This window comes from Dendrobates tinctorius, unplaced genomic scaffold, assembly GCF_039654945.1.
Source record: "Dendrobates tinctorius isolate UK_male_01 unplaced genomic scaffold, ASM3965494v1 ptg000024l, whole genome shotgun sequence".
NCBI classification, from domain to species: Eukaryota; Metazoa; Chordata; class Amphibia; order Anura; family Dendrobatidae; genus Dendrobates; species Dendrobates tinctorius.
The window spans coordinates 25,708,908-25,828,550 of NW_027361692.1; the positions used below are offsets into that span (position 1 = coordinate 25,708,908).

At 45.3% G+C, this 119,643-nt stretch overlaps 1 protein-coding gene across 4 annotated transcripts; it reads right to left on the reverse strand.

Moving 5' to 3' along the window:
- Window positions 1–218: 218 nt before the first annotated feature.
- On the reverse strand, window positions 219–104,771 carry LOC141084586 (E3 SUMO-protein ligase ZNF451-like). 4 transcript variants are annotated; one of them, XM_073569417.1, is made up of 12 exons: window positions 104,594–104,771; window positions 93,202–93,328; window positions 89,982–90,135; window positions 86,263–86,410; window positions 82,771–84,410; window positions 75,149–75,235; window positions 56,201–56,344; window positions 31,624–31,754; window positions 30,819–30,873; window positions 30,687–30,737; window positions 1,062–1,103; window positions 219–639 (listed from the first exon to the last, which is right to left on the reverse strand). In XM_073569417.1, exons 1-12 carry the CDS (start codon window positions 104,647–104,649, stop codon window positions 593–595), a joined length of 2,682 nt encoding a protein of 893 aa, XP_073425518.1. In that variant the 5' UTR covers window positions 104,650–104,771; the 3' UTR covers window positions 219–592. The 4 variants fall into 4 exon arrangements, 3 of the variants coding, with proteins under 3 accessions (XP_073425518.1, XP_073425517.1, XP_073425519.1); XR_012231044.1 differs by having other exon boundaries at window positions 941–1,103; window positions 30,687–30,873; XM_073569416.1 differs by having other exon boundaries at window positions 30,687–30,873.
- Between the last annotated feature and the right edge of the window lie 14,872 nt (window positions 104,772–119,643).

Below are 119,643 nucleotides of genomic sequence, written 5' to 3' on the forward strand. Positions count from 1 at the left end.
TGGGGTAATGGTTTGCCAACTACAGAGACCATTTCTGCATTAGGGAAATGCTGCGTGGCATTTTTACATTTTCTTTCCTCATTCATGCTGCTCCTAAAACACTATAAAAAAGTTACCATTTTAGCACCTCTACTGGTCTATTACCATTGCTTATATCCTTTCTGTATACTCTGCTATTGAGGAATCAATCTTTTTTTTTTTTTAAATAAAAAGTTGCATAACGATAAATTTATTTAATAACGCAGTATTCCCAAGACCACTCATATACATGTGTACATGTATATTTTCACATTCGATAACATTTATAAAACAAAACATTTATACAACAAGCTGCATAAAATAAGAAATATCAACAAAAGAACATGAAAACAAGAATTCCACAATGGATGATCTTGGTATATACATTTTGTATTTTACAGAATGGTGATCTTTTTCTCTTGCAACAAAAAGAACCCAAAACAGAGCATAGGCAAATCTTGTGTTGTCTCTGCAGGAAGGTACATTCAGAAATGCAATTGACAAGTAAACCATTGATATGAATAACACAGGAGGAAGAGGAATGAATGCATAAAAATGGCAATTTCCCCACTTTTCAAATTTCCACCAAGCTTCTTCTGATTGCTTCTTCAATGTTGGCTTCTGTGGAAAAACATTAGAAATTCAATAGTTATATATGACTCATGTTACCGTGCGTGCACCTGAATGGCTACCATAGGTGTGGTTGGGAAAAAAAAACAAAGGTTTGCTTTCTCTATTTTTAAGCAATGAAGCCTCCTTCATGTGACCATAATGTCTCCCTGTTATAATGAGTGGTAAGATGGCACCTCGTGAAGTCAACGACGAAATACTGTCTCCTAGTGGGCATATTCACTAATCTGGAACCTTGCAGGGGTGCACAACAGTATCAGCAGATGCCAACAGCGGGAGAGCTACTTCTTACTCCTGAGTCCCTGGGTGGGGAACACTGCTGGAGGGCAAAGCAGGAATGAATCCAACATGCAAGGGATCCGTGAATGACAGATGCTAAAGATGGAAGCTGATGGAAAAAGATGAAGACAAACCTTCATCCAGCTCAGCTTTGCTGATTTCCATGCCATCAGGGTCTGGAACAAAAAAAGTTTATATATTACAGTTACAAACAATGCAATATATATTTTTACAGACTCTGTTGCTCTATAAAACATCCACTACTCTTCAGTCATGTATCAGATTGTGCATCTGTATTGATAGCTACCTCCGCTATCCCAGCACCTATCATATACTGAAGAAAAGCAGGGTAACAAGTCACACTGTCAGCTATATTGGATGGTAGATTAGCGGAGACGCAGAATAAGAGATGTTGTATGTAACATTCATGACCAATAATAATGGACATTCACGCATCAGCTCTGCTGTGGTTAATATTTGCTAGTGTATGCCTACAACCTCTGGAGATAAGGTTCACCAAGGGCAATTATTCCAATACTTTTTATATTCCTTACAGAATAAGTGGAAACATCATTTTTTATATACAACTATAATGAAGACACCAATGCTGTCTTGATGGCCAAGGATTCAGAATGTGTCCCCCACTGCCGGAAAGCGGTCTTCATAATGCTTCTCCTGTAGAGAGTGAACTGGTCAGATTGTTTCCAGCGGTTAGGTGCCCCCGGGCATACTACTATTGCGTAGCATAATATTGTAAGGTGCAATGACCAGTAGTAAAAGTAAATGCCAGAAAAAAAGAGAAAAAGCACTACTGTATAGTATGCACACTTACTCATGTGTAAGTGTGCATACTATAGAGTAGTGCTCTCTCTTACACAGGAGTCCCAGGACAGGTGCCATAGAGTCATCTGCTCCCTGGTGGAGCAAGTAGGCGGCAAGAAACGGCATCACGTGAGGTCAATACCAAAAGTTCATGTCAGGGACAAAACTCAGAAAGCAAGTGGGCAAAATAAAAGCAGAGGTCAGAAAACTGGATATACAAAATAGTATAAAGAGAGCAATGGCTCAGTACTGTAACCAGGTCTAATTGAACTATATAACTGGCAGTTAGGGACGGTTTGCTGGTATTTATATAGAAAGGAACCCAGTCCATGCATCCCAAAGTTAATTACATTACCAGCTCACTGCAGCAAAACACAGGTGGACAGGAAAGTGGCAACTAATCTCAGCAATCTTACAGCTAAAATAGTATTTTCCAGCAACCAGGGCAGCGATAACAGTGGCATGTTTGAGTCATGAGTTAAAATCACTCATACAAGACAATGGGCACCTGAAAATCACAGACATCACACAGATGCGATCTAAAATACTGTTAAAAGTATGACCATTATTATTTTTTAAGTTAGGAAGAGTCTGATGCATATGTGCAAAAGGTACAGAAACAAATGATGAGATGCACTATGCTGCTTCCATTCATTCAAAACTATTCAAACGGGGGGGCGTGGCTATGCCATGAACGAGAGAGGACGCTGGCTAGGAGAGCTCCTCAATCTCCTGCTAGATCCTGGACCCCCTTTTTTTGTGGCTTGCTTGGCGCTGCCTGGACCCCCTGGACGTCGGGATCCCCCGGGTACCCCGCAGCACGACGTGAGGCGACTTTTGAGAGCGGGCGGCTGATCCTCCACGAGGTGGCGGCCATCTTGGACGCGCGGCTATGCCACTGAGAGCTGCGGCGTCGGCCCATACTGCTGCACTGCTGCTCGGGCAGTGAATACATCAGAGGACAGACCTGAGGAGACACGCGGTGAGTGCCCTGAAAGATTGGGCCCTGCGTGTTATCTCCTCTCTATCAATTGCTCACTGCGCTGGCTGGCACCATTACTAAGGGACGCTCTGAACATCCTCCCCCATTACTGCTGTCTCTGTGGGGTCCCCCTCTCCCTCCCCTGGCCACAAGGAACTGTACTGAATAATGCTGGTTGCTGTCCTCACAATTAACGTGTCCTCCTTCTGCGGCCTGAACTCTAATTAACCATTACTAGACCTGCTGTGATCCCCATCTGTGGTGGAAGATACCTGAAACACATTTCTAACTATTTCACTGAACCGCACTGCAGATAACTATGAGTCGATTTAAGGGATCAGGAGCGGCAGAAAAACTGAAAGTTTGTCAGACCCGACCCTACTGAAAGTGCACGACCTATCAGAAGCATTTCCTCTCAAGTCCAACGCAAAAATCACCCTTCTGGGGGTGAAGAGACGGAGCAGGAGGAATTGACCCTTAAACAGGTGTCTGAGCAGTTGATGCAGGCTATTTCTCTAACCAGGACATCCCTGACAGAGAAAATTGAGGATGTTTACACGGAGGTGGGGAGACTTCGTCAGGATATGCAGGCCATGAAGGGACGCATAACGGAGGTGGAGACGAGGGTGTCCAGGGTAGAGGATACCATTACACCTATGGAGGCTAAATTAACGAAAGTGGCAGGCTCCATGAATGCTTGGAAGCAGAAGGCGGATGACTTGGAGAACAGAATGCGCCGGAATAATATCCGCATCATTGGTCTGCCTGAGCGCTCGGAAGGTCAGCATCCTGAGCAGTTTCTGGAAGATTGGTTTAAGACCTCCCTGGGAGATGAATTCTCCTCAATGTTGGCTATTGATAGAGCTCATAGGGTTCCCTACAAAATCCCTGCCTCCAGGGGCCCCGCCTCGACCTTTCCTGGCATGCCTGCTCAAGGACAGAGATACCATTCTGCGTCTTGCACGACTAAAAAGTCCTATCAAGTTCAATAATGCTGTCATCGCCATCTTTCCGGACATTTCCATGGAATTGCAGAAGCAGCGGGCAAAATTCATCGAGGTCAAGAAACGGCTCAGGGACAGGAACATTGTATACTCGATGATATATCCGGCCCGACTTCGGGTTGTTCATGAAGGTGCCTCCGTGTTTTTCACAGATCCAGCGGAGGCGACTGAATGGCTGCGGTCCCATAGGGGATCCCCTGCAAAGGAATCCTGATGTGGCGGCTGTTACTCCGGATCCTTTCAATTTAGGGTCTAATTGGAGCTCTTTCGGTGAGTATCCAGTTATCAACAATACTGGACGCTGTGTTGAGTGACGGTATCCCCTTGTTTATTTTTTGATGGGGGCGTGAGACTGTGCTCCTAAACTGTGTTCCAAATTATTATGCAAAAAGAGTTTAGGAGTGACAAGGTTAGAATTTTTTTGTTTGTCATTTAAACTCATTGATGGTGATGTGTGAGAGAGCTCTTTATATCACTGAAAGCAATTGCAGATACCTGTGCAAATTAGTTTGGCATGTGTGTCCAAATAAAGGCAAGACTACTTAAGGCTGTTCCACATTATTAACCCCTACACGACCTTTGACGCCACGTAGGCGTCATGAAAAGTTGTGCCATAACGACCCATGACGCCTATGTGGCGTCATGATTTTAAAGCCCCCCTGCGGGTCGGGTGACCTAGGTCACTGAAAGGTCACCCGACCCGCAGATACAGGGGGCTTTGTTCTTCGCCACAGGGGGTGAAACAGCCAATCAGAGCGATAGTAATATTTCATCAATGAAAATTGATGAAATATTACAATCCAGCCATGGCCGATGCTGCTGTAGCATCGGACGTGGCTGGAGACACCGATTCCACCCCCCCCCCACCGGCGATCGCCCCCCCCCCCCACGCAACTGAATGACAGCGGCGATCTGCCGCCGCTGTCATCATCTGCCCCCCTCCCATTCTCTCTGCTCCCCGCCAGATTCCGATAACCCCCTCTCACCTCCCCCGGCACCTTCTAAGTCCCCCTGTCGCTCCCGGAGTCTGGCGGGTCCGGTTCATGGGCGCCGCCATCTTAGAAAATAGCGGGCGCATGCGCAGTGCGCCCGCCCGAATCTGCCGGCTGCAGATTCCATTCTTTCATTTTGATCACTCTCACAGTGATCAAAATGAAAGTAAAAGTAAATAAACCCCCCGATTATCACCCCCATAGGTAGGCACAACTAATAAAATAAAGAAAATATTTTTATTTTTCCATTAGGGTTAGGGTTGGAATTAGGGTTAGGGTTGGAATTAGGGTTAGGGTTGGAATTAGGGTTAGAATTAGGGTTAGGGTTGGAATTAGGGTTAGGCTTGTGGTTAGGGATGTGTTAGGGTTAGGGCTGTGGTTAGGGGTGTGTTGGGGTTAGGGTTGGAGTTAGAATTGAGGGGTTCACACTGTTTAGGCATATCAGGGGGTCGCCAAACGCGACATGGTGCAACCATTGATTCCAGCCAATATTGCGTTCAAAAAGTCAAACGGTGCTCCCTCCCTTCCAAGCCCTGACGTGTGCCCAAACAGTGGTTTACCCCAACATATGAGGTATCAGCGTACTCAGGAAAAATTGCACAACAACTTTTGGGGACTAATTTCTCGTGTTACCCTTGGGAAAATAAAAAATTGGGGGCTAAAAAATTATTTTTGTGGAAAAAAAATGATTTTTTCATTTTCACGTCTCTGCATTATAAACTTCTGTGAAGCACTTGGGGGTTCAAGGTGCTCACCACACATCTAGATAAGTTCCTTGGGGGTCTAGTTTCCAAAATGGGGTCACTTGTGGGGGGTTTCCACAGTTTAGGTACATCAAGGGCTCTGCAAATGTAACATGATGCCCGCAGACCATTCCATCAAAGTCTGCATACCAAAACGTCACTACTTCCCTTCCGAGCCCTGACGTGTGCCCATACAGTGGTCATCCCCCACATATGGGGTATCAGTGTACTCAGGACAAACTGGACAACGACTTTTGGGGTCGAATTTCTCCTGTTACCCTTGTGAAAAAATAAATTGCGTGCTAAAATTCATTTTTTTGGAGGGAAAAAATGATTTTTTTATTTTCACGGCTCTGCATTATAAACTTCTGTGAAGCACTTGGGGGTTCAAGGTGCTCACCACACATCTAGATAAGTTCCTTGGGGGTTCTAGTTTCCAAAATGGGGTCACTTGGGGGTTTCTACTGTTTAGGCACACAGGGGCTCAGCAAATGTAACATGACGCCCGCAGACCATTCCATCAAAGTCAGCATTTCAAAATGTCACTACTTCCCTGCTGAGCTCCAACGTGTGCCCAAACAGTGGTTCCCTCCCACATATGGGGTACCAGCGTACTAGGAAAAAAAAAAAGATTTTTTATTTTCACTGCTCTGCATTATAAACTTCTGTGAATCACCTGGGGGTTCAAAGTGCTCACTATGCATCTAGATAAGTTCCTTAGGGGGTCTAGTTTCCAAAATGGGGTCATTTGTGGGGGAGCTCCAAAGTTTAGGCACACAGGGGCTCTCCAAACACGACATGGTGTCCGCTAACGATTGGAGCAAATTTTCATTTCAAAAAGTCAAATGGCGCTCATTCCCTTCTGCGCCCTGCCGTGCACCCAAACAGTGCCCCCCCCCCCCCCCCACATATGGGGTACCAACATACTCAGGACAATCTGGACAACAACTTTTTTGGTCCAATTTCTCCTGTTACCCTTGTGAAAATAAATAATAGCGTGCTAAAAAATCATTTTTGAGGAAAAAAAATGATTTTTTATTTTCACTGCTCTATGTTATAAACTTTTGTGAAGCACTTGGGGGTTCAAAGTGCTCACTACACATCTAGATAAGTTCCTTAAGGGGTCTAATTTCCAAAATGGTGTCACTTGTGGGGGAGCTCCAATGTTTAGGCACACAGGGGCTCTCCAAACGCGACATGGTGTCCGATAACGATTGGAGCTAATTTTCCATTCAAAAAGTCAAATGGCACTCCTTCCCTTCCGGGCCCTGCCGTGCACCCAAACAGTGGTTTATGACCACATATGAGGTATCGGTGTACTCAGGAGAAATTGCCCAAAAAATTTTAGGATCCATTTTATCCTGTTGCCCATGTGAAAATGAAGAAACTGAGGCTAAAAGATAATTTTTGTGAAAAAAAAGTATTTTTTTTTTTTTTTAAGGATCAATTTGAGAAGCACCTGGGGGTTCAAAGTGATCACTATGCATCTATATAAGTTCCTTGGGGAGTCTAGTTTCCAAAATGGGGTCACTTGTGGGGGAGCTCCAGTGTTTAGGCACACAGCGACTCTCCAAACGCGACATGGCAAGCGCTAAATATTCCAGCATATTTTCCATTCAAAAAGTCAAATGGCGCTCCTTCCCTTCTGAGCCCTGCCGTGCGCCCAAACAGTGGTTTAAGACCACATATGAGGTATCGGTGTACTAAGGGGAAGTGGGAAATTGCCCAACAAATTTTAGGATCCATTTTATCCTGTTGCCCATGTGAAAATGAAAAAATTGATGCTGAAAGAAAATTTTTGTTGGAAAAATTAAAATGTCCTTTTTTTCCTTCCATGTTGCTTTAGTTCCTGTGAAACACCTAAAGGGTTAATAATCTTCTTGAATGTAGTTTTGAGTAGCTTGAGGGGTGCAGTTTTTAGAATGGTGTCACTTTTGGGTATTTTCTGCCATATAGACCACTCAAAGTGACTTCAAATGTGAGGTGGTCCCTAAAAAAAATGTTTTGTAAATTTTGTTGAAAAAATGAGAAATCACTGGTCAACTTTTAACCCTTATAACTTCCTAACAAAAAAATATTTTGCTTCCAAAATTGTGCTGATGTAAAGTAGACATGTGGGAAATGTTATTTAGTAACTATTTTGTGTCACATAACTCTGGTTTAACAGAATAAAAATTCAAAATTTGAAAATTGCAAAATTTTCAAAATTTTCGCCAAATTTCTGATTTTTTCACAAATAAACGCAAAAATTATCGATCTAAATTTACCACTAACATGAAGCCCAATATGTCACGAAAAAACAATCTCAGAATCGCTAGGATGCGTTGAAGCGTTCCAGAGTTATTACCTCATAAAGGGACACTGGTCAGAATGGCAAAAAAATGGCCAGGTCATTAAAGTCAAAATAGGCTGGGTCATGAAGGGGTTAAGCAGCCTACATTTTTTGCCAAAATGGGAAAGAAAAATAATGTGTCGGCTGCTGAGAAGCAACAAATTGTGGAGTATTTAGGTCAAGGCATGATTACAATAAACATTGCCAAGACACTTCATTGTGATCATCGCACAATCAAGTAGTATGTAGCTGATTACCAGCACACACGTGTGCGTGCTGAAAAGGAAAAATTGAGGACTCTTTCCAACAGGCAATTGCGTCAGGTTAAAAGAGCAGCTGCAAAAATGCCTTGTCATAGCAGAAGACAAGTTTTTGAAGCTGCTGGTGCCTCCAACGTCCCCCACACAACAAGATGCAGGGTCCTTCAGAGGTTTGCAGCTGTGCGTAAGCCATCCTGTCGACCACCTCTATCCACTGCACACAAGCAGAAACGGCTCCAGTGGGCCAAACGATACATGAAGACTGACTTCCAAACTGTTTTGTTCACCGATGAGTGCCGTGCAACGCTCGATGGTCCAGATGGATGGAGTGGAGGATGGCTGGTTGATGGACACCCCATGAAAACACGGCTAAGGCGCCAACAAGGAGGAGGTGGAGTAAAGTTTTGGGCTGGAATCATGGGGAGAGAGATTGCCGGCCCCTTTAGGATCCCTGAAGGGGTAAAGATGAACTCCATAATCTATGTGGCGTTTCTAAAACAGCACTTCCTGCCATGGTTCAAGAGGAAGAACCGTGCTTTCCGCAGCAAGATCATTTTCATGCATGATAATGCACCGTCTCATGCTGCAAATAACACTTCTGCATCTCTGGCTGCTATGGGAAAACAAACTTATGGTGTGGCCATCATCTTCCCCTGACCTCAACCCCATTGAGAACCTCTGGACCATCATCAAAAGGAGTGTCTATGATGGCGGGAGGCAGTTCACATCTAAGCAACAGCTCTGGGAGGGTATTCTGTCCACATGCAAAACAATTGAAGCACAAACAATCCAAAAAATGGACGAGAGTTCAGAAGCTTCTTTCGAACAAGGGGTCCTATGAGCAAATATAACATCACCTAGAATAAAGTTTTGACTTGAAAACTGATTTCATTTTGTAATAAGCTGATGCTTATAATTTCACAATTGACCATTTTTTGTTCAAAAACAAAATAAAAAGGTTGAAAACTGCTGTGCATAATAATTTGGAACATGCATTTTGAGTGTTTATCATTTTAAAAAATATACTGTTTTCATAGGCAGTTTGTTCAAAAACACTGCAATTATACTAGAATAGTAGATGACTGGAAAATAGCAATGACTGCAATTCATATAGGTAATTTAGAGAAAATATGAGAAAATATTTTTTGCATAATAATTTGGAACACAGTGTATATTGCAAGGTTCTTGTTTTGTTTTTTCTTTTTCAAAGGTTTTAGTTCTTACAGTTATTTAGGTAAATGCCGCAGCCGACGCCAGTTTTGTTCTCTAGGTGAGATTTCTGCATTCTGTTTGGGCACCAGTATGCAACATATCCAGATGGACGGGAATGGGTTCGGAGTTGATTTGTATGACTTGGAATGTAAGAGGCATCAAAACCCCTCGAAAGAAAATTAAAGTGTTTTCACAAATTAGACACTATCACCCTCACATTGTGGCTCTGGTTGAGACGCATCTGACTAGGGATACGGTTCAGTGGGTGCAGAAACCGTGGGTGCAATGGTTTATACATGCTTTTCACACCAGCTATTCAAGGGGAGTTTCACTGTTAATTCAGCAGGATGTTTGGTAGGAGACCAGGGAGGCACGGAAAGATCCTGAGGGACCGTTTTGTTTTTGTACATGCGCTGATCAACTCTCAGAAATATCTACAACCCCCCCCGGCCAATATGTCAATTATGCAGAAGGCATTGAGTTTCGCCCTGAATTACCCAGATGCACACGTCATTTGTATGGGAGATTTTAATTTGGTCGTGAATAGTCATCTTGATAAATTGAGACTAGGCGACGGAGTACAAAGTGGGACACCCCCCCGGTTACATCTCAGCTGTCACAATTTATGGCGGGAAGCGGGTGGCTGGATCTATGGAGAATGCGCCATCCTGAGGCGAGTGGGTATACTTGCCATTCCTCCACTAAACGCTCTCTGTCTCGCATAGACTACATCTTTGGATCCAGCAGCCTAGCGATATGGGTAGATAATGTTGAACATGGAAGTAGGGGGATTTCAGATGATAGCCCGGTTGTTCTTAAACTTAAATATGGGACATCGACCAATAGGAGAACATGGAAATTGAACCCTTTTTGGCTGAAGTTGATAACATCGCCCGATAGAACGATATATCAGTTACGTTGCTTCGTCTTGTCCCACCCTGAACCATGAAATATTAATTTTGGGATGCTCTTAAAGCTTACCTAAGGGGTTGTTTATCCTCTACGATTTCTTACATTAAACAGGTGACATCGGAGGAGGATGGCGCGACGTCTGAAAGATTCGGAGGCAGCCTATATATCTGATCAAACTAACAGCAATAGGGTGGAGTGGTTGACTGCTCAAAGGTTATATACTCAATATATTGACACAAACGAAACAAATTATTTTTTGCCCGACAATCTTATTTTGAGATGGGGAATCAGGCAAGCAAATTTTTTGCTTATTTAGTGCGACAGCATAATGCAACTAACACAATATTACAGATTCGCAATTCGGATGGTACTTTGGTTTCCTCAACTGAAGAAATACTGAAGTGCTTTTCTGATTATTATGGTTCATTATACAATTCTAAGACTGATGTTGATAGCCCGGGGTGTCTAAATTATCTGTCAGATATAGTTTCCTACACTGAGTCCTTCCCAGCGGGCCTTTATGGATGCTGAGTTTACTCTACTTTAGAGGAGGTGGAGGAGGCCATAAAAGATATGGCCTCTGGGAAGGCCCCTGGCCCGGATGGATTTCCTGTCGAACTATATAGAAAATGCCAGGAGATACTGGCGCCCCTTTTGTTGACGGTGTTTCGTGGGATTTGGGAGGGGGGATGCATGCCGGAATCCTTTTATGTGGCTAATATAATAGTTCTTAAAAAGGAGGGGAAGGACCCTTTAGATTGTAGATCTTATCGGCCCATATATGTGGATAAGATTTTTACAAAAATTTTGGCCAAAAGGTTGAACTCAGTCATATTAGATCTCATACACTCTGACCAGACTGGTTTTATGCCTGGTAAGAGCACCTCCATCAATATTAGACAAGTCCAGTCAGTGGTCCAATATAGTTCTCTGGTACCAAATAATGAATGAGCATTGGCATCGCTTGATGCAGCCAAGGCCTTTGACTCTCTTGAATGGCCTTTTCTCCGTGCATGTCTGCAGAGGTATGGATTCGGTGATAGATTCCAAAAATGGGTCAGTGTTTTATACATGAAGCCTAAGGCCCGGGTCATCGTAAATAATTCCATATCTGAGCCATTTTCATTGCATAGAGGAACTCGTCAGGGGTGTCCCCTTTCCCCGGCCCTTTTAGCTCTTGCTATTGAGGCACTGGCAATTCGTATAAGATCTTCTCCTGGTATTGCTGGTATAGGAATAGTGGGTCGGACAGACACCATAGGCCTTTATGCTGACGATATGGTGATATTTATGGACAAAGCGGAGGAAACACTGACAGGAGTGATCACTACTATAAATAAATTCAGTAAATGTTCTGGCCTATATATAAATTGGGAGAAATCTGCCTTGATGCCTCTTTCAAATGCTCCAATGCCACGACTTGAGACTCTCTCCTTACTGCCCATTGTAACAAGTTTTAAATATCTGGGTGTCCATATTTCTCAGGGTAGTAAATTTGATTTGCAACTTAATATACATCCATTGCTGGAGACGGTCAAAGGTAAATTCGCAATCTGGGGTAAACTTCCACTGTCTGTAGCCGGACGTATTAATTTAATTAAAATATTACTCCCCAAGCTTAGCTATTTTCTCCAACATAGTGCTGTGGTGGTGCTCAGATCCTTTTTCGCTAATCTGAATTCCCAGATCACATCCTTTATATGGGGGAAAACCAGGCCTAAAACTTAAACTATCCACTCTACAGAGACCCAAGAGGGGAGGGGGGCAGCGCTACCCGATTTCTTCCTGTATTATCTGGCTGGACAGGCCAAAGCCATAAGTACATGGATGCCTGGAGGTCACCTCCCTAATTCTGAAAATAATCTACTGCATGCTGGCCAAATTAGCTGCCCACTGGGTTTTTTGGAAATGAGGAAAATAAATGTTTCGCGACTGTTACCCCTGCTTCGGCTGGCATGATCAATATGGAGACAGATTAAAAGGGTGGTTGGATTTGGGGATATTATAGCTGAAATGCCCCTATGGAATAATGACTACCTCCCGGCGCTACTTGAACATCCATCTGCCGAGTTTTGGGCTCAGTATAGTATCTCTATGATAGGTGATCTATATGTTCATGGAACTTTGATGTCCTTTGAACATTTACAAGTTAATCGCAATGTCCCGAGATCCCAGTTTTTTCATTATTTACAACTAAGGTCAGCTTTTCAATCGCACATGAGATGTATAGGTATGAATAATGCTATTTCGTCTCTACCCTTGATAGGGATCCTTAAATCACAAGGCCCCCAAGGTCTCATCTCCTCTCTATATACATATATGCTGTCAGTGGGGACGGAGTCTACCTTAGATTCCGTTAAAAAGAAATGGGAGAGGCTCATCCCAGATACACAGGGAGAGGAGTGGGAAGAAATCCTGGAGTCACCAATCTGGGTATCTCCGTCTGCCTTGACTCCAACTCGAATCTTTAAGATGGGCTGATACCAATCATCGGAATGTTTGAGATGTAACTTAATAGATGCAGACTTTATCCATATGATCTGGTGCTGTCCCATCGTTGCACAATATTGGAGGGAGGTGACATCACTATTGACATCTTTGGTACAAATCCCTGTTCCCCTTGAACCACTGGTCTGTCTATTTGGAGTATGGGATGAGGAGACATGGGGTCAATATGCTGGGATTTTTCTACGGGAGGCACTGTTTATGGCGCGAAAGGTACTGGCATTACGGTGGATGGGAAGTTCATCTCCTTCTCTCGGGTCCTGGATCAATTTGGTGAATTTGATTATCCCATATGAACGTACCTTATATCAAAACAGAGGGTGCCCGGGAAAATTCTAAAAGATTTAGGAGAGGTGGACTTCCTCTCACCTCACTTTGTAAAGTAGAGATGTCACATCGTAAATAGCTAATTATGTGGAAGTAGGCTGTGGAATAGTTTAGGTCCTTGTAGGTGTAGGTATGGTTTAGAAGCTAGGTAGATTTCATCACTGGAATAACACGAAGCTATTGTGATTTAATTAGCATTATGTTTTGCTTTATTTGTATACAACTGATGCGCACATTTTGCTTTACATTTTCATGTTATATGAAGCATATGTATATCTTGTATCAAGCTCAACATCATGTACCAGTGTGTGTACTGTATAGCTGTTTACGGTTTAATAAATGAATTTAAAAAACAACTAAAAAAAAAAAACACTATTCAAACCCCATTGCAAATTAGGTTAATAAGCAAAACATAGAAACTTTTTGCAATAAACCAAAAAAGAACAATTTAAATATTATACCACAAAGAATATAGCAAGTGAATTCTCCAATATCATAAAATGCCATTTCTAATGATTACTGCAGCCTCAGAATTATTCAACGCCTCCACGACAAGCGTCCAATACTTAATTGAGATCTATTTGGCTGCTATGACCTGCTGCAGATGTGATGCAAAGAAAGACAACAGCTTCTGCTTTCTTGCTTCATCAAATTCAACCAAAATTTTCCGTATAGGTCAAGTTGGGCAACTGTCATGGCCACTCCAAAATATACCAGCACTACTTCTGAAACCAAATCTTGGTGGATCATGAGGTATGCTTGTAATCACTGTCCTGTTGGAAGGTCCAATGAAAGTTTCAGTTTCCTCACAGAAGACATGATGTTTCCTCTTAGGATTAGCTGATACTTAATTGTATCTATCTTGTCCTCCACACTCTGCAGGTTAACAGTGTCAGAGGAAACAAAGGAACCTCGGAGCATCGACGAGCCACCACCATGCTTCACTGGAGGGTTTTCTTTTCATCACATGCCAAATTCTTCCTCCTCCAGCCATGCCACTGTTCTATAGGCCCCTACAAAAGTTTCAGTTTTGTTTTAACGCTGCACACAGCAGAATCACAAAACCTTCTGGGTGGCAGCAAGTAATGTTTCATTATGCAAAGTAAGGCACAAATTAAATATTGAAGGTCTCCAAGACACACACACACCTACTAATCCCAAAACACAGGTAAAGTCAGATCTAATAAGATCAAACCATATGACTAACACAAAAAAATTGGGATCCTTCTTTATGGAGTAATTAAACAAAACTGGAACTTTCTGGGTCAATGGATTGCCAGGATGTTTGGAGGAACAAAAATGAAGAAAATAAGAAAAGGACACCACTTTCAGAGGATCATGGTAGTGGCTTGATGCTCTGGGGCTGCTTTGCTTTCCCTGACATTGGAAACCTGCAGCATGTGGAGGACAAGATAAATTCAATCAAATATCAGTAAATCCTAACAAAACAAAAACCCAAACATTCATTCATTTCAAGGATCTGAAGCTTCGGCATCATAAAACATTCCAACAGGACAATGACAAGGCTTGGCTTCATAAGGAGTCCTGGAAGATTCTGAAGTTGGGTGTCACATTTGCCTGACTTGAATCCCATAAAAAATGTTTGTTATGAGAAGGCGTGCCCTGACAGCCATGTGAAGAGGATGCACTGAACTTCGCTCCACTCTACATTCCGTCATTTCCATGGATATTAGTGAAATATTGATTCCTTTGCATCGATATTAGTGAAATATTGATTCCTTCGCACCAGAAGCTGGGTTAACCCCTTCATGACCAAGCCTATTTTGACCTTAATGACCAGGCCATTTTTTGCAATTCTGACCAGTGTCCCTTTATGAAGTAATAACTCAGGAACGCTTCAACGGATCCTAGCGATTCTGAGATTGTTTTTTCGTGACATATTGGGCTTCATGTTAGTGGTAAATTTAGGTCGATATTTTTTGCGTTTATTTGTGAAAAAATCAGAAATTTGGCGAAAATTTAGAAAATTTCGCAATTTTCAAATTTTGAATTTTTATTCTGTTAAACCAGAGTTATGTGACACAAAATAGTTACTAAATAACATTTCCCACATGTCTACTTTACATCAGCACAATTTTGGAAACAAAATATTGTTTTGTTAGGAAGTTATAAGGGTTAAAAGTTGACCAGCGATTTCTCATTTTTACAATAAAATTTAAAAAAATTTTTTTTTAGGGACCACCTCACATTTTAAGTCACTGAGGGGGGTCTACATGGCAGAAAATACCCAAAAGTGACACCATTCAAAAAACTGCACCTCTCAAGCTACTCAAAACTAAATTCAAGAAGATTATTAACCCTTCAGGTGTTTCACAGAAACTAAAGCAACGTGGAAAGAAAAAAAGGACATTTTAATTTTTCCAACAAAAATTTTCTTTTAGCATCAATTTTTCATTTTCACATGGGCAACAGGATAAAATGGATCCTAAAATTTGTTGGGCAATTTCTCCTGAGTACACCGATACCTCATATGTGGTAATAAACCACTGTTTGCGCGCACAGCAGGGCTCAGAAGGGAAGGAGCGCCATTTGACTTTTTGAATGGAAAATATGCTGGAATATTTAGCGTTTGCCAGGTCGCGTTTGGAGAGCCCCTGTGTGCATAAACATTGGAGCTCCTCCACAAGTGACCCCATTTTGGAAACTAGACCCCCCAAGGAACTTATCTAGATGCATAGTGATCACTTTGAACCCCCAGATACTTCACATTTTGATCTGTAAAAAAAAAAAAAGTACTTTTTTTTTTTCACAGAAATTTTCTTTTAGCCTCAGTTTTTTCATTTTCTCATGGGCAACAGGATAAAGTGGATCCTAAAATTTGTTGAGCAATTTCTCCTGAGTACACCGATACCTCATATGTGGTCCTAAACCACTGTTTGAGCGCAGGGCAGGGTCCGGAAGGGAAGGAGCACTATTTGACTTTTTGAATGGAAAATTAGCTCCAATCGTTATCGGACACCATGTCGCGTTTGGAGAGCCCCTGTGCGCCTAAACATTGGAGCTCCCCCACAATTGACCTCATTTTGGAAACTAGACCCCCTAAGGAACTTATCTAGATGTGTAGTGAGCACTTTGAACCCCCAAGTGCTTCACACAAGTTTATAACACAGAGCAGTGAAAATAAAAAATATTTTTTTTCCCTCAAAAATGATTTTTAGCACACTATTTTTAATTTTCACAAGGCTAACAGGAGAAATTGGACCACAAAAGTTGTGGTCCAGTTTGTCCTCAGTACGCTGGTACCCCATATGTGGGGGGGAACCACTGTTTGGGCACACGGCAGGGCTCAGAAGGGAGGAGTGCCATTTGACTTTTTGAAATGCAAATTACTTCTAATCGTTAGCAGACACCATGTCATGTTTGGAGAGCCCCTGTGTGCCTAAACATTGGAGCTCCCCCACAAATGACCCCATTTTGGAAACTAGACCCCCCAAGGAACTTATCTAGATGCATAGTGAGCACTTTGAACCCCCAAGTGCTTCAAAAAAGTTTATAACGCAGAGCCGTGAAAATAAAAAAAATTTTTTTTTCCTCAAAAAATTATTTTTTAGTGCGCAATTTTTTATTTTCACAAGGGTACCAGGATAAAATAGACCCCAAAAGTTGTTGCCCAATTTGTCCTGAGCATGCTGGTACCCCAAATGTGGGGGGGAACCACTGTTTGGGCACACGTCGGGGATCGGAAGGGAAGTAGGACATTTTGAAATGCTGACTTTGATGGAATGGTCTGCGGGTATCATGTTACATTTGTAGAGCCCCTGATGTACCTAAACTGTGGAAACCCCCCACAAATGACCCCATTTTGGAGACTAGACCCCCCAAGGAACTTACCTAGATGTGTGGTGAGCACCTTGAACCCCCAAGCGCTTCACAGAAGTTTATAACGCAGAGCTGTGAAAATAAAAATATTTTTTTTCCTAAAAAAAAAAAAATATATATATTTTTAGCCAGCAATTTTTTTTTCACAAGGGTAGCAGGATAAATTGGACCCCAAAAGTTGTTGTCCAGTTTGTCCTGAGTACGCTGGTACCCCATATGTGGGTGGGGAACACTGTTTGGGTACTCGTCGGGGCTCGGAAGGGAAGTAGTGACATTATGAAATGCTGACTTTGATGGAATGGTCTGCGGTCGTCATTACGTTTGCAGAGCCCCTGATGTGCCTACACAATAGAAACCACCCACAAGTGACCCCATTTTGGAAACTAGACCTCCCAAGGAACTTATCTAGATGCCTGGTGAGCACTTTGAACCCCCAAGTGCTTCACAGAAGTTTATAACGCAGAGACGTAAAAATAAAAAATTTTTTCCCAGAAAAATATTTTTTTAGCTCCCAATTTTTTATTTTCCCAAGGGTACCAGGAGTAATTAGACCCCAAAGTTGTTGTGGAATTTTTCCTGAGTACGCTGATACCCCATATGTTGGGGTAAACCACTGTTCGGGCACACGTCGGGGCTTGGAAGGGAGGGAGCACCGTTTGACTTTTTGAACGCAAAATTGGCTGGAATCAATGGTTGCACCATGTCGCGTTTGGAGACCCCCTGATGTGCCTAAACAGTGGAAACTCCACAACTCTAACTTCAACCCTAACCCCAACACACCCCTAACCACAGCCCTAACCCCAACACATCCCTAACCCTAATCCCAACCCTAACCATAACCCTAACCCCAACACACCCCTAACCCTAATCCCAACCCTAATTCCAACCCTAACCCTAATTCCAACCCTAACCCTCATTCCAACCCTAACCCTCTTTCCAACCCTAACCCTCTTTCCAACCCTAACCCTCTTTCCAACCCTAACCCTCTTTCCAACCCTAACCCTCTTTCCAACCCTAACCCTCTTTCCAACCCTAACCCTCTTTCCAACCCTAACCCTCTTTCCAACCCTAACCCTCTTTCCAACCCTAACCCTCTTTCCAACCCTAACCCTCTTTCCAACCCTAACCCTCTTTCCAACCCTAACCCTCTTTCCAACCCTAACGGAAAAATATAAATAATTTATTTTATTAGTTGATCCAGCCTATGGGGGTGATAAACGGAGGGTTTATTTACTTTTCATTCTATTTTGATCACTGTGAGAGTTTATCACAGTGATCAAAATGAATGAAAGGAAATTGCAGCCGGCGGGCGCACTGCGCATGTGCCCGCCATTTTCCAATATGGCGGCGCCCATGGTCCGGGACACCGGGAGCCATAACGGCACTCGGTGAGTACCAGGGGGTAGGAGGGGGGCGATGGGAAGCCGGGGGGAGCGGAGGGAAGGCGGGGGGGAGATGATGACGGCGGCGGAACATCGCCGCTGTCATTCAGTGGCAGGGGGGCAGATCCTCCCCGTTAACGGGTGTGGGGGGGGGTCGGATCGCTGTCACCAGCCATGTCCGATGCTACAGCCAATCAGAGCAATCGTAGTCACGTGGGGGCAAAGCCACGCTCCCTATGGTGAAGAACAAAGCCCCCTGTATCTGCGGGTCGGGTGACCTTTCAGTGACCTAGGTCACCCGACCCGCAGGGGGCTTTAAAGTCATGACGCCACATAGGTGTCACTGGTCAGATTAGCACCAGTTTTCATGACGCTTATGTGGCGTCATTGGTCGTGAAGGGGTTAAAGTCCCTGGAATGTACGGAGAAGCATTGAAATTCACTCACGCATGACGAGAAGCAAGCATGAGAAGGCGCAGTCGATATAGCATGCCTTCCAACATGGTGCCACCGCCACCCCACATCAGCCAGAGTGAGAGAGGCTGAGGCTGCTGCAGCAAACCTGAGGAGACTTGGTAGGCCTGACCTTAGACCCAATGACAGATAAATTACAATCTGATGAGGTATTCTCCCAGGGGGAGAGAGAGAGACACACAGACAGACACTGCTACTGTGCAGGGAAGGCAATGTGGCACCGCTCTAAGCGCAAAAGTCAAACAGAGAAGTGCAGGAACCTATGGGGAAGCTAATCCAGCCAATGATTCTGGGAAAGATCCAGCACTACAAGACTTTCTCTTTTGTAAAATCCTGCAGCCTCTTCATTACAAACTCTCAAACACATGGGAAGGCTTAGAAAGGACAATAATCTGATCAGACAGGACATGTAGAAAATAAACAGCAGGGTCAATGAGTTGGAGGAAAGAGTGAGTTCTGTTGAGGACCAAATACATACTATATAAAAATGTCACAGGAGAGGTCTTCGGAATATCTATGACCTAGACAATAGGCGTCGGCGAAATAACATGCATTTAGTCGGGGTTCCTGAAAAAGCGGAGGGTCGAAAATTCAGTTGATTTTTTTAAATCATGGTCGACTACAATGTTCAGCAAATACAAACTCTCAATTTTCTGCAATTGAAAGAGCTCACAGAGTTCCTACACGCCCTTTGCCACCGGTGGCTCCACCGAGGCCTGTACTCATCAAATTACTACATTTTGAAGATAGGGACCACTCTTCACTTACCATTGATGAAAGAAAAATATCTATTTATCCTGACTTTTCAACAAAAGTTCAGAAGAAGACGGCCAAGCTCTGGGATATAAAAAAGTGCCTATACTTTGCATGTTTTGCAAATAGATTTTATTCCGCTACTCCACTTCAAGCAGGAAATGCAGAGTTATGATAATATATGTACCTGCATTATTGTACATACAAACTATTCGTCTTTTAAGGGCAGTCAGGTTTGTAATTAGCCCTATTTCTCATAAGAGGAATGTGTATTTTTAGTTGAATGGTTTCTGGTTTTATGAAGGGGAATATTCAAGAGAGGTTTTCCATACTATACTATGCAAGAAAATATAACAGATTAGCAATTCAAAAGGTGGGGGGAAATTATGCTTTAGGGATTATTTAAATATTTTTCCATATAATTTATCCTGCTCTAAAGTGATGTACTACTTAATATGGGGCATATAATTAATGTGATAGTCTGGAATGTCAGGGGCTTGGGGAAAGCTGTCAAAAGATGAGCTGTGTTCTCTTCCATAAAACAATTTCAGCGTGGTATTTGTCTTTCAGAAACTCATTATCTGTGAGACTCCGATTTCTAAGGGGCTCTTTGGTAGTGTGCACAGTACCATTCAGTTTTTTCTACTCATGCATAAGCATTTTAGTGCATAGATCAATTCCATGTATCTGTTGCTCCTCTAAAATAGACACTGATGGAATATTTACATGTTTTGCTTATACCAATCCCACCAAGGCAACATCTGCAAGGAGTTTGCATGCTCTCCCCATGTTTCCGTGGGTTTCCTCCAGGTTCTCCGGTTTCCTACCACATTCCAAAGACATACTGATAGGGAAATTAGATTGTGAGCCCCATCGGGGACAGCGATGATAATGTGTGAAAACTGTAAAGCGCTGCAGAAAATGTTAGCACTATATAAAAATAGATTATTATTACCATATACAATATTAACTTTACTATAGTAGCTTTGCATATTCTACCCCCCTTACTCAGCAGAAATACTTAAAAAGGATTATTTAATAATTTAACTTCCAGAGACACCGGTTCTTATAGTAGGGGATTTTAACACCTACCTACAACCTATCCAGGATAAATTTAATACGGGAAATATTTCTCAAAATTCTCAATATGCATCTCTACATTATCTGCTAGAGGAGGTTGTAATGGTGGCACTATGGAGAAGAAGGCACCCTGATGTCAAACAATATTCCGGTTATTCTGCCTCCAAACATTGTCAAGATTAGACCTAGCTATTGGGTCTGAATCAATCATACCCTGTATTAAATTGGAGTTTCTGTGACCACTAGCCTACACTGCTGATAGGTGTTGTGAGGTCTCTGGGGAAATATACAAGGGGCCTCCTTCCTTTTTGGCTGCAACTAATTGGCTTATGTGTACTATGTACTGGGAATAAGCATAGGGGAAATCCATAAGAAAAACCAAAAATTGCAACATAATGTTTGGGAAAAAGGCACTTTATGTAGAATAGAATGGGAAAATGCACAGAAAATACTGAATGATCAACTGGTTTTTTAAGCAAAAATACTTTATAGAAGGTGAGAGCAGGTCACCTACTGGCAACTAGTTAAAGCACAGACGGGGATAATCTATATACAGTTGCTTTGTCATGGGTAGTCGAATTTTTCCCAAAATATATCACCAGATGTCAGGAAGCTTATTATTCCTCCAAAGTTAATATTGTGCTGTACAGATTACTGACAAAGTAAATGGAGTCAAAGTGAGTCACCAAACTGTGGTCCGACGACTAAGAGCAGTAGGGTTGAATGCATGAGTTCCAGTCAAGAAGCCTTTCATCTCTACAAAGAAGCAAAAAGGTCCTACTTGAGTTTGCCAAAGAAAACAGCCAATGGAAAGCTTGGTCTAAGGCAGGGGTGGGCAATTAATTTTCCCAAGGGGCCACAGGAGAAACTGGCAGTGCTCTGGAGGGCCGAACCAATTGGCTGAACTTAAAGGGGCAGTCTGTGTAATACTCTAATCTCGTTTTCTAATATACTTCAATGAAAAATTCTCAAACATATACTCGACATTCAGACTTCCTGTCTTTTTAACTTCCAATGAAATTTTGTTAGAAATTCACCAGTGCATACTCAAATGAGCCGTCATCAGGAGGCAGACGCTGTTGACACTGCCACAGCCTCTGTGCCCTCTCTGAAATGAGACACGATCAGTGATGTCTGTTTTGGAGGCTCGGCTAGTCCTGCTCACCTCATAAAGCATCGGATGTAAATTGCGACGCATAATCAGTATGAGCTCAACCACTGACGACTCTCAATTCTAAATATTTTTCTATCTACTGGCTAACATGGTACAAAGACAAACATCTTTCCTGTATCATGAAAATATACCTTTTACGTTGCGCTGCACTTTATATACCTATTAGGGGATTACATACATATACACACACATACATACATATTGGCATATACACAAGAAAAACAGGCGATCAAAAAAAGTCCAAAAGACTAATGGATTCAAAAGATAAAACATTGAATCTTTATTATAATATGACCGAGGTGTAAGGAGGATGAAAACAAGTCAGACATGACCATGGTAGCACGAAGGCGACCAAGTGGGGCATACACAGGGCTTATGGACAATGTGGGGAAAAAACAGGTTGCTTAAAGATAATCATGATGGTAACATTAAAGGTTAGCTCCCATCCCCAGACTATGCATATTGCAAACACAACCCAACAGGATGTACAAATATAAAGGTAACACAATATCATAATGAAAACATCTTTACCTGTTGGAGTGGTAAGTGGAAGTCCACCCAGGTATGACCCCCCCCCCAACGCACGTTTCGGCGAATGGCATTTCTCAAGGGGTGATGGGAAAAGGGAAGTGAGGGATATTTAAGATAGAGTCCACCAATAAGACGGTAGAACACACACGTGACAAATCAGGCCAATCATACATATAACAGGATTTACTCACAAAAATGGCGCTTGTAACCATGGTTACAGCACAAAAGCCAAGCGGCCACATGTGACCCAATCTCATATGTCAGTGCCCAGCAGTGGGAAGTGGACAGGTGCCTCATCCAAGATTTAATTATAATAATAGCGCCATCACTAACCTAAAGAAGATATCACAAAGGATATCTAATATTGGGGCAGAAAAGACCTAAGCCCCGTCCCATATTGATGACATCAACAGGCGCGATAGAAAAAGGCAACAATCACCTCAGAGCGGCCGCTTCCCCTGCTCAATCACAGACACAGGCGCGTCCAGTCATAGTGACGCGGTCGCAAAACCAAAGACCACGTCACAAACTCCTCCCCTTAATGAGTCATGTGACGGCGCGTCCAACCATAATGACGCGCTCCGCTACCCTGGCAACCCTGACGGCGGCATCGCCCAGTCGTGACGCCACATCACGTGGTTTGTCACATGACCCGATGCCAAGAGCCGACCAGCGTGTGGGAGACAGCAGCGCGTGCGGCAGGAGCGCCTGTCACATAAAGAGGAGATATATTAATACGAAAACCATAAACAGATGGGTGCCAATACTAGAATCACAAAGGGGAAAGGAGTCAGGATCAAATGAGATAAGAATTAAATATACATATATAACATTAATTTCTAGTGTCTGGAGCATATGTGGTTACTGACCATATGTACGGCCATGTAAGATAATATATACAGCACCAACAGAACAAACAAGGCATAAACAAACAAAAGAGAGAAGACATTATAAAGGAATATTGTAAGAACGTCATATGATAACATGGGCAAAACTAAGCAATATAATTATCATTATAGGTACACTAAAGATCACAAGTATACGATGTATATTGCCACGAAGATGCCCATAGCGTTCCTCATCTCAAAGATACAATATGCCCGAATGTATCCAAATGTAGAAGGGCCATGTAGATTTCCAAAGATTGAAACACAAATGTGTAATACATATTGTAAGTTGGGCTTGTCATTAAGGTAGGGGACACTCGCTTTGCAGCCAAATAATCAGATCCGGCACGGGTTTTCCATAAAACAATAACAGTCCATGCAGTTTATTCAGGCATCATAAACCCAAAGCAATAGAAAGTTCTTATCAAACAGCATAGCGTCCATGACAGAGCTCCACTGTCAACCCTGTAGTCATACAGGTTATGCAGTGTTCAATACGCAGGCTCTCTAGCCTCACAGTTATCTGACCCCGTCAGGGTTACCTCATGGCTGCTTCATACTCCAGACCTTCATTCCCTCCCCTGGGAACTGTCAGACACTTGCAGCCATAAAACACAGCGTCCACATGTGCTGTTAGGATAGCAGCCACTTCTTCCAGCGAGACCTTCCATACGGACCAACTGGGTCCAAGCATCCACACGTGACCTACCCTGGCCACCTTATATGGTCCGAAGCCACGCCCACCACATCACATGGCTATGACCTCATCACTGGTTCTACAAGCATTCACACAGTCTTTACTATAGGCATTTTTAGACACACCCCTAGGTGGATTTGTAGGTAGCTGGTCCAGCACGTATCACCAGCTACCTGGAAAGCTCTTCCTGACACAGTGTAACAGAAGCTCAGCAGTACCTCTGCTGATCAACACACATATTAAAGCTTCCATCCCAAGGCCACCTACCTTGGGATACATAACGGTCATTCAGCATCCTGCCACTCATCCTCTCTACTGGGACACCCACACAGCGCCCCCTAGCAGACAGACACAGTGGTCACTACACCACAATATACACACACAAAAAAATAAGGGAACACTCAAATAACACATCCTAGATCTGAATGAATGAAATATTCTCATTGAATACTTTGTTCTATACAAAGTTGAATGTGCGGACAACAAAATCACACAAAAATCATCAAGGGAAATCAAATTTATTAACCAATGGAGGCCTAACTTTGGAGTCACCCACAAAATAAAAGTGGAGTGTAATGTCCTTAAAACAAGTCAAAATGAGGCTCAGTAGTGTGTGGGGCCTCTACGTACCTATATGACCTCCCTACTGTACAATGCGTGGACATGCTTCTGATGAGGTTGCGTTTAGTCTCCTGAGGGATCTCCTCCCAGACCTGGACTAAAGCATCCATCAACTGCTGGACAGTCTGTGATGCAACGTGACGTTGGTGGATGGAGCGAGACACGATGTGCTCAATTGGATTAAGGTCCGGGGCACGGGTGGGCCAGTCAATAGCTTCGATGCCTTCCTCTTACAGGAACTGCTGGCACACTACAGCCACATGAGGTCTGGCATTGTCCTGCATTAGGAGTAAGCCAGGGCCAACCACACCAGCATATGGTCTCACAAGGGGTCTGAGGATCTCATCTCCGTACCTAATGGCAGTCAGGCTACCTCTGGCGAGCACATGGAGGTCTCTGCGGCCCTCCAAAGAAATGCAACCCCACACCATTACTGACCCACTGCCGAATCGGTCATGCTGAAGGATGTTGTAGGCAGCAGATCGCTCTCCACGACATCTCCAGACTCTGTCACATGTGCTCAATGTGAACCTGCTTTCATCTGTGAAGAGCACAGGGCGCCAGTGGCTTATTTGCCAATCCTGGTGTTCTGTGGCAACTACCAAGCATCCTGCACGGTGTTGGGCTGGGAGCACAACCCCCATCTGTGGACGTCAGGCCATCATACTGTACCATCCTCATGGAGTCAGTTTCTACTGTAACCGTTTGTGCAGACACATGACACATTTGTGGCCTGCTGCAGGTCATTTTGCAGGGCTCTGGCAGTGCTCCTTCTGTTCCTCCTTGCACAAAGGCGGAGGTAGAGGTCCTGCTGCTGGGTTGATGCCCTCTTACAGCACCCTCCACGTCTCCTGGTGTACTGGCCTGCACCTTCCATTTGTTCTAAATAACTACGTTTTTACAGAAACGGACAAATACACCTACCTGGGCATGGAAATTCAAAAGTCACGAGTTTCAAACGAGCCAGAGACCCTGAAGGACAAGGCCTGCAAAACCTTCTATGCCATCCGAATGAAACTCTACCATCTGAAGCTGCTAGTGAGGGTCTGGCTAAAAATTTTCGATGCCATAATCACCCCAATCCTCCTGTACGGCAGTGAAGTCTGGGGCCCTCACACATAACGAGACTGGTCAAAGTGGGATTCCAGTCCAACCGAAATATTCCACCTGGAATTCTGTAAACACCTTCTCCAAGTCCAACAGAGCACGACCAACAGTGCCTGCTGGGCTGATTCCCACTGCACCTAGTAGTCCTGAAGAGGGCGCTGTCCTTCCAGGCTCACCTACAGAGTAGCAACCAAAACTGCCATCACCACAAAGCCATGCTACTTGTAGGCGATCTCCACAAACCAGGACCCCTGGAACAGCTCATCCAAACCCAACCTGACCGAACAGTCAACCAAAGCAACCTGACAAAAGCCAGTATCAGGAAGACGGTAGACGAGAGGCAGGAGAAATACGTGACTGGAAGAACGATATCAGCAGTTCTCGACAGATCCTGAGCCGTATAGACTCAGTGCCCACAATCTGGCCATCGAGGTCAGACGTCAGAGTTACAAGCCCAGGGAAGACAGACTGTGCCTACACTGTGACCTGGAGTTTAGACCCACTTCCTGCTACACTGCACCAAATACTCAACAGTGAGGGATACGTACCTCAGGAAACTATCCAATCTCTTCCCGGATTTCAGCTCCATGAAGGAGGAAGAGAAAAATATATCCTGCTGGGGGGGGGGGGGGGGGGGGAGAAGCACGACGGAGATAGCATCACAGTATGTAAGTGCATGCCATAGGCTGCGAGAAAGACAACCATGATATGCAACCATGGACTTCATTATCGCCCACCCTGTACCCCATCCATCATTCTCTGAGTCCCCCAACCATTAGCCCCACAGTCCCTACTGTACATATGCTTGGGCAAAACTAATGTTTATGTTTATTTGGTCCTGCCAATAAAGCTTATTTGATTTTGAAAATATGTGTATGTATATATAATTTTTATGCCCTTAAACCAGAGAGTTGTTTCACACAAAATACACTGCTCAAAAAAATAAAGGGAACACTTAATCAACACAATGTAACTCCAAGTCAATCACACTTCTGTGAAATCAAACTGTCCACTTAGGAAGCAACACAGATTGACAATCAATTTCACATGCTGTTGTGCAAATGGAATAGACAACGGATGGAAATTATTGGCAATTATAAAGACACACTGAATAAGGGAGTGGTTCTGCAGGTAGGGACCACATCTCAGTACCAATGATTCCTGGCTGATGTTTTGGTCCCTTTCGAATGTTGGTTGTGCTTTCACACTCGTGGTAGCATGAGACGGACTCTACAACCCACACAAGTGGCTCAGGTAGTGCAGCTCATCCAGGGTGGCACATCAATGCGAGCTGTGGCAAGGAGGTTTTCTCTTCTGTCAGCGTAGTGTCCATAGGCTGGAGGCACTACCAGGAGACAGGCCAGTACACCAGGAGACGTGGAGGGGGCCGTAGGAGGGAAACCCAGCAGCAGGACCGCTACATCCGCCTTTGTGCAAGGAGGAACAGGAGGAACACCGCCAGAGCCCTGCAAAATGACCTCCAGCAGGCCACAAATGTGCATGTGTCTGCACAAACTATTAGAAACCGACTCCATGAGGATGGTCCGAGTGTCCGACGTCCACAGATGGGGGTTGTGCTCACAGCCCAATACCGTGCAGGACGTTTGGCATTTGCCACACAACACCAGGATTGACAAATTCACCACAGTCGCCCTGTGCTCTTCACAGTTGAAAGCAGGCTCACACTGAGCACGTGACAGACGTGACAGAGTCTGGAGACGCCGTGGAGAGCGATCTGCTGCCTGCAACATCCTTCAGCACGACCGAATTGGCAGTGAGTCAGTAATGGTGTGGGGTAGTATTTCTTTGGAGGTCCACACGGTGTGTCTTGATAATTGCCAATAATTTCCATCTGCTGTCTATTCCATTTGCACAACAGAATGTGAAATTGATTGTCAGTGTTGCTTCCTAAAGGCCCCGTCTAACATAGGGAGATCGCTGAAACGTCACAGATTTCGTGCTCAAATGTCCTGGGCCATTTTTTGACCACAGGTGTCCCAATGCCAGCATGCATTGCTGTGTTTGACTCCAACGAGCGACCTCCTTGGCGACTCAGAACTCAGGGACACAGGCGAGAGTCGTCAGAATCACTGCTGTGTGACAAGGTCCCAACTGCCGAGGTCGTTCTATGGACCGCCGGAACGTTGCTGCATCGCTGGGTAAATCTGCCTGTTTGATGGCTTACTGGTGACCATGTAGCGACGCACCAGCAAACCTTACCACGTCATATCATTGTCGGGATCGCTGGTGCGTCGCGCAGTGTAACGGTACCCTAAGTGGACAGCTTGATTTCACAGAAGTTTGATTTACTTGGGAGTTAGATTCTGTCGTTTAAGTGTTCCCTTTATTTTTTTTGAGACTATATATATATATATATATATATATACATACATATACATACACACACACATATATATATATACATACACACTATATATATATATATATATATATATATATATATACACACACACACACACACATATATACACACATATACAGTGGGGAAAAAAAGTATTTAGTCAGTCAGCAATAGTGCAAGTTCCACCACTTAAAAAGATGAGAGGCGTCTGTAATTTACATCATAGGTAGACCTCAACTATGGGAGACAAACTGAGAAAAAAAAATCCAGAAAATCACATGGTCTGTTTTGTTTTCATTTTATTTGCATATTATGGTGGAAAATAAGTATTTGGTCAGAAACAAGCAATCAAGATTTCTGGCTCTCACAGACCTGTAACTTCTTCTTTAAGAGTCTCCTCTTTCCTCCACTCATTACCTGTAGTAATGGCACCTGTTTAAACTTGTTATCAGTATAAAAAGACACCTGTCCACACCCTCAAACAGTCTGACTCCAAACTCCACTATGGTGAAGACCAAAGAGCTGTCAAAGGACACCAGAAACAAAATTGTAGCCCTGCACCAGGCTGGGAAGACTGAATCTGCAATAGCCAACCAGCTTGGAGTGAAGAAATCAACTGTGGGAGCAATAATTAGAAAATGGAAGACATACAAGACCACTGATAATCTCCCTCGATCTGGTGCTCCACGCAAAATCCCACCCCGTGGGGTCAGAATGATCACAAGAACGGTGAGCAAAAATACCAGAACCACGCGGGGGGACCTAGTGAATGAACCGCAGAGAGCTGGGACCAATGTAACAAGGCCTACCATAAGTAACACACTACGCCACCATGGACTCAGATCCTGCAGTGCCAGACGTGTCCCACTGCTTAAGCCTGTACATGTCCGGGCCCGTCTGAAGTTTGCTAGAGAGCATTTGGATGATCCAGAGGAGTTTTGGGAGAATGTCCTATGGTCTGATGAAACCAAACTGGAACTGTTTGGTAGAAACACAACTTGTCGTGTTTGGAGGAAAAAGAATACTGAGTTGCATCCATCAAACACCATACCTACTGTAAAGCATGGTGGTGGAAACATCATGCTTTGGGGCTGTTTCTCTGCAAAGGGGCCAGGACGACTGATCCGGGTACATGAAAGAATGAATGGGGCCATGTATCGTGAGATTTTGAGTGCAAACCTCCTTCCATCAGCAAGGGCATTGAAGATGAAACGTGGCTGGGTCTTTCAACATGACAATGATCCAAAGTACACCGCCAGGGCAATGAAGGAGTGGCTTCGTAAGAAGCATTTCAAGGTCCTGGAGTGGCCTAGCCAGTCTCCAGATCTCAACCCTATAGAAAACCTTTGGAGGGAGTTGAAAGTCCGTGTTGCCAAGCGAAAAGCCAAAAACATCACTGCTCTAGAGGAGATCTGCATGGAGGAATGGGCCAACATACCAACAACAGTGTGTGGCAACCTTGTGAAGACTTACAGAAAACGTTTGACCTCTGTCATTGCCAACAAAGGATATATCACAAAGTATTGAGATGAAATTTTGTTTCTGACCAAATACTTATTTTCCACCATACTATGCAAATAAAATGAAAAAAAAACAGACAATGTGATTTTCTGGATTTTTTTTTCTCAGTTTGTCTCCCATAGTTGAGGTCTACCTATGATGTAAATTACAGACGCCTCTCATCTTTTTAAGTTGTGGAACTTGCACTATTGCTGACTGACAAAATACTTTTTTTCCCGTGTGTGTGTGTGTGTGTGTGTGTGTGTGTGTGTGTGTGTGTGTGTGTGTGTGTGTGTGTGTGTGTGTGTATATATATATATACACACACACACACACACACACACACACACACACACACACACACACACACACACACACACACATATATATATATTCAAAAGTAGGTAGACAGAAAATAACATTTATTTTCATTTATATATAAAATTATATTTACTAACATAAGCATAACGTTGACAATTTTATTCTGAACAATACAAAACAGTGCTTTCTGTGCTGACCCGCTCCCCTTGGTTTTTATGATGTCTTTCCCTTTCATTATGTCTTGTTAAATGTCTCAGTCTACCTTTGTCCTTGTTGGTGTCCTTATTTAATTAAATGAAAATTTGTTATATTGAATGAATTGTTGGTATTTTTTCTTATTTATACATTTTTTCACGAAGTTTTTCTGAAATAGTGTTGTGGTGTCTACTTTAATTTAGCCATATTCACCTGGGTACTAATTTCTCTCCTTAGTATTGATGTTTTTTTAAACAAAAACTAACACTTAGACAGTGCTCTCAGGCTTGGTTGGCTCACTTTGTTCCAGAAATTTGCACCAAAATCTATACATTTTTTTTTAGCAAGGTGTCCCATGTTTGGTCCCATCCATTTCATCATATCACTTTTCAGTGATGCCATGCTCGCTTGCCAGACAAGGCGCAAAAATTGTTTAAAAAGCATACATTTGGCGCAAGTCAGTTTTTGGTGCAGAATTCTGAAATGTTGGCTTAATAAGTAAGCCCCAGTATTTCTTCTGATTAGTTTAGGATTTGGAATGTTCAGCCATTTACTAATTTGCAGTATGGACCACCCGTTCAACACAAAGCAAATACAGACCACCGCTCAACGCTAAACTTATTTACAATGAAGTAAACAGGAAAATAAAGTCAAGAAGAGCAGCTTTATTAATGATGCAGCTAAAATGGATGTCTCTTTCTTATTGGATCATTAATGCCTATGGCATGTGGCAATGATTTCATACCTGGTGTTGTTTCTGCTATGCTGTTCAGGATGGCACACATTACATCTCCTCCTAAATGATGTGGATTAAGGACATGAGCAAGCCGCTGGGTTTTATTGAATTGGTTCTCCAATTCCAGAAAACCTTTATCACCTGATAAAATAGTGAAAGGGATTTGCTTGGGTAGTTTCTCATCTAGGCGTCCTGCCTAAAAGCAAACACAAACACAAGTTAGTGCCAAAATGTCCTGTGTGATGCCCATTACATATCAAGTGTAATAAAAATGTTATACTCAAAAACCCTAAAGTAAAAAGGAAATGTCATTCTATTTATACATATGTATTTTACATTGTGAGATCCATATATACCGTCATGAGGATAACTAAGCATAACCTTGTTAAAGTCTATGGTTTCATATATCAGGACATAATGAAAGATCTGAACCATTAACATGCTGAAGCCTTTAGACTACGAGCTGTAGCTCTTGGGGTATTTGCCATTTCTCAAGTAATGCATCGTCTGAACTTCTGTTGATACTGAAGCGACGATCACTCCTGGGGAAATATTCAGCAGTCTAGAATGTTTTCAGCTTGTGAATAATCTTTCTCACTGTAGAATGAAGCGCTCCAAAATGACTTTACAACACTACCTAAATTGATGGATAGCAACAATTGCTTCTCTAAAATCATTGCCTTTAGCTTTACTCCTTTGCATGGTGTAACACACGAACGCATACTCCAGAGCAGCAAACTGCCAAACTTCTTTTAATCAAAGTGGTCACACCTGCTGATGAATAAATAATCAGGGCCTTTGATTAGCAGCACTTGAGTGCTACTTTCCCTCTTAAGTCCTATGGAAGCAGTCAGGGTGCATTTCATTTTTTCACATACTGCTTCTGCATTTAAATCCACTTTTTGGTAAATAATAACATGGTGTAGAGACACTAAAAGGAACTTACATGCATGCAAATAGCAAAGTCAGCGGCATTTTTCCTTCTGCTGCAGTGAGGATGAAGGAAAAAACAGCCAATATTCAAAAGATACTTATAAATCTTGCAGGTCTCAGGGGGCTTCCAATTACTTCCTCCACCTTCAAACAAATTAAATGTTTAGTTAATTGGATCAATTTTAACAAGTTCATGACCAGCTACATTTGAGTTTTTCCCACATTTTCGGATTTAGAATCTTTAAAAGAGGTATTCTCATCTCCAAGATCCTATCTTGATATGTAGTAGGGATAATAATTTATCCGATTAGAAATGTAGTATAGTTCTCCTGATTCACTATGTTGCTTACCCCATGTGCAGGGCATTGCAGCAGCTTAGGTATCCATAGCTACGCCCACTCAGTGACAGTTGAGAGCAGTCGTAACCATGGATACGTAAGCTACTGCAATGTCTGCATATTTGAAAAGCCATATAGCGAATCAGGCAAACTATATTACATTTCTAATTGGAGGCATTTGCTATTGCTTACACCTACTACACATTGGGATGGGATGTTGGAGATCGGAATACTCCTAACTTCCTTGTTCAGTCATTCAAATAATTTTTACATCTTTTTTTCTTAATCCTTTAAATTACATTTTTATATTCACATTTTTATTCTATAGATTTTTTCCTTTATACTGTTGTCAGATAGGAAATGAAAAGGTGTCTGCTTTTCACATTTTAGCCACTCATTTACTCTACTTTCTATTACAATTATTTTATGGATGAAATGTTCACCTCCCCCCCCCCTCCCCCATCAGCAGAGTAGGTACCAACAGTTAATCGGACTGGTGATGGCTTTTTCATTTTTTTTTTTTTTTCTTATTGACGATTTACTTTTTTCCTAAATTTATAATCACACATTAATTATGCCTCTCCCATAAGGTCATGAAAAACACTTCAAAACACTGAAATATATTTTCTTCTTTCCTTTAATTGCCAATATCCCCTATAACTGAGGCTGAGATTTTATCCATAGTTACAGGGCACATTGAGTCTCCTGCCAGCAGTGTAGAGCCAAGTTTCGCACATTGCCTTTGTTTTATGCGAATGACTTTAACAAATAAATACATTTTATTACTATTTCTGAAACAAGATGTGTACAGCTGCAGCATATTTAAGTATTTCTTGGAAAAAAATCCAAACACAATTTTGGATATTTTCACTCAAAAAGTAGCAAATAGAGCTCCCCTTCTTGAACTGCTTCTTAGCTGCAATTTGAGTTCTGGGTAAAAAGAACTGATCACAAAGAAAAAAAAAAGACAGCCAGCTCACCGACTTGTGGAGGAAACACGGAGCACCATCCTGGTATGGCTTGATCCAATGCGAAAAAAAACGAAGAAGGCCCAGCTTCTCATGATAAAACTTGAAATTTTATTCCATCATAGGTATAAGAACAAATATACAGCTCCTTTGGACTATATCAGCTCATCAGACAGACATGAGCGACATGTTTCGATCGCTTGCGCGATCTTTATCAAAACTGACATTTCAAGACCACATACAGATTAAAAAGGAACAAACACCAATCATCTGTTAGAAACAGATCACGATTGAAGGTTCTATTCACATGTTATAAGAAAAGTGCAAAAACTATATATTAATATATAAAGACAAAAATTCATACAAAATACACAAAATTGAAACAGTAGATAAAAGTCAAATGCTTGATAGTTAATAATGAAACATAATGTCATTCTTTTTATTCAATCCGTCCGGGAATCTAGTTCCTAAGTTGAAAATCCAATATGCCTCACGGGTGAGTAAAATTCTCCTAAGGTTACCACCTCTTGCAGGTTTCTTTATTCTTTCCAAACCTGTCACCGGTAGGGAAGCAACACTACGCGAGGGAAAATTTATAAAGTGTTTTGCCGCAGAAAATATATTACGTACCCCATCACTGACATTTGTTATACCGTATATACTCGTGTATAAGCCAAGATTTTCAGCCCTTTTTTTTGGGCTGAAAGTCCCCCTTTCGGCTTATACGAGAGTCTAACGGGGTTGGCGGGGGAGGGGAAGTGGGGGGTGACCGAGACCATACTCACCCCCTCCTGGCACGGTCTCTTCAGCCCCTGCTTCCCCCATGATCTCAGCATCCCAGCTGTTCCTGCATTCAGCGGTCACGTGGTAGCGCTCATTAAACTCATGAATATGCGCATATTTAATGAGCGGTACCATGTGACCACTGAATGCAGGAACAGCTGGGAAGCAGAGATCATGCATGAAGCAGGGGCTGAAGAGACCGTGTGCCAGGAGGGGGGTGAGTATGACGGGGAGCAGAGCAATATTTACCGGTCCCCGTTCCATCGCTGTCTCCCGGGTCCTCTGGCTGTGACATTCAGCGGAGGGCGCGATGACGTAGTCAGTGCGTACCCTCTGCTAACGTCACTGCACAGGACCCGGGAGACAGCGATGGAGCAGGGAACAGTAAATATAGCCAGTGCCCGGGGCCTGAGCCAGCGACTACTCCCACACCTAGCCCACAGTGACAGAGAGGTGAGTATGTCTTCCTTTTTTTTTTTTTTTTTTTTATATATAGCAGCGGAAGCAGCATATGGGGGGTATTTTATATATGGAGCTTCTACTTGGGCCACTTAACCCTTGTGCAGCGTATGGGGGTATTTATATATGGAGCATCTACTTGGGACACCATTAACCCTTGTGAAGCAATATATGGGGGGTATTTATCTATGGAGCATCTTTTTGGACCACCATTAACCCTTGTGCAGCACCACCCTCGGCTTATACATGAGTATTCCCATTTTTTTTGTGTCAAAATTGGGGAGGGGGGGGTTGGCTTATACGTGGGTATATTTCTCTGATGACATTAAATGAATCAGAATAGTATAAAAATTAAATGAATCAGTGATAATCTAAGAGCAGAAAATTCTATGAATTAATCTGACAGTCTAAAAACAAATAATCAATACTTTTATCCGATCCAGTCGAGATCTGATTGTATGGACAGTTTTCAGGAGACTGTGGAACGTGAGGTTAAGCTTTTGAAATATGATAATGTTTCAAAGAAAAAAATTCATTTTTCAAAAAAAGAATAGAATGGCAATACAAGAGCTTAAGGAGATGACCGATATGACTACAAAAATATTCGATAAAGGACGTGTCATAGTTGTTATGAACTCTGAGGATTACAAGAATAATATTGTGGAAATGCTATCCGTTTCTTCTACGTATAAAAAATTGCCTACTGACCCACTCCACTATATAAGAACCAGGTGGATGAAATTATAAAAGAGGGTTTGACGCTAGGAGTCTTGTCCAAGAAACAAGCTGAATTTTTGGAAGTTTCTAATCTGGTTTTACCAATATTGCATGGACTGCCCAAGATTCATAAGAATGAAATTTTTCCACGAGACCAATCTCATGAGACCTATGAGACCAATTGTCTCGGGAATTGGTTCTGTTAATGAACATTTGGGAGAATGGCTTGACTCTCGATTGCAACCCTTAAAATTCCTGGTTTTATCAAGGATACTAAAAATGTGCTTGATGTCTTGAAACAAAAGGAGTGGTCAACTGATTATACGTGGTAGAGTTGCGATGTCACAGCTCTATACGAGTATACCACATAATATAGCGTTACAAGCCCTTGATTTTGACCTGAAAAAGCATAGCAATTATTCTTCAGATCTAATCAATTTCATGTTGCAGGTTACATATTTGTTAACCCATAATTTCTTCTCCTTCGATCAACAATGCTACCTGCAAAGTGCAGGAGTAGCGATAGGTGCTAAATTTTCACCTTCGCTAGCCAATTTAGTCATGGCTTATTGGGAACATCAATTTTTGTTTTCTCCGTCTAATGTTTTAGCATCCTACATTGTCTGGTATGACAGATACATCGACTACACCCTGATAATTTGTAGGGGCGATGTATCTGCCATACTGGACTTTGTGGATTATATCAACGCAAATAAATATAATTTGAAATTCACGTATGTTTATAACATGAAATTTCTTTTTTAGATCTTTTCTTACAGGGTATTCCCGGTCAATTAATTTCAACTTGTACATATTCCAAGCCTATGATGGGTAACACAATTTTACATGCTGATAGCGGTCACCCTAGACATACGGTGAGATCTATTCCTGTTGGCGAATTTACAAGAATCAAACGAAGTTGTAATAACAATGATAATTTAGAATGGGAATTGAAGAAATCTTGCATTAATTTGAAAGACATAAATTACCCTAATTGGATGTTAAGGAGGGCTCTCAACGTGTGTGTCTGATAAAAATTCTATACCTGGACAGTGTAATAAGAAAATCTCTTCTAAAAATCCTGTTTCCAATATAGCGCCCAATTCAATCAAATAAAGGGAATTATCAAAAAATGTATACCGATTTTATACCAGGATCCCATTTTGTCATGTTTTAGATCAGGGATATAACATAGTGGCAAGGAGAGCACCCACTTTAGGCAACAACTGGTCACCCAGTTAATTTTTGTCAAAAAGAAATAGTGACACTTGGTTGAGCTGCAAGGGTAATTTTAAATGTGGGAGCACGAATTGTAAAACTTGGAAACACGATTAAAACAAAAAATTTCAGTAATAATCATGGCACCACATTAGTTAATATAAATGAATTTATTAACTGCAATTCAAATCATGTGGTTTACAAAATAGATTGCGATATTTGTAAAAAAAAAAATCGTATGTTGGGTGTACGTCTAGAAAGCTGAAGACACGTATAGTAGAACATCTACAGTATATGATATAGCAAATGTCAGTGATGGGGTACATAATATATCTTCTGCAGCAAAACACTAGAAATTTTCCCTCGCGTAGTGTTGCTTCCCTATAGGTGACAGGTTTGGAAAGATTTAAGAAACCTGCAAGAGGTGGTAACCTTAGGAGAATTTTACTCACCCGTGAGGCATATTGGATTTTCAACTTAGGAACTAGATTCCCAGACGGATCGAATAAAAAGAATGAAATTATGTTTCATTATTAACTATCAAAGCATTTATCTTTTATCTACCGTTTCAATTTTATATATTTTTTGTCTTTATATATATATTAATATATAGTTTTTGCACTTTTCTTATATGTGAATAGGACCTTCAATCATGTGATCTGCTTCTAACAGATGATTGGTGTTTGGTCCTTTTTAATCTGTATGTGGTCTTGATATGTCAGCTTTGATAAAGATCGTGCAAGCGATCGAAACGTGTCGCTCATGTCTGTCTGATGAGCTGATGTAGTCCAAAGGAGCTGTATATTTGTTTTATACAGTGCTGTGCAAATTATTTGGGACACAGCATTTTTTTAAGTAAAATCGTAAGTTGGTTACCAGTCAGTGATTCAAACCCGTTTTAACTGCTTTCAACAGGCACTCACACCTGCTCACAGCCGTTAAAACTGGTTTGAATCACTGACTGGTAACCAACTTATGATTTTACTTAAAAAAATGCTGTGTCCCAAATAATTTGCCCAGCACTGTACCTATGATGGAATAAAATTTCAAGTTTTATCATGAGGAGCTGGGCTTTCTTTGCTTTTTTCGCATTAAAAAGAACTGATGCCAGCAAAGTGAGTGAGAATCCTGAAATCTCATGCACACGTGGCTTATTTGTGAATTGCAGATTTGGTGCAGATGTAAATCTGCACAATGTCCATTCTTTCAGCATTTTTGCTGCAAATTTCACCCATAAATGATTGGGGAAAAATTAGCACAAAAACTATATGTAGAATAACGTAGTAAAAGTGCGCCTATTTTAAAGGGAATCTGTCACCTCATTTTTGCCATCACCGCCATCAGGGGCTTATCTACAGCTCATAGGCCAAAAATGAGGTGACAGTCCCTTTAAGCAGTGTTTTTCCTGAATTTGTGATGATCGAATAATGAAATATTCAGAAATATCTGTGCATGTTTACCAAATAACGAATCCAATGCCAGTCAATGAGAAAGCCATTTTTTTTTTTTTTGCTGGACTCAAACAGGTCTGGGAGTATGAGGAAAAAAGCTGAAATGGATGAGAAAGATCTAAAACTAAATGGGAACAGGATGGAGAAGATACCTGCTTGCCTTTCAAACTCACATATGGTATCTGGGAATAATGTCAGACTATTGCGCTACAAAACCTAATTTTTTTTAAACGGAAAAATACTAAGAAACATTTTTTCCTTCATAATTTCATGCATATAAGGCATAAAAAAAAAAAAAAAGAATTATACCTCCCCCTTAGGATATGTAAACAAGGAGTGTTTTGGCTTTATAGTTTTTCCTTTAACAGTTCCCTCCCTCATGCCAAATAGTTAGGAAGATCGTGGAATACATATTATCCATCCCTTTACAAATGGCATTTCAAACATGCCCATATGAATTTTGTGCTTTGTCAGCCACGTTGTCCACCATCATGTCATTATGAGGCCCTCGATTACAATTAGCAGAGTGCCAGCTGGTGCCGTGAATCCTGAGTTTGGGAAGGGCCCTCAGGTGACCCTGTATCATACATTTGTGATGGCTCTAACTCCTACATTTGGGAGGTCACTCCCTCATGCCAAATAGTTAGCCAGATAATAGTGGAATACATATTCCCCATCACTTTACAATGCCAGCTAAAACATGCCCATTTGAATTTTAGGCCCCAATCCCCACCGTCATGTCATTATGAAGCCCTTGCTTAACATTTTCAGAGGACCAGCAGGTGCAGTGAAACCTGAGTTTGGGCAGGGCCCTCAGGTGGCCCTGTATGATACATTTGTGAGAGCTCTCACTCCTATATATATGGGAGGTCCCTCAGTAATTCCAAATTTATAGCTAAAGCATGAAATACATATGCCCCATCACTTCACAATGCCAGCTATAATATGTCCATTTGAATTATGGGCTTTGCCCGCCACCACCACATTCACCGCCATGTAATTATGCTACTCGCTTCAAATTTTCAGAGGCCAGCAGGTAATGTGAAACCTGAGTTTTGGAAGCTCCACAGTTCATTTTGGCCACCAGATCCCAATGGAGCCACTATCATAGCGGGTGAAGTCACTGTAAGGTGAATATAATACAGGAGTTGGGGAAGCTGAATGATCAGTCAGGAAATTGGATTCTACCAGACACCAAAACCATTAGAATTAAATTCTAAATACAGTGTATGCAAGTAAGAACCTGTATTGTGGTCAGTGTCAGGCCTGAAACCCATGTCAGGAACATGTACAAGCCTCACTTTACTTGGAAGCTGCCTCAACAAGGAAACAGGAGTGCCACTGACGAATCTGCACAAATCTAAACACTTCTTCTGGAAATTACCCAACCAGGAAGAATGTATCTCTTGCATGGTTTTGAGCAACAATGGAGTAATTACAGGATATGGCCTGGAGAGTGATGAGGTCTATGAAGTGTATTACTCAGGTGACAGCCAGTCCTACAGCGCTCAGGTAAAGGCCTTAGCCTGGCAATGACCATGTTCCAATATGGGTAAGGCTGCAACCTGAATAGGTCTGAGGAGCTTATTAATCCAGTCTCTTAGACGTGCTTAAAATGTACAGAAACTACCAATACCCCAACCACCATTTTATTGTAAAGACCCAACTTTAGCAAATGTAAGGGAAGCGACCGTTTAAAGGGAACATGTCATCCCCCCCCAGGCGTTTTTAAGTAAAAGAGCCATCTTGTGCAGCACTAATGCTGCATTCTGTCAAGGTGGCTCTTTTACTTAGCATCCCTTCCACCGCAGAAATAGTTTTTAACCTCTTCACGACCGCCCACAGTAGATAAACGTTGGCGCTTGCTGGGCTTTGTGCAGCGCCGACGTTTATCTACTGTCGGCGGTTTTGTGCCCCCCGGGACCCCCACATACCTTACAACGCGGGGATCCCGGTGCGCAATGCATGCTGGGACCCCCGACGTCATCGAGACCTGATTGGTTCAGGTCCCGATGACGTCAGCGTCACAGCAGCCAATGGGAGCGATCGCTGGGAAAGCTGCTTGTTTCCTGGCGATCTCCCTCATTGTAACGCGGCTTCTCCCTCTGATCTAACACTGATAGCTGATCAGAGGTGAAGCAGCGTTGTGTGACTAGATCGCTGCCTGGCACAGCTGATCGCTGCCTGGCACAGCTGTGCCAGGCAGCGATCTTGTCACACAGTAACGCTGCTTCACCTCTGATCATCTGTCATTGTGAGATCAGAGGAGAAGTCGCGTTATTATGTGCCAGGCAGCGATCTTGTCACATAGTAACGCTGCTTCTCCTCTGATCTCACACTGACAGATGATCAGAGGTGAAGTGGCGTTACTATGAGTCAGATCGCAGGGCAGCGATCTTGTGACAAAAATAAAAAAAAAAGTAAAAAAAAACAAATGCTAGGGCTAGGGTTAGGGCTAGGGTTAGGGCTAGGGTTAGGGCTAGGGCTGGGATTAAGGTTATGGGTGTGTTGGTGTTAGGTTTGTGGTTAGAGTTATGGTTAGGGCTGAGATTAGGGTTAGGGGTGTGTTGGGGTTAGGGTTGGAATTAGAATTGGGGGTTTCCACTGTTTAGGTACATCAGGGGCTCTGTAAATGCAATATGACGCCAGCAGACCATTCCATCAAAGTCTGCATTTCAGAACGTCACTACTTCCCTTCCGAGCCCCACCGTGTGTCCAAACAGTAGTTTTCTCCCACATATGGGGTACCAGCGTACTCAGGACTCAGGACAAATTGGACAACAACTCTTAGGGTCCAATTTCTCCCGTTACCCTTGTGAAAATAAAAATTGGGGGCTAAAAGATCATTTTTGTGGAAAAAAAATGATTTTTTTATTTTCACACCTCTACATTATAAACTTTACTGAAACACTTGGGGGTTCAAAGTGCTCACCACACATCTAGATAAGTTCCTTGGGGGGTCTAGTTTCCAAAATGGGGTCACTTGTGGGGGTTTCCACTGTTTAGGTACATCAGGGGCTCTGCAAACGCGACATGACACCCACAGACCATTCCATCAAAGTCTGCATTTCAGAACGTCACTACTTCCCTTCCAAGCCCCACCGTGTGCCCAAACAGTAGTTTTCTCCAACATATGGCATACCAGCGTACTCAGGACAAATTGGACAACAACTCTTAGGGTCCAATTTCTCCTGTTACCCTTGTGAAAATAAAAATTGGGGGCTAAAAGATCATTTTTGTGGAAAAAAAATGATTTTTTTTTATTTTCACGGCTCTACATTATAAACTTTAGTGAAACACTTGGGGGTTCAAAGTGCTCACCACACATCTAGATAAGTCCCTTGGGGGGGTCTAATTTCCAAAATGGGGTCACTTGTGGGGGGTTTCCACTGTTTAGGTACATCAGGGGCTCTCCAAATGCGACATGGCATCCGATCTCAATTCCAGCCAATTCTGCATTGAAAAAGTCAAACGGCACTCCTTCCGTTCTGAGCTCTGCCGTGTGCTCAAACAGTGGTTTAGCCCCACATACGGGGTATTGGCGTATTCGGGAGAAATTGCACAAAAAATTTAGTGGTTCATTTTCTCTTTTTACACTTGTGAAAATAAAAAAAAATGGTTTTGAAGTAAAATGTTTGTGAAAAAAAGTTAAATGTTTATTTTTTCCTTCCATATTCCATTCATTCATGTGAAGCACCTGAAGGGTTAATAAACTTCTTGAATGTGGTTTTGAGTACATTGAGAGGTGCAGTTTTTAGAATGGTGTCAATTTTGGGTATTTTCTGTCATATTGACCCCCCAAACTCACTTCAAATGTGAGGTGGTCCCTAAAAAAAAATGGTGTTGCAAATTTTGTTGTAAAAATGAGAAATCGCTGGTCAACTTTTAACCCTTATAACTTCCTAAAAAAAAAAAAAATTACCGTATATACTCGAGTATAAGTCGATCCGAGTATAAGTCGACCCCCCTAATTTTGCCACAAAAAACTGGGAGAACTTATTGACTCGAGTATAAGTCTAGGGTGGGAAATGCTCCATAGATTATTCCCCCATATGGTGTCCTCAGAAGAAACTCCATAGATTATTCCCCCATATGCTGCTCCCATAAGAAGCTCCATAGATTGTTCTCTCATATGCTGCCCCCACAAGAAGCTCCAGATTATTCCCCCACAAGAAGCTCCAGATTATTCCCCCATATGCTGCCCCCCCATAAGAAGCTCCATATATTGTTCCCTCATATGCTGCCCCCACAAGAAGCTCCATATTGTTCCCCCATATGCTGCCCCCACAAGAAGCTCCATATTGTTCCCCCATATGCTGCCCCCATAAGAAGCTCCATATTGTTCCCTCATATGCTGCCCCCACAAGAAGCTCCATATTGTTCCCCCATATGCTGCCCCCATAAGAAGCTCCATATTGTTCCCTCATATGCTGCCCCCACAAGAAGCTCCATATTGTTCCCCCATATGCTGCCCCCATAAGAAGCTCCTTAGATTATTCCCCCATGTGCTGCCGCTGCTGCTGCATGTAAAAAAAAAAAAAAATGACATACTCACCTCTCCGTCGCTGGGTGTCAGATTCTCACCTGTCCTGCGTCCATGGCTGGTCACCGCTATCTGCACATCATCAGTCAGTGACATTCAGACTGCAGGGGGCGCGGCGCGCACTAACCACGTCACCGCGCCCTCTGCTGTCTGAAGTCACTGACCGATGACAGACAGCAGCAAGCAGCCATGGACGCAGGACAGGTGAGTATCGCTATACTTACCCGTCCTGACGCTGTCTTGAGACCCCAGCTTCTCCGCGCTCTCTCTTCCTGCCTTCAGCGGTCACGTGGTGCCGCTCATTAAAACTCATCAATATGCGCATATTGATGAGTTTTAATGAGCGGCACCACGTGACCGCTGAAGGCAGGAAGAGAGAGCACGGGGAGAAGCTGGGGGCTCAAGACAGCGTCAGGACGGGTAAGTATGACCTGACACATCCGCCCCCTCCGACCCCTTTGTATATGACTCGAATATAAGTCGAGAGGGGGACTTTCAGCCCAATTTTTTGGGCTGAAAATCTCGACTTATATTCGAGTATATACGGTATGTTTCCAAAATTGTGCAGATGTAAAGTAGACATGTGGGAAATGTTATTTATTAACTATTTTGTGCGATATCACTCTCTGATTTAAGGGCATAAAAATTAAAAGTTTGAAAATTGCAAAATTTTCTAAATTTTTGCCAAATTTTGATTTTTTTTAACAAATAAGTGCAGATCATATCTAAAAATTTTTACCACCATCATGAAGTACAATATGTCATGAGAAAACAATGTCAGAATCAGTAGGATCCGTTGAAGCGTTCTAGAGTTATGACCTCATAAAGTGACACTGGTCAGAATTGAAAAAATTGGCCCGGTCACGAAGGCAAAAACAGGCTCAGGTGCGAAGGGGTTAAAATTGTTCAAAAATACCTGAATTTTGACAGATGCCTTGCATCCAGTCATTTATTTGGCGCCGCCTCCTCAGTGTTCTTTTGACATGCAGGCGCCTGCGCGGTACTATAGTTTCGTGGGCATGCACAGTTAGCGCTGCCCGACGTGCCCATACTCAGATCACATCCTGGCCTTCACATCGCGCGGCCACAGATCCCGCCCCGCAGTCGCTTATGATTTATTCACACTGCGGGGCTGGGAATCTTGGGCATGAGAGCCGCAGAGAACTACTGCGCATGCCTAAGATTCCCAGCCCCGCAGTGTGAATAAATCATAAGCGACTGCGGGGCGGGATCTGTGGCCACGCGATATGAAGGCCAGGATGTGATCTGAGAGCACGGGCACGTCGGGCAGCACTAACTGCGCATGCCCATGAAACTATAGTACAGCGCAGTTGCCAGCATTTCAAAAGAACACTGAGGAGGCGGCGCCAAATACGAAATGACTGATGGATGCGAGGCATCTGTGAGAGGGGGAAAGACCTGCCCCCCTGTCAAAATTCAGGTATTTTTTAACAATTTTAAAAACGATTATTTCTGCGGTGGAAGGGACGCTATCTAAAAGAGCCACCTTGACAGAATGCAGCATTAGTGCTGCAAAAGGTGGCTCTTTTACTTAAAAACGCCTGGGGGGGGTGAAAGGTTCCCTTTAATAAAGAGTCAAAAGTCTCATTTAGGAGCCTGGAAAACTCAGTAATGGTCATTGTTTAGCACTGGACAATGTAAATTGCTAAGAAATATGTATGCCACACCTAAGTAACAATTTGTGAACGGACATATATGCTGACGAGAGACAACTGAACGCTGCGTTGGGACAACAAACTGGACGTGGTTGCTGACTATTGTGTCTGTGCAACTGCAGGTTGTGGACAGGAAGCATCACTGCCTCCATCTTGGCCAGCAAATTGGGAAGAACGTAACATAGGGGAAGGGCCAGTGGTTGCAGTCAGGCACAGATTTTGTACCCAGGCGTTATGCCCACCTACTGAGGTGCTGCATATATGAGAAGTATATGGCGTATGGTAACAGAGGTATGTCAAATTTCCCTTTATAAAAAGGATGTTTGGATAAGATTTTCAAACTAACAGCATATATAGAGCATGTTTCATTACTCCTATTATCCTTTATTAATGCATTCATGCTCCAAAATCTGCAAGTGCAGATCCAAAAATCAACATCAGGCTACCAGATACACGCTTAAAGAGACTGTGAGGAGGGCAACACAATAGTAGTATAATAATAGAATCTAGAGAGATTGAAAGTATAAAATTGACCTTTGCACAATGGCCAAAGGTTCTAAAAAAATTACCCCAAGGGGGTGTGTATCTGACCAGCTGAAAGATGCTGTTATGGGGACCTCACAAATCAGTAAGCAGTTATTACAAGTGGTAGAGATAGAGAGCATAAGTTTCACCATTGCACATTGTTCAAAGGTTTCAAAAAGTACAAAACGTAGGGTATACATAGATAAACACTAAGTACTTGTTGCAGAAGCAGGAGGAGGAAGAGTAGGTGATTTCCTGAACAAAATAGTTTTGGATAGCAAGAGATGGACGTTAAGACAACTTCCAAAAAAACAAACATTTGGCCTGCATTTACATAACGTTGCTGTCCTCCGTAGGGCTTACAAAGTCGGAGGAAATCCAGCCCTTGTTAAATTTTAGAAGAGTCAGTCTGTCTGCATTTTCCATTGACAGGCATCTGCGCCTATCCATAATGAATGCACCTGCCGAACTAAAAATCCACTGAGACAACACACTTGCAGCAGGGCATGGCAGCACATCCAAGACGTACAAGGATGTCCCTCATCGTCATAGTTACACCCACAGATAGCCCTTGCTGAAGGGACAGTCACATGAAAATGGCCCAATTGGTGAACATTCTCCCCACCCCGAGTTGCAACTGGTGTGCGTGGCCCTCCCCTGTAATCCTTGTGGGTGAAAAGAGCCGGGGTACCTCTGCTACCAGCGTTGTCTCCTGAGGGTAATCTTTTGAGCAAGTCTTACACTACGGCCCTCTGGCATACATGCACAGAAAATGGCATGTGTCTCAGACATTAAAGCAAATTTCTCCTTGTATCGTGGGTCTGTAAAGGTGCACAGCCAGTATTTCATGGTGGACAAAATGTCTTTCACAAGAGGGCCTTGGGAAAGGCATCTTGAAATGAACTCTGCCATGTGTGGCAGACTACAAAGAGTCAAACGTTCAGTGTCCTCACCAGAAAGAGAACTAACCATCCTCTTTCCTCCTCATGACGCATAGCCTCCTCCTCTTCAGGCCATCCATGCTGGAGAGGCATGAAGCTGGGATTGGGAGTCCCCTCTGTAGCACTGAGCAAAAACTCCTGTTCCTCCTCATTCTCCTGTACCTTATCACCCAATGTGGCCTGAGACTACTGTGTGAGGTTGGGCCGTGTGTTATCAGCTGCTGTACAATCTTGCTCCATTAGCCACCTGCTCGGCATTCAAAGCTTCCTCTTTCAGATTCTGCAGCCAACGATTTAATAGACAACAGCAGGATGGTTAAGCTGATAAATAGCGTCATCAGCGCTCACCATCTTGGTGCAGTACTCAAAGTTTTGAAGAACCTCACATAGGTCAGCGATCCACACCCACCTCGGCAGCTATATGTGCAGGCTGAGTGTTACTCTGTCAGGCCTTGAGAAGCTGGAATTCAGAGACTGCCCTCTGCTGCTCACTATACCTTGCCAACATATGGAAGGGCGAATTCCAAAGTGTGGGCAAGTCACAAATCAGTCGGAGAAGAGGCAAATTAAAGCGCTGCTGCACTGAAGCTAGACTGGAAAAAGCCTGAGATGACTTTTGGAAATGTGCGCTGACACTATCTTGGCAAGTAGGTTAGGCAAGTCAAGGTATGTTTTTAAAAAATGCTATACAACCAAGTTCAGCACGTGGGCCATGTATGTAATGTGTACCAGCTTGCCAAGCTTTAAAGCTGCTACAAAGTTACGCCCATTATCGCACACAACCAGTCCTGGTTGGAGGCTCAGCTGGGAGAGCCACTGATCGGTCTGTTCATTAATCCCTTTCAACAACTCGGCTGTGTTGTGAGCTTTATCACCTAAACAGATGAGCTTCAGCAGTGTACTGCCTTGCCAAGGCAGTGCTACAGATTGAGACTGAACCCCTGATGGAAGTTGGGCTCACTATTCTAGGTGTGGGTAAGATGTGTGATGTCCCAGACTCCACCAGGTTAACCCAGTGTGCTGTCATGGAAATGCCTCATCCCTGTCCAAAAGAACTTGTCCATGTGACTGTGGTTAGGTGGACCTTACCTGTGACTGCACTGGCCAGAGCACGGCTGATAATGTGTAACACAAGCTTATGTAACGTGGGGGCGGCACACCGAGAAAAATAGTGTCGGGTGGGAATAGAGTACCGTGGGGCTTCCACCACCGAAAGTTCACGGAAAGACTCAGTTCCCACAAGTTGAAACTGCAACATTTCCAGGGCTAGCAGTCTGGGTGTTTAGAGTGGGTGGATGGCTGGATAGGTGTGCTTTCCGGTAAACGTCTGGGGCAGGGACAACTGAACGCTGCACTGGGGACAACTAACTCAACAAGGTTGCTGACTTATGTGTGTGCAACCGCTGGTTTTGGGCAGGAGGCATCTGCGCCTGCTTCATGGACATTAGATTGGGAAGGCCATAACAGACACCCTCAGACACAGAATTTGTACCCAGGCGTTCCACCCACCTACGGGGGTGCCGTCCATGTACTTTTGCATGCTGGTGCTGCTCAGGTTGGCAATGTTCTTGCCTCTTAGCTTGGTTTGGCAGATGCTGCAAATTAGAGTTGTTTTATCTGAAGGACTTTCCGAAAAAACCTGCCATACAGGGGAACAATGCATTCTTGGCCTTTTATCTAGCCAAGTGGGGGGCTCTGTAGATCAGTTGACAGAGTTCTACCTCTGATAAAACCACTACCTCTTCTTGCCTGTTTTCTTGCTACAAATCCATCCCTCTCTGCACTGTTGTGTTGTGCTCATTAGGCATGCCATCGTGCCAGGTTGCATCAGTGGCCTCATCATAGACAATGTCATCCTCCAAATCCTCAATCTGATCCTTTTGAGTTGTGATTTGAGGCTGACCTAATGGCAACTGTGCGTCATGATTATCTTTCAACACTTCAGACATTAATTGACCTTCGCCAACATGGCGTTCTCCTGGTCTTTGGTGCTCAAATGTTTTGGGCATCACTGCACTCCACCTCATGACCCTCTTTAATGGTGCACGTTGAGAAGCCTGACAAATTACAAGTTACTCAGAGTGGCCAGCGGTGGGGTCATATGTCTCCTGGGTCTCTTGATGGAAGTAGGACCAGGTTGAAGATTTAGAGGTCAAGCCTCTTAGCTACTAAGACTGAACCGTGTGGAAGACTTAGTCTGCCATCCAACCCACAACATTCTCGCACTCTTCTGGGTTAGTTAGTGGTGTAGCGTGCTGACCAAATTTGGACAGGAACCTAGAACGAGATCCAGTCACCTTCAGGTCTGTCAAATGGCCTTGGCGGGCACCACCACATCCCTTAATGTCACCCACTATTTAATGTGTTATGCTTATGAAACAAAAAAATACTGGCTTTATTTTTCACAAAAGGTCTTATGTACAAATTCACTGTATGTAGCAATGTGTGACTATTTTTGGACATCACAGCTTGATTATACACGGCAACTGCAGACTGATGTAAACTACAGGTAAATAGTCACGTCTGCGTATCTCTGCAGGCTTTGCGCCAGTTGCACAACTAATAGATAAAGATACTCTATTTTTTAAACCAACAGAAAATTATGATTTTTTTTTTTTTTTTTTAAAGATCGCCTTGCTGACACCCTCCAAATGCGGAGTAATGAAGATTATTGCCCCTGCTAAATTATCACTTAAGATCATCTCTACCCAGATTGCGCCAGTCGCACAACTGCTAGACAAATATTAGGTATTTAAGCAATGGACGAGGTTTATTATTTAGCAATTAGATTTTAAAATGGATGTTACTATATGCTGCCACTGAGGAACATTATTTTGCAGTAAAAAATAAAATAAAAATTATAGGCTGCTACACAGGGATATTATGTAGCTCCCAAAAATGGTTTGGTATATTGCCGTCACTACTTAATATTAGTTCCCTCTACAAATAGCTGATTTTTATATTTTGGTAGTGGCTGAAACCCTCCCTATTTCACCCTAATCACAATGTCTGTTCCTAATACTAACTACTATACAACACAGTGGAAAATAGCAGAGATGTGAAGAATGTACTTGCAATGATGATGTGATATCACCCTGGTGCATGCCGTTCACTCTTCCTCCTATTAAATCTCTCCATACTTAATCCCCACCTAACAACTATATCTTGACAATCTTCAGCTATTAAAAGAGCTTTTAGGAATGAAGAACATTTAATATAATCTCCTTTCACCCTCACTATGCTCAAACTACTCTCTCCCTATGCTGTTTCCAGCTGCAATGTGCGCAAGATGGCGCCGGCAACCTTAAAATATCCCCTCATGACCCTGTAAGGTCAGACAATCACAGTAATGCCCCACCAAAGATTGCGCAGGCATTACTGTGATTGCAAACCAGCCCAGCATGTTCATTGGCTGCAAATAAAGCGCCAAACATGCTGGGCGGGTCACTCGAATATACCCAGGTGAATACCTAAATTACAAAAAGCCCGAATACCGTACTATTCATGCGAGCGATCATCACTACTGCTAAGAGATGCAGAAATGTCTGCACCAAATACTTAATGTGCACATACCCCAAGACTGACAACACACAGACAAGAAAAAAAAAAAAAAAAAAAAAAACACAACTGACAATTCCCTCTCCCGATCCCACATACGTAGCGCACAGAATCTGGATATGTGTACATGTGTTCTCAGTAGAGGAGTAAATTACAGCCAGACTCCTCTTCCTAAGCACAAAATAATAAGGTAGCTAAAAACCAAATGTCTATTGCTTCGTTCTCTGCCCTCGTGAGGTCAAGGCCCCCATTTACATTAAATTTTAACAGTTGAACCCACCAATTCCAGTATTGTCTAAACTATAGGGCCAACAGAAAGTTTTCCCTAAACCCTCCAAATTATGTATGTGATGTAGTATCAGTGCATTAAAATACTTACCAATTGCAGTCTCTCTGGTCCGCTTCTTGCTCATGCGACATGAAAACAGACTAGCCAGCTCACCCAGAGGTCTGTGTGTGGAGCGGAAGTCGCTTTCTTTTTATAAGTCTATGGAGACTCATTTTGGTTCTCATACACTTACATCGGATAAGAAACCACTGTACACAATAAAATCCGACAAAGCTAGAGCGGTCACGTGGGCCAGAAAAGAACCGGAGTCGTGCTGGAAACCGGGGGAAGACTGCAATCGGTATTTAAATTACACTAGCACTACATCAAATACATAATTAGGACAGTTTAGAGATTTCATCTTTAAAAGGGGTTCTCTACACTTTATATAATGCACTGTCAGGATTTTAAATGTCAGCTGCCTTCTACAGCAGTTTCCCAGCTGAGACGTAGTAGGACAGGTTACATAAAAACCATCTGCTCGAGACCGATATCGGATGAGAGCAACATCCTGTCAGATATCGTGATCGCGCACTGAACCTGACAGGACAGGAGCTACCGGGATAAACAATGCAGACTGTCTTCAGCCGGCCTGGCATTTCTGCTTGTTAACTCACAGAATCCTTTCACTATCGGGTATATTCCAAGTAAAAATGTAGGTATCCTTTATTACAGCAACTCCATGCCCTCCTGCCCACCACTAAACCTGTCAGGTTGCATGAGATAAATGTTCAATCTCGGTCAGCTAAACAAAGTTTATCTAGTGCTGTAGTCCGCTCAGTTTTGTTCCTCCGTGGTGTCCTATCAGGTTCAGTAACAGAGCAATGCGCGTTCATGTTCCTGACTGGAAGCTGCTCTCACCGTCTGTCTCGAGCAGCCCGTCCTACTATGTGTCAGCTGTGAAACAGCAATGGCAGCACACATTTGAAATCCCAATGTCACGCCGTGCTCACCTGGGGGCGGGACCTCAGTCCCGACGTCATCTCTTCCGGAGCTGCGGTCACTCCGGGGGTCCCGTAGGGTGCGCACGCGCAGCTCTCGTTCCCGGGCCTCCTCCTACATGTCACGTTTGCGCGCTCCTGTCAGTGCTGTATAGGGCTCGGTCCTCTCTATGGTAATGGAGGACCTGACCCGGAACCTGTAGTGGTCATGTGCTTTCTGGCTAGGTCCTGACCCGGAACCAGTAGTAGTCATGTGCTATATCAGACGACCTCCCCCTAGGGGAGGTGCCTGATTATTGTGGTGCTTCCTGGCTTGGTCTGCCGTGTCCCTGCCTGGCTGTGCGCTGTACTCAGGTCCTCTGCCTTGCACTCTGTTGTGCCTCTTGGCACACGCTCTGAACCTGCACTCTGCTTTGTACTTGGTTGTGCCTCCTGGCACACGCTCTGACCCTGTGTTCTGTCTCATACTCGGTTGTGCCTCCTGGCACATGCTCTGACACTGTACTCTGTCTCATACTCGGTTGTCCCTCCTGGCACACGCTCTGACACTGTACTCTGTCTTATACTCAGTCGTGCCTCCTGGCACACACTCTGATTCCGTGCTCTGTCTTATACTCAGTTGTGCCTCCGGGCACACACTCTGATCCTGTACTCAGTCTCTTACTCTGTTACACCTCCTGGCACACCTGCTGCCTGACTCAGTGCTCTGACGTGCTCCTTGCACGTTTCCTGCTTCACTCACACCCGGACGAACAAGTCTCTGTATACCACGTGTTCCCGTGTCCACACTTTACACGTTCCTGCAGACACTCTCACCCACTCATGTCTCCTGTGAGCCGGCCGCCTGGTGCCAGCAGTCGTGGTGCCTCACCCCCTGGGGCTTGCCCCTGACACTCCCTGTATAGGGGGTGGTCTTCACTAGGTCAGCTCGCCCTGGGAGGGTTGGTGTCACGACCCAGAGAGTCCACTCCAGGAGTCGTCACAGTATAATCAGGCCATGGACCCCGCTGGTGCCACCACCTCCATCCAAAAGGAACTGGTGTTCCTACGGGAGAGTCAGACCAGGATTATGGTCTTTTTGAAATCCATGGAGTCTCGTTTGTCGGCCATACAATCCGTTTCTGCCCAGTCCTCGGCCCCGCACCCGATGCCGCGCCTCGGCAAGCCACCCCGATATAGCGGGGACCCTAAGTTTTGTCGAGGATTTCTGAACCAATGCCGGTTACATTTTGAGCTTTTGCCGCAGCACTATCCCACTGAGCGCGCCCAAATTGCCTTTATTGTTTCACACTTAGAGGGGGAGGCATTAGCATGGGTGAACCCCCTCTGGGAGCGCAATGACCCACTCGTCTCTCGGCTTTCCACCTTTTTGGACACCTTCCGCAAGGTGTTCGACGAGCCGGGTCGGCTGGCCTCTATCACCGAGTCCCTCTTTAACCTCCATCAGGGTACGCTACCGGTAGGACAGTATGCCATCCGTTTTCGTACCTTGGCCTCCGAACTCGGTTGGAACAACGAGGCTCTCGTAGGGATCTTTTGGCGTGGCCTGTCCAGTCGGATCAAAGACGTACTGGCAGGTCGGGATACTCCCACCTCTTTAGAGGATCTGATCTCACTGGCGACACGCATCGACCTGCGGTTTCAGGAACGTGCCCGTGAATTAGCCAGAAAGAGGAGCTCCTCTCACCTCCTCCGTTCCTGCTCCAAGAAGCCGGGAAACTTCTCCGCCTAGGGTTGATAGGAGAGGCCTCCCTAGGTGTACGTGATTCCTCTCCTCCCCTGCTCGTGTCCGTATTATTGAATCTCGGTGCCAAGCGTTATTCTGAGGAGGCTTTCCTGGATTCTGGCGCGGAGGGGAATTTTATCACACTCGAGGCGGTTAAAAAATACCGGATTCCTGTCAGATCCCTGGAGACTCCTCGGTCGATTGTTTCGGTCAATGGTACGTCCGTGCTGGAGTCCGTTACCCAGGCCACCGAAGAGATCGAGCTGCAGATCGGAGCCCTGCACCTGGAGAAGATCTCCTTCCTCGTCTTGTCCACCATGTCTCACGCACTTCTTCTAGGCCTCCCTTGGCTACGGACTCATGAGCCAACCCTGGACTGGCGGTCGGGCGAGATACTCCGGTGGGGACCGTTCTGTCAGGAGAAGTGCCTGTTGCCCGTCCGTCTGATGAACTCTGCCGGTCCATCCCCGGCACCTACAGGTCTGCCGTCGGCTTACTGGTCCTTTGCAGATGTTTTCGACAAGAAGGAGGCCGAGACTCTGCCACCCCATCGGCCATATGACTGTCCGATTGACCTCATTTCTGGTTCTACGCCACCCAGGGGTAGGATATACCCGCTATCCCCTGCTGAGACCCAAGCTATGTCTGACTATATCCAGGAGAACCTTGCTAGAGGTTTCATCCGTAAGTCCTCCTCGCCCGCGGGAGCGGGATTTTTCTTTGTAAAAAAGAAGGACGGCTCCCTCCGTCCTTGCATAGACTACCGAGGCCTGAACAATATCATGGTCAAGAACAAGTACCCATTGCCATTGATCCCGGAGCTCTTTGACCGACTTAGAGGAGCTCGAATTTTCACCAAACTGGATCTTCGTGGGGCCCACAACTTGATCCGCATTCGTTCCGGGGATGAGTGGAAGACCGCCTTTAACACCAGAGACGGTCACTACGAGTACTTGGTCATGCCCTTCGGCCTCTGCAATGCCCCAGCGGTTTTCCAGGAGTTCGTGAATGACGTCTTCCGGGATATGCTGTACTCCTGCGTGGTAGTCTATCTGGATGACATTCTCGTTTTTTCTCCAGACCTCTCCGCCCACAGAAAGAACGTGCGTCAAGTCCTCCAGCGCCTGAGGGAGAACCGCCTTTATGCCAAGCTCGAGAAATGTGCCTTCGAGCAAACGTCCCTGCCATTCTTGGGGTACATTATCTCAGAATCAGGTCTATGCATGGATCCGGCAAAAGTGTCCGCCGTCCTCGATTGGCCACAGCCCCATGGGGTGAAGGCAATCCAACGCTTCCTTGGTTTTGCGAACTACTACCGACAGTTCGTTCCTCATTTTTCCTCGTTGATTCGCCCCATCTCGTCCCTTATCTGCAAGGGAGCTAACCCAAAGGCTTGGCCCTCTGAGGCTGAAGAGGCCTTCCAGTCGTTGAAACAAGCCTTCGCCGCTGCTCCGGCGCTTCACCGACCTGAGGTTAGTAGACCTTTCACTCTCGAGGTAGACGCATCCTCTACTGGGGCTGGCGCAGTCCTTCTGCAGAAATCCTCTACTGGACGTTTTGTCACCTGTGGCTTCTTTTCTAAAGTATTTTCCTCCACTGAGCAGAACTACTCCATTGGCGACAAAGAGCTATTGGCCATTAAGTTGGCCTTGGAGGAGTGGAGGTACTTACTGGAGGGTGCCATACATCCATTCAAGATCTTCACAGACCATAAGAACCTGGCGTACATCCAGTCCGCACAGAGGCTCAATCCTCGGCAAGCCAGGTGGTCCCTATTCTTCGCCCGCTTTGACTTTGAGCTACATTTTCGGCCCGGCGATAAGAACGTTAGAGCGGATGCGTTGTCAAGATCATTCCTGTCGTCTGATGCAGAGGAAGAACCCTCTCATATCATTGATTTATCCAAAGTAATTACTGTGGCTCCTGTCAAGTTAACCACGTTACCTCCGGGAAGAACCTTTGTGGCTGAGAATAACCGAAAACGAGTGCTAAATTGGGGACATTCGTCCAAGATTGCTGGCCACGTTGGTGTCAAAAAGACTTTGGACTTAATCTCTCGCCATTATTGGTGGCCTTCACTCTCCCAGGATGTTAAAGACTTTGTAGCATCTTGCCCGTCCTGTGCCCAGAACAAGATACCCAGACAACCACCCTCCGGTCTTCTGTTCCCGCTTCCCATTCCGTCGGCTCCATGGCAGCACATAGCCATGGATTTCATTACTGATCTGCCTTGTTCTTCCGGTTGTACTGTGGTCTTGGTGGTTGTAGACCGATTTTCAAAGATGGCTCACTTCATTCCTCTTCCCGGACTACCCTCTGCTCCTGACTTGGCGAAGATCTTCATTTCCCATATCTTCAGGATTCACGGCTTCCCCCAGCACATCGTGTCGGATAGAGGGGTCCAATTCACCTCCCGGTTCTGGAGAGCTCTATGCGGACTCATGAAAGTGTCATTGGATTTCTCTTCCGCCTATCACCCCCAAACCAATGGGCAGGTGGAACGTACCAACCAGATCCTTACATCCTATCTCCGGCATTTTTCTAATGCTCATCAGAATGACTGGGTCGGTCTACTTCCTTGGGCTGAGTTCGCCTACAATAATCACTCCAGTGAATAGTCTACCAAGTCTCCTTTCTTCATAGTCTTTGGACAGCATCTCAATGTGCCTCTACCGGTACTTCCTGTCTCGGGGGTACCTGCTGCCGATTCTCAGTCTGTGGAGTTCTCCAGGGTATGGCAGGAGACCAAAACCGCTCTCGAGAAAGCACGGGACAGAATGAAATTACACGCTGACGTTCCTCCATTTCTCCCTGGTGACAAGGTGTGGCTCTCCACCAAATACGTCCGCCTTAAGGTACCATCTTACAAACTGGGTCCCCGTTACATTGGTCCTTTTGAGGTCCTCAGGTGGATTAATGATGTTGCTTACAAATTGAAGCTGCCTCCTTCACTCCGTATTCCCAATTCCTTCCATGTGTCTCTCCTAAAACCTGTGGTTCTTAACCGATTTCATCCTTCTCCAGGCCACACACCCCAGCCTGTTGGCTTGGGGGATGAGTTTGAGGTGAATGACATTTTGGCCATGAAGAAGGTAAGAGGGAGAACCATGTTCCTGGTCGATTGGAAGGGTTTTGGCCCCGAGGAGAGGTCATGGGAACCCAGGGAGAATATCCACGCACCCCAGATTTTGTCTAAGTTCCTCTCCAGTTTTAGAAAGAGGGGGCGTAAAGTGGGGGGTACTGTCACGCCGTGCTCACCTGGGGGCGGGACCTCAGTCCCGACGTCATCTCTTCCGGAGCTGCGGTCACTCCGGGGGTCCCGTAGGGTGCGCACGCGCAGCTCTCGTTCCCGGGCCTCCTCCTACATGTCACGTTTGCGCTTGCACGCTCCTGTCAGTGCTGTATAGGGCTCGGTCCTCTCTATGGTAATGGAGGACCTGACCCGGAACCTGTAGTGGTCATGTGCTTTCTGGCTAGGTCCTGACCCGGAACCAGTAGTAGTCATGTGCTATATCAGACGACCTCCCCCTAGGGGAGGTGCCTGATTATTGTTGTGCTTCCTGGCTTGGTCTGCCGTGTCCCTGCCTGGCTGTGCGCTGTACTCAGGTCCTCTGCCTTGCACTCTGTTGTGCCTCTTGGCACACGCTCTGAACCTGCACTCTGCTTTGTACTTGGTTGTGCCTCCTGGCAAACGCTCTGACCCTGTGTTCTGTCTCATACTCGGTTGTGCCTTCTGGCACATGCTCTGACACTGTACTCTGTCTCATACTCGGTTGTGCCTCCTGGCACACGCTCTGACACTGTACTCTGTCTTATACTCAGTCGTGCCTCCTGGCACACACTCTGATTCCGTGCTCTGTCTTATACTCAGTTGTGCCTCCGGGCACACACACTGATCCTGTACTCAGTCTCTTACTCTGTTACACCTCCTGGCACACCTGCTGCCTGACTCAGTGCTCTGACGTGCTCCTTGCACGTTTCCTGCTTCACTCACACCCGGACGAAGTCTCTGTATACCACGTGTTCCCGTGTCCACACTTTACACGTTCCTGCAGACACTCTCACCCACTCGTGTCTCCTGTGAGCCGGCCGCCTGGTGCCAGCAGTCGTGGTGCCTCACCCCCTGGGGCTTGCCCCTGACACTCCCTGTATAGGGGGTGGTCTTCACTAGGTCAGCTCGCCCTGGGAGGGTTGGTGTCACGACCCAGAGGGTCCACTCCAGGAGTCGTCACACCCAACTTAAGTAAAGCTAACCTTTTGCTAAAGTATTTAATAAAATTTCTAATATTTAAATGCATTCTATTTCTTTATTTTATTACATTTCTCAGAGAACCCCTTTATTGATGCCTGGGTATTCTTTTTATAAAGATTTTGGTAGAGAATCTCATTGTATGTCAGTATAGATAGTAAAGGCTTACCTTGAAATCCCCATACAAACGTTCCCTGGTTCAATTGCCCTGGCAGGTGAGTAAAAAATTGTGCCCAGTTGTCCAAGTCAACGAACACTATGTGGGTCATTGTTTGAAGAAATTCCAAATCGGGTAATTCACCTTCCTCAATATCTAGTTAAGGACAGAACACCTGTACATCAGAGGCTAGGAATGCTTTCAGCAAGTAAGAGCTTATTATTACACAAGTTAGTGGTTACATTGAGTTACAAAAAAATTCTGCTTTAAAGAGGACCTTTCACCATTTGGAACATGTTAAACTGGTAGTGACAACAAAGTTAATTAACCCTTTCGCACCCGAGCCGGTTTTTGCCTTCGTGACCGGGCCAATTTTTTCAATTCTGACCAGTGTCACTTTATGAGGTCATAACTCTAGAACGCTTCAACGGATCCTACTGATTCTGACATTGTTTTCTCATGACATATTGTACTTCATGATGGTGGTAAAATTTTTTAGATATGATCTGCGCTTATTTGTTAAAAAAATCAAAATTTGGCGAAAATTTTGAAAATTTTGCAATTTTCAAACTTTTAATTTTTATGCCCTTAAATCAGAGAGTGATATCGCACAAAATAGTTAATAAATAACATTTCCCACATGTCTACTTTACATCTGCACAATTTTGGAAACAATTTTTTTTTTTTAGGCAGATATAAGGGTTAAAAGTTGACCAGCGATTTCTCATTTTTACAACAAAATTTGCAACACCATTTTTTTTAGGGACCACCTCACATTTGAAGTGAGTTTGGGGGGTCAATATGACAGAAAATACCCAAAAGTGACACCATTCTAAAAACTGCACCTCTCAATGTACTCAAAACCACATTCAAGAAGTTTATTAACCCTTCAGGTGCTTCACATGAATGAATGGAATATGGAAGGAAAAAATAAACATTTTACTTTTTTCACAAACATTTTACTTCAAAACCATTTTTTTATTTTCACAAGGGTAAAAAGAGAAAATGAACCACAACATTTTTTGTGCAATTTCTCCCAAATACGCCAATACCCCGTATGTGGGGCTAAACCACAGTTTGAGCACACGGCAGAGCTCAGAACGGAAGGAGTGCCGTTTGACTTTTTCAATGCAGAATTGGCTGGAATTGAGATCGGATGCCATGTCGCATTTGGAGAGCCCCTGATGTACCTAAACAGTGGAAACCCCCCACAAGTGACCCCATTTTGGAAATTAGACCCCCCCCAAGGGACTTATCTAGATGTGTGGTGAGCACTTTGAACCCCCAAGTGTTTCACTAAAGTTTATAATATAGAGCCGTGAAAATAAAAACAAACAATTTTTTTTCCACAAAAATGATCTTTTAGCCTCCAATTTTTATTTTCCTAAGGGTAACAGGAGAAATTGGACCCCAAAAGTTGTTGTCCAATTTGTCCTGAGTACATTGGTACCCTATATGTGGGAGAAAACTACTGTTTGGGCACACGGTGGGACTCGGAAGGGAAGTAGTGACATTCTGAAATGCAAACTTTGATGGAATGGTCTGCGGGTGTCATGTCGCGTTTGCAGAGCCCCTGATGTACCTAAACAGTGGAAACCCCCAATTCTAATTCCAACCCTAACCCCAACACACCCCTAACCCTAATCTCAGCCCTAACCATAACCCTAACCACAAACCTAACACCAACACACCCATAACCTTAATCCCAGCCCTAGCCCTAACCCGTGTACCTGCTTTTTTTTTTCTTTTTTTTTTTTATTTTTGTGACAAGATCGCTGCCCTGCGATCTGACTCATAGTAACGCCACTTCTCCTCTGATCTCACAATGACAGATGATCAGAGGTGAAGCAGCGTTACTGTGTGACAAGATCGCTGCCTGGCACAGCTGTGCCAGGCAGCGATCAGCTGTGCCAGGCAGCGATCTAGTCACACAGTAACACCGCTTCACCTCTGCTCATCTGTCAGTGTTAGATCAGAGGAGAAGCTGCGTTACAATGAGTGAGATCGCCGGGAAACAAGCAGCCTTCCCAGCGATCGCTCCCATTGGCTGCTGTGACGCTGACGTCATCAGGTCTCGATGACGTCGGGGGTCCCAGCATGCATTGTGCACCGGGATCCCCGCGTTGTAAGGTATGTGGGGGTCCCAGGGGGCACAAAACCGCCGACAGTAGATAAACGTCGGCGCTGCACAAAGCCCAGCAAGCTCCAACGTTTATCTACTGTGGGCGGTCGGGAAGAGGTCAAAGGGAACTTGTCACGTGGAAAAAACAGCTATTAATCTGCAGATGTAGGGTAATGTAATTTTAAGCAGCGCTGCTGGGGGAAAAATTAAATTTATTCCTCCTGCTAGAGTTCAGCGTTCAGTCATGAGGTTGGTGCCAGTTTAGTCACCGCTTTGTGTATAGTGAGGGACGGATTTAACTGCGCCCCTTGCACTGACTGACAGCCGGTCCTAATGATGAGCTGACATCAGTGTCGTAGAAGTGGTACAGCCTCCGCTGTCTATACACAGCGAGACTGAATCCACATCGGCGGCGCCTCCATAACTGAGTGCTGGCGGGAGGAAAAAAAAAAGCTAGCCGAGACCCTAGAGAACACGATCATGGCTGGTTTTCCAGGGCACCAATCACAGCTATTCAATAAACAAAGAATAAAAAGAAATAAAAAAATAAAAAAAATAGTGTGCCCGCAATTAAAAAAATGTCTCTCTTCTGAGATGATATTCATGTGGGAGTAGAGTTAGAGGAGGACGCCGCCACCACCCCCAAATTCCACCATCTACCATCCCTCCACTCTGTCCCTCCGCCAACACTTCCCTTAAAGAAGCACCCTGATGCAAGCTCAAGTAGCGAGCACTCATGTTCAACACTGACGACATTCACTATAACCCTGGATAAATTCCTTGAGGGTTGCTAAAGTGGGTTAGGTTAAAAGCGAGGGTTAGGTTAGGGTTATGGTTGGGATTAGGGTTGGCGTTAGAATTGGGGGGCTCCACTGTTTAGGTACATCATTGGGTCTCCAAACGCGACATGGCACCACCATTGATCCCAGCCAATTTTACGTTCAAAAAGGCAAACGGTGCTCCCTCCCTTCTGTGCCCTGCCATGCACCCAAACAGTGGCTTTTCCCCACATATGGGGTATCGGCCTACTCAGGAGAAATTGCACAACAATTTTTGTGAAAATAAAAAAAAATTGGTTCCAAAGTAAATTTTTGGTGAAAAAAGTAAAAATGTTTATTTTTTCCTTCCACATTGCTTTATAGTTTTTGTGAAGCACCTGAAGGGTTAACAAACATCTTGAATGTGGCTTTGAGCATCTTGAAGGATGCAATTTTTAGAATGGTGGCACTTTTGGGTATTTTCTGTTACATTGACACCCCCACACTTACTTCAAATATGATGTGGTCGCTAACAAAAATGGTTTTGTAATTTTTGTTGGAAAAATGAGAAATCCTTATAACATCCTTACAAAAAATAATGTTTCCAAAATTGTGCTGACGTAAAGTAGACATGTGGGAAATGTTATTTATTAACTATTTTGTGTGACACCACTCATTTAAGTGTGCAAAAATTGCTTGAAAATTTTTAAAAATTTTTTTGCCAAATTTCCATTTTTTTCATAAATAAACACGTTATATTGAAGAAATTTTACTGTTAACATGAAGTACAATATGTCATGAAAAAAAAAAAATTAAAATCACTGGGCTAAGTCAGAATTGTAAAAATTGGCATGGTCATCAAGTACCAAATCAGCTGTCACTAAGGGGTTAAAACATCTTGTGTTTGTTTTTAGTTTTCGTTTGACAATCAGTGATGGGAGCGCGATTACAGTCACAGCTCTCCATATACGTAGCGGTGACTGAACCCACACCAACACCCCAACGCTGCAGGGGTGGAGGGCAATTAAATTGAGATCTATACTACCGCAAGGAAATTAATGTCAGAAACTAGCAGATGAAGCTCATATCTACAGATTAATAGCTTTTGTTCAGGTGACAGGTTCCCTTTAAAAGCATAAAGTGTTATCTACTAGCTCAATAATGTGAAAATCTGTGTTCACTGAACACAGATTTTACCCTGGGAGTTGCGAATGAACGATTAGTCCAGGAGGACAAAGAAGCGGATATCCCAGATACAGGGATTTTTGTGCACTCACCGTAAAATCCTTTTCTCCGAGCCACTCATTGGTGGACACAGGACCATGGGTGTTAAGCTGCTGCCACTAGGAGGACACCAAGCAAATACACAAAGAGATTAGCTCCTCCAAAAGTATACACCCTCTGCTGGCTCTACCCTGAACCAGTTCGGTGTCAAAGCAGTAGGAGCTCACAAATAGCAAACAATAACGCAATATGTCAAAACCAAAGGACAAATCACAAGCCAACAGGCTAATAGGGTGGGTTCTGTGTCCCCCAATGAGTGGCTTGGAGAAAAGGATTTTACTGTGAGTACACAAAAATACCTGTTTCGCCTTCGCCTCATTGGGGGACACAGGACCATGGGACATCCTAAAGCAGTCCCTGGGTGAGAAACAGAACGACAGCTGAAACCTTGTATACCATTAGGTTAAATCTGCCGTACAGATGTGATACTGCCGATTGCAGAATCCGCCTGCTAAGGGCCTTATACGCAGAAGCTTGCGAATGAATGTTGTGATGCTTAACAATCGTGTGCTGGGTGGACCAGCCGCAGCAGTGTACACTTGCTGTGCCGATGCCTGGTGCTGAATGGCCCAGAAAGCCTCCACTGACCGAGTGGAGTATGCCTTGATCCTCGCAGGGATAGGCTGAACTTTTGACACTGTAGGCGTCATGGATCACTGAACTGATCCCTTTGCTATAGCAGCCTTAGAAACAGGTAGGTCCCTTTGGAGACACAGGAAAAGGGGATCAGATGTGTAAAAAGACATTTTCCTGGGAAAGTATTTCCTGAGTGCTCTCACAAGGAGTGGAGAACCTTCTCCGTACGATGGACCGGAGCTAGGCAGAACGAGGGCAAAGCTATGTCCTAATTCAGATGAAAAGAAGAAACGGTCTTAGGCAAAAAGGACGGAGATGTCCTCAACACCGGAAAACCAGAAAAGGAGCTTTGACAGACAAAGCTGCTAACTCCGAAACCCACCTGGTTGATATCAATGCCACAAAGAAAGCAACTTTCCAAGAAAGAAGGGGAAGCAACGTATCCTGCAGGGATTCGAAGAGAGACTCTTGTAAAGCACTTAGGGCCAGATTAAGATCCCAAAGTTCCAGAAGCATCTTGTATAGAGGGATAAGATGCAACACTCCCTGTATGAAGGTCTTAACTTGTGATTTGGAAGCTATTCTTCGGTGGAGCAGGACAGATATAGCTGAATTCGGCTTTTGAGAGAAGCCAGTGCCAGACCTGAGTCAAATCCTGCCTGGGGAAACTGTAAAATGGAAGAAATAGAAAATACAAGAGCGACATCCCCAGGTTTTGCACCAAGGGAAAAGGGCCTTCCAGATGCAGAGGTAAATGTGGATGGATGTTGGTTTTCGAGCACAAATCATAGAGGAAGCTACCTATTGCGAGAAAACCGGCCTGGGCTAGAATTCAGGATTCAATGGGCAGGTCGATAAACTCCGAACCTTGGAGTTCTGGTGGAATATTGACCCCTGAGAGAGAGAAGGTCTGGACGGTCTGGTAACCGCCAGGGAAGGAGACTAGTTGCACTAGATCCGCATACCAAGCTCGGCTTGGCCAGTCTGGTGCGATGGAAATCACTGGGATTCCCTCCGCCTTGATATCCCAGTTGGCCCTTGGGATTAGCGGAAGCGGCAGAAAAGATGTAAGGGAAGCAAAACTGATGCCACAGAAGCACCAGGTCATCCGACCCGAGGGCTAATGGGTCACGGAACTGAGCTACAAATGCCGGGGCTTTGGCATTTAGCCTGTAGGCCATGAGGTCTAAATGCGGCATTACCCAGCTATGGCAAACCTGCTGAAAGGCTTCCAGGGAAAGGGGCCACAGTCCTGAGACCAGGCCCTGGTGGCTGAGGAAAACTGTGCTCAATTCTCTACTCCTAGAAGATTAACTGCCAAAAATAGTAAAAGGTTTGTATTGGCCCCTTGCAGAATGTGAGCTACGTCAAGCATAGGTCTTCTGCTTCGTGAGCCCTCCTGACGACAGATGTACGCCACAGCCGTGGCGTTGTCTGGTTGGATCCGGATGGGACGACCAGCGAAAAGCTGGCAGAATCGCTGAAGGACTAGTCTGATTGCCCGGTTCTCGAGAATATTGATCAGGACACGCGATTCCCAAAAGGGCCAGCGTCCCTGGCCGTGTGGTGGCGGAAGATTGCTCTCTAACCTAGGAGACTGGCGTCGGTGGTCAACAACCGCAAGAGAACATGAAGAAAGTACTTTACCTGAATCAATGAGGACAACAACATCCACTACCTCAGAGACCGCCTAATCCAGAGGGACAGGCGAAAACCGGCGGTCCAGAGAGGACGGATATTTGTCCCACACTGATAGCAATTCCCGCTGCAGAGGTCAGAGATGTAGTTAAACAAACGGTTCTGCTTGGACTGTCGAAGCCATTTTCCCCCGGACCTGTGCTCTAGACCGCAGGGAGAGGAAATGGCCGAGGGGAATGTTCCGAGCTTCCTGGATCAGTGTGGAAATCTTTTCTGAAAGGAGAATTATCAACCCTCGGGAAGTGTCCATGCCTTAAAAAAGGGGATCTTCTGGGACAGGGCTGGAGAGGAGTTGCTCAAGTAAGCCGATCAACCTAGGGGAATGAGAGTGTCCACAGAGATGATGGATAGTCTGATGAGGAGGTCATCTGGGTAGGGTAGAATCACCATACACGAGAGTGTAGCACAGAAATAATGACTGTCATGACCTTGGTGAACACACTGGGAACAGTGGCGAGCCCGAAGGGGGAAGCCTTGAACTGAAAGTGCTAGTCTCCGATGGCGAAGCGGAGAAATCTTTGATGGTCTGGGAAAATTGGAATGTGAAGATAAGCGTCCTTGATGTCTACATATGCGAGGTATTCCCCTTTTTCAGTGAGGTGATAACAGAACGGAGAAATTCCATTCTGAAATGACGCACACTGACAAACTTTATCAACAGTTCTAAGTCTAGGATTGGACACATGGTTCAGTCCTCCCCTGGGACCACGAATAGGTTTGAGCAAAATCGTTTGAAACTGTGTGTGTGTCCGTAGTTGCGGAGCGCATAAATGGCCTGATAAAAAAAAAAAAAAAAAAAAAAATGCAGGCTTCCCATTTTTAGAAGATGGGACTGGAGGTAACGTGTTGGCGAGGGCGACACTTTCTTATTTTGTATCCGGAGGACACCATATTTCTGACCCATTGGTCGTGAACGACCGCCAGCGAGACCTGGCAAAACAGGAGTAGTTGGCTGACTACCCTGTCTGTGTCTTCCAGATACTGCAATGAGTCATTGAGCAGAAAACTTGCGGGGAGGGATACCCTTGGGTCCGGACCGTGAGGGTCTGTGTCTTCAGGAATGGGAAGGCTTGAATGAAGGTTGTGAATCCCTGTCCCTACGCGGGGGAAGGGCAAAGCTGGAGGAAGTGGTTGCTGATGACCAGCCTGCGTTACTGCAAAAAGGCCTGAGGCAAACCTGTTTGCTTCAAAAGGGCCGACTGAACTTGGTCTTTCCTCCAGTTGCGTAAGGAAGGGAAGTTACAGATTTTTTGGAAGTGGAATCTGCTCGCCACTCCCAGAGCCATAGGGTTCTCCTGCTAGTAATGGTGTTTGCGGCTATAAGTGCAGCACAGTTAGCTACATCTAGGGATGCATGTACCACATAATCCCTGGCCCGGGCCATTTGGTAAGCAAGACTGACCACCTCGGGAGGTAGGTTATTGTCTTGACTGGTCTTGGCTAGGGCCTCAGCCCAGACCGCCATAGCTGCAGCCACCTAGGTGGCAGGGAAGGAAGGGAAGAGTGCTGCTCCAGCAGCCTCAAAGACGGACCGCTAAAGATTGACAATATGACAGTCAGTGGGGTTTTTAATAGACGAGCCGTCGGACAAAGATAGTAGGGTTTTGGAAGCGAGCCGGGATATGGGAAGATCCACTGCTGGAGACTCCATCCACTCTTTTTCTTAGAGTGGGGGAGAAGTGGAACCATGCTTCCAGCGGCTTTTGCCATGAGAATAATTTGTCTGGGCGACTTCTAAATCTCTAAACAATGTCAGTAAACTCAGGGTGGTTGGCAAAAAACCCTGTGAGGACGTTTGGTCCTTTTGAAGGACCCAGTGTGATCAGGACTAGATCCAGGCTCATCTTCTCTCAGAGCCTTATTAACCGCTTCAATGAAGGCATCTAGGGACTCCCGGGTACTCTAGCGAGTCCAGGTCAACAGCCGCATCAGGCTCATATTCTGAGTCATGTTCGCTGCAAACCCCAGCATGACTTGAGGAGGAATCACGAAAGGATTCTATAGCCTTAGCCAGGGAAGTCATGGACTGTGTCAGGGACATGACTCACTCGGGTGGATAGGTCCACTAGAGCCGGCAATAGTGGGGGCCTCATGCCAGGGGTCGTAGGCTACACAGATTGCAGTGGGGTGCCTCCGTGGTAGTGTGGCATTACATGCAGTACATGTGTGTTTTATTAGTTTGTTTTTTTAAAAGAGCCCCCAGGTACTGTGTACGTGCCTCAAGAGATGGCAGTCTGCGCCACAATGTAAGCAGAGTGATGGTGTCCGCAGTCAGAAATGACACGTGCGGTGGGGCCAAAGCCTGTTGCCTGAAAGACCGTCCGACAAAGTGAGTCGAAAAGTGCGTCGGTGATGGCGGGCTTATGCCCAGTGTTGCACATTATAGGCAAGCAACACCATTGGATGGCCTGATATATTCCAGCATCCATCTGTGCACATGTGAATGATTCCGCTGGTGTGCAACATTGTATACTAGCCCATCACACATGCCCATATCGCTGTACCGAAGTGCTTCATGCACATTTATACAAGGGGACCCTTGTAGCCATTACTACCCGATCCTTCCATATGTTCCATAAATGTGTGTTTTTTTAATGGAGAAGTGGTGACCTGAGAAGGGGATGGCGCCTCTCGTGAGGAACAAGAGGCGCCAGAAATGTGGGCAGAGTCAGGGCCAGGGAGCAAGCCAAGAGGCCACAGCGCTTCTCATTGAGAACAAGAAGTGCCAAGACGGGGCGGAGTCAGCCGGGTGGGTGGAGTTAGGACTATCCCGGCCAGAAGCCGGGGCGGCCGCGGTGAGAGCGGCGACATGGAGAGAGCGATTTGGGAGCGCAGTGGGCACCTATCCCTCTGAGGGCAACGGACCATCCCTAGGTGAGCCCCCCTTTTAGACAATGTGCTGCTCTGAGGCCAGATCCAAAGAAAAGCAGCAATGCTGTGGAGATCATGCAGAAACCAATAATCTGCAAAAAAAAAAGCAGATTATTTTCCTATAATACATCTCTAGTTCACCAGGGTTATTGCATGGCTATGGTCTGCGGACCCAGAAGTGGCAATGGCACATTTACGCAGCAGAGCCGAGGCTGCGCTGGAGTAGGCTGTGAGGCTGGGCTAGGCTGATCATCCTCAATCCACCATCCCTTTGATAGGGAGATGGAGAGGGCTCATTCGCCACCTGGCATCATCCACTTTCTTCAGTGGCGATGCAGGGGTCCCACACGGACGCCGATGAAAGTCTGTTACCTGAGGTAATGCCTTGGCACGGGGAAGGCTGTCCGGCTGAAGGCCTGGCTCCAGAAGGGGGTACGTCAGAGCGACACCCCATGTTCCCGTCCATCATAGGTGTGGGTAGAGCGGGCCCATTGAAGGTAACCATCGCCCCTAAGGAGAGCTCAGGTATGCATTAAGGTTGCAGGAGGGGGTACGAGGAGATGACACTCCACGTTCCCGCCTGTTGATGATTTTGGGAGATCGGGACCTTTAAAGGCCCCGTCACCCCTTGAATCCTTTTGAAAAGAAAGTAAAAAATGAAAAATAAAAATAATAAAGTTGGGGTCTGAAGCAAGACCCTAGTGCCTCCTACAGACACTAAGCAAGAACTGGTTCAGGGTAGAACCAGCAGAGGGTGTAAACTGTGGAGGAGGAGCTCTCTGTGTATTTGCTTATTGTCCTCCTAGTGGCAGCTACATTACACCCATGGTCCTGTGTCCCCAAATAAGGCAAAGGGGAAAAAAAAAAAAAAATTACAAAGTTGCTTATTCCCACGTGTCATTGATTTGTTGAAAAACATTTAAAATGATTACACCTTAGAATTTAAGCTGCAATCTTCATTCCTTCATTTTCATATCCCCAAAATGCAATTTGCAACCTTCTCCTAGTTTTAGGCTTTTCTCATACACATCTCTTCCAGTAACACACACCATGTCATACATTCAGGATACAAACACTAAAGTCCAGATTCAAGATGACAGCAATGGTCACGCTGGTCTTGAAGAGGTGGTGTATTGAGTCAGACGCTGGATATACAGGTGCATTTCACAAAATTAAAATATCAAAAAGTTAATTTTTTTCAGTTCTTCAATACAAAAAGTTAAACTCATACATTATATATAGAGTCATTACAGAGTGATGTATTTCATATGTTTATTTCTGTTAATGTTGATGATTATGGCTTACAGCCAATGAAAAACCAAAAGTCATTATTCTCAGTAAATTAGAATACTTTATAACACCAGCTTGAAAAAAATGATTTTAAAATCCAAAATGTTAGCCTACCGAAACAGGGATTTTTGTGATAACTCACCGTAAAATCCTTTTCTCCGAGACGCTCATTGGGGGACACAGACCATGGGTGTTATACTGCGGCCAATAGGAGGCTGACACTAAGTTGAGACAAAGTTAGCTCCTCCTCCGCAGTCTACACCTTCCTGCTGGCACCATGTAAACCAGTTCGGTGCAAAAGCAGTAGGAAATCATTAATATCATATCATAGTACGATCATTACCATCATATCAGTGTATAACCCACTGAATGGGAGACAAGAAGCAGAAGCCATCAGGCTAACAGGATTGGTGCTGTGTCCCCCAATGAGCGTCTGAGAAAAGGATTTTACGGTGAGTTATCACAAAAATCCCTGTTTCTCCTTCACCTCATTGGGGGACACAGACCATGGGACGTCCCAAAGCAGTCCATGAGTCCTGAGAGCCGTTACTGCATGCAGGACGTGCATACCTATATCCATCCGAAGTAACAGTGTCGGGCCTAAAGAGGGTAAGACAAAATTATTGTAAAAATTGAAGAAGGGTCAACCAACGCTGGAAAAAACAGGGGCAGAAGCGAACTGAGGACAGTCATATTCAGGTTGGAATGCAGAAAGAAAAACACCAAATGAGCTAAACAGGACATGGCTCCGAGCGTCGCATAGTAAGTGATACTGCGACAAGGGAGACTTCCCAAAACAGAACTGCCTGCGTGACATCATGGAACGGTTTGAAAAAAACGTCTCTTAAAGCGCCCCCAGGACCGGAACTAGTGTTCCAGGCTTCTAACTGACCCTTGTAGGGGGGTACACCTGAGAAGCCCTATGAATGAAAGTCATGAATTATGTCTTGGAAGCAATCCTGCGCTGAAATAGAGACAGGTAGAGCCAACATCTGGCCCTTGAGGGAGGTGAGCGTCACGACCAGAGTCCAAGTCAGTCTGGAGAAAAACTCTCAAAAGAAATGGAGCAGCGAAGCGAACGACCGTGGTCTTTACAACATGCAACAGAAGGAATTCAGGAGAGAATGATGCAATCTGCCGTTGACCTCTGTGCACCAATCATAGTGGAGACCCCTGAGGAGAGTAGATTAGAGCTCAGGCTTTGAAAACCAGATCGTTAAACACCAGATCGTGCGATCTGGTGATCCATTGGACGTAAGGAGAGCATGTCTGGACGATGCAACCGTCACTTGTGGATGGCGTGTATGATCTGCAGTAACTCTGCATATCACGTCTGGCGAGATCAATCCTAGACACCTAGGGATACCGGCACGGCCTCTACCTTTGCTTACCTAACCGTTGATAGGGGGGAAGACTAAACTGGTGCTACGGAGCAGCCAGTCATGAACCCCTATGGTGTCTGGGATCCCGAGACCAGGCTCAGAAGTTAGGTACTTGTCTTTCAGTCTTGAAGCTACCAGATCCCCATTCAGAGCCCCCCAACGAAACCTCCATGGTGTATGCCACAACCGTGGCATTATGCTATTGAATTCAGATGGGTTGATCGTGAGTAGATACTGGAACTGCTGCCGGGTTAACCGGATTGCTTGGCATACAAGGATAAATAAAAAAAGACTGCTCTCCAACCAAGGAGGCTGGCATCGACAGCCAGTACTGGAGATTAGATCAGGAGAGAAAATCTCTCTCCTTGGTATATTCACTTGTATTTCATTTGTAATTTAGCCTGATGAAGGGATCGCCTGAGCTCTGACAGCTTGCAAATATAATTTCTCTTATTAGCCAATAAAGGTATCATTCCTTGAATACCCTTCTCATTCTTTTTTCTTTCCCTTTTTTTCTTCGGAACACATCGATCTTTTCTGGCTAACACGGTACCACAATACTATCTTGTATTGTACATCTCCTTGGTATAGAGAGAGAACCTCAATGTCCACTGCCTGTGAGGCTATTTGACATGCGCGGGCGAGCGGCACTGCAGCCGAGGAGAGCAGTCTTCTGGCGCAGACTGCCAGAAGAGTATACAGTGAATGGAAGGTGATCACTTCAAATCGCTGGTGCGTTTCCCCCCCCCCCCGTACCTTCACGGCAATCCGATATGACTAAGGGGATGAGTGCCAAGGATTGGTAACTGAGAAGCTGCTCATGATCAAGGTAAGGGCCGAACAGAGTCTCCATCCGTGGAAGGTATATCCTGGCCGAGATCCAGTGTGGGTCCTGCCGATCCGTCTCTTTTTTGGGGAAGTCGGAACAGATTTCAGCAGAAGTAATCGATAGCTACATTTTGTAGCATCCAATAACAGCTCCGTCCAAATGCTGTGCATCTATGGCTCGGAAAATGGAAAACCTAGTCCCAATGCACAAGTCTTTTTGAAGGACACACATCCTGTAGAGGGATGATAGAAGAAAAAGCAATCTTTAAATCTAGAAGACACAAGGACTTGGGCCCATTCGATACGAAAGGCATACAAGTGGACCACACGAGCCAGGAATAGGTGACCGTCCGTATGCTGTGTGTCAATTGTTTACACCAGAAATCACTAAGTGAAAAACGTCAGGGACCTATTTCAGGTCCAGACCATCTGGGGTGGCCCTTACATTGCTGGCTGAATCTATGGGAAGGCTGGGATCCTTTGGCGATGGGTGCGCCGGGTTTATGCAAAAAGGACCAAATTTAGATTTGTTTCCAACGCCAATGAGGAAGATGCCCTAAGCCTTGCCGGGGAAGAAACATGTTCTTCCTTCCCATGGCTTCAGAGATAGGCTGAAAACGACTACTGTCCATGCCAATCCACTCTGGTACGAACGATGTTGGAGGTCCTTCTGTGAGTGCCGAGCTCTTTCCATTCCCTGAGACAAAGCCCTATTGAGTGCAATGGCATCTGCCACGGATAATGTGGTGCCGCTAGCCACATGTAAAAAAAGGCATCCAGCTAAAAACGGGAAGAAAGCTGGTGTCGAGGCCCACAGACTGGAACGGATCAGACTCTTGTCTGTCGGCCTGTGGGACTCTTAATTTGACTATCTACCCGGCCTAGATATTCAATGGAGATTCAATCCATTGTTCCCGTCAACCAGCTGAAACCAATTGTGATTCCTCCTTTTCGGAGGCTTCTGGCTTGGTTATCCCATCGCTCCCCTTGCTGGTCAACTGTACTGCGAGTCCCCGGTGAGTGGTAACCGCTGTATTATGGGGTATGGCCCATTGGAAGAACGCTACGTGATTCGGGAGAGACGAGGCATCCTCACTGACATTCAGTGAACTGGATGCCTGCCTCGCACAAGAAAATCTGCCCAATACCAGAGAATCCAGATTCAATGAAAAACATTAAGCTGATATACAGTCATGTACTCTGTAAACCTGTGGTGAGGGGGCGAGATACAGAAAATATGGACATTTAAGCACGTAGTTGGTCGGCTGGCATACTGCGAGTCTTTTCTCTAGATGCCTGCGCATTTGTAGAATGCCTGCGGCTGCTATTCGACCGCTTCTGTGAGGCTGCGCATGCTCCGATGCCCAGAGAGATCGTGGATAATATGTTAGAAGCCCGCACCTGGAGTGGGGGGGCTTGTAGCCCAGTGTTGGCGGCAAATTAACAAGTCGTTTGCATGGCTGGTGAACTCAGGCTATTCTCCCATTCTGGTCCTGGCCCGCCTCAAGCTGCTTGGCAGCCGCCACCTGACGAGAGCAGTCACGCTCCCTAAAATCGGTGGCACTTGCAGAGCCAGTACTAATCCTAGCATGAGTACTGCCAAAAAACAGTGCTCTAATCCCCTGTAGCGCAGGCTGGCCGGCGATTTAGAGCAGGGTTCCCCAACTCCAGTCCTCAAGGCCCACCAACAGATCATGTTTTCAGGATTTCCTTAGTATTGCTCAGGTGATAATTGCTTCACCTGTGCAATACAAAGGAAATCCTGAAAACATGACCTGTTGGTAGGACTGGAGTTGGGGAACCCTGATTTAGAGAACACAAAAACGTATACCAAAACCACACACAATAATATTTTCAATATATATATAATATATATTTACACACACACACTGTGTGTGTGTAAAAAAAAAAAAAAAATATATATATATATTATATATATATATATATATATATATATTTTTTTTTTTTTACACACACACACAGTATCCTTCAGGTCTTACCCTGAGGCTGTGGCATCCCCAGGGAAATAGTATCAGCGCTGTGAATGAGCGCTATCTTTGCCCTCGGTGCTATATGGCCCTTTAAGAATTACAAGGGTGTCCGGTAACCTGGTCTGCAAGAAGAAGCGACCGGCGGCGCACTCTGTTAGAGGGCGAGGATGAGGGCGACAGTCTTCTGCTGAAGGACCACAACTCCCAGAGATCCCTGGCTCTACAGCCATTACGCCAGAGCCGGTAACGCAGTCCGGCGAGGTATATGGCCGCCGATATTGGGTGGAACTTCATCAAAGTAGGCAGAAGCCGGGGCCTAAATTTTTGATGCCTGCCCGGGGGGGGGGGGGGGGGGGGGGACATGGATCAAGCGATTCCCGGCGGACGCCGAGGGAGACGCCGACACTCCCGCTCTGCCATGCACCCGTACAGTGTACCAGGGCACTGAGGGAAACGCCAGGCAAGTTGGGTGGTACCTCCGATATGACACGCGGCTGGTGGGCGGAGCAACTGGCCCGCGGCCTAGCAAGGGCTGAAGCCAGGGCCTAAATTAGCGGTGCCCGGTTGGAAAGAATGACCAGGCCCAAGACGTGCTCAGGAGCCCCCCGCCAAGAGTTGTGGAGGAGTGAGAGCAGAGCTGCCGCTCTGCCAGTAGGTCCGTGCTGCGATAGCGACGGTGCAGGAACCCTCAATCCACCATCCCCTTTGAGGGGGAGATGGACCGTCCAGCTCCCTGCAGCACCACTGTTCCATCAGTGGTTGTGCAGAGGGAGCAGCGCAGACGCCATGGGGGGCCTCCGTGTATCTTAAGAGTTCGCTCCCCTAGGATTTCACAGGGCTATGTCCGGCTGTGGAAGACCCTGTGCTGCACGGATTCCATGGCACTTACCGCGGTGCGGCATCCCGGCATGGAGCCACTGCGATGGGACCCTCTGACTGTTCGGACACTTATCCGTGTGGGCCATCTTCAGGAAGGTATGGGGTAAGGGAACGCCTCAATCCACCATCCCTTAGAAGGGAGGTGGAGAGGGACCATCCGCCTCCATGCATCATCTGCTTTTAAAAGTGGTGAAGCAGTGGGGGCTGCACGGACGCCATGTAGAAGCCTCTAAGCACCCTATGGGTTCAATCCCTAAGGGTGGGCAGGGCTGGTTGACCGGCATAGGCCTGGCTGCGGAAGAGGATACATGAAGGCGAAACTCCATGTGCTCAGCAGTAAGTCGGTGCGGGGAGATCGGTGCCCTTCAACAGACCCGTCGCCCTCGAATCAGCTCAGGCATGGCATCCCACGTCGCAGGAGAGGATACGTGGAGGCAACACTTGCACGTGCTCGCCAGTTGTTGGTTTGGGGAAATCAGAACCTTGAAAGGATCCGTTGCCCCTTCATCCGGATTAAAAAATGAAAAAAGTGAAATTCAAAAAATTAAAATAACAAATGGTCTGAAGACCAGACCAGTGTGCCTCCTACAGACACTAAGCAAGAAGTGGTTCACCTGGGGCCAACAGGAAGGTGTAGACTGCGGAGGAGGAGCTAACTTTGTCTCAACTTAGTGTCAGTCTCCTATTGGCCGCAGCATAACACCCATGGTCTGTGTCCCCCAATGAGGCGAAGGAGAAATGTATATTCATTAAATGCACTTAATACTTGTCCAGGGCTCCTTTGGCATCAATTACTGCATTAATGCGGCATGGAGGCGATCAGCCTGTGGTACTGCTGAGGTGCTATGGAGGCCCAGGTTGCTTGGATAGCAGCCTTCAGCTTGTCTGCATTGTTGGGTCTGGCGCCTCACCTTCCTCTTGACAATAACCCATAGATTTTCTATGGGATTAAGGTCAGGCGAATTTGCTGGCCAATCAAGCAGTGTTACTGTTGTTTTTAAGCCAGGTATTGGTACTTTTGGCAGTGTGGACAGGTGCCAAGTCGTGCTGAAGAATGACATTTCCATCTCCAAAAAGCTTGTTGGCAGAAGGAAGCATGAAGTGCTCTAAAATTTCCTGGTAGATGGCTTGAGCCGACTTTGGTCTTCATAAAACAGTGGACCTACACCAGCAGATGATATGGCTCCCCAAACCATCACTAATTGTGCAAACTTCACACTAGACCACAAGCAGCTTGGATTGTCTGTCCCTCCATTCTACCTCCAGACTCTAGGGCCTTGATTTCCAAGGTCTAGTGTGAACTATCCACAGTCAATGATAGTTTTGGGATCCATGTCATCTGCTGGTGAAGGTCCACTGTGTTTTATGAAGACCAAAGTCAGCATAGCCGTCTACCAGGAAATTTTAGAGCATTTCATGCTTCCCTCTGCCAACAAGCTTTTTGGAGATGGAATTGTCATTCTGCAAGTCTTGGCACCTGTCCACACTGGCAAAAGTACCAGTACCTGGTTTAAAAACAACAGTATCACTGTGCTTGATTGGCCAGCAAACTCGCCTGACCTTAACCCCATAGAGAATCTATGGGGTATTGTCAAGAGGAAGATGTGAGACACCTAACCCAACAATACAGATGAGCTGAAGGCTGCTATCAAAGCAACCTGGGCTTCTGTAGCACCTCAGCAGTGCCACAGGCTGATCGCCTCCATACCATACCGCATTCATGCAGTAATTGATGCCAAAGGAGCCCCGACCAAGTATTGAATGCATTTACTGAATATACATTTCAGTAGGCCAACATTTCGGATTTTAAAATCATATTTCAAACTGGTGTTAGGCTAGTTTCACACTAGCGTATGGCTGAGGTGAAGCTCTGCCCCCTGCCGCGCCACCTTGGTTCAGCCCCGCCTCTGTCAGCATGCAGCCTGCGTATCCTAATGTGTTACATTTTGGCATAGTCACCGCATGTCAAAAAGACGCATGTGGCGGCATCCGCATTCATCGGCACGGCCTGCGTACCTAATGCTAAAGATAGGGTACGCAGGCCGCATACCAACGGAGGCGAGGCTGAAAGGAGGAGGTGCGGCAGGGGGCGGAGCTTCATGGAGGAAGCCTGCAGCCCTCCGCACCTCGGCCATACGCTAGTGTTAAACTAGCCTTAAACCAGTTTGAAATATGATTTTAAAATCCGAAATGTTGGCCTACTGAAATGTATATTCAGTAAATGCATTCAATACTAGCCTTATAAAGTATTCTAATTTACTGAGATAATGACTTTTGGGTTTTTATTGGTTTGTGAGCCATAATCATCAACACTGATAGTAATAAACACTTGAAATAGATCTCTGTTTGTAATGACTCTTTATAATATAGGAGTTTCACTTTTTGTATTGAAAGGAAATAAATTAACTTTTTGATGATATCCTAATTTTGTGAGATGCACCTGTAGGTGGATGCTTCTTAATGAATTTCGAGCGTCTGATAAGTGGCGAGCAGGACAGTGAAAGACTGGAGTAAGATGTTTGGGCTAAGGTTATGAATTAGACAAATGGTGGAGTCATGCCTTTGTATCGCCCCAGGTCTTTGACAATGCCAAGTCACATTTTTTTGCAAATCAGCTATGCGCAAAAATGTTGTGACATTTTAAAGCAGTTTACACCACAATTGTTATAACTGCTTTGATTAATCAGAGCCTAGGTATTAGTTTCCCTCTTCTACAACCCATGGAAGGTCTCCTTATCCTATGTGCTAACAGATACTGAGAAGTATGAAATATTCTCTCGTCTTGTGGAGATTGACGCAAGTACTCTGCTTTCTCGCTGTACTTGTAAACAGCGCATGTGATCCAGCCCCCACCCCTGTGCTTTTCTCCCTTTCCACAGGCTTTATGATCAGCCTTCCCTGAAAATTTGGAAGCTGAGCCTTTCTCCTTCCTCTGCTGCTATGTCTAACATTAAAGGTGTCTATACACATTGATTAACTGTTGAGCCTCTGGATCAGGCAATTAAAATCAAACAGCTGGCTCTTTATTTACCTTGCATCTCTCACTCAGGGGACTGCAGTATCTATAAGGTGATGTTCACACCCAGCAGATTTGCTGCACAGACATGTGCAAATGTAAAGTGTATCTGAATGTGGTTTGTAGAAATAACCCCTTTTGTAAGTATGAAGCATTTTTCAGCATCAAATTTGCCAAGTGAACATACCCCAAGCCTTACACAATATTTCACAACATATATGACTGGAAATCATCTAGTCAGTTATAAAAATAAAACATACAATACCTATTTCCATAGGCTGTAGGCTTTCATCGTTTTCCGCTTTGCAATTACTAGTAGTTGAAACAGGTTCTGGTACCAAAGAGGGCGTTCCTGAAAAAGTTTCAAATGCTTAAAAAACAAAATAGAAATATTACAGGAATAAAATTATGTAGTGGTGCTGATGTAAGGCAGACACGTGGGAAATGTTATTAATGCTTTTATGTGCTATGACCATCTGGATTAAAGGGATAATCATACAAAGTTTGAAAACTGCAAATTTTTTTTTTTTTTTTTTTTTTTTTACATTTGTTAAGTTTCTGATATTTTTTTATAAACAAACACAAAAAGGTATCATTATAAATTTCCAATTATCATAAATTATAATGTGTCGCGAAAAAAAAATCTCAAAATCACTAGGATTTGTTGAAGCGTTCCAGAGTTATCACCACATAAAGTGACACTGGTCAGAATTTTAAAAAATTGGCCCCATCACTAAGGAGTTAAATCTCCATAAATGAAAGATTCTCCTGGGTCCCATCTGTGAGAGGGAGAGCGCTCATAGGGACTGTAGTCTTTTACATTAGTCATCCTGCCTTGAAAAAACCTTGGCAGCATGAAAACAACTGTGCCACACAAAGCTGGACAAGGTCAAGAAAAAACAGGATTTTTTGGGTTGCTTACCGTAAAATCTGTTTCTCGGAGCCTTCATTGGGGGACACAGAGACCATGGGTGTATGCTGCTGCCACTAGGAGGCTGACACTATGCACAAAAAAAGGTTAGCTCCTCCTCCGCAGTGTACACCCCACCGACCGGCAGGAAGTTCCTCAGTTAGTGAGAAAGCAGTAGGAGAAGTAACAGAATAGATTGAAAGCAGAACAAACAACTCAACTGTAACAAACCGACAAACATAAGAACAGGAGTTGTAGAACATGGGAGGGTGCTGTGTCCCCCAATGAAGGCTCCGAGAAACAGATTTTACGGTAAGCAACCCAAAAAATCCTGTTTTCTCGTTCGCCTTATTGGGGGACACAGAGACCATGGGACGTCCCAAAGCAGTCCCTGGGGTGGGAAACAAACTTCCATCAGGCCAGTGGACTCGCCACCACAGCCTGCAGAATCCTTCTACATAGGCTGGCGTCCGCCGAAGCGTAGGTGTGGACCCTGTAGAATTTCACAAAGGTGTGAACCGATGACCACGTTGCAGCATTGCAAAGCTGCAGCGCGGAAGCTCTGTGGCGCACCGCCCAGGAGGCACCCACCGCCCGGGTAGAGTGCGCTCTGATCCCTGGAGGGGCCACTCGATGCTTGACCCGGTATGCCTCCAAAATTGCCGATCTGATCCAGCGCGCAATAGTGGCCTTTGAGGCTGGGTGATGAACAGAGAGTCTGACTTCCGCAAGGAAGTCGTCCGGGCTAGATAGACTCTCAATGCCCTGACTAGGTCCAGCTTGTCCAAAGACCGCTCCCGAGGGTGAGCTGGGCTCGGGGAGAAGGATGGCAGAACAATGTCCTCATTGAGGTGAAACGAAGATACCACCTTCGGAAGAAAGGAGGGCGGAGGCCGCAGAACTACCTTGTCCTGATGAAGGACCAAAAAAGGAGAGCGGCAAGAAAGTACCGCTAATTCCGACACGCGCCGGATGGAGGTAATGGCCACCAGAAAGGCCACTTTCCAAGAAAGGAGGGAAAGGGAAACGTCCCTGAGAGGTTCAAAAGGAGGACCCTGCAGAACCTGAAGAACCAAATTAAAATCCCAAGGATCCACGGGAGCTCGGTACGGAGGAACCGTGTGAGCCACACCCTGGAGGAAGGTTTTGACCTGGGGCCGGGAGGCCAGCGTTTTCTGAAATAAAATGGACAGTGCCGAAACTTGACCCTTCAAGGAACTGAGAGCAAGCCCCGCATCCAGCCCTGCCTGAAGAAACGCCAGAATAGAAGGGAGCGAAAAAACCAAGGGCGCGATGTCATTGGCCTCACACCAGGAGAAATAGGCTTTCCAAGTACGGTAATAGATCTTCGAAGAAGGCGGCTTTCTGGCGCGGATCATGGTATGAATTACCCGATCAGAGAATCCTGCCAGTCTCAAAACCTCGGTCTCAACAGCCACGCCGTTAAATTGAGCGACCGAGAATTGGGGTGGCAAATCGGGCCTTGAGACAGCAGATCTGCCCGTCGGGAAGCTTCCAGGGGGCGTCCGCGAGAAGGTTGACAATGTCTGCGAATCAAGACCTTCTGGGCCAATTCGGGGCGATGAGGATGACTGGAATCCCCTCTGCTTTGATTTTCTTCAACAACTTGGGAAGAAGAGGCAGAGGAGGGAACAGGTAGGGGAGCACGAACTGTGACCAAGGGACGGCCAGAGCGTCGGCGCCCACTGCCAGAGGGTCCCGAGACCTGGACACGAATTGTGGTACTTTCCTGTTGAGGCGAGATGCCATGAGGTCTACATCCGGGGTTCCCCACCGACGGCAGAGCAGATGAAACACCTCCGGATGTAGGGACCAATACCCTGCCGCGAGACCCTCGCGGCTGAGGAAATCGGCGGCCCAGTTGTCCACGCCGGGAAAGTGAACCGCGGAAATCGTTGGAACAAAGGTCTCTGCCCATTGAAGAATTCTGGACACTTCCGCCAGGGCTGAGACACTCCGTGTCCCCCCTTGGCGGTTGATATACGCCACCGCTGTGGCATTGTCTGTCTGAATCCTGACAGGCAGGCCCTTGAGGCGCCTTTCCCAGTGGACGAGAGCTAGATGGATCGCCCGTATCTCTAGGACATTGATCTGCAGAGCTGATTCCTGAGTCGACCATCGACCCTGAACAGTGTGATTGCGGAACACTGCACCCCAGCCGATGAGGCTGGCATCCATAGTGACAATCTGCCAGTGAAATGGGAAAAGACCGCCCCAAGAGAATGAGGGGAGACGTCAACCACCAGTTGAGAGACCGCCTGATCCGGCAGGAAAGGCGAACCGGACGATCCAGAGACAGAGCCGACCTGTTCCACCTGGACAAAATGGCCTGCTGGAGTGGCCTGGCGTGAAATTGGGCAAAGGGAACTGCCTCTATCGCCGCCACCATCTTCCCCAGGACCCTCATGGCTGACCTGAGGGATGGAAATCGTGTGATCTGTAATGACCGCACGCCCTGCTGCAGGGAAAGAATCTTGTCTTGTGGGAGAAATACCCTTGACCGACGAGTGTCGAACAGAAGGCCCAGAAACACAAGGCGTTGAGTAGGGACCAGACAGGACTTTTCCCGGTTGACGATCCACCCAAAACTGGACAGGGAGTCTAGAACGATTGCCACACTTAGGCGGGCCTGTTGAAAGGAGGGGGCCTTGATCAGGATATCGTCGAGGTACGGAAAAAGAACGAGACCTCTGATCCTCAACAAGGCCATCAACGCCGCCATAATCTTCGTGAAGACTCTGGGAGCGGTGGCGAGCCCGAAAGGAAGCGCGACGAACTGGTAATGTTCGTGAAGAATCGCAAACCGCAGGAACTTCTGATGTCCGGGAAATATGGGCACATGTAGATAGGCATCTTGGATGTCTATGGAACCCATGAATTCCTGCTCCTCCATGGAAGCAATTACCGAGCGAACTGACTCCATCCGGAAGTGGCGAAGGCGAACTCTCTTGTTGAGTAACTTGAGATCCAAGATGGGTCGAACTGTCCCGTCCTTTTTCGGCACCACAAACAGGTCTGAATAAAACCCTGTGAAGCGTTCCGATTCGGGAACGGGCACAATCACCCCGGGATTGAGAAGAGAGGCGATGGCCGAACCGAACCCCGGGACCAAGGCCGGATCCCTCGGCGGACGGGATTGTAAGAAACGATCCCGTGGAAGAGAAATGAACTCTATTTTGTATCCTGTTGATACAACCTCTCTGACCCAAGCGTCCTCTACTGAGGCGAGCCAGACGTCGCTGAAGAAGAGAAGTCGACCTCCCAATTGGAAGGGACCCAAGGGAGACCGATGGTAGTCATGCGGACGTAGACCGTCCAGATCTAGATCTGGACGGTCTTCCCTGGGAAGAGTGGGACCGCCAGGACGGAGTGGGCCTGAAGGAAACCTTCTTTCTTTCCTGACGTGCCTGTGGCCTTTGCTGGTTGGAAGGGTTTTCCGCCGTATTGAAACGGCGGAAAGTCCGACAGGGACGAAACTGACGCCTTGGAGGAGGTCTGCGAGGCTTGGAGGGGAGAAGAGAACTCGTACCTCCGGTAGCGTCCTTAATAATCTGATCCAATTGTGATCCGAAGAGACGCACTCCCTGAAAAGGCAGATTGGTCAGAGACTTTTTAGAGGACAAGTCCGCCTGCCAGGCCTTGAGCCAAACTGTACGTCGGATTGCCACGATGTTACTTGACGCCTGAACTGCGCAAGATGCGGCATCCAAGGAGGCAGAAAGCAGATAATCCCCCGCATGGGAAATCTGATTGGCGAGATCGGCCAAATGCTCTGGTCGTGCCTTATCCAGAATGCCCTGCCGAAGGTCATCTGCCCAAGTGGATATGGCCTTTGCTGCCCAAGAAGAAACAAAGACTGGACATACCGCTGCTGATGCCGCTTCGAAGGCAGATTTTGCTAGAGATTCTATGATCCTATCATTAGAATCTTTTAGAGACGCCACACCTGACAGCGGAAGGACCGTATTATTAGAAAGTCTGGACACGGGAGGGTCCACCGAGGGAGAAGCGGCCCAGTTGTCCGTGAGCTCTTTAGCAAACGGGTACAGCACGCCGAGACGCTTTCCTCTTTGAAAGCGTCTGGTCGGATCTTCTCTCTCCTTTGTAAAAATCTTTCCAAACTCAGAATGGAAGGGAAACACCCTGGATGGTGTTTCCGCCTGTCTGGACGAAACCTCCTGATCTGAGGATTTCGCAGGGGCGTCAGCGATGTCAAAGGTATGGTGAATCGCGGCAATGAGGTTTTGCACCGTAACCTTCATGTTCGCATCCTGGTCCGAATCCAGCTCTAAGACCCCTTCCGATTCCGAAAGCGCTTTGCCTGACTCGGGGGAGGAGGCCCGAGAGGGAGACTGCTGGGGACTATGGGGTGAGGTAGGACGAGGGGAGGACTCCGCCTGGAGGTCCTGCCTGGGCCTCTTGCGACTGCCGCTGGCTGGCTCAGATGGGACGTCCTGAGACGTGCTGGGTCCCGCCGAAGCTCCCAAGGGCAACTTGTCCAGAACGGCTACTAGGGACTGAGACACCTTGATGAGGTCTGCCACTGACTGTGATTGAGAGGAGGCCCAACCCTGGCATGGGGGGCTCACTCGCCCCTGGGGCTATGGATGGCTCCTGAGCGGCGTCGGGCTGGATGCAGAGCGGGTACGATCAGACTTAGCATTGGACATAGTGAAAAGAGAGGCAGTGCCGGCCGGTAGGGGGACAGAAGGCAGAGAAGGGTGTCAGTCTGCAGGTGCAGAGCTACTCACGGTCCGGTGTCCCCAAGGGCGACGCTCTCTGATCTGGCTGCAGGATGAGGCCAGGCCAATCCGGCTGAAAAAAGGCCCAGCGACCGAAATCCGGCAGGGAATGAGGTCCGGCTGGCAGGCTGAGAAGATGGCGACCACCAGGGAAAGGGCGCGCTGCCAGAGGGAGAAGAAGGGAGGAGCTCGCCGCAGAGATCCCCTTAGCACCGCCCGCTGTCCAATAGCAGGCTGGTGTGAGGCAAGGGGGCTGGGAAGGCCTAGGACGGGCGGGAGAGAAGCCCGCTTAGAAGAAAGGGGCAGGGGGCGTGGCCGCGACGCAGCGGTAGGCCCGAGATGAAGCCGGGGCCTAAATTAATAGCGCCGGCCGCCTGTCAGCAGGGGGTCGGCGCGGAAGATGCGCCGCAACACCGGGCCGCAACCCAGGGCCGCGTCCCTGCTTCCCACAGCCCGACCCCTGTATACCCCTGCCGGGATGAAGAAGAAATGGGGGGGGGGCGCAGAACAAGGCCCGAAAGAAAAGGGGCCTTCATGGATGCGGCGACCGTGGGGAGAAGCGGGCGCGCAGGCCCTACCGTGGTCCCCTGGCGACCGCCTTAGGATGAAAACGCCGGGGGACCGCTAGACCGCATACTCACCCAGGCCGGGGGCCACAATAAAGGTACCTGAGAATCCCACGCTGTCTGTCGTCTTTATGGAATCCACGCCTCGTCCAACCGTCAGGCTCTGGTAGGCGAGATGGTGGGAGGCGGGGGGCAAGGACCGTCCGTATAGCTGGCACGCACCTGTGCGAGGCTCCTGGTCCTGCCGCGGAGACCTATGAGGATACGGGGTGGCAGTACACGCCATACTCATAGTCTCTTTGTGGGAGTACGGATGTGACTGTTCACTCCGTATCCCTCCGAAACCTGTAAAGGAACGACGCACGACGAGGTAGATAAGGGTCTAATAAAAGACCCGTGTCCACCTCCTACTGACACTAAGCTAAACTGAGGAACTTCCTGCCGGTCGGTGGGGTGTACACTGCGGAGGAGGAGCTAACCTTTTTTTGTGCATAGTGTCAGCCTCCTAGTGGCAGCAGCATACACCCATGGTCTCTGTGTCCCCCAATAAGGCGAACGAGAAATGGCTACTTTTCATGTATGCAAAAAGAAGCTACTAACAAAGTAGCAGGCAGAAATCCTCGACTATAATGCCAAAGACAAAATAATGAAGCAACGCCTCGCAGTGGCCAAGATGTACACATACAGGTAGTAGTCAACATATTGAAGAGAACGTGACCGCTGATACATGCTGCCCATGTATCTGCCGCTGGCTGGATGATCTCCGCTAGGCATGTTTGATCCTGAAACGCCGAGGTGTATCAGAGAACAACATGCTTTAAAGGCGCTGGGGACCAAGCCACACGGGTGACTGGTAGGAAAGGCACTTTTCTGTCAACTTCTCTCTGCCCGCTACCCAGGATTGACATCTCTCCCCATACACAGGCAGACTTTTAAAGTAGGCATCTCTCCGAAGCGTCATAGCATCTCATAGTCAAACTAACCTGGCGGCGATCAGAAAGCAAATGTCCGCTACATGCTGCCTGTGGATCGGGCAGCAAGTATCAGCTGCTAGGGTCCCTTTAAATTGCATTATTACGGCTCTTATACGGGAGAGGGAAGGTAATATGGGAACTAGAGCCTCCGACATTAGTCATTCTACCTTTACAGCAAGAAAACAACTGTGCTACACACAGCTGGATAACATGAAGAAAGATCGCATTTCCTCTTTGCACAAGTCAAAAATGGCCAACAAAGTGGTAGGTAGATGTCCCTGACAGCAATGGAAAAGCACAAAAAAAAAAAAAAAAAAAAGCAGCACTATATGGGGGGCTAAAATACACGCACATAACACCTTAAATATGTTAAACTGCATTAATGCTTATATTCTTGTAAATGTAAGACTTCTCAGTGCCATTTCCTGAGATATGAAGACATCATCTGGTGTGCATTCACAAGTACTTTTTTTTAGTATTTTTTTTTTTATCAAATTTAATAAATAAATCAATCAATAAAAAATTTACACTTCAAATTGCTGTTATGGAGCTGGAAAACAAATATACTGCAAGCTATATTAAATCTTTTGAAACAAAAATTGATATATATGATAATTAATTTTTCAACATTCTAAAATATATATATTTATGTGATAAAATGAAACCTAAGATACCTTTTTCTGCAGGGATAAAATCCATAAACTCTGTTCCATTTCCAATGTTTACAGAGGATGACCCTGGCTTATCTTCATGAATCTCTACAAATCTACCAAGCACTTCATAATATAACTTTTTGGTAGGCGCATGCTCCATCTTCAATGACTTCTTAGTAACAGGAGCACTCGCTGTGAAGTTAAACACCTCGTTCTTGGATTCCCGAGGCTTGATACTAATGTGAGGTTTCTCCAGGAAACAGTGCTTTTGATGAAAATGACTTTGGGCACCAACAACATCGGAGAAGAACTTTGGGCAAATGCTGCACTTTATGACAAAATTATTGTCGCTGGATTGTTTCTCTCCTTCACAAAAATGGCTCCTTATGCCTTCAAATGTCTGGTCAGTGGTCGGGCAGGAATTACAGCGGTACCAGAGTTTTCCTTTCTCGAAGAGCTTAGCCAAGCATTGGCGGGAGTCCTCTCTCCTAATTGCTTTATCGATATATTCTGGAAGACAGCCACATGTAAGGCGGTTCTCTACCCCTGCAGGGCTGGAAGATGGAGCTTCAAGACTTTTTAAAGGAGACTGGACCTGATTTGGAACATACCCATAATCCAAGCCATGGAAGGTCTCATAGTGGGTAAGAAAATCACTTTCCTCATCAAAGTAGAGATCTTCGCAGAGGCCACAGAAATACTTGATCTTGACATCTCCATCATGTTGGCCTTGACAGTGGCGGAGTAAGGTTTCGAGCTTATGAAACTTCTTCTTGCAGGTTTCACAGATGTACTTGTGGAATTGGTGTATGGAGAGTGATTTGCAATGTCGCTGAACTGTCTCCTCAGAATCAAACATGTCTTCACATATTTGGCACTGCCACGAGCCTTTAGCACACTGCTGGGGTGGTGCAGCTGGAATTTCTTCTTCCAGTGGCATAGGAGTCATCTGTGGCTTAATAGATGTAGATGGCTGCTCCAAAACATCATCTTCATAATAAAAGGAATGACCTCCATGACAATCGGAAAGGTGAATCATGACGTGTTCCATTCTTACCAGTTCTATGCGACATATTTGGCACCAGAAGCGGAAATTACTCAGATGTGCCCCACCATGGAATCTGCTCATATGAAGGTGAATAATGCCCAAGTCTTCGGCCATCTTACCACACACTAAGCATCTGTGAAAAATTCTGTTGGCCGTCATGATATGCTTTTTAGCGGCTTGCTCAGATGGAAACTGCGCAACACATTCACAGAGCCATGCCTTTACTAGTAGCTCCTGCTCACTCTTCACCCGGCTGGCACCAACTGCGGCAATTTCGCTTTCTTTTTTGAACTTTTCCGACCGGTAAGTTACAATCTCTGGCAAAGTCCTTTTAAGCATGCAGGATTTAAGTCTAGCGTTTGCTGCGGACAAACAGATCTCAGCGGGGGTTTTGGTTCCTTGATTGATATAACAAAAGGCCAGTATAGATTCTTCTATGGAAGTAATACGCCTTATATTATGAGGATTTTTTGCCACATGCTTCGCAATGTGAGTGTCAGTATTTAGAGCTTGCTTACAATATGGACAATAGGCCTTCAGGCGGAATATTGCGGCCACATCTGCTATGCTTTTATCAGAAATGGAGACGGGACCAGATTTTCTGCAACGGGTTCTAAATTGAACAAAATGAATATATATAAAAAAAAACAAAAAAAAACACCACATTATGACAGATTGACAATACACTTTTACAAATGAGGTATACAAAATATTTAGGCATATTAAAAGGGAATGTCCATATTTGATAAAGTGGTCTCCAAAGTGTGTAAAGTACCGTATATAAACTCATCTGCCATGACCCCAGTGTTAGGATTAGAGGGGTGTCATCAAGAAGAGCATGCGCTCAGTGCTTGAAAATGCTTAATGCTGAGCTCAATGCATGAGCTGCTGAGCTCAGTAACTGAATAGGACAGACACTTATTACAGCATTCTTAGGCCTGTTTCACATTTCCGTTTTTTGACGTCAGTCAAAATCCGCAACTTTTAGAAAAAACAGATCCGCCTTTTTTTGGCGGATCCGTTTTTTTTCCCCCATAGTCTTTCATTAGCGGCGGATTTTGACTGATGATCGTCCGTTGAATCCGGTTAGAATTGTAGCGTCTCCCGGGCGGAGGAGACTGACTCAAACGTTTTGTTTTTTTTGAGTGACGGACCGCTATTTTCAATTGCGCATGCCCGGCAGATTTGCTCTGCCAAGCATTTTAACCCTGAAAAGCTTTCTGAAAACGCCGTAAAAATTCATATTCTCTCTCTCGCCTTTTCCAGACCGAGGTTGCTTTAAATTTCAACCACATGCCGGCTGCAGCGGATCCATCCAAAAAACAGATCCAGTGGCATCCGTTTGGCCCAAGACGGAAACAGATCCGTTTAACTGACATGAAAAGACGGAAATGTGAAACAGGCCTTACTGGGATGCTTAGTGTAGGTTTTATAAAATCACTGTTTTATCAGCATATTATCACTGGAGGGCTAGTTGGCCTGCTGCCCCACCAAAGTGATTGGCAGCCTTCTGAACATAGAATGCTGTCAGTGCAGTGTGTGTGGTTACACAGAACTCAGCACTCAAAAAACTGGTAGATCTGCAGCAGATGAATCAATTTTTAACTCACTGCAGATTTGATTAAGAGATCCATCACTGGATGCAGGCTCTCTGTCCCCACAAATGGGGTAGCAGTAATCTACTGATAATTCCCTGAGGCGCATGTACACTGCACACTTACTGGGAACAAGCTTTCCAAAAAACACTTTTACGGATAATTAAGCAGTGTAAAAAGACTGCCGATCACCCAGCAAATGAACAAAACGCTCAGTCGCCAGGTATAATCATCTTTTGGTTTTCTTAAAAGATTATGGCAGCATATTACTCTGGGTAAACAGGACCCAAGCTGCCGAGAACAGACTACGTGCCCTGAACAATCTATTCCTGTTCACCCTGTGCACATATTAAATGCAGTCTGCCTGCGTAAAAATACTAAATGGCAGGCGATTCGATCAGCAAACAAGTAGTTGATCGGCGGTCATTCAGTGCCGGTAGTCGGGTGGTGTGAACCCATCTGTCGTCAGATCTAAAGCTGGGATGGGAACTTTGTTCTCTCCAACACCGATAATCAACCAAATGTTTGGATGGCAGAACAATTATTGGTGTGATGGCAACGTTATGCAAACTGTGGGACTGAAATCAATTTTAGGTCACCCAAATCAGAAAAGTTTCCGTTCAAAGCTTTTATCATCATACATAAGGCTGATCAAGGCCGGGAAACAGGCCGAGCAAGGCCCGGAAGCAGGCCGAGCAAGGCCCGGAAGCAGGCCGAGCAAGGCCCGGAAGCAGGCCGAGCAAGGCCACATCAGCTGACACTACTTTGGCCTCCAGTACAGCACAGATGCCATTGGTTTTTGCATTACAAAATGTACCTAAAAGTTTCAAGACAAATTACATACTAAGGTTCGATAAGTGAGAAACGCACCTAAAATGAGCAGTGAGTTCGGTATACGAGCGCAGCTCCAGACGACAAGATGTACAAACGGTCTGAAAGTGAACATCTTTACATAGGCCAATCAGGACATTTCTTGCATATGCTGGCATAGGTATAGGATATGCAGGGCCCTGCTGGTCTGAAACAAAAGAAACACAGGAAACAATGTAAATGTAAGAAAATATTGGCTTATAGCGCTATAGACCCCAGACATTACAAACAGTGCCATAGATTGGTAATCGAGAAGGGTTATTTTTAACAAAGACATTGGCATTGTTTAAGTCAGTTTGGGGCATTTTATGAAGAAAAAAAAAATAAACACAAAGTGACAACCATCATGTTGCTCTTTTGTGTGTCTTCTTAGGCCTGTTTCACACTTCCGTTTGTGACCATCAGTCAAGATCCGCAGATTTGAAGAAAAAAAAACGGATCCGCCATTTTCTTGGCGGATCCGTTTTTTTCCTCATAGACTTGCATTATCGGCGGATCTTAACGGATGGTCGTCAGTTTGATCCGCTTTTGTACGGATCCGCCAAAAGTTTGGCGTCCGCTCAGCGGCCCGGACGGAGCATGTAACGTTTTTTTTTGCTGTCCGGATCTGCTATTTCCTGATTTAACCCGCATTTCTGTCTGGCTGCTGGATAAAAAAAAACAAAAAACACACACTCTCTCTCTCGTCCCCCAGGCGCGGTTCCTTTAAATTTTTACCTTCGGCGGAACCGTACATCCGCCGATCCGCTAACCCCCGTTTGTCAGTCCGCCTGCGGATCAGTTTTCCGCTATTTCGGCGGATTTTAACTGACAGAAAAAACTGAAGAGTGAAACAGGCCTTAGGCCTCTATCCAGCGACTTTTTTTTGCACTGGCACCACATTGTTCTAGCAGTAACTGGTAAAAAAGCATAACTGGTGCAGTTTTGATATCAGTTAAAGGGTTTTTCCCCAAAAAAGTACACTTTAATCCATAGATCTTGGAATAATAAGTTCTACAAATGGATGTGTTAAAGATAAAATATTCCTGTGCTGAGATAATATTATAAATGTGCCCCTGTGGTAGGATCAGAACTGTTCCCCTGACCGTACTGGGACATGGTCTGATCATACCACATTTTCTGGGCAGGGAGGAAGCAAGAGAGATTATACAGATATTACAGCACGGGATCACTGCTGATTCTTTCTGTGAGGCAAAACATTTTCTGTTTGGTTTTACCTCACAGAAAGCAGGAGCTGTAAAATAAGCAATCGTCTACGTTCTCTATGTACTCACCGCTGATCTCCTAAAAGGAATTCCACAGCTCCATATGCACAGCACATCAACTTTTGAGTAACTGCAACTCCCAGCATGCTGTGACAGCTATGGGCTGTGAGGGCACGCTAGGAGTTGTAGATTAATAACAGCTAGTTACTGAGCTGCTGTAATCTATTTATCTATATCTCAACAAGGTAAGCGATTAATGTGCAGATCTGAAAAACATCAGATAATGAAACAGATTAGGCCTGTTTCACACATCCGTATTTTACCATCAGTCAAAATCCACCGTTTTGCAAAAAAAACGGATCCGTTTTTTTTCCCATTGAGTTGCATTACCGGCGGATCTTGACGGATGGCCATCGGTTGGATCCTTTTTTGGCGGATCCGCCAAAATTTTGGCGTCCGCCGACATGCCTGGACGGACAATGCAACTTTTTTTTCAGGCGGCCGGATCCGCATTTTACATTGCGCATGCCCGGAGGACTTGCCTCGGCCGCAAATTTAACCCTAAACTCTGTTCTGGCGGCGAAAAAATTCTTCTCTCTCTCCTCCCCTGACAGCGGTTCCTTTAAATTTCTTCCTTCACCGGATCCGTCAAAAAAAAAAACGGTCCGGTGGCACATGATGTCCGTACACAGGCGGATCCGTTTTCCGCCATTTTGGCGGATTACAACTGACAGAAAAAACATGTGTGAAACAGGTCTTAATGGTAGCTTACAGCTATAATGCCTAAAGGGGTCCTGTCAGTTCCACTGTAAAGTGTTTATCACCAAAGTATTTGGGACCAAAATTAAATCTGTAAACTACCATTCCCCTTATTAAAGGGGAGCATAACTACTCAGACAGTATCAGAGTGTTAATAACACCCCTCAACTAGTAGCTTCCATGTCCAGGACGAACACCACAATGCCCTGTTAAAGGGGTTGAGCCACCATAAAGAATACATTTAACCAAGCAGAAAATGTCAAAATAAATGCTATTTTTGACTAGAGAATCATTTTAAATAATTGTAAATGACAAAACCAAAGCTTTCATCCTCTGGAGTGTGCCTCCTAGCGTTATTCCATTCCGTCCTGCCAGTGGCTGATCAGCTGGCCGAGCATGCTCAATACCGATCATCATAAGCGTTGCCCAACCTCTCCATCCCCGTGTGCACAGCGTACGGGACGCTCACACAGCTCTGCCAGCATACGCAGGATGCAGAATGCTGAGAAGCACAGAAGCGTGTGCTGCAGTAGCGTAGCTACCGGAGGGGGGCAGTGGCCCCGGGCTCTGAGGGGGCCCAGCCGGGCTACGCTGCTGTAACTACCTGCGGCAGAGCAGGGAGTATCGATCATCTCACTACTCAGCCGTTATGTTCTCTTCTCTGTCACAGGATGGCAGGAGTCAGGGGTCACATGATCAGGACCCTCATTATATGCAGGACTCTGCTGTGCTAGTTGAGGGAAAGTTTATGTGTGGGGTCAGGAGGGGTTTACAGGGTGCATGGAGCAAAGCCGCATGTGTACAAGGTTTACGGAGTGGAGCTATGTGTGTACAAGGTGTACAGAGCGTGGCCGCGTCTGTACAAGCTGTACGGAGCAGAGTCGCATGTGTGTACGGAGCAGAACCATGTTTGTACGAGGCATAGAAAGCGGATCCGTGTGTATGAGGTGTGCGGAGCTATGCGTGTACAAGGTGTATGGTGGCGAGCATTCACACCTCCCAACCATCTCGATTTTGAGAGTCTGCCCTGACCGGGAGCTTACTTTTCCCGCGGACACAGGAGTACACGGCAGAGCCCCGAGGAGCACTTTAAAATTTGCAGGTGACGTTCCACCGGAATTGACGTGCTGGAAGCTGACTGGAAATGAGGTAATTTCGGGAGGAGATTGTGACGGAACCGTGGAGGAACTTGTCAGTACTGGGGGGCTGCGCTGACGCCGCAATAATGGAATATATATGTATATATTTTTGCCAACAGCGCGGTCATCTGCTGAGGTTCTCTGGTTAGGGGCCCACTCAGAAGTTTCGCCCCACCCGAACCAAAACCCTAGCTACGCCTCTAGTGTGCTGTGATATTTCCCTGTGCGCTCACACAGCTCTGACATCTGGGCGAGATCGTTCTGCTTCATATTTGCTATTTTTTTAACAGAGCCTTATGGAAAATATAAGATTTGCTACCACAGAAGTGTCTGGAGATCCGACAGAGCCTTAAATGATCTGACCTTTGGGAAGCCCACCTGTATGGATATAATGTACAAAAGTATATTCACTGTCTCTAGAAGTCCCTGTCAATTCTATGAAGGGCGCACTTCTCAGCGGTGTGCTTAGTGACGGGGTGCGACCCATGGGGCAGCCTCTGCCTTGTAATCATTCCTTTCATATACAATGAGCTTTGCATTGAACATTACAATACAATATGAACATTTCCATGGGCGTCCAGCTGTGATGGTGAAATGTGATATCGTGGCAGCACACCTTTTATGACAATTGCTCGCTTGAAGTGACTCTTCGCAAACATGTGTTTAAGGCATTCATCCATTTGGAAAAACAGCAGAAAACAGCTCGGACAGGCAAAGCTTTGGATATGCAGCGAGGGTAGGCGGGTTTCATGGCCATCAGCCAATTTTGCCTAGAAGAAAAGTAAATGTGAATACAGCACTTCAAGAAGTAAGCCCACTCACTAGTTATCAATGGAAAGGTAAAGAGATCATTTATACACACACTGTCCAGTTTCGGCTCCTTATCCAGCACGGGTAGGAAGTCACAAACTAGATTCTCATCCATTTCCATTAACGCTATTCCCTTCTACCTCCAGAATGAGAGCGGTCACACTGTGCATAGTGGTGGTCATGTGCCAACTAGACTCATCAGCTTCTCTCAATAGCGCTAATTTAAATAACTGCAAAGATTGGAGGAAAATCACTGTCACGACTGGGCAGTCGGCAGTCTCCTAACCCCTTCATGATCTTGAGATTTTCTGTTTTTGGCTTCCCTTCATCTCAGAGCCATAACTATTTTATTTCCTTATCAACACGGCCGTACGAGATCTTGCTTTTTACAGGACAAGTTGTACTTTTGAACGACACCATCGCTTCTACCATATAGTGTACTGGAAAACAGGAACAAAAACTCCAAGTGCAGTGAAACTGCAAAAAAAAAAGTGCAATTCCACAATGGTTTTTATTTTTCTAACCATGTTCTCTATATGCTAAAACTGACCTGCCATTATGATTCTCCAGGTCATAATGAGTTCTCAAATACCAAACATGTCTAGGTTCGTTAATTTATTTATGTGGTGAAAAAAAAAAGAAATCCAAAAGTTTGAGGGGGGGAGGGGGAGTAAAAAAATAAAAAGCCATTTTCCGAGACCTGTAGCATTTATATTTTTATAATTTTTGCGTGCTGAGCTGACATTTTTACTGATCCAATTTTTGGGTAGATACAATGTTTTGATCATCTGTTACTATATTTTACAGCAATTCTGCGGCAACAGAAAAAAAAAAAAACGTAACTGACATTTTGATTTTTTTTTCTCATTATGGTGTTTACCAATCAGATTCTTTCCTTCTCTATCTTGACAAATTGGCCGTTTCTGAACGCAGATCCACAATGTCAAGCACAATGCAGACCCCTGGTAGTCATGCCAACCAATCAGCACCCCACGATTATGTGACACAGCGACCAATGGGTGACATTAGTGACATGCTTCTGGAAAGTGCGAGTTAAATTTCACTGTCAGAAATTGACAGCCGCATTTAACTAGTTAACAGCTGTGGGTGCATCATGATTACACCTGCAGTTGTTAGGGGCACATGACAGAGGATCAAATCAGCTGTCAAAAGCTGGACATGGAGCTGGAAAAGACGTGGACATGGCGGACGAGACTGCACCAAAAAGGAATACATGACCTATGAAATGTTTATACACGTTATAGGTCGTAAAAGGGGATTACACTGCAGAAATTTCTGTTGAGCCTCCAAAATCCTGTTAAAGAGAACCTGTCACCTCATTTTTGGCCTATAAGATGTGGCCACAGCCATCAGGGGCTTATCTACAGCATTCTGTAATGCTGTAGATAAGCCCCTGATGAAACCTGAAAGAGAAAACGAGTTAGATTATACTCACCCGGGGGGGCTGTCCGGGTCCGGCGCCTACCTTCTAGTGATGACGTCCTCGTTTCTGTCGAGATTCCTGTGAAGGTGTAATTCTCTGCCCTGTTGAGGGCAGAGCAGAGTACTGCAGTGTGCATGCGCCGGGAAATGTCAGAGAGGTCCGGCACAGAGAAGTACACCTGCGCAGGAGTCGTGACAGAAGCGAGGAGGATGTCATCGCTAGATGGGAGGCGCTGGATCCGGACCGCCCCCCCGGTGAGTATAATATAACTCGCTTTTCTTATCTTTCAGGTTACATCGGGTGTTTACCTACAGCATTACAGAATGGTGTAGATAAGCCCCTGATGGCGGTGGCCGCATCTCATAAGGGAAAAATGAGGTGAAAGATTCCCTTTAATAATCTGTCCTATTCACAGTTCATAGAACAAGGGGAAACCCTGTATCTGTGCCATATTACTAATGCTTGTCAAAACAAACTGAAAATTTATGTCAGAATAAATAACTGACGCCAATAAATAACAATTTTTTTCCATGTGCTTCAGTAGTATCCTTTGGAGACTTTAAGCTCCAATCTTCTGATCTGTTGAGCTACACATAGCAGGGCTTCAGCCCTGCTATGTGTAGCAGAAATGCTCATCTGTAACTAACACCAGCCAAGGGGCGGTACTCATAGCACATCAGCAATGACAACCACAGGGTCTCCTGCAGACCCCAGGTGTAGTGAGCACCACTGGTCAGACTTGGTGACATGCTTCCAGCACAGCCATATTAAATGCCGCTGTTAGAGACTGACGGTGGCATTTAACAGCTGCAGGTGGATCACGATTCCATCAAGGCTGTTAGAGGCACACAACAGCTGATCAAATCAGCCGTCATGTGCCTGAAAACATGAGGGCTCAGGACCGGTGTCCGTATGGAATGCAGGGACACGACCAATGACAAATACGTCGAAAGTCATGAAGGGGTTAAAAACTAACTAGCTGAAACCTTCTAAGCTCTATGCAGGAACAGGAAGTATCTTTCCTGCATGAGTCATCACTGCAAAATCAGGAGTGAGCAGTTACTTTAGGAGCCCATGCAGGGACAAGAGACTTCCTGTTTCCACATACAGCAGAGAAAAGAGAAGAATTAACTGGGTAGAAAAGCAAAATGAGCAATTGTAAACACACAGTGCGATATAATATGATGATTGCAATATATTAAGAGGATAAAAACTTTGATGGTAAAGCTTCTTTAAGGCATGTGATTGTTCAGGGCAACTGATAGTTGATCTCAGCTAAGCTCCTTAGAATACTGCATTATATAGGAATTCTGTAATTTAAGCAGATAGAGGGCAATCCATTCGTGGTACCTAGAATGCATGATGGCATCAAGTGGCTGAACAGTGACAAGCACACGGAGCTGTAAAGTGGGTCGATCACATTCGCATATTGCGAAGTGTCTTTCCTAAGTATTGCCATCTGAACAGGTTTTAAGCAATAAAAGGTTTATATTACTTTTAGGAGCACAGTTTTTTTTATCAAAAAGAAAACGTTAGTCCAATCTACAAAACTGAGGATTTCCTTTTGTGTGATAAAACGAACCTTTTCTGCAATATGATCATCATACGCTTCTATGCTTCCAAATCGCTTGAGACACAGAAGACAGGCATAAGAGTTGTCACACACACCATGGAGAGCAATGGAGGGGTCGCAGGGAGAATGGTCGAACCTTGGGAAAAATATGGTAATGGTTAATGAACGACGCATGGCAAATTACGCCCAATTCCCTTATAATTGGGCTACATTCACATTGTGTGTGAGGTTCCTTTAGGCTACTTTCACACATCAGGTTTTTTCCGACAGGCAGGATCCGGCTATTTGCTAAAAAAAAAAAAACGGATCCTGCGAAAGCTGCTGCCAGATCCAGTTTTCTCTCATTGAATTGTATTATTGCCGGATCATGCCGCATGGCCTTCCGTTTCTTCCAGTTTTCGCTGGATCCGGCTAAATGTTTCATTCCGGCTTCTGGAAAAGACATCTCTAGTAACTTTTTTTTGTCTGCGGCAAAAAAAAAAAACGAACAGCGGCGCTTCCCGTTTTTTGCCATAATGGAAGCCTATGGGCTCCAAAATGCGTCGGTTCCGGAAAGACGGATCCAGTTTTTTAAGTCTGCGCATGCTCAGATCCAATTGGCCAGCCCCCAGGAAACAAGATACACCTGCTAGACGGATTCAGCAGAAAAACGGGTCCATTTTTTCAGTTGTCCAAAATTTACGCCGGATCCTGCCTGTCAGAAAAAACCTGATGTGTGAAAGTAGCCTTCGAAACAAAAAGTTTCTAAAAGAGCCCCTTTAAAATTTTACCTCTCACAACACAATTATAGTGTGTGTGTGTGTGTGTGTGTGTGTGTGTGTGTGTGTGTGTGTGTGTGTGTGTGTGTGTGTGTGTGTGTGTATACACACACACACACACACTATATATCTACATATACACATACCATACATACACATTATACATATATCTACATCTCTCTCTCTCTCTATATATATATATAAATAAAATACATACACACACATACAGGTGCATCTCACAAAATTAGAATATCAAAAAGTTAGTTTATTTCAGTTCTTCAATATAAAAAGTGAAACTCATATAGGGTCATTACAAACAGTGATCTATTTTACGTGTTTTTGATAATGTTGATGATTATGGCTTACAGCCAATGAAAACCCAAATGTTATTATCTCAGTAAAATACTTCATAACACCACCTTGAAAAATGATTTTAAAATCCGAAATGTTAACCTCCTGAAATGTATGTTCAGTAAATGCACTCAATACTTGGTCGGGGCTCCTTCTGCATCAGTTACTGCATCAATGCGACGTGGCATGTAGGCGATCAGTCTGAGGCAATGCTGAGGTGTTATGGAAGCCCAGGTTGCTTTGATAGCATTCTTCAGCTCATTTGCATTGTTAGGTCTAAGGTCTCTAATCTTCCTCTTGACAAAACCCCAGAGATTCTCTATGAGGATAAGGCCAGGCGAGTTTCCTGGCTAATCAAGCACAGTGATACTGTTTTTAAAGCAGGTATTGGTACTTTTGGCAGTGTGGACAGGTGCCAAGCTCTGCTGGAGAATGAAATTTCCATCTCCAAACAAGCTGAAGGCTGCTGCTATCAAAGCAACCTGGGCTTCCAGCACAAATTAACTAAACGATTACCTAAGTATTGATAGCATTTTATTTTCAACTCATTCAAGAGCCTTTTGATAAACATTTTTGGGTTTTCCTTTCGGTGCAAAGAGGAACAGATTTTTGGCAGTTTCAACTCTTGAACAGGCCACGTAAAGTTAACCATGAGAAAAACATTGAGATTGCAAATCGATACCTACCACTTTCAACGACTGTCCCTGAGCATTGTTAATGGACATTGCAAATGCCAGTCGAAGAGGAAACTGGATGAGTTTAAAATGAAAAGGCAAATCAGATGGAATGAGTGGAATTCTTGGAAAGAAAATGTCCTCCTTTGGCTCATCCAGTTGCTGAGCTGTGTATCTAATCCTATCCTGTGTGATACAGTCTGCTGCGCTGCCATAATGGGTTTATGGGCACGGAACTATGGGATGGAAGATGTGGGATGGGTATATGGACACTGGACTATGGGATGGAGGATATGTGTGATGGGTATATGGGCATGGTACTATGAGATGGAGGATGTGTGAAGGTAAATGGGCACTGGACTAAGGGATAGAAGATATGTATGATGGGTATATGGGCACTGGACGATGGGATGGAGGATAATCATAATTTTCTATAACTAACCACAGTTAGGCTAGTCTCACACTAGCGTTTGGAGGCGCAGCGCACGCTTGGCGTGAAGCTCTGCCCCCTGCCGCGCCTCCTCCGGTCAGCTCCGCCTATCGTCGCATGACGCTGCATGCGACCTGCGTACCCTATCTTTAGCATTGGGTACGCAGGCCGTGCGCAGGTATGCTTTTGTCGGCGCATGTATCCTTTTGACGGTGCGCTAACCTGCGCCAAATGCACTGTGTTGCACTTTGGTGCGCCCGGCGCACTGTCAATGTGACGCATACGCCGCCAAAAGCATACCTGCATACGGCCTGCGTACCCAATGCTAAAGATAGGGTACGCAGGTCGCATGCAGCGGCATGCGCCCATAGGTGGAGTTGACTGCAGGAGGCGGAGCTTCACGCCGAGCGTGCGCTGCGCCTCCAAACGCTAGTGTGAAACTAGAATATATACGAGGGGCGATCCAAAAGTAATGATAATCAGTTATTTCTATTGCACACAGAAATTAAAATAAAATGTTTTCTTCTCTGTTAGGTAACCACTAGTCCAGGAAAAAAAAAAAAATCACTTAAATAGGCCACGATTCCCGGGAGCTACATTCATTTGAATATGAACTGCCAAGGAGTGATCAAAATGGAAAAAACGAGCTCAAAGCTGTCATCAAATACCTCTGCTTGAAAAAAATGTCTACCAAAGACATACACAGCGACTTGGTGGAAACATTGGGGGGACTCTTCTCCATATTCCACAGTTGCACGCTGGGCCAAGAAATTTTAGCTGGGAAGAACATTGACGGAAGATGAACATCGCGAAGGACGCCCATCCACGTCCCTCAATGAAGAAAACGTGAAAAAAGTTGAAGTTGTGTTGGCAGATCGAAGAGTGACTATCAGGCATGTAGCTGAGGTCACAGGGATCTCATATGGCAGTATTCAAAGAATCCTTGCAAAAGAATTGCATATGAGAAAGGTCTCCGCGCGTTGGGTGCCAAAAATGTTAACCGACGAGCAAAAGAAGAAACGAGTTGACATTTCAATAGCAAATCTCGAAAAGTTCCAAGCAGACAAGGAGAATTTTTTGTCACGTTTTTTGACCATGGATGAGACCTGGATCCACCACTTTGATCCCGAAACTAAACAATCGATGACATGAAAACGAGCCGACGAACCGACGCCGAAGAAATTCAAAGTGTCAAGCTCAGCAGGGAAGGTTATGGCGTCCGTTTTTGGGATGCTGAAGGAATTATTATGGTGGGCTATTTGGAGAAGGGAGCCAGTATTACGGGCTCCTACTATGCAGAACAAATAAGAAGATTGCGGGAGGCTATCAAGGAGAAAAGGCGCGGCAAACTGCGGGCTGGAGTGCTGTTTCACCAAGATAACGCACCGGCTCACAAAGCTGCAGTTGCCATGGCTACCATTCAAGAAGCGGGCATTGAACTGGTGGAACACCCCCCCATTCGCCAGATCTAGCCCCCAGTGACTTTTTTCTCTTTCCTCGGCTCAAGGAACACATCCAAGGCAAGAAATTTGACGACAATAGCGACGTGATAACCGCTGTTGGGGAGTTTTTTGAGGGTCAAGATCAAGAATTTTTTTCGAAGGGAATTCTAAGTTTAGAAAAGAGATGGACTAAATGTATAGACTTGTTAGGAGACTATGTAGAAAAATAAAAATATTTTTTGACTATATTCATTGTGTTTACTATTGATTATCATTACTTTTGGATCGCCCCTCGTATAAATAAATCAGCTTCTCTAAATGTCTGACAGCCATTAATAATAATAATCATTATTTATATAGCGCCAACATAATCCGCAGAGCTTTACAGTTTAACAGTTTCAAAACACAAGTCATTCCATTCCTGTGTCAGTTGAATTCCAACCAGAGTACGCCTCATTCTACTTAAAGTACATTATATATATATATATTTTACACACATACACACACACTACTGTTCAAAAGTTTGGGGTCACCCAGACAATTGTGTTTTCCATGAAAAGTCATACTTTTATTAATCAAATGTGTTGCCAACAGAATTTAAAATCTAGTCCAGACAGACAAGGTTCGAAAAAAAGTTTATTTGAAACAATTTTCTCCTTCAAATTTTGCGTTCGTCAAAGAATGCTCCCTTTGCAGCAATTACAGCGCTGCAGACCTTTGGCATTCTAGCAGTTAATTTGCTGAGGTAATCTGGAGAAATTTCACCCCATGCTTCCAGAAGCCCCTCCCACAAGTTGGTTAGGCTTGATGGGCACTTTTTGCGTACCATACAGTCAAGCTGCTCCCACAACAGCTCAATGGGGTTGAGATCTGGTGACTGCACTGGCCACTCCATTACAGATAGAATACCAGCTGCCTGCTTCTTCCCAAATAGTTCTTGCATAATTTGGAGGTGTGCTTTGGGTCATTGTCCTATTATAGGATGAAATGAGCTCCAATCAAGCGCTGTCCACAGGGTATGGCATGGTGTTGCAAAATGGAGCGATAGCCTTACTTATTAAAAATCCCTTTTACTTTGTACAAATCTCCCACTTTACCAGAACCAAAGCAACCCCAGACCATCACATTACCTCCACCATGCTCGACAGATGGAGTCAGGCACTCTTCCAACATCTTTTAAGTTGTTTTGCATCTCACAAATGCCCTTCTCTGTGATCCAAACACCTCAAACTTCGATTTGTCTGTCCATAACACTTTAAACGTTGACACTGGCGTTTTGCGTGTACCAATTAATGAAGCTGCCAGTTGAGGACCTGTGAGGCATCGATTTCTCAAACTACAGACTCTAACGTACTTGTCTTGTTGCTCAGTTATGCAGCTAAGCCTCCCACTTCTCTTTCTACTCTGCTTAGAGCCTGTTGGTGCTCTCCTCTGCCCTCGGCTTATACGAGAGTCATTGTCCAGAAAGCCGGAGGGGGAGCGACAGATCAGCGGCAGTTAGCCGGAAGTTGTAACTGTGCTGCTGCTAAAGAGAAATGAATATTCATTTCTCCTATAGCAGTGACAGCTGCAGCCGCCAGCTTCCAGAAGACCTCATATTCCTCCCCCCCCTCACGTCGTCGCTGCATCTCCGTTGTTCCCAACGCCGGCAGCTCTTCCTGTGGAGAGCGATCACGAGGCACCGCTCATTAAATATGCACACATCTCCACTCCTATAGGCGTGGAGCACATATTCATTACTTTAATGAGCGGTGACACTTGATCGCTCAGCAAAAGAAGCGTTATGGTAAGCTGGAACAAAGTGCTGCGCCTGGATGGCACACTGGAGGAGGGTGAGTATTATGTTTTTTTGTTTTTTTTTCCTGAAGCATGCACACCAGGAAAGGAGGGGGTGAGCCATGCATACAACTATGGGACCTGGGAGCCACGCATAGCAGGACAGGGATAAGGGGGCAAGGCATATCTGCCATCTACTCGGAAAAAAAAATAAAATAAATTATAATATATATAAATATATATACACATACACAGTACAAATCCAGAAGTTTGGACACACCTTCTCATTCAAAGAGTTTTCTTTATTTTCATGACTATGAAAATTGTAGATTCACTCTGAAGGCATCAAAACTATGAATTAACACATGTGGAATTATATAATTAACAAAAAATGTGTGAAACAACTGAAAATATGTCTTATATTCTAGGTTCTTCAAAGTAGCCACCTTTTGCTTTGATTACTGCTTTGCACACTCTTGGCATTTTCTTGATGAGCTTCAAGAGGTAGTCACCGGAAATGGTCTTCCAATAGTCTAGAAGAAGTTCCCAGAGATGCTTAGCACTTGTTGGCCCTTTTGCCTTCACTCTCTGCGATCCAGCTCACCCCAAACCATTTCGATTGGGTTCAGGTCTGGCGACTGTGGAGGCCAGGTCATCTGGCGTAGCACCCCATCACTCTCTTTCTTGGTCAAATAGCCCTTACAGAGCCTGAAGGTGTGTTTGGGGTCATTGTCCTGTTGAAAAATAAAGGATGGTCCAACTAAATGCAAACCGGATGGAATAGCATACCACTGCAAGATGCTGTGGTAGTTATGCTGGTTCAGTATGCCATCAATTTTGAATAAATCCCCAACAGTGTCACCAGCAATGCACCCCCACACCATCACACCTCCTCCACCATGCTTCACGGTGGGAACCAGGCATGTAGAGTCCATCCGTTCATCTTTTCTGTGTCGCACAAAGCCACGGTGATTGGAACCAAAGATCTCAAATTTGGACTCATCAGACCAAAGCACAGATTTCCACTGGTCTAATGTCCATTCCTTGTGTTCTTTAGCCAAACAAGTCTCTTCTGCTTGTTGCCTGTCCTTAGCAGTGGTTTCCTAGCAGCTATTTTACCATGAAGGCCTGCTGCACAAAGTCTCAACAGTTGTCGTAGAGATTTGTCTGCTGCTAGAACCCTGTGTGGCATTGACCTGGTCTCTATTCTGAGCTGCTGTTAACCTGCGATTTCTGAGGTTGGTGACTCGGATGAACTTATCCTCTGCAGCAGAGGAGACCCTTGGTCTTCCGTTCCTGGGCCGGTCCTCATGTGAGCCAGTTTCTTTGTAGTGCTTGATGGTTTTTGCCACTGCATTTGGGGGCACTTTCAAAGTTTCCCCAATTTTTCGGACTGACTGACCTTCATTTCTTAAAGTAATGAAGGCCACTCATTTTTCTTTACTTAGCTGCTTTTTTCTTGCCCTAATACAAATTCTAACAGCCTATTCAGTAGGACTATCAGCTGTGTATCCACCAGACTTCTGAACAACACAACTGATGGTCCCAACCCCATTTATAAGGCAAGAAATCCCACTTATTAAACCTGACAGGGCACACCTGTGAAGTGAAAACCATTTCTGGTGACTACCTCTTGAAGCTCATCAAGAGAAGGCCAAGAGTGTGCAAAGCACTAATCAAAGCAAAAAGTGGCTACTTTGAAGAACCTAGAATGTAAGACATACAGTATTTTCAGTTGTTTCACACTTTTTTGTTAATTATATAATTCCACATGTGTTAATTCATAGTTTTCAAGAGAAAAAAGGTCGCACTCTGCGGGATAATGATGAATGTTTATTGACACTGAATTACATGTCACGTCGGAGATGTGCAGGAGAGTGTGTCAAATGGCTGACTACGGCCGTTTCACGCTACTCGAGCGCTTCCACGGGACCCGTGGAAGCGCTTGAGTAGCGTGAAACGGCCGTAGTCAGCCATTTGACACACTCTCCTACACATCTCCGACGTGACATGTAATTCAGTGTCAATAAACATTCATCATTATCCCGCAGAGTGCGACCTTTTTCTCTTGAAAACTACATTCGTCTTGCTACGAGGTCAAGCACCCGGGAGTCCTGGATGTGAGCTCTCCGCCTGCTGCCAGCCACGGACCTTAGCACGGTAACAGCGGTGCCATCCGCTTTCTTGCATTAATTCATAGTTTTGATGCCTTCAGTATGAATCTACAATTTACAGATTCATGAAAATACACGATGTTCCAAATTATTATGCAAATTGGTTTTAAGTGTCATAGCGTTTTTTTTTTTTTTTTTCAATGAAACTCATTGACGGTATTGTGCCTCAGGGTTCTTTGGATCACCGAAATCAATCTCAGATACCTGTGATAATTAGTTTGCCATGTGAGACCAATAAAAGGAAGGCTGGATGTTCCACACTATTAAGTAGGCAAGAGTTTTCAAGTAACATGGGAAAGAAAAAGGATCTCTCTGCTGCTGAAAAGCATCAAATAGTGCAATGCTTTGGTCAAGGCATGGAAACATTAGCTATTTCCCGAAAACTCAAGCGTGATCATCGTACTGTTTGTACATTGTGCTCAGATTTGTGGCTAATTCTGAGCACAGACGTGTTTCATAGAATCGTAGAGTTGGAAGGGACCTCCTGGGCCATCTGGTCCAACCCCCTGCTCAAAGCAGGATTCGCTAAATCATCCCAGTCAGATGTCTGTCCAGCCTCTGTTTGAAGACTTCCATTGAAGGAGAACTCACCACTTCTCGTGGCAGCCTGTTCCACTCATTGATCACTCTGTCAAAAAGTTTTTTCTAATATCTAATCTGTGTCTCCTCCCATTCAGTTTCATCCCATTGCTTCTAGTCTTTCCTTGTGCAAATGAGAATAAAGTTGATCCTTCTACAATGTGACAGCCCTTTAGATATTTGTAGACAGCTATTAAGTCTCCTCTCAGTCTTCTCTTTTGCAAACTAAACATTCCCAAATCCTGCAACCTTTCCTCATAAGACAGGGTTTGCAGACCGGTAACCATTTTGGTCGCTCTTTTCTGAACTTGCTCCAGTTTGATGATGTCTTTTTTAAAATGTGGTGCCCAAAACTGGACACAATATTCCAGATGAGGTCTGACCAAAGAGGAGTAGAGGGAAATAATGACTTCACGTGATCTAGACTGTATGCTTCTGTTAATACATCCTAGAATTGCATTTGCCTTTTTTGCTGCTGCATCACACTGTTGACTCATATTCAGTCTGTGATCTATTAGTATACCCAAGTCTTTTTCACATGTGCTGTCACTTAGCCCTATTCCTCCCATTCTATATATGCTTTTTTCATTTTTATTGCCCAGATGTAGTACTTTGCATTTCTCCCTGTTAAAAACCATTCTGTTAGTTGCTGCCCACTTCTCCAGTTTATTTATCAGCAGTTTGTGCTGTTATCAGCACAGCAGTTTGTGCTGATAAAGGCAGAATAAGGAAGGTTTCTGCCAGGCACGTCCATCGGATTAAGAGAGGAGCTGCTAAAAAGCCATTACAAACCAGCAAACAGATATTTGAAGCTGCTGTTGCCTCTGGAGTCCCTCGAACCTCAAGGTGTAGAATCCTTCAAAGGCTTCCTGTGGTGCATAAACCTACTATTCGGCCACAGTGCTCACAAGCAGAAACGGTTGCAGTGGGCCCAGACATACAAGACGACTAATTTTCAAATAGTCTTGTTTACTGATGAGTGTCGAGCAACCCTGGATGGTCCAGATGGATGGAGTAGTGGATGGTTGGTGGATGGCCACCATGTCCCAACAAGGCTGTGACGTCAGCAAGGAGGTGGAGAAGTCATGTTTTGGGCCAGAATCATGGGGAAACAGCTGGTAGGGCCCTTTAAGGTTCCTGAAGTGTGAAAATGACCTCTGCAAAGTATATAGTTTCTGACAACTCTTTTCCATGGTATAAAAAGCAGAAACACCTTCAGGAGCAAAATCATCTTCATGCATGACAATGCACCATCTCATGCTGCACGGAATACCTCTGAGTCATTGGCTGCTATGGGCAAAAAAGGAGATAAACTCATGGTGTGGCCACCATCTTCCCCTGACCTCAACCCTATAGACAACCTTTGGAGTATCATCAAGCAAAAGATCTATGAGGGTGGGAGGCAGTTCACATCAAAACAGCAGCTTCTTCTTGCAAAGAAATACAAGCAGAAACGCTCCAAAAACTCACAAGTTCAATGGATGCAAGAATTGTGAAGGTGATATCAAAGAACATGTAACTTGGCCTGTTAGGATGTTTTGGAGGTAAATACCTTTTTTGTTCAGTGAATGTGACCTCCTAATATGCTGCAAATTCCACAAATGAGCATTTTCAGCTCTTTAAAACATATCAAATGTTTAAAAATTCTACTGTGCCTAATAATTTGGAACAGTGCATTTTAAGTTTTTATTCATTTTGGAGATTATACTGTTATCATTGGGAGGTTCCTTCAATAAAATTTGATGTATACTCTAACGGGTGATGAATTTTATTAGACTGACTGTCATTTGCACCGACCATTTAGGAAAATCAGAGAAAAATATCATTTGCATAATAATTTGGAATGTGTATATATATATATATATATATATATATATATATATATACACACACACATACACATATACACACACACACACACACATACACATATACCCACACACACATACACATATACCCTGCCAAAACTGGTCTTAGGAAAAATAACCGAGGCATCAGCAACGTAGTTCATTTCCTTTACGCGAACAAGGAGAGGCGGGTCCAATTAAAAATAAAAAAAACTAAAACTAAATGCTATACAAAAGGTTTAGAAACTCTGACAGCAGATCATGAGGAAGACTAGCGTTGAAACACATTGATCTGTGCCTCTGTGTGTATAGTGCCAGACAATATTTGTTTCCAACATTTTTAAATATTTTGACGTAAAGCTATTTTGTAACTACCCTCGCCTACCGCTGGATCCCTCCCTACCTTTTTCAAAATGCTATAGATATAGAAAATCTGACAGCAGGTGTTTGCGTTGTAATCCGAAAACAGCATGCTGTAGAGGCAGAGACCTTGATTCCAGTGATGTATCATTACTGGGCTGCCTACTGCAGTTTTGATAAAATCCCTTTTTTCTGTGCTGCAGATCTAGCAGTTCTCTGAATGCTACGCTGGTATAATGCCACTCACACCACTGATTTGCAGCTTTGTACACTGCATAGGCAGAAAGCGGCCAATCAGGAGGACTACATGCCATGCGACAACTAGTCCTGTAGTGATATTTCTCTGCTGAAAAATAACTTTATTGAAACTGCAATAAACAGCCTAGTAAGTGGCATTGCTGGAATCTGGGTCTGTGCCCCAAAAAACGCTGCTCTTGGATTACATAGCAAAACTTGCTGACAGATTGCCTTCACATTTCGCCATGATAGAAATGGGTCAGAACAGACAGTGCATTGCAGCTTGAGTACAGTTTCATAGACAGATCTGTCATAGCACACAAGTGAACCACCAAAATCGCCTATAATTGGCATGTGAGCATAGGAATTGGACCAAGAATTCAAGGAAGAATATGGCCAGATCTGAATACTGTCTGATCTTATTATCATGAGTAGGGACAGGTACCTGTGTGTTGGGCTCTTCATGCATGTGATGTGACAGTGATACAGCCGCGACACATGCAGCAGTGGCACCGATCAGCTGATCGGCCTGTGCGATCCAAGAAGTCAGGTTCCCTCTGTAGCTTATTCAATAAGCGCTATAGCTTGCCGAATAAGAGGGAACTCGAGCATACTTGCTCATCTCTACTGAACACTACCTAATAATAGCAAACAAGAATGAAAATATCCATGGTTTCCTTCACCAGAGCAAACAAGGATTAGGACAGAAACCCACGAGGTAACCCTGTGAATAAATGAAGAAGTGATAGAGGTCATGCTGGAGGACATCTTACCGTTTCAGGTGACCTAACAGCAGTTGTCCATTGTCAAACCTCCGGTCACAGTTCATAACAGGACATGTGATTCGCTGACTCCTCACGGGGTTGGTTTCATGGGATCTAGACAACGGTCGGCGGCTGGCGGAAACGCTGCCGGGTTTAAGGCCTGGAGTATAAACATAAAATACGTCAAATGCATCACACTAGAAGGAAAACTGGTGAAAAGAGGTGAGCAATAAAGTTTGTGCAGCTTGGTCCAGTCCAGTCGTCCTGGCAGTTGCCTTCACTACTGCACCGGGCATCCTGGGCCGCTCAGGCGCCAACTACAAAGACTACTACTTACATGGCATCACCGGCTCATGAGAGATACTCAGAAAGACCGGCGCAGAAGTGAAGAGGAACAGACTGGACACCGGTCAATTGCTCATCTCAATTATCAACTTAGATTTTTTTTTTGTTTTTACTGCTTGTAAACCTTTTTCTTGGCAATATTTCAATGCTCTTCTGTTGCAATGCCTTATGCTAGTCTGTAGCCAGTCACACCCGGCCATTAGACTTGGCTCCTCTGTTGGGCACTCGTTCTCCAAAGCAACCAGTCCGCACCCCACAAGTGAATCACACCAGCACTAGTAGGCTTATGGAGGAAGCCGCAATATTCTACAAACCCACTGAGAGCTATCTTTAGGATAAAAATCTCCATAGATCAGATGGCAGCACACTGGAGTCAGAGACATGACAAAGGGCGAGGTTAAAAGAGGAGGTTGATTATATATGCATGTGTTAATCAACTAACCATGGAGGTCAGTCTAGTATAACTGGTCCTGGAGGTCAGCGGCTGCACAGGGGCAGAGTCTAGTATACCTGGTCGTCAGAGGCGGCACAGGGGCAGAGTCTAGTATACCTGGTTGTCAGAGGCGGCACAGGGGCAGAGTCTAGTATACCTGGTCCTGGTGGTCAGAGGCGGCACAGGGGCAGAGTCTAGTATACCTGGTCCTGGAGGTCAGCGGCTGGACAGGGAGGGGCAGAGTCTAGTATAACTGATCCTGATGGTCAGAGGCGGCACAGGGGTAGAGTCTAGTATACCTAGTCCTGGTGGTCAGAGGCAGCACAGGGGCAGAGTCTAGTATACCTAGTACTGGTGGTCAGAGGCGGCACAGGGGCAGAGTCTAGTATACCTAGTACTGGTGGTCAGAGGCGGCACAGGGGCAGAGTCTAGTATACCTGGTCCTGGAGGTCAGCGGCTGGACAGGGAGGGGCAGAGTCTAGTATACCTGATCCTGATGGTCAGAGGCGGCACAGGGGCAGAGTCTAGTATACCTAGTCCTGGTAGTCAGAGGCGGCACAGGGGCAGAGTCTAGTATACCTAGTCCTGGTAGTCAGAGGCGGCACAGGGGCAGAGTCTAGTATACCTAGTACTGGTGGTCAGAGGCGGCACAGGGGCAGAGTCTAGTATAACTGATCCTGATGGTCAGAGGCGGCACAGGGGCAGAGTCTAGTATACCTGGTCGTCAGAGGCGGCACAGGTGCAGAGTCTAGTATACCTAGTCCTGGTGGTCAGAGGCGGCACAGGGGCAGAGTCTAGTATACCTGGTCGTCAGAGGCGGCACAGGTGCAGAGTCTAGTATACCTAGTCCTGGTGGTCAGAGGCGGCACAGGGGCAGAGTCTAGTATACCTGGTCGTCAGAGGCGGCACAGGGGCAGAGTCTAGTATACCTAGTCCTGGTGGTCAGAGGCTGCACAGGGGCAGAGTCTAGTATACCTGGTCTTGAAGGTTAGAGGCAGCACAGGGAGGGGCAGATTCTAGTATACCTATTCCTGGTGGTCAGAGGCGGCACAGGGGCAGAGTCTAGTATACCTGGTCCTGGTGGTCAGAGGCTGCACAAGGAGGGGCAGATTCTAGTATACCTGGTCCAGGAGGTCAGAGGCTGCACAAGGGCAGAGATGATGAAACAAACTGTGCTTTTTCCTCCTTATATCATCTGTAACCACTCTCCTACACAGAGCACCAAGAAGTAAAATTGTTGATGCTGCTCTCAAACTAAAGCTCAAAGCCCTTATTTTGTAGCCCCAAGAAGAGAGTAAAATTGTGACATATTACGTCTGACAATGAGAAGACAAGCTGGGCAAATAGAACAGAATCAGTAACAGGGAAGATGGTGGTAAGCCATGAGCCAAGGGCTATGATCACATTGTGAATGATAAAAGCCGCCCGAAGCATATGGGCAAGTATCAGGCATTGGCTGTATTTCACCCATACATGCTTCTACTACCTGCCCGCTGCCCTCGAGAGACACACAGAGAGAGACCCATCACTGAAGGGGAGCAGGCGGGAAGAAGCTGCTGGGGACAGATTTTTCGACTAGTCTCCCATGCGGCTTTGTCCCTGGCAGCTTTTAACCCCTTTATCCCCAAGCCTGTTTTCACTTTCCTGACCACCGACACTTTATGAGGTAATAACTCTGGAACACTTCAATGGATCCCGCTGACTCAGATAGTTTTCATGCGACATATTGTACTTCACGATAGTGGGAACATCAGTTCTACATGACTTGCTCTTATTTGTGAAAAAAAAAAAAAAAAAAGGGTGAACATTTTTCGATTTTCAAACTTTTAATTTTTATGCCCTTAAACCAGAGAGTTGTGTCACACAAAATACACTGCTCAAAAAAATAAAGGGAACACTTAACCCCTTCACCCCCAAGGGTGGTTTGCACGTTCATGACCGGGCCAATTTTTACAATTCTGACCACTGTACCTTTATGAGGTTATAACTCTGGAACGCTTCCATGGATCCCGGTGATTCTGACATTGTTTTCTCGTGACATATTGTACTTCATGTTAGTGGTAAAATTTCATTCAAATAACTTGCGTTTATTTGTGAGAAAAACGGAAAATTTGGCGAAAATTTCGCAATTTTCCAACTTTGAATTTTTATGCCCTTAAATCACAGAGATACTGCACACAAAAAACTTGATAACTAACATTTCCCACATGTTTACTTTATATTAGCACAATTTTGGAACCAACATTTTTTTTTTGTTAGGAAGTTATAAGGGTTAAAAGTTGACCAGCGATTTCTCATTTTTACACCACCATTTTATTTTTACGGACCACATCACATTTGAAGCCACTTTGAGGGGTCTATATCATAGAAAATACCCAAAAGTGACCCAATTCTAAAAACTGCACCCCTTAAGGTGCTCAAAACCACATTCAAGAAGTTTATTAACCCTTTAGGTGTGTCACAGGAATTTTTTTGAATATTTAAAAAAAAAAAAATATGAACATCTAACTTTTTTCTTTTTTTTTTAAACCAGTTATTTTTATTTAGGTTTCAAAAGATTTTAAACAATAAACAGTGGATATCAATATACATGTAACAATTCACATATCTTGTAGTAATACAATCAAAGCCATCCCCCCCTCCCCCAATACTCCTTATGCCGGGTATACTTGAGAGTCTTGGCAATCATATCACCGCCATCCAGGCGGACCATATTTTTTCGAAAGTTCTTTCACCATGCCTTCGCCTGTAAATGCTTTCCTCTAAATGCATTACCGTACGTGTCTGGGCAATAAATTCCCTCCTAGTGGGGGGTTCCGAATCCTTCCATTTTCGTGCTATTAGTTTGCGTGCCACATACAGCAACCTCGCTATTGCCACTTTGTAATGTTCTGAGACAGGTATCCCATCCACCTCCCCCAAAACACACAGCACTGGATTCCTGTCGAGCGTACATGCATAAGCTCCCTCAATTTTGTTGATAACGACCAGCCAGTATGCCACCAGCCGCGGACACGACCATAACATATGTAACAGTCCGGCCTGGTCTGTGCCACATCTAGGGCAGCTAGAGTCTCCCCTCAAGCCCGCCTTGAATAGGACCAGCGGTGTTTTGTATGTTCTATTACATATAATTGGGAGAGCCGTGCCTGCTCGCTTAGAGAGATCTTCGGGACATATTCAAGAATAGTCTCCCATTGTTCTGTTGTGAGGGTACCCAACTCCCTCTCCCATTTACTCTTTGCAGTGAAGTGATTGTCCCCCAGATAAGAGTGTAGTAGATCATGATATATGCTCGATATAACTCCCCTCGTCCCTCCTTTCATACACACAAATTCTAGTACAATGTCGCCCTGAACCGTCATGGCTCCCAATCTACACTGTGCCCTCCAAGCATGTCGAAGCATATAGTATTGAAACCCCCATACCGAAGGCAAATCAAATTCCTCTCTCAATGTCTCAAAGGTCTTCAGGTCCGTTCCACTCTGCAGCTGGCACACATATCTTACTCCTTTCACCTTCCAATTGCCCATTTGACGCAGCTTATTAAGTTCCGGCAGATGCTCATTGTCCCACACCGGTGAGTACCTAGTCAGCTCATCCACCCCTCTGATCCTTTTAATGGTGTCCCATACCTTCTGAATCATGCCTATGGTAGGATATGGTGCTCCCAGTTTCTTAAAGGTACCATCCTCTAGACCCTGGATAAGTGGGCGTCTCCCCGTCACATGTACCAGCACCCGGTGAGCTGCTCCTCCACAATCGAGCTCTCTCCATCCCCTGACATGCTGGCCCTGTACTGCCAAGAAATAGACCCATGGATTTGGTGCGGCCAGTCCTCCCTCTTTCTTTCCTTTTTGCAGAGTTCCAAATTTAATCCGTGCCTGCTTCTTGCCCCATATCAAGGATCTGAAGATAGAATCAATGCCCCGAAACCGTTTTTTTGGTAGCCATATCGGCGAATTGTGCAAAACGTACATTAGTTGTGGCATAAGGACCATCTTAATCAGGTTAGTTCTACCCGTTACCGTTAAAGCCAATTTGCACCATGCACCTATTTTCCCTTTAAATTTCTCTAGCAGAGGAACCAAATTCAGATCCGTGAATCGGGACAGTGGAAGAGCTACCCATATCCCTAGGTATTTAAACTGTGAAACTAGCTGGAGTTGTTTCCCCCTCTCATCTATCTCCTCCGCTTCTATTGCTCTATCCACAGCCATGACATAAGAGTTGTGCCAATTTATCTCCAGTCCCGAAATGCTCCCAAATTGTTTAATTACATCCATCGCGCACCCCAGTGTCTCTCCTGCACTTTCCAGAAACAACAGGATGTCGTCGGCATACAATGATATTTTTTCTTCCAGCTTCCCAAATTTAAATCCGACCACTCCCCTCTCAGCTCTAATCTTGGCCGCCAGGGGCTCCACTGCCACCGCGAACAATAGCGGGGACAGCGGACACCCCTGCCTTGTGCCCCTATGCAAGTCAAACATCCCGGACTGTTCTCCATTCACCTTAACTACCGCCTTTGGGGATGAGTACAATAACTTCACCCAGGCCATGAACGCGGGGCCGAATCCCATCAGTTCCATGATTTTCCATAAGTATTGCCATTCCACGCTATCAAATGCTTTCCTAGCGTCCAATGACATCACTATTCTCCTGCCACCATTATCAGCAGGCAGTTGCATATTAAGAAATAATCTTCTTAAGTTAACAGCCGTGGAGCGGTTAGGCATAAAGCCCGACTGGTCCTCGTGTATAATGGTATGCTCAACCCCGGTGAGCCGGGTGGCCAGGATCTTAGCGAGTATTTTGACATCCGTTGTCAACAACGAAATGGGCCTGTACGACTCCGCATCCATGGGATCTTTTCCCTCCTTTGGCAGAACTACTATCACCGCTTCCTCCATTGATCTCGGCAGTGCCCCCGTCACTAAAGCCTCATCAAGCACAGATTTCAATTTCGGAGACAGCAGTTCCACTAACTCCCTGTACACCTCCCCAGGTAGACCATCAGCTCCCGGTGATTTGTTATTGGGCATAGACAGTATTGCACATTCCACCTCCTTCACACTCACAGGTTCTTCCAACCTCAACCTATCTTCCTTAGACAATTTAGGTAGTGAAATGCCTTCCAAAAATTTCTCCACATCCCCCTCTGTGTCCCGTGCTCTCGAAGTGTACAGTGCCATGTAATATGCCTTGAAGACCTCCAGTATGTCCTTTGTGTCTGTCAGAGTCGCCCCTGTTTGATCTCTCAGTTTATACACCCTGGAAGACTCCCTTTGTGCCGCAGATATCACCGCCAACAAGTGACCTACTCTCTCCTTCTTCAAAGAATTGAGCTTGCTGAAATGCCCTTTTCCTCTCAGCTTGCATCATGTGCAGTTTATCAACTGCCTCCTCAGCCAATTTTAGTCTATTGTGAGCTTCACTCGTTGGCGCCAAAATCATGTCTGCCTCCGCTCTTGTCAGGTCATCCTTTATTTGTTGATCTGCCAATTTAGTTTTGGTCTTACACCTCGCAATCTCACTTATAAAAAGTCCCCTCATAAATGCCTTCATGGCATCCCATACCGTTGTGGCCTCAGTACTCCCTTCGTTGATTTGGAAGAAGTGCTCTAGCTCTTTGGTTATGCCACCCATGTCCACCACTTTAAGCCACGTCGGGTGAAGACGCCAACCTCCCCTCTGACCCTGAGCAGATCTCACCAGAAGCGTGACATATGACCATGATCCGAGAGAGTCCTCTGTAGGTATTCCACCTCCCCCACCATCCCGTCCATAACGGTATCCCCCAAAGCCAGGTCTATCCTCGACAGTGTTCCATGTGTTGCCGAATGACATGAAAAAGTCCTCTTACCCTCATTTCGTACTCTCCACAGATCTACCAGCCCAAGTTCCCCTACATACTTGCTAAAGGCAGTCATCCTGTCCTGTCCAGCTTCCGTACCTGCCGGTCGTACTTTATTCCAAAAATCATTCATAGTGTTAACATCTCCCATAATCAACAATGGAGTCTCCCCCCATCTGCCCGTCAGTTCCAGTACTGCTTGTAGTTTCTTTTTAGAGTAAGGTGGAGGGATATATAAAGCCACTAAAATCATTTTGTGTCCGAACAATCTGCAAGCAATCCATACATACTGCCCTTCACTGTCTACATGCACTTCCAGCTCTTCATAATGTGTGTTTTTGTGTATTAGGACTGACACCCCCCTGGAGTACGAGGAATAAGTAGAATGATAGGTCTTTAGCATCCAGGCTCTTGACAACCAGTGCATAGTGTCTCTAGTGAGATGTGTCTCCTGCAAGCACGCGATCATAGGTTCACAGGATTTGATATGATTCAGAACAGCCGCCCTCTTAACCTTATCAGATATACCACGTATATTCCAACTTAACATCCGAACAGTACGGTTACTCATTGTGCATTAGAAAGAACAATCGATCATCAAGTAACATCATTACATTGTGGTCCCAATCATACCCGGTCAAACAGCATGAAAACCCCCATCTCCCTACAAATCCGCCCCACCCACCTCCCCCCATCCCTCTCCGCTTCCCCTCCCCCACCCTTCCCCTTTTGCAGTTGTCACTCTCCCCCCAACATGAGAGTGGGAGCTCAAAGAACCTGAGCAACTTCTCAGTATTCCGCACTTCAACATGCGTCGTGTCCTCCTCCATCATTGGCAGCCTCTCCGCCATATTGTCAACGTATGCATATTCCCGAACCATTAGTCAAACAATTAACCATAATACGTAGATCCCAGTGGGGAGTTCTCCCCCTCCTCTGCGCTCCTATTTCGCAGAGTAAAGCAGCGCCACAACCCTGTCCAGTGATCAGTCTAGCAGGGTCATGTGGTCATATTGCCATTATCTTCTCTCAATTTGCTCCGGTTGCGCTCCAACCACGAAGCAGCATCAACCGGTGACGGGAAAAAAAATGACCTTTCCAAAAGCTTCCACTCTTAATTTAGCAGGATAAATTGTAGAGTATTTCAAATGCAAAGAGCGGAGCTGTTTCTTCACTTCGCCATACCGCAGTCGCAACTTTTGCACCTCGGCTGAGTAATCCGGGTATATTTCGATTCGTTTGCCCTCCAGGTTAAGATCTGTCAACTTTGCAGCCTTTCGTAAGATAGTGTCCCTGTCTCTGCAATTCAGGATTCTGGCTAGCATCGTGCGAGGTCCATCTCCCGGCACTGGGGGTCTCATGGGTACGCGATGGGCACGCTCCACCACAAACACTCTCGACAAGTTATCAGCACCAAACTTGTCCAGCAGCCAGGTTTCAATAAAGGCTGTGGGGTCAGCACCCTCAGCTCTCTCAGGGATGCCCACAATGCGCAAATTGTTCCTACGTGACCGGTTTTCCAGGTCATCATTTTTATTGGCTACTACCGTGATCCTCTGAGTGTGCTGTTGTTGTGTCTTTTGCACTGAGGTTAAGTGATCTTCTGTTACACCAACTCTGTCCTCCACCTCAGTTAATCTGGCTGTAACTTTCTGCATAGATGTTTTTATGCCTCCCATTTCTTCTTTCAAGCAATTCACTTGCTTTGTTAGAGCAGTTAAGGCAGTCTTGCAGTATAAGACAGCTTGGAATACATCCCGCAGGGTGGGCTCTGCTACATCTGCACTTTCAGCTAACTGCACAGTGTCACCATCCCCCTCTTCCTCCTGCTCCAGCTCTGCATTCAGCACAGGCATCTCCTCATCGTCTTCCTCCTCATCTCTGTGCTTCTCACTCTCTCCATTTCCTTCTTCATCTGTCTCTATGCCCTTCACATACCTGTTCAGCCTGGCTGAGACTTCCAGCCTCTGTGCAAAGGCTGTGTTTCTTCTTCCCGCCTCCTCCTCTCTCTCAGCACCATCTTGGACTGAGGCACTGCTGCAGGCTCCGACATCTTTCTGCCTTTTGCGGCCCATGTCTGTCTCTCTGAGTCTGGCAGAAGCTCGCCCCTGACTCCTGGGACCTTCAGACATCGGATCCTGGTAAAGGAATTAGCTGGTTCGGGCTCTGTGCAGGATAATTGAGGCTAATGTGGCAGAGAAGCACAGCCACCCGCCTTCTCACATGAAGAGCTAGGCCCCGCCCCCATCTAACTTTTTTCGCGAAAAAAATACTTCAGGTTCAATTTTTTTTATTTTACCAAGGGTAACAGGAGAAATTGGACTGCTAAAGTTATTGTGCAATTTGTCCTGAGTACGCTGATACCCCATATGTGGGAGAAAACTACTGTATGGGCACACGTCGGGGCTCGGAAGGGAAGTAGTGACGTTTTGGAATGCAGACTTTGATGGAATGGTCTGCGGGTGTCATGTTGCCTTTGGAGAGCCCCTAATGTACCTAAACAGTGGAAACCCCCCACAAATGACCCCATTTTGAAAACTAGACCCCCTAAGGAACTTATCTAGATGTGTGGTGAGCACTTTGAACCCCTAAGTGCTTCACAGAAGTTTATGACGCTCGGACGTGAAAATAAAAAATTCATTTTTTTCCACAAAAATGTTATTTTTGTCCCCCAATTTTTTATTATCCTAAGGGTAACAGGAGAAATTGGACCCCAAAAATTGTTTTGCAATTTGTCCTGAGTAGGCTGATACCCCATATGTGGGGGAAAAACACTGTTTGGGCGCATGTCAGAGCTTGGAAGGGAAGCAGCACCATTTGACCTTTTTCAACGCAGAATTGGCTGGAATTGAAATCAGACGCCATGTTGCATTTGGAGAGCCCCTGATGTGCCCAAACAGTGGAAACCCCCAATTCTAACTCCAACCCGAAACCCAACACACCCCTAACCCTAATCTCAGCCCTAACCCCAACCCTAGCTCTAACCCTAGCCCTAGCCGTAATGGAAAAATGGAAATAAATACATTTTTTTTATTTTATTATTTTTCCCTAACTAAGGGGGTGATAACGGGGGGTTTGATTTACTATTTATGGCGGTTTTTATGTTTGGCGGCTGTCGCACGCTAAAAGACGCTTTTTATTGTAAAAATAGTTTTTGCATCACCACATATTGAGAACTATAATTTTTCCGTATTTTGACCCACTGAGTCATGTGAGGTCTTATTTTTTGCGGGACGAGTTGACGTTTTTATTGGTACCATTTTCGGGCACGTGACATTTTTTGATCGCTTTTTATTCTGATTTTTGGGACGCAGAATGAACAAAAACCAGCGTTTCATGAATTTCTTTTGGGGGGGTGCATTTACACCGTTCCGCGTGCAGTAAAATTGATAAAGCGGTTTTATTCTTCGTGTCAGTACGGTTACAGCGATACCTCATTTAGGTCGTTTTTTTATGTTTTGTCGGTTTTATGCAATGAAAACTATTTTATATAAAAAATAATTATTTTTGCATCGCTTTATTCTGCGAGCTATAACTTTTTTTTTCGCTGATGCTGTGTGGCGGCTCGTTTTTTGCGGGACAAGATGACGTTTTCAGCGGTACCATGGATATTTATATGCGTCTTTTTGATAGCGCGTTATTACACTTTTTGTCTGGCGGTATGATAAATTATTTTTTGCCTCGTTTTTTATTTTTATTTTTTAAGGGGTTCGCTAAAGGGGTTAACTAATGGGACAGTTTTATAGGGAGGGTCGTTACGGACGCGGCAATACCTAATATGTGTACTTTTATTGTTTTTTTTTTTTATTTTCAAAAAATGGATTTGGGGGAATATTTTTTTTTGTAATTTATTTGGCGATTTTTTTTTTTTAATTATTTTAACACTTTTTTTTATTTTTTTTTTACTTTATTAAAATAGTCCCAGGTGGGACATCACTGTTCTGTGACAGATCTGTCACAGGCAGTGCACAAGGCTTCCTCATGCCTGCGCTTTGCAGGCACTGAGGAAGCCAGCTTCCTGCAGGCCCCCGTCGCCATCTTGGATTCGGGGGCCTGCAGGAAAGGAGCCCCCGGCAGCAGCGCTGCACATTGCGCTGCCGTGGGGGGCTCAGGGAAGCACGGAGGGAGCCCCCTCCCTGCCGATGCTTCCCTTTAACCCCGGTACACAGCGATCGCGTTTGATCGCGGTGTACAAGGGGTTAACGTGTCGGGGGCGGTCCGTGACCGCCCCTGACACATTGTGCCGGGTGTCAGCTGTGATAATCAGCTGACACCCGGCCGCGATCAGCGGCGCTCACCACGTGGGCGCCGCTGATCGCGGTAGACGTACTATCCCGTCCATGGGCATAGGGTCCCGGGTCCCATGGATGGGATAGTACGTCTGATGTCAGGAAGGGGTTAAACAACAGAATATAACTCCAAGTGAATCAAACTTCTGTGAAATCAAACTGTCCACTTAGGAAGCAACTCTGATTGACAATCAACTTGACATGCTGTTGTGCAAATGGAATAGACAACAGATGGAAATTATTGGCAATTACCAAGACACCCTCAATAAAAGGAGTGGTTCTGCAGGTGGGGACCACAGACCACATCTCAGTACCAATGCTTTCTGGCCGATGTTTTGGTCACTTGAATGTTGGTTGTGCTTTCACACTCGTGGTAGCATGAGACGGACTCTACAACCCACACAAGTGGCTCAGGTGGTGCAGCTCATCCAGGATGGCACATCAATGCGAGCTGTGGCAAGAAGGTTTGCTGTGTCTGTCAATAAATAATACATCCTTTACACTACTAATTATCAACACCCAAGGGAGTGTATAATGCAAATAATGCACCTAACTAATGATGTGATCAATAGGGAGGGAATAGAAGGGTGCCGTCATGTCTCATGAAAAAACACATTACCAGGTATGCAATACCCGTGTTTTTCCATCATAGATGACGGCACCACGAGAGTTACAGAGGTTTGTATTCTCTTAGGGAGGGATCACTGCTTGTAACACTCTTCTCCTGAATGTGAGATCAGAGGTAGTAGATAGGTCTAACCTATAAAGTTTAAAAAAGGTAGACGGAGAGGACCAAGTGGCCGCCTTACAGATTTGGTCGATGGAGGCGTCTGCTCTCTCCGCCCAGGACGTCGCCATGGCCCTCGTGGAGTGGGCTTTTAGACCCTCTGGAACAGCCCTGCCTGCATTACTATACGCTAGCATAATGGCCTCTCTCACCCATCTAGCTATAGTCTGTTTAGAGGCTTTAAGGCCCTTCCTTGCCCCCTGGAATGAGACAAATAAGGCCCTCTGCTTTCTCCAAAGTCTAGGCAATGAAGCCTCTCCTCCTTCTAGTTGTTAGGGTTAGGACAAAAGGATGGTAAGACTATCTCCTGAGCCCTATGGTATTTTGATACCACCTTGGGAAGGTATGCTGGATCTAATTTTAAGCACAACTATCATCCATGACCTGAGTGTAGGGAGGGTCTGCTGACAACACGTGTAAATCCCCAATCCTATGGGCCGACGTGAACACCACCAATAAGGCTGTTTTTAATGTTAGAATTTTATCTGATGTCTTTAGTGGTTCAAACAGACTCTCTGTCAGAGATGATAGGACTAAATTTAGATCCCAAGGAGGAGGAGTAGGAGACAGGACAGAGTCAGCTCTAGTACAGGCTCGGATAAACCTGGCCACCCACCTATTTGTCAGATCAGAGTTAAGTAATGCTGCCAAGGCTGAGACGTGTACTTTGAGGGTACTGACGGCTAACCCCAACTCTAAACCTTTCTGCAGAAGTTCCAGAATTGCCACTATCGGTACTTCCCCCTTCCCGTATTGGGCCTGAGACATAAGAATTGTTTCCATATCCTCCCATAAATTTTTGAAATTACTAGTTTTCTGCTACTGAGTAAGGTGGATATTAACCCCGCTGAGAATCCCTTTTTTAAATTACAGGCTGTCAAATGCAGCCCAGACCTCAGAGGGTGATTGAAGGGACCCTGTGTTAGAAGGTCCTGGTCCTCCGGGAGCACCCATGTGTCCATCACTGACATTACTCTCAGCCAGTAGAACCATGGTATTTTTGGCCAAAAGGGGGCTATCACAATCACTCTGGCTCTGTCCTCCCTGATCTTCCCCAGAACCGCTGGTACGAGGAATATTGGAGGGAAAGCATACAGGAGACGTGATGTCCACTCTATCCTGAAGGCGTCTACTAACGGCCTGTCTGCTGGACTTAGGGAACAGAATTTCTGAACCTTCCAGTTGGCATTTGAGGCGAAGAGATCTATACTGGGTTTTCCCCACATGTGCACGATCCGATGAAAAATGGACCCTTTTAGGTACCATTCTCCTTGCCTCAAGTGGTTTCTGCTCAGAAAATCTGCCTTCAGGTTGTCTACACCTCGGATATGCAGGGCCGACAAAGAGGAAATGGTGATCTGCCAGAGTCATGATCCTCTTTGTTATATGCATCAAGGACTGAGAAGGGGTGCCCCCCTGGTGGTTTACATATGCGACCGCTATTCGGTTGTCAGATAAGAGGATATCATGTGAGTGTCCTAAGTGTGGTAACAACCCCTTTAGCGCCCTTTTGATTGCTAGAAGTTCGCAATCGTTTGAGGATAGATGTTTTTCCTCCTGGGTCCAGGGATACTGGAGCCATAACGTGTCTAGGTAAGCTCCCCACCCCCCATGAACTGGCATCCGTTGTGACTATCTTGGAGGCTGTGTATGTCCAGGGTACTCCTCTCGGAGATGACTATCTGTAACCACCACCTGAGTGACTGGAGTACAGAGTCTGGGAGGGTGAGCTTCCACTCTAACTGTCCCTGAAGTTTCAGGTCGTTCTGCAGCACACACCACTGCAGTTCCCTTGTGTGGAACTGGGCCCATTTCACCGCTGTATGCAGGAGGTTAGAGACCCCAACACCGACATGGCCCTTCTCAGAGTCATTTCTGGCTTTTTATTGTTACAATTAATTGATTATTTCCTCTTTCTCCTCTGGGAGTCGACACTCCTGCAGCACCGAGTCCACTAGAAACCCCAAGAAATTCTGGATCATTGCTGGTTTCAGTTTGGATTTTTTGAGGTTCAGCTGCCATCCCAGCGTCTGTAGTGTCTCCATCACTATTCTGACTTGTTCTTGACAGTGGGAGATTTTTTCACACTATCAAGAAGTCGTCCAGATATGGTATTACCAGAGTATCTTTTTCACTGAGATGCGCTCTGACTTCTGCAATCGATTTTGTGAAAACTCGAGGGCTATAACTGAAAGTGACGCCACTGTGACCCATCTGGACTGCCATCCTGAGATATTTGCGAACTTGTTGCCGGATCGGGACGTGATGTTAAGTGTCCTTGAGGTGCAGGACTGCCCTATAACACTGAGGAAAGGGGAGTTTTACTGCTGACCTTATCGTCTCCATCTTGAAAGACTGGATTGTAATTGTCCTCCAGGAACTGTTTTTTTTTTTTGTTTTTTTTTTTTTTTATAAGAAATAGGGGGGGGTAAAAACCTTCCTTTCTTTCCGCTACCGGAACCTCTTCCAGGACATGTTTGGCTAGTTTCACACTAGCGTTCTCGGGTGCAGCACAGGGCCGCCGCTAAGCTCTGCCTCCGGCCGTGCCCCCTCCAGTCAGCTCCTCGTATGATCGCATGACGCTGCATGCGATCAGCGTACCCTATATTTAGCGTTGGGTATGCTGGTCATGCACTGGTCTGATTTTGCTGGCGCTGCACCCAGCACACAAAAACGCACTGTGTTGCATTTTTGTGCGCTGGGCGCAGCGCCAGCAAAATCAGACCTGCGCACGACCAGCGTACCCAACGCTAAATATAGGGTCAAAAGCTGCTGATTTTGCTGCTAGCCTTGCTGAATCCGCTGAAGCCTCAGCTAGGAATACTGCCGCTGATCTTATGGCGGGTATTGCTTCTAGGATTGACTCCCTGGGGACTCTTTGCTCTAACTGATCCTCCAGGTTATCAACCCATAATTTTAGGGATCTAGCCACACAAGTGGCCATGATGGCCGGCCTTAGTGCCCCAGCCGAGGCCTCCCAGGCTCTTTTAAGACAACTGTCTTTCTGTCCAGAGGTTCTTTCAGGGAACCTAAATCCTCAAAGGGCAGGGAGGACTTCCTGACGACTTTTGAGATCACTACGTCAATCTTTGGAGCCCTATCCCAGGATGAGGATGCCTCTTCATCAAAGGGGTACCTCCTTTCCAGGGAATTGACTATCTGGGACTTCTTCTCTGGTTTTTCCCATTCCCTTTTTATGAGTCCTTGCAGCTGTTCGTTAATAGCGAAGGCTCCAAGTTTTTTCTTTTGCAAACCGCCAAACATGAGTTCATGGGCCGTCTTTTTGCTCGCACATCTACCAGCACCATGGTAGATCGGATTGCCTTTATAAGCTTATCTGTAGTTTCC

What these genes read in the sequence shown, in the direction of transcription:
- LOC141084586 (XM_073569416.1), bottom strand. Translation starts at nt 104,649, where the DNA reads ATGAACTGTGACCGGAGGTTTGACAATGGACAACTGCTGTTAGGTCAC. An exon ending in ACTTTGCTATTTGCATGCAT is followed by an intron (nt 30,874 to 31,623) that starts GTAAGTTCCTTT and finishes GTTTGCTTTTAG; the next exon opens with GCAGGACGCCTAGATGAGAA. An exon ending in CATAGCAGAAACAACACCAG is followed by an intron (nt 1,104 to 30,686) that starts GTATGAAATCAT and finishes TTTTTGTTCCAG; the next exon opens with ACCCTGATGGCATGGAAATC.